Source organism: Podarcis tiliguerta (genome assembly GCF_965153285.1).
Source record: "Podarcis tiliguerta genome assembly, chromosome: 11".
In the NCBI taxonomy this organism is placed as follows: Eukaryota; Metazoa; Chordata; class Lepidosauria; order Squamata; family Lacertidae; genus Podarcis; species Podarcis tiliguerta.
In genome coordinates, this window is record NC_139544.1 from 33,628,045 (window position 1) to 33,772,223 (window position 144,179).

The following is a 144,179-nucleotide window of genomic DNA, read 5'->3' on the forward strand; positions in this document are numbered from 1 at the left end:
GTTTAAATGCCAACAGAATTGAATAGGGCTCATTACAGTAGTCCAAGTGGAGAGATAACCAGAGCATGTACCACTCTGGTGAGACTGAGCGCGGTAAAGTAGGGTCTCAGCCGGTGTACCAGATGGAGCTGGTAGACAGCTGCCCTGGACAGAGAATTGACCTGTGTCTCCATGGAGTGAGTCCAAAACCCCCATTAGCCAGGCTGATAGGAGATGCAGTCCAAAGCATCTGGAGAGCACCAGGCTAGCAAGGGCTACAGGAAGGGATATATTGTCTAAAGCTTGATTTTTTTAAAAAAATGAAAGGAAGAGACTATGTTGGGGTGGGGGAGTCTCATTAGAAAGGTATTTCATACCTCAGAGGCAGACTAAATGTCATGTGATGCAGCAGTTTCTATAGTGACTGTTCTCTTTCATTTGAAAGCAGAGTAAGCAGTTATAGAAAAACCCAAATAACTGTCTGGCTAGCATGCATGCTCTCTCTTTCTCTCTCCCCTGATTACTTATAAGGATTTTCTGCCCTTGAATTGGATATGCTCCTCCTTCTGAAAGAGCTTTTGTTACACAGCAGAAAGAAGGAAGGCTAATACTCGGCAAGGAGGACAATGGGAAACAGAAAATTAGAATACGGTAGTGCATCTGCATTAGGGCTGGTTTGGCGGGGGGGGGGGGGTATTATTATGTCTTCTTCCTGAATAAGTACCAAAACACATAGGCAGGACCAGCCCAGAGGGCTCGTACTCAGCAGATGGGCGGTAAATTCAAGTCTGCTTCTTGCAGGGATCTGTGGCAAAACATAGTTTGCATTGTAACCAGAGAGGGAAAACTTCATTTTGGCAGCAGTTTCAATGCCATTTTCTTGGAGGAAGGTGTGCTCCTACTGCCCATCAGCAAAGGAATGATCAGGAGCTCACTTTGCTGAGATAAGTTTTTTTAAAAAAAATGGATTTTAATATAAAAAAGGAAAAAGAGAGGGGGTAAACCAAAAACAATAAGGAACCAATAAGGAAGAAAGATTACCCAAATCACACCTCATATTAAGTGGCCAAAGAAAAGTTAACTCAAGAGTTCAAGATCGCACATGAAGCTGTTGTAAATTGTGGTTCATTGTCGACAAAATAAAATCCCACCAAAAGTGTCCAGTGCAGCTGTTCATTGCAATGTCTGGAAACGGAGTGTAACTTTCTTCCAAATAGCAGTATTCCAAATACTCTTATACCAGAACATAATATAAGCCCTTAAAGTAGAAAAATCTTTTTGCAGAAGTCCTGTGTTCACTTACCTGAAGAGTGAGCCCAGTTCAACGAAAGTGGGACTTAGTTCAAAGTAAACATGTACAGTGGTACCTCTGGTTATGTACTTAATTCGTTCCGGAGGTCCGTTCTTAACCTGAAACTGTTCTTAACCTGAAGCACCACTAGCTAATGGGGCCTGCTTTTGCCGCTGCGCCACCGCCGCACGATTTCTGTTCTCATCCTGAAACAAAGTTCTTAACCCGAGGTACTATTTCTGGGTTAGCAGAGTCTGTAACCTGAAGCGTATGTAACCTGAAGTGTATGTAACCTGAGGTACCACTGTATAGGACATTACTTTAAATCTTGCTTTGCTGCAACCAGTGGCGTAGCGTGGGTTGTCAGCACCCGGGGCAAGGCAAGTAATTTGCGCCCCCTAACCCGTGGATTTTAGTAGGGGCAGAGAGCTGCGAGTGCAAGCACGCCCCACCCCAGATGTTGCGCCCGGTGCAGCCGGCCCCCCTGCACCCCCCACGCTACGCCACTGGCTGCAACTGATGCCAGCTGAGGGCATCCCTGCTAATTTCACGATGAAGAGAGCCAATTTTAAAAGTGAGAATGTCTTGTTTAAGATGCAAAGTATTTGCTCAAATGGCTTTCTTCTTCTTTCAACCATTCTGTTACTCACAGCACCCCTATTTGCCATGACTTCCATAATAGAGTTGCAAAGCCTGTCCACAATAAAAGGCAGAGGAAATAACTAGTTTCACTAAGGCGCACACTCCAGGTGAACTGAATGGCAATCAAGTCTACATTGTGTGCGCAACATTTATATGGAGACCACGTGATTCATTTGACCATTTACCACCCTTGATGAGTTTACACAAGCACAGATGTATTTGTGAAATCCGCAGAGAAGCAGAAGGGGGAAAGCCTTGGAAATAATTCAAGTTCATCAGGAAGTGCATGAAGAAAGGGAGAAGGAAGACCTTGGGTGGAAACAGTGTTCTGTTAGGGGGAATAATTTGTTGTAACTCTAGGGGGTATTACAAAAGACAAATAATCTAATAGCTTGTTAGTGCTGTCCATGTGACTGCTTTACAATGTGTTCACAGCAACTCAGGAGCAATGATGCTTCCTCAGCATTTTCTGCAGCTGTAGTAAGTTTGGTTTTCTGCCTTGTTCCCCAAATTAACTCAGCAAGTGCCCTACCCTGTAATGGACAGCATCCTAATTCAGATTTTGGAGGGACCCTGCATCCATCGTGTGTGTAAGAATGTGCTGAATAGGCAGCTAAAGTCTTCCATTTAAAAGCAGTTCTCCAAAAACTAGAGCAGAAGGGAAGCAAACTGTGGTGTCACAGGGGACACAGGAAGTCTAGTCTGGCCCCTTCCCTTGGCCAGAAAAGGAGCAGCTTCGCTACTCCCTGCCAGAAAGAATATTCAGCTCCAACTGCCGGTTGCCCTGGGCCCGCAAAACTGAAGGGAAGGGTGGTCTGATCTCATTCATCAGTCAGGGGACTAACAGCTGCCGGGTTCATGCCCTCCAACATTTCTTCAATGAAAATAGGGACGATAGCTCAGTTGGTAGAGCATGAGACTCATAACCCCAGGGTTGTGGGTTCTAGCCCCACGTAGGGCAAAAGACTCCTGCATTGCAGGGGGTTGGACTAGATGACCCCTGTGGGCTCTTCCAATTCTACAAATCTGTGAATCTGTCCTGTTCCATAATAATAATAACAATAATAATTTTATTATTTATACCCCACCCCTCTGGCTGGGTTGCCCCAGCCACCCTGGGCAGCTTCCAACATATATAAAAACATAATAAAACATTCAAAAACTTCCCTATACAGGGCTGCCTTCAGAAGTCTCCTTAAAGGTTGTATAGTTACTTATCTCCTTGGCTCGGGGATCAGATAACTCCATACCCTCCAAAATTTCTCCGATGAAAATAGGGACATCCTGCAGAAAAGCGGGACATTCTGGGATCAAATCAGAAACTGGGACAGCTTCTGTAAATCCGGTTCTGTCCCTGGAAAATAGGGACACTTGGAGGGTCTGTGGGTAATGTGTGTAACAATAGGACAGCAGTACGCTGTGGGTTAAACCACAGAGCCTAGGACTTGCTGATCAGAAGATTGGCGGTTCGAATCCCCGCGACGGGGTGAGCTCCCGTTGCTCGGTCCCTGCTCCTGCCAACCTATCAGTTCGAAAGCACGTCAAAGTGCAAGTAGATAAATAGGTCGCTCCGGCGGGAAGGTAAACGGCGTTTCCGTGCAGTGCTCTGCTTCACCAGAAGCGGCTTAGTCATGCTGGCCACATGATCCGGAAGCTGTACGCCGGCTCCCTTGGCCAATAAAACGAGATGAGCGCCGCAACCCCAGAGTCGGTCACGACTGGACCTAATGGTCAGGGGTCTCTTTACCTTTACTTAAATACTAACCTTGTATTACATGGGTCACTGCTGCTTACCTGTAGGGAGAGTGGGAGAGGTGAGGTGTTGGGAAGGTGCAAACCTGCTGGCAGGAACACCAAATTGCCTCTGCTGGTGTGCTATGGTAACCTTCCAGTGAATCCTGGAGCCCCTGGCCAGTGCCTGCCTGACCTGACCGACCATTGGTGTCCGGCCTGGGAAGTGGCCATCACTCATTGGCAGAGTGCACACTTTGCACACAGAAGGGATCTGGTAGCAAGTCTTGGCAGAACTGCTGTCAGGCAGAGTAGTCAATCCTAGATTCGATGAACAACATAGCTGCTTTGCAACAGGTCAGACTTCCTATATGCCGATGCCCAGCCACCCAGGAAGCATAACATTCCTTTCTGATATTTGCACTCGTATGTGATTCCAAGGCACTATAAAACCTTGCTGTTTGACATTTCACAGCATCAATCTGCTCCTATGATGAAGCACTGCAGAATGTTAAGTGATATAAAACACGGTCATCTGTAATGAATGGAGAGCTGCCTCTGATGAAAGGGGAGGGGGCGCCGGGGACTGGAAGCAATAAATCCTAGTGCCATTATTGGTTGTGCTGCCAGGGAGGAAATGTCTGCAGCCAGCTGCCACTGCCAGAACATCCTGCAACAAGTTTAAAGTATTAAAACGAGAACCTGCCATGGCCAGATGTCCGTGGTGGCAACTGTGAAACAGGCGAGAGCTCAGCAAGCTACGTGGACCCAAATGGATGGTGGCTGTTCTCGATGAGCTGGAAAGAGAAATCCCTTTGTTTCCAAATTAGAAAACACTGAAATGCATCATTAAATTTTAACACTGTGTTCCAATAAAAAGGAGAGAGCTAAAGGAAATTGGACAAGTGATTGATGTTGGTCTGGACCCCTTCAATTCTATTAAGGCGGTGACATGGCTGCTGAGCATAATGCATTCTCAAGGCTTATGCACCCACCATGCTTTGCCATTGGGTTGCCAGATCAAGAGGTGATGGTGCATTTGTCTCTAGGTAGCTGCAAGCTAAGCTCAGAGCTGTGATTACTGTATAGGCGATTTTTCTAGATGTAAACAAGAATCTCACAGAGGTTAATTGGGGCCTGTTCTTTAGCACAACGTGGAGACTGATTGAAACTATTCTGGCTAAACGTAAATTTGTCCTGGGGATAAATGCTGCAGAAATGAAACAATGTGAATAAAAGCTGCCTCATGGCTTGGAGACTTAACCGGCCAATATTGTCCCTGACCTAAGAACTGGGCCTTTTAAAACATGGAATCTTAATTGAATAAAATTAATGGGCGCTTTAAAATGAAACTATTTCATGTTGGATTGCATTTCCAAGAGAATTGTTATGTATTAAATTATTTACAGAGTTGGATATTACATTTAAATACCAAGAAATGTGTGGTTTGAGTTTATGAATATTGTTGTTGTTGTTTATTTGATGATATGGGTTGTAAAAATGAAAATAGATACAAATAAAAATTAAATTTATAACAACAACAACAACAACAACAACAACACTGTCCCTGTCCTTACAAGAGGACTCTTCATACAGGCACACTGCCAAGGACTAAAGCAATCGTGCTGAATGCTCTGAACATATAGTCATTTTTATTTTATGCTGTAAGAACTGTTCCCTGTTTTCTCCTCACCCCTCCATATTTCTATAGTTTGAGAAAAAAGATGTGTGTGTGTGTGTGCGCGCGCGCAGTATCATGTCATGCTGAGATGTGCCTTTTGCAGTCAATGCAGTTCTAATCCAAACCTGGAAAATTTATGGTGTCTTTTTTAGATCAATATATTCTTACCCTAGAGTTCATGGGCAATGCAGTGTCAAAAAAAGAGCAGAGAGAACAAGCTTTTTCATTAGTGGCAAGTCAAAACTCATGTGAATGAATGTTTTTTTAGCCCCAGAACTGGGCCCTTTGTGTGATACATTCAGCTAGACTTTGCTCTTTAATTGTGATAATTCTTGCAGTAAGCCTTGAAAAGGAGTTACCTTTATGTAATGCTTTTTTTATTTATATAAGGTTAAATTGAGAAAGCATAAATAACCTGAAGAACCATATAATGCAATAAATAACAAATGGTGGGATTTTTAGTTTAGGAAAAAGGAGTGCAAGTGGGGGACATGTAATAAATATATATTAGGCAGTATTCAACTAAATTTTACTCAGAGTAGACCGAGACAGATTGAGGTCAAATCCTGACAACACAGAAGTACTGTTTTGGGGGGACAGGGGGTGGGCGGGGGTGGAGGACTCCCTGGTCCTGAATGTGGTAACTGTGCCCTGAGACCAGGTGTGTAGCCTGAGAGTCATTTTGGACTCACAGCTGTCCATGGAGGTGCAGGTCAATTCTGTGTCCAGGGCAGCTGTCTACCAGCTCCATCTGGTATGCAGGCTGAGACCCTACCTGCTTGCAGACTGTCTTGCCAGAGTGGTGCATGCTCTAGTTATCTCCCGCTTGGACTACTGCAATGCACTCTACTTGGGGCTACCTTTGAAGGTGACCTGGAAACTACAACTAATCCAGAATGCGGCAGCTAGACTGGTGACTGGGAGTGGCTGCCAGGACCATATAACACCGGTCCTGAGAGATTTGCATTAGCTCCCAGTATGTTTCCGAACACAATTCAAAGTGTTGGTGCTGATCTTTAAAGCCCTAAACGGCCTTGGTCCTGGATACCTGAAGGAGCGTCTCCACCTCCATCGTTCAGCCTGGACACTGAGATCCAGCTCTGAGGGCCTTCTGGTGGTTCCCTCACTGTGAGAAGTGAGGTTTCAGGGAACCAGGCAGAGGGCCTTCTCGGTAGTGGCGTCTGCCCTGTGGAATGCCCTCCCAGCAGATGTCAAGGAAATAAGCAACTATCCTACTTTTAAAAGACATCTGAAGACAACCCTATTTAGGGAAGTTTTTGTTTAATGCTGTATTTTTAATATTCGATTGAGAGCCACCCAGAGTGGCTGGGCAGGCTCAGCCAGAGGGGCGGGCTAGAAATACTTTATTATTATTATTATTATTAATTATTATTATCACCATCATTATTATTATTAGACATGGTCAGTTGGTCTACTTTGAGCAAAATGTAGTTGAATAACACCCACTATTGAGAAAGGGACCTAGATAGCTAAGCACTATACAAAAATAAAAAACAAGATATTGACCACACATGTTCAGAAAAATACACCCCTATTCAGACTATAGATTTTTAAAAATAAAATAAATAAGAACACACTCAGTTCTATAAATTATTGGAAGCCACCCAGAGTGGCTGGGGCAACCCAGTCAAATGGGAAACATATAAAAATAAATTATTCTTATTCTTAATATCAGGAACAGAATGCCTTCTGTGAGAAAGGGGGCAAAAAAAGAGGGGTAGATGAGTGATGTAACACTCTGTCCGGAAAGAAGGTATTGCTGACAGGCTGGAACCCTGAACCCCTCCACACTGCAACATTTTGTTGTATGTTCCACTTGTCCTTCCTAACCTGCATAACACGCAATAGATGGTAAGACAGAAAGGCACCTATGATATATTTACAAGCACTAAGGAGAGTTGGAACTGGGATTCATGTAGCAGGAAAGGTTAAGGGTTTTGGAGGCCCAAGAGTCTTTAGCACTGTTTCTGTCTTTGCCTAATTACTTGGGAGCAAGCACCTTTGAACATGTGTGGCTTGTTTATGTGCCAACATGCATTTCTCTCTAATTCTTAATTCTAGGAATCAATGCCTGCCCCTGCCCCCAAATCACCTCACTAACTACAGAGAGAACGTTTAATCCAGCACCATCTACAATTCTATGATTCTCTGTTTTTGCAACAAGTGCAAATGCAATTTCTACATGCATCTAATGCCAAACCCATCGTGTGAACCATCCCTTTCGGCTGAGAGGCTGAATACAAATGGGATCCCTCTTTGCAAATGTCGTAAGTTTAAAGGGAAGCAGGGTGGCTAATGGGCAGGGCCTACCGCTGTGACAGAGACTATAAAGAGCAGGAATTGGTAATCTAATGTAAAGACTGCAATGGAACAAGTTCAACCAACAGCGCTGGAGCAGAATCTTTTCAACTAGCAACTCTGAACAGTCATGAAAGAAAGATGATGCCAGACACCCCCTGCTGTATCGCAGTGCTCCATAACCAGAACGGCACAGGTTCATAGTTGCAAGGGAAATCTTTCATCTCTGTGTCTTCCAGGGACAGCGCTGAGGTTGTCTCCACGTTTCTCCACTCCTGTCCTCCATTGAGGCTGTAAATAATGAGACAAGTAAAAACCAAGACATGGGCGATGGGGGGAAGGGGGAGAGAGAGAGGAAGGAGGAGGAGAAGAAGAAGAAGAGGCAACATTAGCCAAGTGATCAATTTAGCAGAAAGGGCCTGAAAGCAAGCCAGCAGACGTTTATTGTAAAATTTTATTGCCTTTTGTTTTCATGTACTGATAAGAAAGTACCCAGAGCACTTCAACTGAATTCAGCCGGATTGTTCAAAGATACTTTTACATGTATGACAGGTATGTGTTGTGGACAAGATCATCAAATGGGAAGGACTCAAAGCCATACTGGGTCTTTTACAGGGAAATCCTACGCATGTGTATTCAAAGATAAACCTCAACAAATTTAATGGGGCCAATATAAAGGGTTGCAGCATTGTGTAAATTCAGTGGGGCTTACTTCTGAGTAGGCATGTACCAGATTGCACTGCTAATTTTTCTTTATAAACAGCAGTCCAGTCATCCTGCCTGGTATTGGAAGCTCTTTTGAAACTCACACTGGTTTCAAACATAGCTTTTGAGAACAGCATTCCCCCCCATAGGACTGAGGGACTGCTGTTCCAAGCAGAAATGTTTCATGGAAGCAAGTCATGGGCAACTTACACCTGCCAGGAGTCATATAGGCCAACTCCCTGGGTGCCCGAGCACCCACAAAATTCCCCATGAAGGGTCCAGGCACCCACAGCCCCAGGCACCCATGGTCGTGGGGCCAGGTTGGCACTCCTGCCAGGAGTGATGCCTCAATGCCTTCCATATGTACTGTGTCAGGAAGATCTGGGCATCGCATAACAGTACAGAGTCTCAAACAAATATATGTTTTTCCAAATCCACATTTCCAGTGGTTCGTATTTCTGTCTCAGTGACGTCTATGCTGGCTTGGTCATGTACACAGAATGGAAGGTGACAGGATCCCCGGTTATGTGCTTTTGTGGTGAGCTAGCTTCAGGTATGAGGCCTGTTGAAAGACCAATTCTGCCTTATAAAGATGTCTACAAATGTGTCATGAAGGTTGGAAACATTAACCCCACCATGTGAGAATGCCTTGCAGATGACAGCAGTGCCTGGAGACAGGTCATGTAGCAACAGCAGTGACCAGGGGAGAAACGATTGCCGTGAGAAACGCAGAGAGAAGAAAGACCATGGTGCATTTGTAACAGCAAAACCAGATGCCTTCATCTGCCCCATCTGCAATAAAATATGTTTCTGCCATATCAGTCCCTATAGCTACAGCAAGCACTGTAAGTCTCCAACAGTTTAACTTTACGTCTGATGGGTGCACTCTTCCATTGATTCTCAACACAGGCAGATGCCACCAAATTCACCAAATGGAAGTTGACTTTTTAAAAAGACAATTTTGCACAATAATTGTTATCAGGCATAAAATAACGTAAGAGCATATGAAGAGCCCGCTGGATCAGGCCAATGGCCCATCTGGTCCAGCCTTTGTTTTCACAGTGGCCAAACAGATACAAGCAAGATTTGAGCACAAGAGGCCTCTCCCTTCCTGTGGTTTCCAGCAGCTGGTGTTCAAAAGCACTACAGCCTCCAACTGTGCAGGCAGAGCATAGCTATCGTGGCTCATTGTCCTCAACAGCCCTCTCCTCCATGAAGTTGCCTGGTCTTCTTCTAAAGCTGTCTTACATTTCATAGGCTTACACCCAAATTAATTCTGATGCATCTAAGGTCAGTTCAAAGATCCCAGCCTTTACTGCAGAGTGACACATTGGATCTGCATAAAGTGCAGTAATAGAGATCACAGTGCCTGCCACCTCTTCCTCGCTCTTGGGGTGTTACTGCCTGGGTACGCTCTAATGTGTCAATTGCAGTTTTTCTCAGTCCCCCGTCCCCCCCATTTCTCTGGTCTTAAATTCAACCCACCACATTTCCACATCAGTTTGTGAATATATATTTTTTTAACCCCAGGATTTTAGTGTGCATTGCTTCTCATTTTCCTAAATATACTGCATTTTCTATGTTATTTTCATTCATATGTGCATATTATACACTTTTTTACCTGATATACACCTCTGGGTTGAAGAACTGTATTGCCAAATTTGGAGAAGCGCTAGCTTTAAAGAACAGCTGCATTTTGCTTCACATTCTTTCGGGAAATATGAATTAGATAGGCCTGCTTTAAAATGCAAACTGAACTGAATCTCTCCTGCATCGCTATGTCTGGGCATTCATGTTGCTGTCATTCGGGCTGTCATTACGTCTCCCTCTGGCCCGTGATTCCAGTATGCAAATCAATGTCTGCATCTCTTTATACATGCAGAAATTTACATTGCCGTGCATGAGAGCTGAACAGGTTTTTACACACAAGGGTAAGGGCTTAACAAACGACGTTTCAGAATGCTTCAATGGCACCTCAGTCTGCAAGTTACTGTCAAATATGTATAGCCTTCATTGTTCATGTGACAGTATCCCCACTTGGTACAGGATTTACGGTCTTATCTGATTAAATGATACTGAGATGATTTCAAGAATTATAAAGCATGCCACATAAAAGTCAACATTTGACACACTTCAGTCTCCATAGAACCCAGGCTAAACACATGGGATGTGACTTTTCATGGGTTTGTGAATATTTGGTTTTTAATGATACTCAGTGGTACTTAATGGCTTAGCAGGTTTAAATGTTGCTAAAAGAAACCTCTCTCACACAATGCATTGTGGGTTGGTAGAACTCTCTGTCACTGTGCAGTACTGAGCTCAAACAGCAGAAATGCCATTAAACTTTAATATGATCTCATATCTGTTATTTTAAAATTTTAGTTCTTATGGGTTTATTGGCAAATTCTACGGCTACAATGGTTTTATTTGAAAATGCTGTTTTCTATTTTTAATATGTGGCATTTTATCCATGTAATTGTATGTTTTGTTTATTGTAAATAAGTATTGTTTATTTATTTTAAATTTTAAAAACCACTCTGAAAGCTTTTATAAAGCCAGGTAGTGGGATATAAATTTAATACTTAACTCATTCTCTGAATTAGGATTAATTCACCCTATGCAATGCCTATCCCATGTGCCCCACAACCCTAAACATATTTAGTCAACAGTAAGTCCCTCTGAGCCCAGTAGGATTTAGGACCCAATAAATGTGCTTAGGCAGCAGCCTAATGCCACAATCTTATGTTGACTTACAGAGCAATACTGTGCATGCTTACTCAGAAATAAGTCACACTTCGTTCAATGGGACTTGCTGTAGGGTAAGTTTGCATAGGATTTCAGCCCCAGTTAATTAGAACATACATTAAAACATTACATTAAAACATTAGAACATTAATTAGAACATACATTAAAACATTCTGGGAATTGTAGCTCTGTGACATCAGCACCCTTAACAAACTACAATTCCCATGATTCTTTGGGGGAAGTCACAAGTGCAAAAGTGGTATAAGAGTTATTTGAATGTATGGGGACTATTTTTTCAACTAATTTTTTTTTTTTACTCTAGGTAGACCTACTGAAATTAATGGACCCAACTTAGTCATGTTCATTACATTCAGTGGATCTAACCTGAGTAAAACTTTGTGGAATACTTCCCATGGTGTGGAGATGACTCATTGAAGTCAGTGAGGCATATTTTTGTGTAAATATACACAGCACGTTATCAGCTGGTCAACGGTTATTTGTATTCACCTGTGATCATCTGCACTGGCCTACAAAGTAGTGAATTCTATGACTGGCCCACTTTCCTGGATTTCTGATTGCATGCAGGCAGGTAGCAACACGCTCCTTACCACCCGATAGGACACGTATAGCCATCATATTATGTGCTTATCTGCACACTATGGCAAGATAGGAACAAACGAGGCTGCTTTACACTGAGTCCATCTTGGTCAATCTAGTGCAGAGTTTCCCAAACTTGGGACTCCAGCTGTTTTTGGACTACTACTACTACAACAACAACAACAACAACAACAACAACAACAACAATTTATTATTTATACCCCGCCCATCTGGCTCAGTTTCCCCAGCCATTCTGGGTGGCTTCCAATTGAGTGTTAAAAACAATACAGCATTAAATATTAAAAACTACCCTAAACAGGGCTGCCTTCAGATGTCTTTTAAAGATAAGATAGCTACTTACCACATTTTTCTCTCCATAAGATGCACATGACCATAAGATGCACCTAGTTTTTAGAGGGGGAATGGAAGAAAAAAAATATAATAATAATAATAATAATAATAATAATAATAATAATAATATCATCTTTATTGTCATTGCCCCCTTCGGGCTGCTCCATAAAAACAATATTCGTTAAAGGGAGTGCTGAGCAGAGGCTGTATGCATCCCAGGCTCTGCTCAGCGCTCCCTTTCATGACCTGCATGGAGCCTGTGTGCGGTGCTCGCAGGCTTCTCCCTCCTCAGGGAAAAGCCCCCAAGAGCCGCACACACACTCCGTGCGTCTCTTTAAAGGGAGCGTGGCTCTTACGGGCTTTTCCGGGAGGTGGGGGAAGGGACATAGGGGCTAGACCGTAAGCTAGAAAAGCAAGAGGGAGCCCTGCACAGGAATCCCTCTGGCTGTTCTGGCTTCTGGGATAGCTGCGCAGCCTGCATTCTCTCCATAAGATGCACACACATTTCCCCTTACTTTTTAGGATGGGAAAAGTGTGTCTTATAGAGCAAAAAATACGGTATTTCCTTCACATCTGAAGGGAGGGCATTCCACAGAGTGGACGCCACTACTGAGGAGGCTCTCTGTCTGGTTCCCTGTAACCTCACTTCATCCCTAGCTAGCAGGACCAGTGGTCAGGGATGATGGGAACTGTAGTTCAAAAACAGCTGGAGGGCCACGTTTGGGAAACACTGATCTAGTGCATTACTGTCTGCACTGACTAGCAGCGACTCTCCAGGGTTTCAGGTAAACGGGGTCTCTTTCTGGAGATGCTGGGAATTGAACCTGAAACCTTCTGCACACAAGACAGATGCTCTGCCACTGTACTATGGCCGCCCTTCCCCTATTTAGTAATTCAGCTCATCGCTGTGTGGACGCATTCAGTCCACTTCAGACAGCTGCCATTTGATCAAAGGCAATCTATATTCATCTTGAGAATCAGATTCTGAGAATAAGGCAGATTTAAATCCTAGATGTGGTTATAAAATTTATTATATTGCAACATGGAATGCTGGCAGGCATCTACAGCAATGTTGCAGAACTGGGCCTTTTGCAGAAGGCTGAATTAGTCACTTTATATTGCAGTGCTCCAAAAGCATTGCCATCGTTAACTGAAAAAGGCAGGACCTCGTGCAATATAAATTTCAAGGTAAGAAAGGTCATATTGTCTGTGGTATACATTTATTTTACAAGGAATTCTCTCCCCCGCCCCCACCCCCTCTGCCAATATGTATCTCATAGTGTATCAGAGCTAGAAACAATGTCATTAGGACTGAAGCCAAAACCTCATTGCTGAGAATGACCTCATCCATGATGCTTTTAGCTGAACCTGGAGGTTAAGCAAGACGCTTACAAAATGCTGCTTGCAGTTGAGCTACCGCTCCTCTGCATTCTGCTGCGTAATGAAGGCATGCTTAAAATGCAGTATGGCTTGTTAATTTTATGTTTTGTTTTGGGAGAAAACAATGTGGGTAATTGCCACAATTAATTAACATGTCATTAGTTAATCAAAGCCAGAAAACATTTCTCTCTCTTTTTTAAAATGCTTATATTAAAATCTCTTTGGACACAAGGGCATTGAAAGACAAACATGGGGTTGGATCTTGATTTAGGCTTAGAACAGACCAATTGAAATCTATGGGACATAAGCAAAACCACATTCACACCATACACTGAAAGCACTCTGGCACCACTTTAAACAGCCATGACTCCCTCCAAAGAATTCTGGGAAGTGTAGTTTGTTAAGGGTGCTGAGAGTTGTTAAGAGACCCCTGTTTCTTGCGCAGCGCTAGAGTCGCCAGAAGGATTTAACAACCAACCAATCCCTCTTACCAGCAAACTCCACATAATTCAATATACTTCTATCATGTTGCCGCCTCCTCAGCTTTTCTCTAAACTAAGATGCTCCAAATATGACAACCTTTCCTCATAGGATACATTGTTTATTAATATCCTTCCAAACTTGTGCTAGCAAGTTCCTTTACTTAGCAGAGTTTCACATTCCCCTTTTAAACACCCAGCAGGTAGCTGGTTGCAGGCTTGTGTAAGCCTCTCACTATTAGGTTCCTGGTAAATTCCCTTATATCCCTCTTAAAAGAATAAACACGCCATAATCTTGTTTGAAGTATATAAAAGAAGTTTACTCACATTCAGTTCACAGTTGGATCCCTGAAGGCAGACTTAGTTACAAAGTATATATATGTGAATCTATTCCATATGAGGATAATCCCAGTGTCCCCTGTTGGCTGAGAGCCAACAGAGCATCTCTAACTAAAAAGCTGCTCCGACGATGGAGGAAGTCAAAGAGAAAGTGTGTGCTGCGTGTCTTGTCCTTTTGTTACCTGGACAGGTAAGGTCATGCCCACCTCTAGTCACATGCAAATGAAGTATGTCCCAGCCAGAAGGAAACAGGAAGTTTCCTGGACCAAACATTCCTATCAGTACGCCTTTCAACCGATGTCAGCGACTGGGCTCAATAACTGGTTCTGCCCCGACTGGGCTAGGCGACTGGAGCACTTTCAGAGACCTTCCAATCCTGGAAAGCAGGTCCCAATGCACAGGACCCACAACTGTGCATGGTGAGCACCAGACTCATGCAGAGTATAAATAACGCGGAAGCTAGCTGTGAAGCATAACTCCTTTTATTTCTAATAGCTACTACAAACTAACGAACTACTGGCTTGCATGAGTGTTACATCTCCCACTCAGCCATCTAATCACTACGTAGATAAGACTCTCTCCACACACAGAGTCAGGCAGTCAGGCAGGAGCGGAAGAGTAGAAGAGCAGTTTCCACCCCCTCCTTTCTCAAAACATCAGATCTGGAGATTCTGTCAATGGGAGGGGTGAAAATATCAACAATGCCCACTCTAGGAAAACAAGGAAAGTTGTACTTGACTGCTACTTATGTATCACATCCCACACGGTCCACCCATTTTGGTTGCCCTTTTCTGATCCTTTATTAATTCTACAATATATATTTTTAGGTCAACTGTATGGTTGCATCACAGATCTGTGTGATGGCATTGTGACAATGGCAGTTTTATTTTCAGTTCCTTTCCTAATTATTCCTAGCATAGAATTTGCCTTTTTTCACAGCTGCTGCACACCTCCAGCTTGTAAATGTGCCTGCAGGCCCCAAAAGGCTGGTGATCTCTCCGTTAAGCCGAAGGCTGGAGCATGTGCAGCTTTATAAGCAAGTAGTCAGGGTTTGTCGACTTTACATATATAAATGTACTATAATTTTTAATATGAGCTGCAAAGAGGCACTATTATCAATTGCTATTATTTAAAGAGCACTCGTAGCCTTTATCAAGGAAGAGAATGCACCATTTCTTAAAAACAGCAAAACAATGAAAATGCTGAAAGCAATCAATAATAGTTGTTCTACTCACAGCACCAGCACCATGAGGCTTGCTTAAACAGAAATGTCTTGACAAGATGTCTGGAGGTAAACAGTGAAATGGCTTGGCCAATATGTCCTTGAGTTCTTGTTGGTCTTTGCCTTATGATGTAGTGGCCTGCTGATAGACGCTTCCACAGTAAACAAGACATGAATTTCTAATGTAAAGAAAATCAATCAGTTGTGCAAAACTATCAGGATCTGAAGATGCTTGTGACAAGGCCATGACAAATGACTTGCTCTGAATAAACAGAAGCCTTTTCTTCCAGTCTTAAAAAAAAATGCTTTTGATATTTTAGTGTGTATTTGTAGATATTCATTTCCTTTTTTCCTTGCTGCCCTGAGCAATTTTCAGTGAAAAGGTGACTGATAAGCTCTTAAAGAGAGAAAGAGAGAAGAGAAAGCTGTTTTCGTAAATCTGATTCTTGCATTCGACAACTGCTAGGAGATATTTCCTCACTGGAGTTCCGCTACTCATTTCATCAGAGTTGGACACCATGTACCTCACAGTTTCAGCAATGTTCTTACAACCTGTTGGACACTCAACGCTCAGTCTGGGTTTGAGGGGCACCTCTGTATAGTGTCCTCTGGTGGGCCTTCTACTATGCCATTGGGTCCGTGTGGGCTTATCCAGCAGTGGTCTGGCAGCTGCGTTTGAGCCACCATTTTAATTTCCCACAGTGACCCACAGCATAGCATTGGTACAGGATTTTGCAGGAAATTTAAGCAGTGGTTCTCACTGGTGTGGAGATCCCAGGACAGGGAACAGTGCAGTAGCAAGCCCTGTTGAAGCCCTGGTAGCCCGGCTGCAGGTCTTGCTCTCATTTCCCCATGTGGTTCAGTGAGCGATGCACCAAGTCATGAACAGCAATGCCTGTTCACATGACCCATCTGGGGTTTAGGCAGTCTGCATTTTGCTCCTAGGCCTCTGGGCTTAACCACCTGCTTGGAGTTTGCATACATTCAGCCTAAGACTTTTGCTCCATAGGGAGCTGACCATGGTCCTGAATTATTGCAACTGCCTAACCCTTCCTTCTTGCCAGGTATAAACATTCCTGCAGGGTGTGGGTGTGTGTGTGCGTGCACACACACATACAATATTTAAATAATATTTTATGTTCAATTATTCATAAAGCATCAGCTACCCAGCCTCAAAGCAGATATACAAAATCAAGCAGATATACAATCAAACAGTATACAAAACTTATAAATAAATGAATCAGTATTTTCTCTTCGTTCAACGATATCTTCGTTCTCTGTTCGTGAATCCCCTCCCATGAAACATCCTGAAATGATTAACAAAGGAATACATATGCATAGATTTTCTAGCCCAATAATGTCAAGGACAAAAATCTCTATTGGAAAAAGAAGGTATTCAACAGTCGCTGTCCGTCCCATATCTTCCCATATCTTCACAACACTATGTTTTTCAATAATGCAAAGCAGCAAGTCTATCTTAAATATATTTAATATAAGGCCATTAGGTTTATGACTAATACTTTATTTTCAAACTACTTTTCATACTTTCTGAAAAAGTATAAGGTGGTTATTTATTTTATTTTATTTTATTTTATTTATTTTATATTATGAATATTGGGTCACTTTGGCTCCATATAGATGCATATCACACATTCCAGCTGCCCTCTAGACTGCCCCTATTACGAAGTAAGATTATACATGTCCTGACCTGCAGACTTTGACCAGGATAGAAAGAGCCATAAAACTAGTTTTGTAAGCCTAAGGGAGCTTCAAATATCCTTTTCTCTAACAAAATATCCTCTTCCTACAGTGTGTCATATTGCTTTTGAAACTGAGGGTGAAGTCAAAAGCAGTTTATGATATATCAATGGGAAGGGTGATACTAGTGCCTGTTGCTGTCCAAAGAATAAAGTGGTCTAAAATTGAACAAATATCCATTTTGGCATGTGCAAGACTATTGAATGAACCTAGTGTTTAAACTTTAGACCTCTGTTTTTATATCTAAGTTCCCAAAGGATTGCTTCAACTCTTATATACCCAGTCTCTACAGTCTGCAGGAAAAGGGCTTGTACAGATTCCATCTTATCAGAACAACCATTCCATGCATGTAGCAATCACACCTTTAGTGTGATAGTAACCACCATTTGGAGCTTCCCCACATTACATAACAGACGGACAGCGACTGTTGAATACCTTCTTTTTCCAATAGAGATTTTTGTCCTTGACTTTATTGGGCTAGAAAATCTATGCATATGTATTCCTTTGTTAATCATTTCAGGATGTTTCATGGGAGGGGATTCATGAACAGAGTAAATAATATATCATCATCAAAATATCTAATAAATTGGTTTGGACATTTTCTGAGAGCCGAGCAGAGAAAATGCTACAGACTACCAACACTTTGCCAAAGGCACAACAGCACTGAAGAATTAAATTCTTTCTATGCTTTGCAAGCTGATTACTAAGCTAGCATACCCATTCAGACTAAATGAGGAGAAAAAAACAAACCCTAGTGTCAATGTGATAAAGTGAGGTAGCCACTTCGGACAGCTGATCTTTTGGTGCCATGGAAAGACAGCCAATCGTTAGTAATTTAAGTTGTTGATCTTTTACTTCCAGCAAGAGGTGCTTCTGGGATTTTCCCTCTCGCCTTTCAAAATACTTCCTCTCTGGCAGCAAAAGGACAACAGGAATGATGCAGTAAATAACAATTTGCTGCTCTTTCACGACACCTTGAATCTACCGTCTTTAACTGTAGTGACAACCCTGTCCAATGTCCATTGTCTGTGGTAGTTGTATTACACCTGCTACTTTTAAAACAAATGGCCTAGAGTCCTCCTAATATACTGAAAGTGAGGGGGGAGGGAATAATTTTTGTCTTTTCATTCTCATTATATATTATAAACCTCTGTCCCTTCCAATGTGCCTTTCTTCTTTTTTTCTTCCTAAGAAGATGAAATGGCATCTTCACTTTAAAAGTTTTCCATCTGCAAAGCGTGGACAATGGTGCCCTTGCCTTTGCAGAGTTATTTGGTAAGCAAGATTTCATTAATCGCAGTAAGAGATCCATAATGTGTTTTGCTAACAGTAGCATTTTTATTATTATTATTTTGCAGCTCAGCATACGTTTCTCAGGGTAAATCCTTCATGTGTGTTGCCAGGATGAAATCTGGAGGAGGCTACTGTCTCAGTCAGGAGGCCTGACTTGTGTGCATCACAGAGATTACTTTTTATGTAGCATTGCTGCTTTTAGCTTTGCTTTATCATCCCTTCGCGGAGCTTCCAGCTGGATGCAATCCTGGAGATAAAAGCCTGCAACTTCTAAAGGAGGGTCACATTTGGCAGCAGTTGCAAACATCATAAAGCCTTCCAGGCCTGCTTGCTGCTGGGTAATCAAGTTGAAAATGTCTTTGGGAGAGTAGCTTTACAGTGATTGTCTTGCCCAGACACCTGCAGAGTTAAAGGTTTTACATTAGCCCTGGGGCACATTGTGTCACAGAAAAAGACAACTGGAGAAGATCGAGGAGCCTTTGTTTACCCACCAGCCACACTTTTCTACAAAACCGACTGAGCATCCTACTTCTTCTTTAATTGCAATCCCAAATGAAAACAGAAGGCAAGGTTCCTGGCTCATTTATTCTCTGGAGGCAAGGCTGGCTGATAGCTCTTGAGGGCAATAATCGAATGCGAAAGTTTGCCTTGGAAGGCATCAGCCTCCTGCAATGTCCAGATCAAAAACCTTCTGAATTGAAAAGGAAGTTTAGGAGCACTTTTGCAGTGTGTGTGTGTCTTTGAAAAGGGTACCATCAGTCAACGTAAAACTAAGAAAAGCCCCCCGTATTGTTTTATTATTACAAATATATATATAGATGCAATATAGTTACTGGGAAAGTATAAGCAAATGCAATAGTGTGCATAGAAAAAATAATGAGCTATTTTCAATCTTGTATGTGATTAACGCGTGGAAAGCTTTATCATGAATAAACCAATTATATACAAACTAATTCTCAGTAAGAGTTAAAAAGTTATTCTAAATGTCCTTGGAGTACAGCATAAATATTATATATCATCTTTGTTCCAGCAATGCATAGAAATGCTAACCCAAATCAAATCTTTTAATGTACCAGAAGGGTAGGGCCAGAGGTTATGTTGAAACTGTATATTGCAATGCTTTATTTTAAAAAGGCTCCCATCTTACTTTAAATATATTTTGTGCTCTTCCTTTCATTTGTTTTCTGAAATAATTAAACTTAGCTGAGAAGACTTCCTTCCCAGAATGTCTTATGCCATTGGTCTATGCCTAATGACTTAGAATACTTCTAGTTAGCAATGATATCTAGTCTAGCTGCAGCCAGTATTATTTATTTCAAACATTTCTTGCTTGCACTTTAATACAAGTGCAATTTTGGAGAGGATTACTCCTAAAACAATTTAAAATACATAACACAATCACAAAAAATAGCAGGTAAGTTGCAACCAGCCAACTAAAAAAAATTGCAACGGGTTTCCTTTTCAATACCTATCTGAAAAGTCAGCGCTTATAGTATGCCGGTGTTACTATAGAGACAGTGCCCTATATGTGAAACATATTTTATGGCATGTAGCAGTTTGCAGGAGTAAATTCTGAAATGTGCCTTCTCTGAGACAGCTTTATAATTGGTAGAGCTAAGCTGGAAGGAATACATTTCCACGAGGGCACAGTCTCCACAGGCTCTCTGTTGTATCGCTTTGCCTTGAAGGTGCTGCTTTTTATCTGTTCCTGGGTCTTACATGCAGTACGGTGCACTCCTGTGCATGTTTATTTGGATGCACATCCCACTAAGTTCAATGGGACAATAGGATTTTGTATGTTTATATTCTGCATCTTCCATCAAAGTCAGCTCCTCGGAGTGGATTACCCTCAAGATCCTATTGATTGCATACATTAATAAATCTCAAATAATTGCAGCCTCCATTGAATGACCTGAAAAGGAGGATCCAAAATTCACTCTTCTACACAGCTAATATGCATGAAGGAGTTTTGTCCCGCTTAGCATCTGGTCACCCATGTAAGGAAATTGCTCTGCTCCTCTTTTGCTATGACTGCCAATCTAGGTAGGCCAGCCATGCAAGAGGCTCTCAGGCAAGCTGCCATTACACTTACGTATGTTGCTCTAAGGGTGTCACCCATCTCTCACCCGAGCCCAATGTAGCTTGCTGTTCTCTGCCAAATCCCACCTGATGCACACACAGCATGAAGGGGAATATCCTTTTGACTTTGGCCCGAATGCACGCAAGAATCTCAGCAGCCAAACTGAAGAGTGTTTACTAAACACAGGGTTTCAGAGAGGGCAAGCACAAGTGAGGCAGAAGGATGCTTAAATTTTCTAAAAGGTTGTATTTCTTTACTTTATTAGCTAAGCCACTCACAAAAGTCTAGGGCCATCTTCAAACACAAGCAGTACAGCATCTTGAATAGTCAGAGACCAAGGGACCAAGGAATACTAACATTTATAAAGACTCTTGACTCAGGTGGGTTCTGGTTAACAGGTGGCTGTGGCGAGTCAATCCCAGGAGTTTCATTGCACATAGCCTGGAATGGCTGATTCTTGGGAGGCTGTTTACTAGTGTGATTGGGCTGGTTCACAAAAGTCCTTCTCGGGCATTTGATAAAGAGTGCAGTAAATGTGTAAGGTGGCAGTGGGTTCTAGTGTGCTAACTCTGCCCTCCATCACTGTTCCCATTACCTTCCAACTTGTACAAAATGGTGCTATAAACCTAATTTATCACAGGCACAATCCAGGGTAAACGAGGCATGCTTAATTTCCACTGAAGCCAGTGTATGAACAAACCTGCTTATCCATCCTATTAATTTAACCAGCATTTATATATCTCCATAGTGCATTCATAAATTTATACCCCTGATATGTGGCTTATACTGGGTAAATGCTCTCAAGATAGTAATGGTAAAAATCCCTGTTTCAAACATTTAATAAAAACAAATTATTAAGCAGTTAGAAACAAAGGACCTCCTTTTCAGCACAGTTGGCAAATAATATTAGCACTAAGCAAAAGGGCCAAGTGAAGCCAATCAAACCTGCTGTTATATTGTATTAGTTCCTTTTTTTATTATTATGACTCAGTAATTCTAAAAATGATTTTGCTTGGTGTTTTTGCTTCCTGTTGTAGATGCAGAGTTAATGATCTCAGATATATCCAATATAATTGGTCACAGAATCATTATATCTGAGTTAATTATCTTTCTGCCTCTTGGCAGTTTATCGTCAATAACCAACAAGAATAAATCACTGTTAATCCTAAGGTGGATTTGCTTATGTGAAAAGAGTTATGAAAATACATTTAACCTTTAAGATGCTCTTAGTGTCTGCATATAATTGGTGAAATACTTAAGCGCTAATGGGCACCTTGGGTTCAGTCATCCGTCAAAGAAGTTCATCAGTCAAGGATTCCGCAGCGTATCTTGCAGCATATACTAGCTGAAACAAAACCACCACCCAACCCCCACCTTGAGGCATCGCAGGTGTACAGCACTCACAATGCAGCCAATACATTAACACAGCTTGCCGGAATTCTGATGTAATGGATTTTGCTGTCGCAGCTCTCTTTTTCTTCCAACATGCTTTACAGGCCAGCAGGTAGACGCAGGAAACAGGGTAGCAAGAGTGATTATCAGCAGCTTTACAACTGAAGCATTGCTTCTGTTTACAACTGAAACTCTGCTCCTCCACACATATCCAACAGAGACTTAACACTAGTAGAAAGCACTTACGTTCCGACAAAGTTGGGGCACCTGATTCTGCAGCTCCAGTGACCCATCTCTTACTATTCTGTCAGGTCCCCCAATCCTGAGGAGCAGCTGGAAGGCAACAGGGGCTGCAGTGGGTAGGGGGATCAGTAACACTCGGTGCAAGCAGAAGTGTTTGCTACAAAGCCACCACTGGATAAGAAGTTCACTTCAAATTGTGAAGTGTAAATACATCAGAAATCACGGGTGTACACATATTACTTCTACTATGGGGTGGGGTGGGGAGAAGCCATGGACGGACTGGGTGTGCAATGGGGAACCCAAATGGCCATGAAGGGAGGGAGTTAACTGAGGGGATATACTCTGCTTTGTTGCTCCTGGGCCTTTGCTGCATCTCTCCTAGGCAGGGTGAAACCTGAGTCCCAATTTGCCTTTGCTTTAGCATGCCTTGCTCTAAGGTATGGGGAACTGGCAAAGGATGAAAAATCCACTTCCAAGTGGGGAGGAGTTGCAGTGGGCCGCATGAAGTTTGATTCTCTGCATTGTTGGGTCTAGAACCAGCTGTGCAATGTAGCTGTGATACATCAGTAATGTGACCCTTTACCCCTTGAGAATCTGGCCATAATTCTTTCAACCATCATTTTAGCTATACTGATCCTGAATAGATATACATATTTAATTACAATGGTGTGAAGTGGTGCTTTGGCATAGCAGCAACGGCAAGTGTTCTAGCATTAAAAAGTTGTACCTTTTTACACTTCTGCTCCTAAGATCACAATATTACTCAGTATTTCTTTAACTCTGCCTCCGTTAACTCCAAAAAAGCCTGCTTCCTCTGCCTGCTAGCACTGTCAATTATCCTGCCATGACCTTGGCAGTTAAATGCTGTTGGCTGGAGGCTGTGTGTGCTGCTGTTGGTTTGATATGGCATGAAAATGCTGAGAGAAGTTCACAAGGTCAGAAAGGAGGAATGGTTTTCCCTGAGATCATCCTGCTTCCTCTTCTCTTGGACTCCCATCTGCACCCCGGTATTCTGCACAGTGCTATTTTTCTAGAAAAAGAGGTGCCGAAACTCACCATGAACACCTCTTTCATTTTCTTAGAACCGCAATGGCATCCACCTTAGTTCTGGCTGAAAAAAAAGCCCCAATTCTGCAAGAGAAGAAGGGAGAATAATGTCCCTTTCTATTGGTTTGCATCAACCCATTTTTATTCTATATTTCTTTGGCAAACCACCTATATACATGGGATGATGTCTTGGTACAAGTCAGCCACTAAAAGGTAAAGGTAAAGGGACCCCTGACCATTAGGTCCAGTCGTGGCCGACTCTGGGGTTGCGGCGCTCATCTCACTTTATTGGCTGAGGGAGCCGGCGTACAGCTTCCAGGTCATGTGGCCAGCATGACTTCTGCCGAACCAGAGCTTCTGCCGAACCAGAGCAGCGCATGGAAACGCCGTTTACCTTCCCGCTGGAGCGGTACCCATTTATCTACTTGCACTTTGACGAGCTTTTGAACTGCTAGGTTGGCAGGAGCAGGGATCGAGCAACAGGAGCTCACCCCGTCACAGGGATTCGAGCCACCTGCGTCACAAGTCACAAGTCAGCCACTACCTGTCCTTTAATTCAGCAGCAGCAACACCTTGCATTGAACTGATATTAAGGGTCACACAAGTGGAAAAATATATGAGTGTATATGCTTTTCTTGGGCTGGATTAGCCTTAGTGAGTGATTGGTCTCAGAGAGTGTTCAGACAAGCAGTTTGGATTGTAAGGTATATAGACAGTACAATGAATACCACTGGTCTAGAAAAGGTGGCGAGTGGCTGCAGCTACTCTAATCCTTTAGACCACTGCAGACAGTCCATTCCCCCCTGATCATTGACATCAGCTATATTTAATGAGCTGGAACAAAAGCAGGTCAATGCAATATATAAATACACTGTTGGAGGAATGCCAAATGCCTAGGGTTATTGAATACTAGTACTGTCTGTATATGGATGCAATCAGAAATCTAAAGGATAAGCAGTCATCTTACCTTCCCCAACACTGTCACATCACTTCCCAGAACAGAAATTATTTTGACCTGCATCTTGAACTGCTTGTAAATCTAAGTGGGCAAAAATAAGTGTTTATTGTATGAAAATACATTTGTTGACATCTAGGAACCTGGGTTTGCAGAAAGCCTAAATTACTTCCAGCATTTTGGAAGGTGGATACTTTGGCTGCAAGAAACCTATCATGTAGAACCAGACTATGAATGTAAATAAAGTCTTGACATTACAAATTCTTTTGGAGGTTGGTGTTTTTCTTCTTGGCAGGAGCAAGCAAGTGGTTCTGCCTTGCAGAACATGGCCACTGGATTCCAAATATGTAATCTTCATCCCTTTACCGTCTTCCTAAAGGGGGGAAATGCACACTTTTAAACAGGCATCAGATATAGAAAAAGGCACCTCAGATTAGGTTTTGAACCAATTAAAACTACTCTAGCTACTATTTCATGCAGGACAAAGGGTAATTTGACACATCAATTTGATTGACTCTAAAAGCAAAACAGACAAGGAAAATCTATAAGTTTCTCACAGTGTTCAGTCTGCTAGGAAACACTAAATTGAATAGCATGATGATTAAAGAGCTAAGTATGAATGGGTTCCCTTACCAGCTGTAGAACAATTAAACTCTTTGGTTCTCTTGTATTACAAAATGCACACGCTTTGGTCAAGAGAAGTGCCAACATTAATATACAGCACAACATGCATTTCTGTCCATAGTCTTCCCCTGCCAGTCATTAGAAAACAACATGGAAGACAAGGGAGAGAAAAAGAAGGAAGCAGCAGCAGTTGCCACATTTTCAGCTTGATGGTTAAAACAGAAAACTTTAAATACATACATCGCTAATTAGGGACTTATTTATGGAAGGGTCCTAGGGACCACTGACCTGTGATCCACACGGGCATGAGTTACCTTACTCAGCAGGATATGTAAATATGAGAGCTGGAGGCGCTATCAATGCTGTCAGGCAGAACTCAGACTAGACCAGGAGGTCTTGAGAGGGTGCTACGCACCAGCCAGTTCCAAGGGGGATCATTCATTGTGTCTAAGCGTTCTTTGGCAACAGATGGAACATTATAATGAACCATTCTGGAATGTGTTTTATTCTAGCTGGGTTTAAGAACTTGGTAGTTTGCTTTGTCTAGTCTAAGTAGGGTATATTGTGCATGTTAATGTCTAATGCTTGCCTAAAACACACAGCCTTCACCCAACAAGCAACTGCTTGTTGCTCTCAAATCCAAAAGAACCACTGCCTTTGGCAAGCAAAATATTTGGCATAAGAGATCCCAATACATGATCCAAAATCTAGAGCTTTGTGATTAGAATGATCCAGAGGGCAGTTAAGCAGATATTCCTTCCTGGAGCACTTTGATAATTCCGTGAATGCAATTAATATTAATTAATCTTTTTTTTTTTGTATTTATATACTGCTCACATGCCAAAATTGCTTCTAAGCAGTTTAGAAGTAGAAAATCAGTTATAAAATCCATACATAATTAAAATACACAATAAAATAATTCTATCAAAACATTTTAAAAGCCCATATACAATATAACAGGACTACTGAATTTGGCCAAAATTTGTCAAATGTTTTATCTGACTATTGTCTCTGTTCTTCCAGGCCCCCATCACAAACCATTATGCTGTAGTTTGCTTTTAGTCTTCATTACATTCCTTATAATGAGAAGAAGTAAGTCAGTACTCAGCAGCACCTTGGGACTAATGGCTAGAAGAGGTTAACTGCCTTTGGCTCTGCTTATAGCTATCAACTCCTCCCAGTCCATCATTAATCCACAACCTTACCCTTGATCATTATTCTCAAAATCAATACCAGACTCATCATTAAGCAGATGAGTACCAGGCAAGGTGGCTAGAAAACGATGGCTTTGGAGCTGGAAAGTAAATTAGGTTGTTCTCTCTTGGTAGTGAAATAATTTCTCCAGTTGGTTTGCAGAAATTGGTTTTGCAGCATACAGACATGATCTGGAATTTTGACTTTGAACATAAACACACACACCATTGACACTTACTAATAGGCATCGTTAGCAATCTTTCAGAATGTGAGTAAACTCAATAAATGGCCTAAATATATAATAATGGATTCTGCATCATGTTCATAGACATCATTCCATTACGCGGCGTATGGAATAAAAATATTAATGCAATCCATTTCCTAACCATCAAATGTGGTACTGGGGATATTGTGAAAAGCCACTATGCAACACAATCAGGACATATAAATGTCTCCAGAAATAAATTAAATTAAATGACTGTATTGTTAATACAGAAGTCATATTGATCCAGTGAGGAACTTCGGTGCATTCTTCTATACAGCAGTGACAGTTGATGGAAGTTCATATAATCTAATCACTATTTCTTATTATTATTTAGCAATAACATATTAATCACCTTTCTAGTCAATACAGGAGGTGACATGCTCCCTATAGAAACATTAGCTACTAAAAGTAAAATAAAATGATATGATGCAATATTTTTAGCAGCCTTCTTCAACCTGACACCCTCCAGATATTTTAGATGACAATTCCCATAATCTCTAACCATAGACCAGCAGGCTGGGGAAGGCTGCTTTAAAGCAGCAACAATACAGAATCTTTGTAAAAGTAAGAGACCACATATAGAAACTCATTAAAAGCATAGTGTAGCGTAACAAATAAAAACCAGCAAGCTACGAAAAGTTGGTCAATTAAACTATGATCAGGAATATATCAGTGGATTTACCAGCCTCTTCATTTGCATTTTCAGAGGTTTCTTTAGTACTATTACAGTATTCATGGTTATCATTTGTCATCACTTAAAATAGTTATTTTGTAATTCTAGACATTTGGAAGTGCTTCAGTTTCTCAGATTCTATGGCCCAATAGAACCATAGAACGGAAGGGACCATGAGGGTCCAACCCCCTGCAATGCAGGAATATTTTTGCCCAATGTGGGGCTCAAACCCACAACCCTGAGATTAAAAGTCTTATGGTCTACCAACTGAGCTATCCTGCAGGCTAGAGCACTTTAAGCCCAATATTAGAACCAATGGAAAATCCTGTTGCTCAAAGCTAAAGCATCCATTGTACAAACAGGACCCAGAAAATTAGCTGATGGTGCTGTGACTTGCACCTAGGATCAATGCCTGACTCGTGGGTGCATTGACTGTGATCTGCAGGATCATCTCTTGATTCTTTTATTGTCATAATCAGAGGGTGAACAATTCTGCCTTCAGTTTATTCGTATTGACTTCTGAATCACACAGAACTTAACTTAGCTGTCAAGCTTTGTCAAAGGCTCAAGTGAATTGGTTGAACATGGCACTTGGGTGGTGAAGCACAGGGAGTTTTACTTTTTAAATGGAGGCAAGTTAATCTGGTAACTACCTGGAAAAAATCCAGAATGTCTCTTTTAAAGGGGAAAGCTTCACTTTTGAACGATCTACTTAAGGTCAAACATCAAGTCAAGAGATCTGAAGGCTCCATGCTGTCCTGTGAAGCACAATGTCCATATTATCAGATGGACAAGCAATCACATCCAATATGTCTGGTCACTCTTTCAGAATTCCTACTCTGGTGAGTGACCTTCAGAAGTTCCTCCTCAAGGGACTGGAGTTCAGTTTTGTTCAGATCAGTGTACCTGATCCTGGAAAGTCTCTTGGGCAGCAGTGACTTCACTGATTTTCAGAGACAGACTCCGAATGACATGTTTGGGCTCTGGGGTACAATTCAGCTGAGATGTTGCTCTCACATAAAGAATTCCATTCACTGCTATAATTATGGGCTGCCTGGTAAACGTTTGGTGCTGGGGATTGGCTAATTTCTGGGAAGAAAAGCACTGAGTGTCTGAGGCTGAAGAGCTGGGGGGTTGTTAAGATAGCAAAGACTGAGGGAAAGACCCTGGTCATGTATATGAAAGGAAATGATGAGGCAAATAGAAGCTAAGTTGAAAGCCTGGGGCCAGATTGCACTCTGCCTTTACAAATAAATTATTCTACTTCTAAAAACAAGCAGGTCTATTGCTACATGCAAAATAATATTAAAAATGCTGCTAATTCTTGCATATATATGGTATATATCTTCTAACATAATCGTGTCCCCAGGGTAGCTAACAGAAATGTAATAAAACAACACATGATTAAAAAATTAGAAAGAATAGGTAAAAAACAAAACAAACCCCAAGGCTGCAATCATGTACACACGTACCTATGAGAAGGTCCCAGTTAGCTTATCAAGAAACATACATGATATAGCACTATTAAACAGATACAAACATATATGAGTAAAACTGTTGCCACTTACTATGTTCAAAAAGATTAAACGAGGTACGGTTCCCACCAAAATTTGGCAAAATAAAATTATGCATGTGCCACCCCAGACTCTGTTTGCACATATTGATGTATATTTGACCATGCTCATATATTTGAACTGGTCCCTGGTCACCACGTTCTGTTTCTTGCTATATAGTTTCTTCCCATCTTCCCATAACTTCATTCCACACACACTTTTTCCTATGGCTTACCTTCCCATCCCCTGTCACTTTGAAGCATCATTGCAACAATATTTATTTTTCTGTGGCAGGACCCACATAGATTTTTTTTTTTAATCCAACCAGTGCAGAGATGTCTTGAAAAAACATGTGGTAAGTTTCAAAAGATGTCATATAGAAATGCAAAGAATTCACTTGCGGGATAACTGGAGGGAGAGAAGGAGAAAGAGAGAGAGATTGACAAGCTAACAAACATTCAGGTATGCAGTTGGTTGCAATAGGTCCTGAAGAAGTAAAAGAGGTAGAAAACATTTTGCATACTGTAGATCCGGCATTTCAAAAGCAAACAAACAAAGAAACCTCACAACATCTCTGCAGCTCTAAACTGCTGAACAAAATTCCAAGAGGCCAGACCAAGATCACACAATTTCCCTCTGCCACACACGATCAGCAGCCTTGAAAGGGTGCCCAGGTAGAACAGAAGCAGGCATCATCAGACAGTGATTTTCAAAGACAATTCCCAAGTATTCCATTACTGTTAAAGTAACCTTTCCATTGCACGTTTCTTTTAAAAAATTAACGAGTTGTTCTCTAACTTTGGGGAAGGAGTACTTGTCTACTGTAGGAACCTGGGAGTGAGGGAAGCAGAAATCATGTTTCTGGGAATGATCAGATCCTAAGAGAGATAGTAGCTTTCAGTCAGACCAGCCAAAACACGATTGGATTAATAGGATTTCCCTCGGCAGTGGACCTTCGCTGAGCCATACTTGAGGTGAGGTGGCTGTAGTTTTACTGCATATTTCGCTTGAACCCGTGACCCTGAGTTTAAGAGTCTCATGCTCTACCCACTGAGCTATGTAGGTGGAATAAAATTTGAAAGAAACTTATAGCAAACAGGTTAACAAGTTTCTCAGGAATAGGAAAATGACAGCTTTGAAAATGATTGAGGCCAAGCTATACCAATAAAAAAAAGAAGAGGTTGCATTAAGAACTCTTTTGCACTACAGGGTATTGTTGGATAAGGATATTCATAACTGTAATGCTTGTTGGGATATTTATAAATTTGATATTTATTTTGTTTTGTTTTTGGTTCTCTTTTTTCTTTAAGTTCTTATCAATATAGTAAAAATAGAACTGTGATGTGTGAAAAATATATCCTCTACAGCAGTTTATAGGATGACCTCATTTTTTAGGCAAATGACTTCCCTTTTTTATTTAGAAAAATACATATATATCATTATTCTTTTTTTAAAAAAAATCAGTTTACAACAGTATGTACATAAAACCGCCAAAAAAAGACATTTTCCCCCCTAATCGGAAATCAGCTAAGTATTCTGGAAATATATATATATTTAATTTCCTTGCATTTTCTCTACTAGTTTCTCCTAGTTGCAATCCACATGTTCTGGCAGTCGCCCAAAGAAATAATATGACATTTAATAAGCAAAGTATCAAATTAACCAAAGAAAAAAGGGAGGGGGGAGAAAAAGGAAAACCAGAAACGGGAGCATAAAGGAATCTCAGATTCCTGACATCTTGATAACACAATTCCAAAGACCAAGTAATAGATCTGGCAGGAAATAAATGAAGGAAAATGAAGCCAAATCAAATGCACACTAATTATTGAAATTTGTTTAATACCCATATGTGCAGGAAGCAAGAATCCAAAACAACCCAGACTTAGGTAAAATTAGTTGTAAGAATTGCTGAGTTTAGCAAGACTTTCTTCTAGTTAGTGGGCTTAGAACTTGCAGCCTTCAAACTTTATATTGGAAACTAGAAATCCATTGTAAAATAAATGGATTAATATTTCAGTCCAAGGTGACAACTTTAAACCACAGAGATTTTTTTCCAAATAGAAGATGCTCCAGCAAGGAGCCCATGTTTCTTTTTAACTGCCAGAGCTGACTTCTGCGGCAATTTGCAGCTCACGTGAAGCATGTGAAGAAAATCTAAGCAAGGGTCAGTGCAGACTGAGTAATATTTTCTGGGCACAGGATCAGCACTTAAGAAACTCCTGCGTCAAAAGTAGATGCCTTGTCGATAGATAGATAGATAGATAGATAGATAGATAGATAGATAGACAGACAGAACGGATTATATAATCAACCACTGATGAGTACAATGTGAGTTAGGCAGTATGCCCTTGTCTGGAGTGGAACATGTAATTCTGGACTGTCCCTTACTTAGACATCCAGTCCTAAAGGTATGCTAGCAAAAGGAGTTGCAGGAGGAAAAAGGAATGGCATGCACACTCATGCAAACAAACACACAAAGCACATGTTCTGAGAAGAATGTAGTGCATATAAATCAGACTTCCGCTAATGTCTTTCCACATTAGTGGGCATAGGTTTCCTCCTTTGTACAGGGTTGCAATGCACCACACCCAACTTATTCACACAATCCCTTCACTTTCCCCCTTTCTATGCAGCCTCTCCCCTTTTTTTGTGTGTGCCCTTCACATTTACAGTCTAAACAATTGGTATGTTTTCAGTGTTACATTTAGACCCTCTGGGAACACTCGAATATCATCACATCGCCAGTGTGGCTTCTGCCCCTTGCATACTCCAGTGAATCATAAGCACGGGGTCAGTATATTTTTAAGGGCATTTTCACAAGTGGCTTTAAGGGTGACTTCTCTTTATGATGGCTGTGCAATTACATGCTGGAAACTCATAGAACATTGGGTTGAAGGCCCATCTGGAAGGTGGGTTTACTTTTGCTTGATGTGCTTGTTTGGTCACCTGTGAATGAACGTGCTGTCTTCTGAGCACATCTGCCTGGGTCCTGGGCCCTTGCTATGATGAAGCACTTCCAAGTGGCTTTGGCAATCTCTGCAAGAGGACAGGTGCTTGGTTTGCTTAAAAATGAGTACCACAGATACCTGATTCGTACCTGGGATGTTTAGCCACCCAAAATCTTCCCAGTGGTCTAAATTTTAGGTCCACGTTCCTGTGTTTAGAAGCTCTGCTCATAAGGAAATCCCTGAATTATCTAATCCCCGCCCCCAAAAATGCGAGTTAGAGGTGAAATGATAGACGTTCATAAGATTATACGTGGCATGGAGAAAGTGGATAGGGAACAGCTTTTCTCCTTGTCTCATAGCACTAGAATTCACGGACATCCAATGAATCTGAATTTTAGAAGATTTAGGATAGGTAAAAGGAAGTACTTACTCACGTAGCGCAAAGTCAAACTATGGAACTCATTCCCCAAGGAAGGAGGGATGGCTACTAACTTGGAGGGGTTTTAAAGAGGATTCAAGTCAAATTCATGGAGGAAAGAGCTATCAATGGCTATGTTCTACCAGAGTTGGAGATTGCAATGCTTTTGAATGCTAGTTGCTTGACACCATAGAAGGGGAGAGTGTTCTTTTGCTCATGTTCTGCTCCCTGGTTTCCCACAGGTATCTGGTTGCCTACTGCGAGAACAAGCTGCTGGATTGAATGGACCAGTGGCCTGGTCCAGCGGGCTATTATTGTGTTCTTATGCCCACCTCTGATAGCCTGGCAGCACCAGCAATGGAAATAACAATATGCATCATGGTATACATTAAAAAAATGGCAGCCCTGTGGTCTGGTTCCACATCAACTTGGTAACATTTGGAAGCTTTAAACATAAGGTAAACTGTGATTATATTGTTACTTCGGTGCTTGTGCTGCACATTGTATCTCTAGCTGTTGTACAAAATCAATTAAAAGGCATAAAAGTCCAACAAACTAACAAACCTCACTGTGAACCTTAAACACCCAACCCAAGCATAAAACTCAAATATCAAAAAAAGATCAACACAATGAAATGCAATACGGCTATGAAATGAAATGAAATGATAAAAGCGGCTAGAAATCACTGGAGCTAAAACTGTATCACAAGAACTAACATATTTTTAAAAGTCTGGCAATCATATAAGGTTGCACTTGTAGACACAGCATTGCAGAGCAATCAGAGACAACATTACCAGAGATAAATTTTATAAGGACTAGTCTCTCTTCATTTATTTCTCACCAGAAAAACCTAGAACACCTTCTATCCACTTTTTTTAAAAAAAAGAGGTATGTTATTCTGAAGTTTATCTCAATACTCCAGATTTTATTTATTTAAATATGTCACTGACTGTCTCCAAGGTTTAAAGAAGGTTGTCAATGACAAGTCCTCTGTTGTAATCAATACTATATGTTTGGCATTTATATTGCATAATGAGAATGCATGGTATTTTCCCCTTCTAATGTGATATTGGACAAGTATGATTATTTTATATTGGTTTGTTTGTTCTAATGTCCTGTTTATCATTGCATTGTACAATAAACTTACATTTTTAAAATATTAGAATATTTACATTCCATAGCAAGGCAGTTTACAGCATAAAATCAATACAGTACAAAAGAAAACAAACCCACAAATACTACAGATATCTGATATCTCTAATAGAGCCAGTACTGAAAAATCAAAGCTTGAGAATGTTGTCATGAATAGGTATGTTTTAACCAGCTGGTTGAACACCATTACCACAAGGGCCTACATATATCTAGGGAAATGCTATTGCATAGTATTTCCCATCAGACAAATCTCTGATGGGTGCAGTATGACTAACAGAGCTTCCTCTGATGATCTCAGTGAATAGTCTGGATTGTAAAGAAGAAGGTAATCACTCAGATTGACTGGACCTTAGCAGCAGAACCTTATACTTGACTTGGTAGCAAATAGGCAGCCAGTGAAACTCCTCTAGTACACAAATGCTATGAATGTGCGGTAGGATGTACCACTGAGCATCCTGACCACTGCGTTTTGCACTAGCAGCAGTTTCTGAACCAACCTTAAAAGGAGCCTCACACAGAGTTCACTGCAGAAATCCAGTCTAGAGGTTACTAATGTATGGGTCAAGCTGTCTCTGTCCAGGAAAGGGCATGGACGGCATACCAGCTGAAACTCCTAGAAGGCGATGTAGGTAAAAGTTAATTGTTCATTTATTTACTATATTTGTATGATGTTCCATACCATGAAGTTATCTCGAAGCCTTACAAAAATATGTAAAAACGACTGAAATATATAGTAAAACAAAACTATTTTTTTAAAAGGGAGGGATGAAATTTGCATAAATTCTGCAAAGCAGAACTTGCTGCCCATCCCCTCATTAGAAACATATTTTAAACAGAGAGGCTCAGAATATCTCAGTTATTTAATAGGCTTGGGGAAACACCTGGTGCCCAAAAGATGTTGCCATGCAAACCTCCTTGTAGAGGCTTTTACCGGTATGTAACCAGAGTGCCACCACTGAAAAGTCCCTCTCCCGGTTGGTTAAATGAAGAAGCACCTCTTTTTGTCTAAACCAGAAATTTCCAAACTGGGGTTCATGGACCACAAGTGGCCATTCAGGATGTTTTGTGGGAAACCTGCACCATTTCAATTCTATACTATGCTATGGAATTCAAATTGCAATACAATAGAATTAAATATTTAAAAAATAAAAGAAACAATAAATGTAAGTATCTGAAGGTATCTGAAGATGTGTGCATGCACACAAAAGCTCATACCAATAACAAACTTAGTTGGTCTCTAAGGTGCTACTGGAAGGAATTTTTAAATAATTATACAACGAATGACCATATACCATTTGGCACAGACAGGGGCAAAAACCATTAAGTGTTCCATCAAGACCCTCTGCAATTTCCCAGTGGCCTGTGGCGATGGTAAGGTTGGGAATATTTCGTCAGTCAGCTTTGTTGAATGATGCCTGGGCTGTAGTGCAGGGGTAGGCAACCTAAGGTCTGTGGGCCGGATGTGGCCCAATCGCCTTCTAAATCCAGCCCACAGATGGTCCAGGAATCAGCGTGCTTTTACATGAGTAGAATGGGTCCTTTCATTTAAAATGCATCTCTGGGTTATGTGTGGGGCCTGCCTGGTGTTTTTACATGAGTAGAATGTGTGCTTTTATTTAAAATGCATCTTTGGGTTATTTGTGGGGCATAGGAATCATAGCTGTCAACTTTTCCCTTTTCTTGCGAGGAATCCTATTTGGAATAAAGGAGTTTCCCTATGATAGGAACATGGTCTGAGGGACGGTGGACCAGCCCACGACTGAAAAACTTTGCTGACCCCTGCTCTAGCATCACCAAAGAGGGAGGGAGAAGAACACCCACCTCTAGCCACTTTCTCCACAGTGCAAATGTAATGTCCCTGGGTTACAAAGGAAAACCAAAACAGCCTGCCACCTGGCACAGCCGACACCACGTGCCTGACCTTAGGCACCCTCTTCCCCGACCTATTCTCTTCGGGGTCCGCTAAGGAGAAAAGGCTCTCCTGCTGGCTTGGCCTTCCCTTCCCCTGACTGCGGGGCGTGTTGGTCTCCATCGCCTCCGCGCGCGCTCCAAGCCTCCTTGGACACTTCGGAGCAAACAAATGCACCGGCTCGGGTCGAAAGTGACGGGCAGGTTCACCTTGGGACTCTGGAGCCCGAGGGCTGGGCCTGCCAAGGCCGGGCCTCCTTTGCCCCCCGGTCTACTCGCCCGGGCATTGTTCGCCCACCTCGTCCTTTCTGCTTCCGGAGGCAGCGATGGGAATGATTTGCTGCAGATGACATCAGCTGCCTGGGCTGGATGCTGGCGAAGCAGCAGCAGCAGCAGCAGCAAGCGAGCAAGGCAGCGCGCGTGGCTGTGCCGGGTCCCCTCCTCCTCCTCCTCCTCCGCCGACGCCTCCCCCCTCCTCCTCCTCGCCAGGTCCCAGCCCCGCACTGTCTCGGTATAAAAGCGCCGCCGCCTCCCCGCCCTCCCTCACTCGCCCGGCTGCCTGGAGCGCGGTGGTGCCTCTGGAGCGCGCGGTTTTGTGGCTGTTTTTTCCCCGCCCCTCGCGAGGGAAGGAGGGAGGCAGGCGCCTCTTTGGAACTAAAAGCCTTTTCGTCCCGCCGCCTCTCCTCTCTCGTCGCCGCTGCCTGAGGGGAGAAAAGGCGAGGAGGAGGAGGAGGAGGAGAGGGGCTTTGCCAGGATGGCGACGGTGGTGCTGGAAGCGGAGACGGAGCCGTCTTGTAGCCTCCCCAACGCGGTGCCCCCCTCGCCCAGCCTGTCGCACCGCTTTCTCGACAGCAAATTCTACCTCCTGGTCGTTATAGGCGAGCTGGTCACCGAGGAGCATCTGAGGAGAGCCATAGGCAATATCGAGCGAGGTAAGGCGGCGCCGCCAGGCAGCCCTCCTCCTTCGCTCCCTCCCTCCCTCTCTCTCCCTCAGGAGCCAGGCGAAGAGATACTTCAGCTGCCGCCCTCCGTCTCTCTCTCTCTCTCCAGGGCCAGTCGGGTGGGGTGGGGAGCGAAAGGGCTGGAGAGGCGACCTACAGGTTGCGTGGCGCGCAAAGTCCCGGCTCCCGCAGCGAGAGGGGGTTTCTGCGCCATCGCCGCCCCTGACTGTGCAGCTAACCTTGGCACAGCCGTCTCCCCGTCGGAGCTGCTGCTCCTTGTGGTCCGAGGTTGAAATCGGTGCGGGATTTCACTGGGCTGACTTCATGGTCCAGACAGAGAGAGGGTCGAGAAAGGGGAAATTGATGCAACCACTCCCTCTCCTCCCCCCCCACCCCCGTGTGTGTGTGTGTGTGTGTATTGGGAGGGGGCGAGGAGGATCCTCCGTCTAGAACTGCGGCTCTAGAGTTGGCAGCGATCTCCATCAGCCTCGGTTTCCTACCCAGCCTCTTCTGACTCCGTTTCAGACTCTTCTCGGAGTTGCATTGCGCATGGATTGAAAGAAGCTGCAGCTGGAATCGCGGAAGGGTGTGTTTTCTCCACTGGCTGGCTGCAGTTCTTGGGTGGAGGTGGCGCGCGCGGGGGGTGGTGGCGAGATGGAAGAAATGGCTCCCTTATAATTAATGGCTTTGTTTTTAACCATAGCTGACTTTGACAGCAAACCAACAAAACAACAACCCTGAAATACAGTCAGAGAAAAGTTGATTTCCCCACCACCCCCACCACCGCCTTCTCTGTCGTGGTTGGGGAAGCTTGTACAACATATGCACTCATCAAACAAGAGTCTCTAAATCGGCTCCTGTCTTGCAAACCATGTAAGAAGGAGGCATTGCAGGAATCCAGTGGGGATTTCTTTCTTGGGCAGGTGGGTGGGTGTCCAAGGTTGTGTGAATCCCTCTCTGTCTCACTTGATAGCGATGCCTTGAGATGCTCATGGCTCTTGAGAATCCTGCAGCAGCAACAGAGTGGGGGGGGGCAGGCTCTTTGACTCCCCCCCCCCTCCAAAGACCTGCAATTCTGGCTTTTTGCATTTAGCTGCGCCAATTGGCAAAAGGAAGGTGGGATATCACCCCCTCCTCCCATCCTCTGAAAGCAGTTGATCTTGAGTTTGCGCCACTTTTTCCCTCTGTGAGTCATTCCGCCTTCTCGCTCCCAGCATTGTCATTAGACACCCTCCCCAACTAGCTGGGCAGAGCAGAGGTCGTTCAGGTCTTTTGCAGAGCCAGCAACAGTCCCTCCTTTGCTTTCTCTTTCTCGCCTCTTGGTGCTGCTGCTGGGGAGTCTGCCCAGAGATACCGGCTTGTGGGCGTGGTGCAGTCCGCAGTGCGGTCCCTATGGCAGCCCATAGCGGACAAAGGGCGTTTACACAGTCAAGGAGAAAAAGAAAAATGCATTAAATAAGCATCGGAAAGTAGACACGCTTTGCTGCCTGCAAATTGAAGCAAAAAAGATTTGGAGATCTCTTGTGCTGCAAAAGGTGCAGCTCCTGACAAGAGATGCTGCTGCATCTTCCTTTGTTTCTAACTTTAAGCCATAAGTATTCTGGGGTTTGTTTCAGGAACCTTAGAACAAAACTGAGACTTCAGAAAGATTTTTCCCCAAGAAAAACAACAGTAACAATAAAGGACAGAAGCTCTGGTTATAAAATATTGAGCACTTTCCCTGTTAAATCTTGTCATTTCCCAGCTACAGACATTGCCCAGCTACAGAACTGTATTGTTAACTTTTATTTTATAAAAGTCACATTGGAATGCTGGCTGAAACAAGTGGATTTCTTATAGATGATCTTAAATATAATGCTCTGCATTGTGTCATTCTGGGGGATGCAGTTGTGCACTGCAAATGGGATAAATGATACACAAGTGTTAAAAGGCAGTATTCATAGGTTTCATACAAGTCCTTAGTAATATTAAGTTTTTGAGCAAATGCATTTCATTTTTAGTGGGTTTTGGCTTTATCTGGGAAAGAACAAGGGATTTCAGGAGTCTGCCATTTTCAAAGAACCCTTAGGCAGTGCCTTGATTACATTCTTGCTATATAGGTGTGGTTCAGCAGATGGAGGGGCTCCAGTTGGTTCCTATTGTTGCTTCACTCCCTACAAGTGGTTCGAATCCATAATTTCTTTGTGCATCTTTTCTCAAATCCACATTGTAGTGAAGACAGGACTGCCTGCATTGGTGGCTATTTTTATAAATTGACCTGCTTTATCTGACACTTGCACAGAACGAAAGTCTTTGTTTTAGACTGCTCTGGTTATTTTATTTTTAGCTTTATCTGAAGTTTTAGCTTAAGCCCGAACTAGCTGTTACTTACTTAAAGTTATTAATAATTGATATAGTAAATGGATGTGTGTTGTGCTCTCAAGGCATCTGACGCCAACTTGCTCACATCCCCCCAGAAGAAATAAGTTCTGTTCCTGCACCATTCCCCCCCCCCACTTGCTTTATTGTTTGGTTGTAGCTCCTTAGAAACAATGCCTACTTTTAAAAAGCTGGATTAGAAATTGAGAGCAATACATGCTATTTTTAGAAATCCAGGGTCTCTCTTATTAATGATTTTATGCTGAACCTAGTTTGGGGAAGAATGCAGATTTTTCTTTTTCTGTGGAGCTTGATTATATAGTTAACGAGTGGACATATTAAGTTCTCACTTGAAGTCTGCATTCTCAACAAGGGCCTCAGTATTTCACGTAACTTACCTGTGCTCTCCGTTTTGTGTCTTGGGCACCACCCTTGAAGATGCTGGATTAATGAGATTAATGAGACTCACTGCAGAGAAATCTGAGAAGACTTAATGTACTGATGACTTATTAAAGGTTTATCCTGAATGATCTGGAGGATGAAGATTTGGTTTTTGTTCTAAATATTGTCAAGAGGGACTTTGTCCAGCATCATTTAATAATCTCCATAAGCTATTTGTTTTAATTCACTGGCTACCCTTTTTCAGTACTTAAAAGACTGACTCAAGGATCTGTACGAAACTCAAGATTTGTGGGTGTGCCCTGGTTGCTAATGGAGGGGGGGTCTGCTGTAAGGCCTTCTACTCTTCTCACAGAAGAAAACAACTTGATCTCAATTGGAATTCCATTGGTCACTCACATTAATAACAGCAGACTATCTATATATATTTTTCCAGATTTACCCTGTATTAGTGAATTTTGTGTTGTGTTTCTGACATGTTTCTGTCAGAACTGCTGAATCATGGAGCTGTATTGAGGATGGCCGGCAATGGATTGTTAATAAGTTACAACGTTTTATTTTCAAGACATAGTCCTGGCTTTGATGCACACAATTCCCAGTTTGCTTCAACGATACCGCATGATATGCAGCTACAGATGATATATGGCTGGAGTTTATTTTTAAACAGCAGAAGGCAAATCACTCAATTTGGCTACCTAATGCTTTGTGCTGTAATAGCCCAAGTGGTCTGATCATGAATGATCAATGCAAGTATGACCCCCACAAGAATATATATACATATACATATACACACACCTCAATTCAATCTTAACCACATGACAAATGATACTGAATGTTGGTCACAATGAAATGCTTGTGATATCTGGAAACCATGAAATATGAACACTGTTTTAATTGCATTAAACAAATTTAATTGCATTAAACAAAACAAATTTTGTTGCATTAAACAAATTCTGAATATACTCTATGGAAGAACAGTAAAAATCTGCACGGAAATGAAGGTCAGATTCAAAACAGACATCATATCTGTATCTCTACACTAAACAACTGGGTCAAAACATCTTCTCTTTGATACTGTATTTCCCTGTACTGGATTGAACAAAGAACTGTCACAAAGTAATACTATTTCTTTTTGTTACTTTTGAATCTCTGGCTGTATACAATGACACTGAGAATAAATGTCATTGAAAACTATCTGCTTGGTGAAGTTTTTCATCCTCTTGTTGACTTTGAGGGGGGCTATATGCATAACTGTGTAGGATAGCAGCTTTGTTCTAACCTTCAAGTGTAAGGCACAGTTTAAAAGGTAAAGGTACCCCTGACCATAAGGTCCAGTCGCGGACGACTCTGGGGTTGCTCACCTCACTTTACTGGCCGAGGGAGCCGATGTACAGCTTCCGGGTCATGTGGCCAACATGACTAAGCCGCTTCTGGCAAAACCAGAGCAGTGCACGGAAACGCCGTTTACCTTCCTGATGGAGCAGTACCTATTGATCTACTTGCACTTTGATGTGCTTTTGAACTGCTAGGTTGGCAGGAGCAGAGACCGAGCAACAGGAGCTCACCCCGTCATGGGGATTCAAACCGCCAACCTTCTGATCGGCAAGCCCTAGGCTCTGTGGTTTAGACCACAGTGCCACCCGTGTCCCCTAAGGCACACATGGCATATTCATCACCCACTAAGTATGGAAGAAATAGGTGATATGCATGTGTGATACAGGTCACAGATGAGTAAGCTCAGGTTTGTTGGTCTCTGGGAGGGAGAGTATGATTATTGCTTTCAGTGCAAGAAATCCTAGGCTCTGTTCCTGGACATATCCATACAGCCAGAAGAAGTGGGCACCACACCTTTCAGGGATGATTTCTTTCTTTAGGGGAAGGATTGTAGTTTGGTGGTACAGCAGATGTTTTGTGAACAAATGTCCTATGTCCAATCTGTAGTATCTCTAGTTGAAATTGGATAAGTGAGCACGCAGACAGTTCTGGGTTAGAAGGACAAATAGTTTGACCTAGTATTATCTATGTTCCTATTGCAGGCGCAACCCTCTTTTCTCCTTATACTTTTCAGTGGAGACAGTTTTGCATTTCGTTGAGGAAGATGTTATTAGTCAGTTCAAAGTGTGAATCTGCCTTTCCTCCCCTTTTGGACTCTGACACTAGTGGTCATTACTGAATTTTGGAAGTTTCCACAAAGAACAGGGATGAAGGTCCATTCTAATTTAAATGATGTAGGCTTTTCAGCAGAAATTGAATTCAGAAACTCCAATGCCCTAAATGGTTGGGAACATGATTTAGCTTATATGACTGACACATTTAGTAAACATATCCAACAAAAATACAGCAGATTAATTTTTCACCCTATATAAATCTCCTAAGTTTTTGCAACAGCCTGATAGTGACTCATCAGGGATTATCAGCAAATTTCATTAAGCATTTCTTTCCATCTAAAACACATCTGTAAGTATTTCAGTATGCCTCAAAGTTTGTTTAACCATTGTATGTAACACTTATGGAGAGTTCTAGAACATATAAATGCACTTAAAATATATATGCATTTATATCTGGCATTTTTAATCTGTCTGACAAGCTGATTGTTTTAAAACTAGATAAGGACTGTGTGAAAATTGTCTAAGACATCGCCTCCTTTCTTTGCCAAGATCATTTGCAACAGAAGGATCAAGCAACTGTGAATGTCATTGGTGGTACAGAATCACCATTGGAGGGACTCTATTTTACTGCACATAAAATAACCACTACTCCCCAAAAACGTTATTAAGAGGAAAACTAGACTTTCTTTTTTTTCCTAGTGAGATTTTGTTGCTATTGCAAGCATTTTGAATTTAAATGCTAGAATTTAAAACTGCTCTCACATAACTTTTAAAAGCTTTATATGATTAGCTAGGTCCCTTGAAATGATGTCTCCTTAGCCACATCGTGGTACATTTCTTTAATATAAACAATGATAAAATCTCAACGTTGGGACAGAAGTAAAGTTCCAACTAGCAGTATTCACCCATTCTAATATTACTGTGCTGTAAAGCTCACCTATTTTTAGAAAGCCATTCCATGGTTTCAAGCTCCATATATTAAATGAGGGATGATAATCTTGTGGTCCTCCAGATGCTGTTGAACCCAAACTCCCACCAACCCATCTGGCATAGCCAGTGGTTGTGTTTTATGGGAGTTGTACTCCAGCAATATCAGTAGCTTCACAGGATCCCCATTCCCATATTAAATGCTTCTTATGCATATGTTTACACAAGTGTATAAGCACAGTCTTCTAGACTCCACTTCTTTTTTTTAACATCAGACAAACAATTTAACCATTCAGAGTTTCTTTAACTTTCTTCTATACTTTGGTTTTGTTTTGACTTCCTCCATCAGAAAACAGGCAAGTGACCTTTTGAAATATGACATAGCAACTAGTTTGGACTTGCTTTTCAAAACATCTCTGCTTATTCTGCCATGTAGAACTACTGCTTGCAGGCTTTTTAAAATATATAGTCACGATCCTAAAACTGTCTTGGATTATTATGTGCATTTAACATTTAATATTTGTGTCTTGTAGAGCCCTGTATCACAGGGAAGCCTTTCCCAAGCAAACAGTAAAATTCTGTTCTTTTTATTTTTTAAAGTGCACTTTGGTTTAAAAGTTTTAGTGCAGCACATTAATCTGGGGGTGAGTGAACATCTACATCAGGAGTAAGAGGGAAATAAAGATCTAAATTGGGATCTACTGCCCCTTTGGATCCTGCCGCCTCACCTCATAGGTGGATTTAGGTGAGCACGACCTGTTTGGTCATACTGGGTGTGTTGCCATAGGGGCACCACAACTGTTATGTAGAATGGAAGGTGAGAGATGATTTGGGGCACCGAATTTTGGTATTGCACAGGGTGCCACTGAAATTCGAAACCCCAAGGTCTGCGACTGCTCACCTGACCTCCTGGATGGGCTGGTCCGGATGGTATGTACAGGAGAGATTGGAGTCCTACAAAGGGAAAAGTGAGCGATTTCTTCACTAGAAAAAGAGGGCCTCATACATACAGGCCTCAAACAAAGACTAGCACCCACTGATGTGATTGCCTGCATAAAGAAAGTTGTGAGGCTTTGGGTTTGTCACAAGTTGCCACAGAGTGTGGATCTGAGATGGAAATGAGGGCTAAAGCCAGAAAACATGGATGGAGGGCTAGGGATGAGGTACCAGATCCTCAGGGATGAGAGTTTTAGTCGCACACAGGATGGAAGTCAAATTCACCTTACTTCACTTCATCAAATATAATGATGGAGTGGAGCAAGGTGAAGCAGTGCAGGCTGAGGCAAAGCAAGTGCAAAGGATGGAAAAGCAGGTGTGCTACCCAATGGAATGACTTAAGACTGCCTAATAATAATAATATAATTTATTTATACCCCGCCCATCTGGCTGGGTTTCCCCAGCCACTCTGGGCGGTTTCCAACAGAATATTAAAATACAATAATCTATTAAACATTAAAAGCTTCCCTAAACAAGATTGCCAAACCAGCCTAGAAGGAGCTGTCAGGCTGTGGCGCTAGTTGACAGTGTTCAGGCTACTACTTACAGCCCTATGGTGCCTGGTCTTGTCTGTCTGCCTGCCTGCCTGCCCGTCTGTCTGTCTGATAGTACTGGTGCAGGAGATAGGCTGGTTGCCAGAGGGGGCCCATTCAAAACACTCCCTGTCCACCAACCCCAGGCACTTTTGCTTGGGAATCAAATAGCTAGCTAGCTGAAGGCCCTCTTCCAAGCACAAACTATGTAACCCAACAATCCCATTTATTATGGAAAGCCCAGAACAAAAGGGTAGATTGGCACACTGGTGTACTTGCTATTACTGCTACTATTTATAGCACTATGGTTCATGCTTTTCTTTGTAACTGCAGTGTGGTTAACAAGAGTTTGACAAGGTTGCTGTTGTGAGAAGAAATGAAAAATAAAGTTCCCTCTTGTGATAGGAATTTGGATTTTGAGTCATATGGGTAATAAATGAAAGTGTGAAAGACACCAACTAAATGTGGCCTATTCAAAATTAGTCGCCCCTTTTTGAGTTTTAGCCACACTTTCATATATGGCTAAAGACTAATAAATGAATTTCACTCTTCCATTGTGTTTATACATACAGAAGTGGGCAATGTAATTCAAGTTAGTGATTGTGAGGAAAGAAATGTGGTCTCAGCCGACACAAGATACCCTAAATCCAATGTACACTTTCAAAGTAAATCAGAATAACAGATTCGTCCATTGTATTGTATCTGCAATCAGTATTTTTCAATGAGGGAAGTTTTGTATTTTGTATGTTACATGTTATTTAAGCTGCATAAGCAAAGTTTCAGGTTCATAAGCAAAACTAATTTACTGAATTTACTGAAAATAAAATGTTGCAAAAAAGTTACTAGGAAGAAGTTACAAGAATTTTATGCATGTAGAATGAGTAAAAAACAACAACAACCATTCCAAATTAACTATGTTGTAAATATGTTTGAAAATATTCTCAGTTGTCACCCCATAATCCTGCTACATAATAACCAAACTAGTTACAGGTCTTAAAGTTGTGTTTACAAGGCCTTGAGCAGAAATTCATTCAACAACTACTGTACTGTATTCGGAAGAACTGGAAAATGCTCAGCATGGTGATGGATGTGGTCCTGGAAAATGAGAGCAGATAATTTATTTATTTTTAATCACCATGTGGCTTTTAAGAACATAGAGTATCCAGATAGGGCACAGATTTTATTAAAAGAAAATTCAGAAATACACAATCTGTTTGTATCCAATAATTACATGTATTTTATTTTTATCTTGATTTTTAGGGATCCGGTCATGGGACACAAATCTTATTGAATGCAACTTGGATCAAGAACTTAAGCTTTTTGTGTCTCGCCATTCAGCTCGATTCTCTCCAGATGTGCGGGGTAGGTTTTATTTTTCTGTTTTTACCCATAAACAGCAAAAAAGAATGTAAAAATACTTACTGGCATAATGGAGAATGATTTCGGTTTAATTCATTAAACTATTATTTCCCCCCTATGGCAAAACAAGCCTTTTGGATAATGTGTGTTCATGTATATAGAATTATTCATGGCTCTTCTGTTAAAAATAACACCACACAGTGGATATAAACATGGGATCACAGCCATAGTCTGTAATTCAAACATGCTTGCAAGAAAGTAAGTCTCACTGAACTCAGGGGGATTTAATTCCCTGGAAATATTCCTAGTTGGCCAAAAAGCCTTGTAAACATCTATGCTGTGTATCATATTTTGCACATGGGTTCTGTTTCTGGATAAACATTTTTGCAGAGTTCTACATTTTCCTCATATACTCCCTTCTGTGCAATAATAGTGCAAAGAAAGCCCCACTGAATTGAATGGTGCTTACTCTCAGGTAACTGGAGTTAGCACTTTCGCCTAAACTGTAACTCTGCATATCAGTTACATTTAAAATAACTGTAACTCTGCCATATTAGTTACATTTAATTGGGCAGAGTGCTTAAGTGGTTATAGATTGACATGGAAATTTGAATAAGCAAATAGTACTTAATGGGCATCCAAGGCATTAGCATTTTTTTGCTGCTGCATCATGTTAGGCTTGTGGTCTGCTAAGACTCCTAGATCATTTACACATGTACTCAGGTGTCCTCCATCTTATATTTGTGCAGCTGGTTCTTCCTGCCCAAGTGTAGAACCTTACATTTGTCCCTATTGAAATTCATTTTGTTAGTTTGAGCCCTGATATAAATATAAATTAAACACATTATGGGTTAGAGAGAGAGAGAAGGAGAAGGTTCAGTCTCAAATCGGCTCTTCTGCAAGCTTGTGTGTTTACATGCCTTTCCTGATCCAGTTCTCTTCATAAGACTCCTGTAAGGAGGGAAAGTGTTGTGTTAAGTGGCTAACACTTACCTGGGTTGCCTATATGCTCAGGTTTATAAATAAAATGCTAGCAAGTCTTCACTCACACTCAGGATAAAATTTAGTAACTCTTAAGTCTACCCATGGAGCTTAGTGAACCTACCCGTAAGCTGAAGTGACCTTCTGAAAGGTCCTGCCAAAATCTTTAGGAATCTCACTCCCTTGTTGGAAAGTGTTGGGGTGTTTATCAAGCTGAGCTTGCTTGTTTTGGTCTGATCCAGGCATGGCCAAACTTGGCCCTCCAGATGTTTTGGGACTACAACTCCCATCATCCCTAGCTAACAGGACCAGTGGTCAGGGATGATGGGAATTGTAGTTCCAAAACATCTGGAGGGCCAAGTTTGGCCATGCCTGGACTCTAGTCCCACTTAGTTAGGGGTAGAGCAATCATAACCCCTGATACACATTGCTGAAAAGGAATTATTGGGGTGCTGGCTTCATTGCTGCAGTTGTCCCTGCTGCACCTGCTTAAAGTGTGGTGATGCTACTGCTGACAGCGTCAATCCCTGCAGCAGCTGTCATAAGACCTCAAAGGCAGATATTTTATGGCAGGGTGGTGGTGTGCTATGGTGTTGGCTCTGTTTGATTCAAAGCTGGTCCATACCTGAGAAGGAGATGAATCCAGGCTGCTGTGCTAGTCTGTAGCCGGCAGGGCAAAAAACAAAGCTTGATCCTATCAATGGAGGAATCTGCTGCTCCATTCTACCCCAGCCTTGGATTAGGACTGTTCTCCTAGTCACAATGAATTAGCCCCAATGTACACATGAAGCAGAATTAGGCAGTAGAAATGGGCTGCATTGCTTCAGGCAGGGGTCTTCCCTTTCAAAATAATCTTCAGATTTATTTTAGATATACTTCCTGCTGTGTAGACTTTCTACTTGCAGGGGATTTCTTTAATGCAGGGAAGCAGTGTGAGTCTGCTCCTGAAGTCTGAAGAGGTAGAGTCATTTCTACCATCTTAGTCTGTTGTATGCATAGACTTCAGCCTTACTCTTAGAGGTGACCTGTTCAGGTAAGGATCAACACAGAATACTTGGGTAGGAGGAAAAACAGCCTCTCTGTAACTGTAGAACTTGAACAAAAACTTATTGTCTTACAAAAAACGAGTAGCAATATAGGCAAGCTTATAATGAGCTACTTCTTGGATCCTGTAGAATGCTAGGACTGGCTATCACCAATGACATTCTGATTATTCTTTTCTGTCTTGCACTGCATAGTATTCTGGACTGGCCTGGATCACACTGCTGTTTTCTTTTGCTGTAATTTCATTCATTTTCTTGCAGCATTGCATCAGATTTTGTAGCAGAAACTATAACTGGCGATTGCACCCCCCCCCCCCCCCATTTCAGGGGAAAAAAATGGCTCTGGTTTATGTTGGGCTTCTACAAAACAGTGAAACAAATATGTAGATGTAGTCTTCTACATGACTTTGTTCCACAAGTTCAAAAGTATGTTTACAGTATTGTACACTATGCAGATTGTGCTGAGTTTATAAGCCAATTTCATATTTGTTTGAAGATACATCTTTTTTTAATGTAGTGAGAGAGGTTAGGCGAGATTTTATTCCTAAAGTATTTAACATAAAATCTGATTTAATAATACTCTGATGTAAATGTTTTAAACACTGGTGCAGCTTAACTACTTGTGGCACTATTGCAATGCTGTTCTAATCCTGACTTGATGATGTTTTGTGAATCTGCATTCCTCTTTGCATATTCTCTGCACAACTCTTGCCACCGTCGGCTCCTTTGGGAGAAAGAGCGGGATATAAATTCAACTCAGTAATGATTTTTTTTTTTAATCCATCCTAAGGATATATATGGTGACAACGCCAAATTTAGGATTAGGTTTTAAGAAACACCACGTGGTTGATTCAAAGCTATATGCCTTTCTGCTCAGTGGGAAGCTAATGTACAAAGGGTTTGTCTCCTTTCAGATTCCATGCTAGTTGTATAGCGCATATACTGTAGTAGAATTGGGAAGTACCTTCAGATGTGTATACTTCTAAGGATCCAGGTGTGTGCATTGAAGCCACCGGATTGGATGTGAAATTGGAGAAATCACTGCAGCAAATGTCTCACTTTGATCAAAGGCTGTTAAGTCTCTTAACGTGGCCAGTGTGTTTGATAGCTTCATTCAAGAACTAAAATAATGCAAATCCTCCTTTTCAAATGAACAAAGCAGGATTATATTATCTTTTGAATGGAAAGATTTGGTGTACTCTAGGAAATATTTTCCAGGAACAATATTTTTGGTCTAGACTTGTACGCTTAATCTGTCATTGTGTCGGATTACAGTTTAATTGCATGTGACTAATTCATCACCACCTTTATGGCGTGCAGTTGTGGATATGTTTCATGAACTGCAATATTTGAACAAAATGCTGGAAAGCAATGTTCCAGGCGTGGAAAGCAATCTGTCTTAAACCTGAAACCCCTAAGAATTACTTAAAAAAAAGCACAACAAGGTTAATTTTCAAGACACTAAAAATTACCATTATAGGATGCATCTGTGTTTATCCTAGCTTCATAGTTAGAAATGCAGTCTGCCTTGTACATGTGCCCATTTCATTGTCTCTGTGGGCCTTTGTTCTTCCATTCCTTACAATGCCAAGCCAAGGATGCTTCTGTGACTGCTGTAGTCACAATAGACAGTGAAACCCTGTAAGATGGAGGCACCTAAGCCTCATGATACACAAAGTAGAGTTTCACTTCATTAGATTATAGTACCCTTGCTGTTTAAGACGAACTGAAGTTAAACAACAAATTTTGCACTGGTCTTGGCATTGTGTATTTTATGTTAAACAAACGAAATGTCTAATTAATGGTTGCTATGACAACAAAGAAACTCAAATGTCATAATGCAGTGGTAAGCAGCTTGTTCAGGGGGCGGAGTCAATGTGGTGCTTCTATTTGCAGCAGAAGGGCAAAAAGGATGCCTGCCACAATAAATGCAGTGTTGCTGTATCCAACCCATGCCCCATATTACATCTGTGAAAGTGTCCAAGAGCAGAAACGACAAGGGAAAAGAACTGATGAAGGATTAATGGAGAATTAAACCAATGTTCATGGTGGAATCCAGCTGATGCCAATGGAAAGGGCTTTTGATGAGGCATACATATCTAATAACAGAAGAGGAGTAGGGGGCATTTGCCAATTCACTTTTTTCTCTACAACCCTTCTACCTTGTTTGGTGAATTCCTCAACTCTCTGGAGTCTATTTTTAGATTGTGCTGGGGGTTTCAAAGGAAATCAGAAAAGGCCTCCCTTCTTCTGTTAAGGGAGGTGTCCAAAGGAACAAAATCCCTTCAGTGAGCAGAAGTGCATCAACTGGCTTCTACCCCCCATGTTTTTACCAATCTGTTTCACAATACCTTGAAAGGAGGAGGTATAATTGCAGTTCTATACACATTTACTTGGAGAGTAAGTCCTGTTGAATTCAGTGAGGCTTTAATGGCCCCATGGAAAAGACTATATGTTGAAGTCATCAATATTCCAATATTTGATTAATATATTTATACCCATTCATTATCCCACAACACTATGTTTCAAAGAACACTTTATTAATTATTAGCAGGCATTTCCATGTTAAACTTTAAGCTTTGTTTGCTCTCTACTTCTAATATTACATGGTGTGATGAACCGATTAGGAATGGAGACTGCACAAGCCTGAGTTGTAACTGAATGGCCATTTCAGTCTTAATACTTGTGCTGCTTCACTACTGGATAGTTGTGGCCTGCTAGTATTCACCTGCTAAGCATTTGATCTTGTGTACTTTTCATTGTAACTCCTTAAAATAAATCACAAAGCATGTGCATGCCGCTGGATTATTGGACATGGTAATAATAGGGAAATATTGGGTGTGGTTCAAGCAGTGCTGGTTTCCATCCACTTTCATTAGTATACTCGCAAGGTGCATGTGGAAGTCTGTGCAGAATAGAGAGCTGCAACCACTGGAATGTAGCAAGAACAGCTGTGCATTCCAAAGAGGTTTTATGTTTTATAGTAGTGGATAGGAAGGAGTAGCTATAAGCATAGAGCTGTAGTTATTTACCTTCCTTTTCCTCCATTCCTTGGAATGGTTTGTTCTCTACCAGCTGACTTGGAGCACTGTGAAACAATATTGTGAAATAATGGTTTAAATGCATTCCAGCTTTGTCATCTGGCTTTGCAAAGACATTTCACATTTTCGAAGGATAGCTAGCATGCATTGCTATGAATCTGCCCACTTACTGCATCCAGCATTTGAGACTCTGCTTTGTGTTCTGGCAGTTTCAGAGGGGTGACTGGTAGGTACACAAGAACATTTGTGGCTCCCAGACTGTGGATCACCCTCCTCTGGGAGGTTTGGTTGGATCCCTCTCTTATGACCATCACCAGATCTATTGTTGACCTTCTTATTTTTTTTATTTGATAGCTTCTGAACTTCTCTTCCCTTTGCGGCCATTTTTGTTTTGTTATGCTGACTTGCATCTACAGTGGTACCTCAGGTTACATACGCTTCAGGTTACATAAGCTTCAGGTTACAGACTCTGCTAACCCAGAAATAGTGCTTCAGGTTAAGAACTTTGCTTCAGGATGAGAACAGAAATCATGCTCCGGTGGAGCGGCAGCAGCAGGAGGCCCCATTAGCTAAAGTGGTGCTTCAGGTTAAGAACAGTTTCAGGTTAAGAACGGACCTCAGGAATGAATTAAGTACTTAACCCGAGGTACCACTGTACATCTCTTACCCCTCTTGTTTTTATTATGCTGGTTTGTTTAATTTTGTAATTGTAAGTGAATCCCACTTTTGAGGGGGTAGTTGTTAGGATTGATAGATGAGGTTTTATATTTGGGGGGAAATTTAAAAAAAAAACTAATGTGAAGTTTTAATACTATTTACTTTATTTATTAAATTTATGTCCTGCCCTTCCTCCCGTAGGTGCTCATAGTAGATATACTGTGGTGCGAAGAAAATTGAATACCCCATGGCACGGCAGTTTTGCAAATTTGTAAAGTTAAAGCTGCTTCAAAAACTGAAGCAGCTATGCAACTATTTCATTAAACTCATAAAGAGCAGTCTTAAGATTTCTGATTGCAGAAGAGTGTTATTTCTGGAATAACTCAAAAGAGTGGATCATAATGGCTTGGCAGATCTTTGGATTATTCCACTCTGACTCCCCTAATTGACTGAAATCTTCAATGCACATCTTTATACTTTCTCTTGGAGAGAAAGAAAATGGTGACTAGGAGACAGAGGTTAGATTCATTTAGCTGATTCATGCAGATGTATCCTTCCTTAGTTTTCTCCGTGGAGGCGTTGCTGTTAGCAACTGTACCAAAGCATCGCTATCTGTAGCTACACAGTAACAATGAGTTGGGGAAAACAGATGTCTTAAATGTTCCCTGGATTGTGTTCATTCTGTGGGGTGTGGGGAAGCCCTATGATTTCACCAACTGTAAGTAGCATTAAAACTGAATGTGTTTTAAAGAAGCAAAGTAGAATATGTGCTGTTTCAAACCTGGTTTCTGTATTGTGCACCTTCTGACCACAGTGCTGGCCTTTAAAGTAAAATAGCTTTCTGGATACATGAGCTAAAACGTTCGATGCTGAAAAAGAGGGCAACAAAGTCCCCCCCCCCCAAAAAAAAAGGTTATTGACTTGAGGACACTGCAAATATAATGCATTTCCAGTATGGAATGAAGTTCGATGTAGGAAAAAGTGGGATGAATTCCCACAGATTTCAATTTTACATTGAGTGCACATAGTGATTTCCATGTAGAAAACATGTAAAACTTTGAGAACCACTTCTGTGCTGAACTAATAATGAAAACCAATAACATGCAATCTTGCATGTTAAAAGACTAAAATTTCTGTGGTGCCCCCTTTCCTTGATGCCCTAAGCACGTGCTTATTTTGCTTTACAGCTAATCCAGCCCTGATTATGCAGCAGCTAGAAGGTGGCAGGAGGAGGCAAGGCTCATAAAAAAACAAAGCCCTGGGTCTGGGCACTCCAAGGGTGGTGGTTGCCTTAAATACAGTATTTACATACGCTTCAGGTTACATACGCTTCAGGTTACATACTCTGCTAACCCAGAAATAGTGCTTCAAGTTAAGAACTTCAGGATGAGAACAGAAATCGTGCTCTGGCGGTGCGGCAACAGCAGGAGGCCCATTAGCTAAAGTGGTGCTTCAGGTTAAGAACAGTTTCAGGTTAAGTACGGACCTCTGGAACGAATTAAGTACTTAACCCGAGGTACCACTGTACTGGCATCCACAAGAACCACAAGAGTCCCAGTAGGTTCTGGAACTTGGAAGCTTCTGTTTATTTTTTTTCTCTATAGAATTGGTAATTTATCAGATCTGACTAAATAACTTTCACCTTAACTTTTTGAAGATTTTTTGTTATACACCTTTTAAATGTTTTAGCCAGCTGAAAGATATATTAGGAGAGTCCTAAAAGCCCATTTGCTCTAATGTGTCTGAAGACAGGATTTAGCAGTCTGCTAATTTAATATTACTCATAATCATTTGTCCTAGTCTATTGAATTTTTAAAGTTGTCATTATCAGTTTTAAGCTGCAGCGGTCCAATTTCTGAGAAGTTCATTAAGACTTAAAAAGATTTAAATATTCTTCAATAGGTAATAAGGAGCCTTCAAATTTAGCACTTATTAAAAACTTAGAATTGTAATATTTTACTGTCTGCATTTTTTGGCTAATTATATTTATTTTTAAAAGATTTTTTAAGGGGGAAGGTCTTGCACAGATAATGTGCAATAATTCCAAAACCTTAGCACAGTTTGGTTATTTGTGTATGGCACAGTAATTAAGTCTTACACGGTATCTCCTTGGAGGTGAATCACAGCATGATTCCAAAATCACATATAGAGTTTGTGGCTCCTCCATTTGTATTCATAAAGAGACCCAAGTGGGAATGGCTGCTTTGCCCCTAACAACTCCCCCCTCCCCATTAAACCCTGTAATTACATCAAGAATTATAATTTGTCTTTGGCTTCAGTGGGATAATGTCATTGCATGTCAAGTTGGGGATTATCAAGTGGAAGGAGACCCTGCTGACATTGTCATTTTATGTTAAATAGGAGAATCTGATTTTAATTCATCTCATAATGATTCAGTAGAGTATAGCCATTTACTAGGCAAGCTAATAGGAGCATCTATATAATAACCCTTTACCACCAATTACAAGCAAGACAGGAGACACAAAAGTATTTCTATAGAATCATTAGTTCAATAAATAGGAGTAGCTGTGTTTCAGCTGTTACACTACATGGTACAGTCTGAGAATTCAGGAATCTAATGCTTAAAGTCAGTGGCCCCATTTATCCTCAACTTTACAAATGAATAAATAAATAAATGAATAGAATATAAAAAGGGTTGCAAATTGTGGAGTTAGGGTTCTTTTAAAAAGTTTGCTTCCCCTGCCTAAGAAACCATTATTAACATTTAAAATGGGTAACAAACCTGATGTGCTTCTTCTTCCTTCCCACCAGCCATTCCCTGCCCCAACACAGCTCCTGCTTCTTTTCTTTTCTTCTCCATCAATTGCTCCCTGCCATTCTTACCAATGCTACAATCTACTGAGGTCCCAATCCTTCAGTCCCAGAGGATGGAATAAAAGCAAGTCACTCTTGCATCTCTACCACGTATGAATGAGAAAACTGGCCTCTCCACTTTCTGGCACTGAACTGCCAGAAAGCTGCAGCACATTTGGGATGATTATCTTCCATGTTGGCTATCAGAATGGCTTACTTTGTACCATCAAACAAATCTTATTTGCTTTTCGGTTTGCTTTTTCATCAAATTCTGTAATTTCAAAGCACGACAGCTTTATAGGAATTAGGCATCCTCATTTTAGATAATTGGTTAGGTTTATGTTGTTGCTATGGGACGTGGGTGGCGCTGTGGGTTAAACCACAGAGCCTAGGACTTGCCGATCAGAAGGTCGGCAGTTCGAATCCCCGCAACAGGGTGAGCTCCCGTTGCTCGGTCCCTGCTCCTGCTAACCTAGCAGTTCGAAAGGATGTCAAAGTGCAAGTAGATAAATAGGTACCGCTCCGGCGGGAAGGTAAACGGCGTTCCCGTGCGCTGCTCTGGTTCACCCGAAGCGGCTTAGTCATGCTGGCCACATGACCCGGAAGCTGTACGCCGGCTCCTTGGCCAATAAAGCAAGATGAGCGCCACAACCCCAGAGTTGGCCACGACTGGACCTAATGGTTATGGGGTCCCTTTATCTTTATGTTGTTGGTTGGTTGGTTATTTTACAACTAATTGTCCATGTTTGGAACAAGAAATAACATTAAAATACAGTAAACAATGTTTGATTTGAATTAGACTAGGTTGTTAGGGATGGTTTAAGAGAGAGAGAGAGTTCCGATCATGCTGACCCAAAAAAGGCCCATCACAAAGGGTTACATCCAAATACAAAATTCAAGTAAAAAAAAAAATTGCACTCACACAAAAAATAGACAGCAAAGTCTTAATGTTAAAAGAAACATTAAAAGCCAAATATTAAAAGCATTGGTGTTTCTGATTAAAAGAGCAGTCCGTGCAAAGATACCAAAGAGAGCAAGTGTAAATCCTTAGGGAGCAACTCCTCTTTTTCAGGGTCCCAGGCAGGATGGGCCAGGCAGGTATAAAAGCTTAACCCCTTAATGGTTCAAGCGCAGTCACTCCCCTGTAGCAATGTCTCTAACAATGGCCATTGAAATACTCTAGGGAAGTCCACAATAAGGTCTTTCCTCCATTGTTTGACCCTCTTCGAGTGGCATTCATACAGCCTGTAGATTGGAAATGATGGCTAATAACTCTTGACAACTCATCTTCTATGTGTTTTTATTAATCCCTCTTAAAGCCATCTAAGCCAGTGGCAGTGAATTTTCCCAAGTTAATTATATGCTATCTGAAAAAGTACTTTCTTTTTGGATGCCATACTTTCTTTTTGCTCCATATTATTAATAAATGTCAGTCATATTCTGCTTTAATTATGTTAATTTCTCCCCCCAAAAAACTAGTTTTTCAAAGGGAAGATCTTCCTTCTCTGTATGTTTTTCTAAATTACGGTACCCCTTTGAAATGCTGGCTATCAGAATTGCACACAGCACTCCAAATGTGACTGAACCATTGGTTAATATTATGATTTTGATTGTTTTTTGCTTGCTTTGAACTTGTGGATTGCTTCTGCAATAAAAAAGTGCGTAAGGTAATGTGCAATAGAAGTTAATGCCTGCTTTTTAACCAGTAGCTGGCACTAAAAAAAGTTGTTATTCACAACCACTTGCTTATAAAAGTTTAATTGTATTCCCACTTAAACTTCTGCATATGAATACTACTAATGCTGAATATATTAAATATTTATTAACAGTTTCCATCGCCTGTTTTTTCTAAAAAAAGGAAATTTGACCACAAAAGCACCAGTCATTAAATATCATCGAAAACTGGCTTTCTAAAATTTTAGAATCGTTATCATCCCTGCTGTTATTATTAGAATGTAAAAAAATTAACATCAGCTAAAACACTTCCTTTGCGTTCTGATACAAAAACTATATTTTTCTGCATATACCCAGCAATAAGGTATGAAATACATTTGACAGAAACCAAAAGGCCCTGCCCAAGTCCCTGTGAACAGAATCCCCTGAGCATTTTAGATTCTGAGCAATGCCTATTTTTCAGAGATTGTGCTCCTGTGGAGACAGGGGAAAATGTCATGTAATTCTTGTCTTGGTCTGGGAAGAAAACCTTACTCAAACATGACAGTCTTGGGTGGCATTCAATTGAATACAGGTTGATCCTTGAAGGGAAATCCTGGGTGCGGGAGGAAAAATGCAGGCTTTAGCCTGAATCATGAGAGGAACAGGTGTGTGCAACCCCAGTCCTTCTCACTGTCTTCACTGCTGCCATCAAGTGGGTATATTTATTTCCTAGCTACATCCACCAAACATCCCCTGACATCTGTAATATACTTACCGACCCTGCCAGCTCTATGTACTAGGTGGTGTGGTGAAACAATTTGCCGTGAGTTGAATAACAAGGCCTCAGACAGCAGTATGCCAGAACAAATGTAGCTTTTGGAAAGGTTTTTGTAAGGCAGACAGTTGAATATTTTCAGGAGGAGGAAACCCTAATTTTAAAATGGTTTGAACAGTTAAACTCTCAATGTTCAGCTTTGTCTGCTCCAGGAGTCAATAGATTCACTGTAGCTCTTGGCATCTTCCTTCTGATTTTGGCTCTCCTTTCTCTGTTTGGTTATACTTGCATACACCATTTTCACACACCCCCCCTCAAACTCTTGGCCCTTATGTGTCAGGCTAAACTTGACTCTAGTACTCAGAAATATCAGTCACCCGGTCCAGGAGTGGGCAGAGGTTGTGGCCCAGCATCTCCTCCTTTGCAGCTGACCGTTGGCTCTGGCCCCAGCCTGCTGTGGGGAATGACTAGATTGTCATGTGCAGTTCCTCAGTGCAAAGACTAAGTTGCTGTGTATTGTGCTCAGGTTTTAACTGCTGCTGTACTAGATTTGAGTGTGAGTATTAAATTGCTTTATGTTGTTATTGTTTTCAAATAGTAAGCTGCCTTGGTGTTATGTATTGAAAGACGGATTTTCAATTTTATATATATATAAATAATCAAATTACCTTTATATCTTCATTTCTACTGAGAATCTATTGGTAGGTTGTGCAGATGTTTCAAAATTAGCTGAATATGTGGTCATACCCATTTGCTCATTCTTGGTTACGAGGCTCTGCATCCACACTAGTCTGAGAATAGAGCTGAGTCCGCAGTGTGTTACTTCCATATATGGGGTTTTATTCCAGTTCTGTATTTTATTTTTTTAACTATTCATCTGTTTTTAACCAGTATGCATGTAACATATTCTGCAGTGATCGTGATTTACTGAGCTGCTATGTCAAAGGAAAAAAAATCTGTGTTCAGTTATTTTTCCTCCACCCCTTGCTTTTAGTTCTAGTAGTCTTGGCAGTTGGTAAGTGGCTTTGCAATGCTGATACTCCTTTCTAGAATCTAAAAGGTTTGTGCAAAGCAAAACCCATGATGAAATATGGGCTGCTGTCTACTCAAGTTTCACTTCACAAAGGAATTGGATGCTTTTAAGCATTGCCATGTCTCTCTGCAAGTACTGTATGTGGTTTTTTGCTGTTTCTGGAATCTGTTTGCAAGTCCTTAAAAAAAAACACACCAAAAAAACCCAACAACCCAGAAGTGCTTACAGGGTAAAAGTTAAACCCATGCAGAGACAAAATAGATGGGTATTCTTATTAAAAGCCCAGGTGGGCTTATTTGCCTGGTGTCACCTTCAACTCCTGGGGTTGATGAGATTGACTAGCATTTGGCTTTTGTCACCTCTGATTTGCCAGGCGCACACGCCACCGCCCAACATTGATGCATATTTTATGGCTGAGGGTTAATTAGAACACTATAAAGCTGAAGTAGAGGAGGTTGATTTAAATTCCATCTGTGTGGATTATGATGTAGCGGGGGGCATTAGCATGCAGACAGAGTTTCTATACGTATCTTTCAAATGACAAGTGACTTGAAGGCACATCACAATCTGGCGGATCTGCTGTGTGTTATAGAGCTGGCCCACACCTTCATATTAGCACAATTTAATTAGGCAAGAAAGAGTGCTATATCTCTTAAGAGACAAGATGAAATGATAAATCAATATTCCTTCCAAAGGTTATTTCAAGTAGAAAGTATGGCCTGCTAAACAGGTTTTCTCGTTTGTAAAAGAAAAGAAAAGAAAAAAGATGCTAAATATGCTTATTCCTAACAGTTAAATATTCTTTGTCCAATACCAAGTATTAGAATAGATTTGCTTTGTGGCATTATATTGTCATTTCCATTTCCATTATGTTCTTACGTCATGCTGTTTTAGTGTAATATTCAAGCTTGAATAAAGGCAGTGTTTTATTTACAGAGGCTACATGCCATTAGTTTTCTTCAGCTAATAACCACTGTATAAATACCAGAATGTTATGAAAATGATGGGCATTTATCTTAACTAACAAATGTACATTTTTGGCATCATTCTCATCTAGCTGATTCCGATGACTTTCAAAATTGTAACATCTCGCTAATGCACTTAATAAATAAAATGTGATAGTCCGCATGTAGCCGGCTGATGGGTATTGCACATGGTCCTCTGAACATTATTTGTTTTGGAGACAGCCTTGTAGTTTACTCCCAGATAATGTGTTTATAGTAGGTGAATAAGCTATACATTAAGGCAAAAACAAACAAACACCTGAACCACATATTAATAGCCAACTTGCATTTCCAATTTATCCAGCCATTGCAAAGTAGTAATGGGAGGGGACAGTTTGTAGGGGAGAACTGGTGGGTGGGAGAAGGAAGTTATTCTACTCCTTGCCACTTTCCCCACTCAATCTCTCCCGCTTCCTACCCACACCCCCAAACTGGGAGTTCTTCCAAGCAGTGTTGGTCTTTTGTATGCACTGATCTGCTGGTACCTGGTCTCTGGGCGTGAAGCAATGCACATGGTGCTCTTGATCAGGATCAAGCGTCAAGATGTACAGCATGACAAAATGGGCTCCACCAACTATTGATCTTGTAGCAGCCACCATGAACTGAGTTGGACCAATTCTTGGTGGTCTGAGACACATTTCAGTGGACATAGTTACGTAATATCAATGTCTGTGCATGGGCTTGGGCCAAAATTACTTGCTTTGTTTCCTGTTAGAGTTGGGCCAAAATTACTTGCTTCGTTTCGAGTTTCCAGTGAACTTTGTGAGTGTTGAGAAGAGCCACCCATTTGTGGCACTTTTTGTATTGCTTTGATGCTGTCCTCTCTACTGCCTCTTCTTTGTTGTCCTTAGTCAACTATGTGCACACTGAAGTTTTATCTATTTGACTGTGGTTATCCAGATAGTTTTGTCCATGATGTCATGATGTTCTGTTCTAGTATGGTGATGCCATGGATGCCACGGATGCTTAGAAACAAAATCATTTGAGTCACACCACAGTCACTTTGAATGTAGTCATTCCAATTCCCTTTTTGTAAGACTTATATTTAATGCTGTCAAAGCATGTATCTCACCATTGATTTAAGTATTCATCCCTTAAGTTTTATAATGGATGAGTATAGTTCAGGCACAGGCAAACTTGTCCCTCCTGACCACTGGTCCTGTTAGCTAGGGATGATGGGAGTTGTAGTCCCAAAACATCTGGAGGGCCGAGTTTGCCTATTCCTGGTATAGTTTCTTCTGTGGAGAAGTTCCCAGTGGAAATGCTAGAAGCTCCCAAGAACTGACATTACTTAGCTGGAGAAGAAAACATTTGTTATCCAGACCTACTGGAAAACAATAACAAAATGGAATGGAATACAGTTATTTTACTGTATGAAGGAGCATAAGGGTTTCTTGGAAAAATTAGCATTCACCTGTCATTCCATTGTGTGTGCTATTTTTGACTGATGGTGATCTTAAAAGCTTACTGAATAATTTTTTTCCTAAGTAGGTTAAAGTCTTGCCAGTGCTGACACCTTGTCGTTCTGACGGGGTACAATTTATGAAACTAATTACATAGTCACATATAAATTGGCAAATGGGAAGTTACACATCTAAAACAACACTTTATATATGCTACAATCAAATAAAATCTGATATTTCCCAGGAAGATTAAAAGCTCTTTCCTCAAAGTAACAGTTGGATATTTCTGACTTTGGGTGCAGAAGTGGCGGCTGTAAGGAGAGTCTGTAATAAATCTGTTTCTTATCACATTAATGGAATGTCTATAAAATTGATTGATTGTCTTTCTGATTGAAAAAAGGCACACACACATAAAAAAGAAAAAGTAACGACACTTCTGTTTGAAAGCACAAGAGAATAAAAATGAATTTACACTGTGCTTGAACTCTGAGAAGGCTAAGATGGTCATTTGTTATATTACATTTATATCTGACCTTTTCTTCCATGAAGCTCAAAGCAACTTCCATAGCTCGATTCTTGTTCTAATCTCACAACAACCCTGTGAGGTACATTAGGCCAATGGCTGGGTGTGGATTTGAACCTGCATCTCTCTTGTCCTAGGCAGTACTTCATTTACAGAGGCTACATGCCATAGGGTAGCCAACATGGTGCCCTCCAGATATTGTGGACTACAACTCTCATCACCCTTGGCTTTTGGCCTTGGTGGCTGCGGATGATGGGAGTTCTAGTCTAAAACATCTGAAGGGCACCATGTTGGTTACCCCTGCTCTGTCCACTACACCAAACTCGTTGTCCTTGGAAGATGATGCCAAACCCGTGGGCGCTACAAGATTTCACGTCATGTAGTAAACAGTTTCAGCAACTTTCTCCCTGCAGAAGACCTTAAAGAATAAGGGTGTTCATACAACAGGAGACACTCACTTAGGTAATATAACAAGGGAAGTAATAGTGCCACTGTATTCTGCTCTGGTCAGACCTCACCTGGAGTACTGTGTCCAGTTCTGGGCACCACAGTTCAAGAAGGACACTGACAAACTGGAACGTGTCCAGAGGAGGGCAACCAAAATGGTCAAAGGCCTGGAAACGATGCCTTATGAGGAACGGCTAAGGGAGCTGGGCATGTTTAGCCTGGAGAAGAGGAGGTTAAGGGGTGATATGAGAGCCATGTTCAAATATATAAAAGGATGTCACATAGAGGAGGGAGAAAGGTTGTTTTCTGCGGCTCCAGAGAAGCGGACACCGAGCAATGGATCCAAAGTACAAGAAAGAAGATTCCACCTAAACATTAGGAAGAACTTCCTGACAGTAAGAGCTCTTCGACAGTGGAATTTGCTGCCAAGTAGTGTGGTGGAGTCTCCTTCTTTGGAGGTCTTTAAGCAGAGGCTTGACAACCTGACAACCATATGCCAGGAGTGCTCTGATGGTGTTTCCTGCTTGGCAGGGGGTTGGACTCGATGGCCCTTGTGGTCTCTTCCAACTCTATGATTCTAACATCATGTGGACTAATATAGCCACAGATGATGCTGTTTTAGTATTGTTTGACTGTCTTCTCCATCTCCAATATAATAACTTTTTCTGCCTGCCTCCCTTGCCCATGAATTGAGGGTAATGGTGCTGGAGTATCATTTAAAATGGAAAGGGGAAGACAATACATTTCATTTTTGAAGTGGAATGTTAATAAAGGCAGTCTGTAGTATAGGTGCAGAAGAAGTCACTGTAAGCAGTTCTATATTAGACATGTGGTACTGAAGACAAGCCCTGTTCAGCCAATCCATATTGAAAGTACTAGTATTATGCTACAGGGATAGCAGGTACTTACTACACAATTTGAATACAGTAATTGCACCTCAGCATGACATTTAGGGATGTGAATTCTAATATTGCCCAAGGGCTTAAATTCAGATTAATGCAGTACATCTACTTTTGAAATACTGCTTTCTCTCATTAAAATAAACTAATTCGAGACCCACAGCAACGCTCACATTTTCTTTGTAAGACTTCAAAAGTACCTGAAAGGTATTTTTACTGTAATGTGTGGCTTCAGATTTATAAACCCAGGTTGAATGTCTTGCCGTTTTGTAACGAAACTCCTATTCCCTTTTCAGCTATTTTTTGTTGAAATTGAAAGCAGTTGTTCAGAGTCTGAAAGTTTTTGTATGATAAGGGAACATTACTCATACGATGAGATCATCTCAAAAGTGATATTTTTTGCCAACTCTGAAATGAAAAAGGAATTCTGTCCTCCTCTTAACCTTTCACCTTTCTCTGAATTATTTAGCTTAACTGGATAGCTCAATTGGTAGAGCATGAAAATCTTAATCTCAGGGTTGTGGGTTTGAGCTCCATGTTTGGCAAAAAGATTCTGGCATTGCAGGGGGTTGGACTAGATGACTCTCATGTTCCCTTCCAACTCTATAATTCTATGACTTTATGAAAACAGAAGTCGTACCCTATCAGAAGCCGTACCATATCAGAAAAGGAACGCCTTTGCTGTGGATCATAACATTTGGGTGCTGTTGGGCTTGAATTGCTCCCTTGTTGTTCCATTATCTCTTTGCTGCTGTTCATTTCATTGCTGCTCTTGATACGAATGTGCCCTTCCTGGATTGTTGAATATTTCTATATTATAGCGCTATATGTGTGTACAGGTGACGCTGCAATTACACTTGTGCATCTTGTGCAAACTTGTTTGGCAGCAAACAATGAAGACGGCAGCTGTACTCTGTCAGGATTTTAGCTTAATGAATGGGTACTTGTTTCTTTCTTGAATTGAGCAGAAAAATCACTGCTAACACCCTCATCTTGTTTATATAAAACAGGTCCTCATGATATCACAGACTTTGATTGATATCTAAATCAAATTGAATTTGAATACTGGCATCAATGGGTTCTGCTTTGCCTCGGAAATTATCATACCAGCAAGATTCATTTTCACTCCATTTGGTTTCAACAGGATGACCAAGTGCTTTGAAACATAACGCTACATATGCCATATCACACCTGACAAAAGTAATACACACAATTTCTCTATACAGTGGTACCTCAGGTTAAGTACTTAATTCGTTCTGGAGGTCTGTTATTAACCTGAAACTGTTCTTAACCTGAAGCACCACTTTAGCTAATGGGGCATCCTGCTGCTGCCACGCCACCACTGCACGATTTCTGTTCTCATCCTGAAGCACTATTTCTGGGATAGCGGAGTATGTAACCTGAAGCGTATGTAACCACTGTATGTAACCTGTACAGTGGTACCTCGAGTTACAAATACCTCAGGTTACAAACGCTTCAGGTTACAAACTCCGCTAACCTGGAAGAGTTACCTCAAGTTGAGAACTTTGCCCCACAATGAGAACGGAAATCATGTGCTGGAGGCACAGTGGCAGCAAGAGGCCCCATTAGCAAAAGCACGTCTCTAGTTAAGAACAGTTTCAGGTTAAGAACGGACCTCCGGAACGAATTAAGTTCATAATTAGAGGTACCACTGTACTTAAAATCTAGGTAAATTAAAATTAAAATGAAACAACATGTAGGAAAATCATGATCCTCTGTGGCTGCTAGATCACAGAGGAGCCAAGTGAAGCCCGAGTAAAACTTGTTTGCCTTGATTCCAGTAGGATGCTGGCAAATTATTCGGCATTCCTCTGGGGCACAGTCTTCAATGCCACCCATGCTGTTGGCCTTGTCTGTTAATTGACCTCAGGGGGCTGGAATAAATATGAGCAGATAGTTTGTCATATCTTGATGCAAGCTTTTTCCTCAGTTGACAAGCATTCCAAGGGGAATATCTTGAACTTCTTGGTACAGTTTTGAATTTAATGGCTCTTTCTTATTTAAACACCAGTGGGAGACTAGATGACCAACTAGGGCAAATAATATTTCTTTTCTAAATCGCAGCAAACAGTTGGTCCCTCGTTCTTGTGGTCTCTTCCAACTCTATGATTCTATGATTCTAAGTAGCTGCTGGATGATAATGATGACAAGAGATTTCTAATCATTACGTCCAAGAAATGGCATCACCTCACCACCCACCATTTTAGAGCGTTTAGCTGACAGTCCTAAGTGGAGAAAGGAAGAGAAAACCACAGGGAACTAATGTATTAGAGAAGCTTCTGTGAAAACCTATTCACTGCTTTTTATTGTTATTGATCCCCACACCCTTTTGCCTGGATGTGCCAACTTTGCACCTAGGTAATAGGCTGCTATTGTTGTGTGCAAGCACATTTCTTGAGGGGAAAAGGACCCTTTCATTTCTCTAAAGCCTCTCAAGGGAAAACTTCCAGTCTACTATAGGGTTTTTTTCACACAAGGAAGCAATCTGTTCTATGAGTTTGGTACGAGAAATGCCTTTCTGTGGCTAGAATCTTTGGCACACTTGTTTGAGAATAAATCACTTAATTTGTATGATAATGTGTACAAATATTTTGATTGGCCATTGATCCCCATGCTACAAGTATTTTGGTGCAGCTCAGGGAAGCGGATTGTGATATACAGGATTATTATTATTATTATTTAATTAAATTTATATACTGCCCTTATTCAAAGATCTTTTTATCAGGACAGGTTACTTGTTGTTTACTGTTGTAACAATTGTTTTCTCAAAATTTATCTTCTGCACCATGAAAATAAATAGAAACAGTATTAAAAAATAAAGCACAAGTAAATAATTAAACAAAGACAACAAAACAATAACCCCCCCTCCTTGTTTGCTTCAGAATGTTGCTTATGGAAAACAACAACTAATGAACTGTTACATTTAAAATAAAGAAAGAAAGCTAAATGTATTGTGAAAGTTAATTTTTAAACAAATACAAGTATTTGTCTTATAAATGAGCAAGTCTGATTCCCCCTGATATATGCATTACTGCAAAGAATACTGATGTTTTTTCTTCCGTTATATATTCAATGCCTGACATTGCTAAGTTTACAAAGAAGGCTATGCAGAAGCTATATTACAGCTTTTGACAGTAATACCATAGACATCTGATGCTCTCTGAACCTTTTCTAGTAAAAGATTATCCAGGATCTCCGTGGAGTTTTTTAAACCCCAAGATGCTGTCAAAAAACGATATTATAGCTAAATAGGGTACCTATGCACATTTAATCTTTTTCTTTCTTTTTTTTACTAAGCTATAGCCCTAAAGGAGAAAGCATTGAAACAAAATTCTCAGAAACCTTATGTATTGCCTTTGAACTGACACTTTCAGTAAAAATTGTGCTAGAGACATTTTCAGAAAAAAATTCTAAATGCACTTAGGGCTGTTACACTTGGTTTGCCAGTACGGAAATCTTAGTATACTTAGTTTGTGCCATTTGTGAATAGTACCCATTTAAATTTTCTCTTTTTTTCAATAAAATGCCCATCGGTCTTAGTGGAGACTGACTGGAAGTTGGCAACAACAGGAAAATGAAATTATGCATATATTTTATTGCTTGTGGCATATTAATATGCTCCAACACACACATTTGAGTGTTACAGGTTTAAGAGCTGCAGGTTTCATTCTTGAAACAAACATAGATATACAATTGCAGCACTAAACCCCTTTACTCATCTTCACTTCTTTTCATGCTGCTTAGAGGTCTAATTATGAGGCCTAAAATGTTACTAGAGTTCTTTCAGTCATCATTAAATATCCTGGAGGCCTGAAAGTGCTGCTATCCCATCTTCACAGAGCTTTGTGGTTACTGTAACCTGGCTTCAGTTTTTTCCTGTTATATGAAATAATAGTGTGTGTATTCAACACTCGATCCACATTCGATCCCCAAATAGTTCATATGCCTTTTTTGGAATTCTGTGCTGATAGCTTATAACAGCAATAGATTCTTTTTTAGGCAGGAACTTTGTGAAAGTGGATTCAGAAGGTGCCATCCACTACTATTCTTGAAAAAGAGCAGCTGCACATGAGCTGTGTATACACAATGCATGAATCTTGTGGGGCGAAATGCATGGATACAATTTTAAAGGATTTTGGATTTCAGGCTTAATAGACTGACATGGAAACATATCTATTTGAAAATACAGTAGCTCAGAAGATGGTTCAGAATGACTTCTCTTCAGATTGTATGCTATAGATTGTATGCTACAGAATACATTTCACCATTTGGCCAATGTATTTCTATGAGAGGTAAATCAAAAGAGTTTGTATTTCTTTTATCCATGAGAAAAAGTTCCTGTTCTTTCCTCTGGCGTCATGTTATCTAGTAAAACAAACACAGAATTTGGACCCAATAAATATCTGCATTTTATTGTGGGCCTGCCATTTTTTGGTTGTATGAGTGAGTCTCTTCCTATATTCACTTTCTCTTTGATTAACAAGCCACTTTTTTGCTTATTTATTTATTATTTAAATGCTTTGCTGATTTTTTGTTTTGTTTATTGGCCAAGACCTGTTATTAGCTCTCATTCTGCATGAGATTAGGTTGCAACAACTAGGCCAAATATGGCAACTTAATTTTGCTTGTAGTAAGTACACAACAGAATTCCATAGGATAACTCAATGAAATTTCATTCCTCCCCTCTGGCATTCAGGAAGGGTACCGTAATTTCCTTAAGATGTACAGCAAAGCACAGAGGGCAATATCTCTGTGTGCCAGAGTAGAACAAATAGGATTAAGTTGTACTGTAGAGGCTTTTTCAACCTGCATGACTGAACACTACTTTCACAGGTTTGAAAGAACCAGTGGATTGTAACTGGAAAGAAAACATGGCAAATGTTCCTCTTTGTAAAGTACAAAAACTATGACACCGGTTTTTAGATGCTAGGTGTCAACTTTGAAATGCAAATTGTTACAGTAATGTACTAAAAGGTTTAATACTTAGGTCTATGCAATTTAGAGCCCCAAATCCTCCTTTACATATTAGCGTATTTCATTTTCTAAGAGTTAGGAAAGAAAGTAAAATGGGCTATAAATGCTATATTGGATTTATTTAACAGAACGCTTATTTAAGAGAACACAAGGAACATCCCTGACAGCAGCCTTGAAATGATGACATATGAAAAAAGCTTGTTTCCCATTTTGGTCTCTTGAACATTCTGAATGATCAGTGCAGAAATACTTCAATGACCAGGATAATTTTTCCACATTCTGCTAGAACTGAAATAAAATATTTGGTAGCATGAGTTCTGATAATGTTACTGTTATGTACTGAAGTTCTCACCCTGGGCCACCAGGGGGATACTGTAGATAGTTATGCAAATAAGGGATCAAAAGTGATGTTCAGTGATTGGATAGTTTTAGAAAGTTGTTACAGTAACGTTGTACTGGAGCTCTATATAAGCAGGCTGACTGAACCCTTCAGTTCAGTTCTGTTCTGGCCTCTGAATAAACAAGAGCTGTTTGAAGAATCGCTGTGTTGTCTGATATGTTCACCCACAACTTAACAGTTACAACAGCTATGTACCAGGTCACAGAGAACATTAAAACCTAATACAGTGGTACCTCAGGTTACAGACACTTCAGGTTACGCGATTTCGGGTTGCGCACTGTGCCAAACCCGGAAGTACCAGAACGGGTTACTTCCGAGTTTCGGGGCTCACACATGTGCAGAAACACCAAATCACACTTTGCGCATGTGCAGAAGCGTCGAATCGTGACCCGTGCGTGTGCAGACGCGGTGCTGCGGGTTGCGAATGCTGCGGGTTGCGAACGTGCCTCCCGCAGAGATCACGTTCGCAACCCAAGGTTCCACTGTAGAAAGTGTTAGGTGTGGTTTTAGTATAGGGTTGCCATACTGGACATAGCTGGGAGTTGGCCATTGGAAACAGTGTCTGGGAAAATCCGGACATATGGCAACCCAGGTTGGCAGTGTCATTTTTTACAATTTCCCTTAGAAAATGGCAGGGTTGCCAGCCTTCACATCATGTTTGTAGGCATATCTGTAACACAGAATTGGTCTGCAGCCTGGTGCATGAAACCAGCTTCCCATAGAGTACATCCATGGGGGTCCTGCCATCTTCCATTCTGTGGACATCAGTGGGATAGTGAAAAAATGGCTAAATATGATATACTCAGATAAAAGAAGATATCTGAGGCAGATAAATAAATATCTAATCAGCTATGTTAACATAACTAGGGATGGATTATTCAAATTCAGCCACAGTTGTTTTTTTAAATTAAGTCAAATGTTGAGAACATTTTGCTGTTAGTCTACACAGCAAATAGAAAACACACTATGCAATTTCCTTAAAACTGGTATAGGTAAATGCTTAAAGTCTATGTGATTCTAAAATACATTCTCTTCAGACACCAGTTTGCATTTCACTAAAACTGACTAGCATGCCTCTTCTTTCTAAGAAGTCTACTGATAGTCCTCTTTTAGTATTAGAAATTGCTTAGGTGAGTGGTTTGGCTGAAACCAAATATTGGAAAATGCAAATAAGTGATCCCATGTATTTCTAAGCAAGTCAGAAAATCAATTTATAATGTTCTGTAAGCAGTGAGAGAGGAAGCCTTTATAAATATATTAAAAAGATGAGAAACCTTCTGGGGCTTAATGATATATTATTTATACAGCATGAAGCCAAGTGTTTCAGTATGAGAAAGCAGCAAAGAGGTATATGAAACTGAATTTTTAAAGACTGGAGTGCCACTGACAAAAAGGAAAAAGACAATGCTTAAATGGAATGTTGAGAAGAAGATGCAGGTGTTGCTGGTTTTGATTGTGATAATATCCCTCCCTACATTTTTAACTGACTTGACACAAAACGAAGTTTGCCAGGCAATTTTGTTTGGAATTCTGGAGACAATCCATTTTAGTGACATAATATGTTCTTCATGCCAGATATTTACCGGTGCAACCTTATCGGAGCTGCAAGCCATAGTTTTCCCAGATAACCATAATATACTTGCAGTGATACACATTGTGTATCTTATTTTACGTAAACAAAGTAAGGCGACATATTTTATTGCTCCATTATATTTTAGCGTAGTGTGTGTTTTAGTGTAGAGTGGCTGGGAAAACCCAGCCAGATGGGCGGGGTATAAATAAATTATTATTATTATTATTATTATTATTATTATTATTATTATTATTATTCTGCAAGCAGGTGCACTATGCAAACTCTTCCTAAGTCAGAACTGGAGATCTTAAAAGTTGGCATACTTCTACGCTAACAGAGAGGTGCCCAGGAGCTTATCCTGCTGCAATACTTGGAAGCAGAGCTAAACCTGTGCTCCCAACACCACACACTGCACTGGAACAACCTCCAAACATGCTTTATTGGGTTCTATTTAGGATAAATTGGTCTTCTTGGATTAAAATTTAACAGAATAAACAAGACTTCAAACTATAATATCAGTTACTTCAGGAATTTCTTTAGAAAGTTATTGTATTAAAAGGTATCTGAAAAGCTAGCCAGGCTTTTCTTTTAAAAATGTGTTCCAAATCCAAATGATAGCTTGCTGTTGCATGATAGAATCAACTCTTTCAAATAATTCTTGTTAGTACAGTGGTACCTCAGGTTAAGTACTTAATTTGTTACAGAGGTCCGTTCTTAACCCGAAACTGTTCTTAACCTGAAGCACCACTTTAGCTAATGGGGCCTCCTGCTGCTGCTGCGCCACTGGAGCCCGATTACTGTTCTTATCCTGAAGCAAAGTTCTTAACCCAAGGTAATATTTCTAGGTTAGCGGAGTCTGTAACCTGAAGCGTATGTAACCTGAAGCGTTTGTAACCTGAGGTACCACTGTATTTCATTTCTTTGCTGGAGGTCTTCAGGCAGAGGCTGAACAAACATGTGCTGGGAATACTTCAACTCTGAATTTAATGAATGACATTGAAGTAAATGGTCCACAAATCCAGTTCTATAAATATGATTCATTCTCTGTGCCATTTTTTAAGAGGTGGGGGCTTATTTCTCCCTATGAAGTACCTTGTAATTGATGTTGTTTATGATAGTCTTCATTCTCCCCAAGAGCATAATCTATAGATGGATTTTGCTGTCCTTTATACATGTGGATATTTCAGAATTCAGTTTAGAAATAAAATTACATATTCTGTCAGTTTTTCTGGGGACCTGCAGAATTCAACTGAGCTCCAGTTAGCAGGTTGCAAGAAGAAAAATGCATTTTTAATAAGGCAGAATTGTCTCTGATGGCTGTTAATGGATTCTGGAGATCCATATGTGTCAGAAGAGAGCTGTCTTTGAGGAAGCCTCTGGAAGAAGGAAATATAAAGCAAGAATAATCAATATCTCACGGATACCTGAACGGGTGCATAATTTGGGAGATGTGGGAACTGTAGGGGGTAAGGGTGCATACAAATAACTTTTTATGTCTGTACCATTTTATTAATAAATGAGAAAAACATTTCACTTTTATTATAAACTAACACCTGCTGCAAAATGGTGCTAGCCAGGGATCAAACCCATGGTTCCTTTCTTATGATTTACCCACTCTTTAAAGCCAGTAGAATTTAAAAATGAGCAGGACAGACTAGATACGTAGAAGCACAGACAACAGATTTTTCAAAAGAGTCCTATAAACATTTCTAGGGCAGGCCAGTGCTTTTCCTGTTCACAGTGGTAGAAGGGTTTTTTATTTTTTTGGAGATTAGAAACATTTTTCTTTTTAGTGTTTAACCTTGTGTATGATACCAAGGAATTTGGTGGCATAAAATAAAATATAGAAAATCTGAACTATGTCTAGGCTTAAAGGTACAGGATTGTGTACAATGCTAGACACTCAAAGTAGTTCATTTGGAATTACTGGACATTGATTCTAGTAGGTCAGCTCTGAATAGAACTCAGTTGAATACAACCCATAAGTTTTTCATTATGCTATGATAATGATACTCTATTCACTATAGGCTGCTCAGAAGAGAAAAGTCTGGTTTGAGCTGTGCTTTCCTTCCATCCCTATATTTGTCTTACCTCAGATGAGAGCCATGTGGCCTCATTAATGGAAGGCTAGAAATTGCAGCCTGTAGTAACCACAAATATTTCTTCATTGCTTTGTACACATATGCACACACAATGTTGTTGTTTTGCAATCTGTTGGAGCTTGAATTTGGAAAATAAATTTTGTTACATTGGCCATATTTGCCTGCAACACTAAACCATGGTTTACTACAACCTGCTTTAACCTTGTGCTATCTGGATGTTTTGGACTACAACTCCCCCATAATCCTTGACAATTAATCGTATTGGCTTGGCTGATGGGAGTTATAGACTAGAGAGCATACAGTTGGGGAAGACTGTGGTTTATCATTACATGCAAGTTCTGGAACATACACAGAGTGCCATGGAATCAGGCTCTTGTGCTGTGTCCTCCTCTTTGCCAGTATTTATTTTCAGTTTCCTGCTAATCTTGGCTTGTTGTGTGTCAAACCAATGACTGCTGTTTATCACAAACTCTGATTAGTTGAGAAAACCATCTTCTCGCCTAGCGGTTTCATTGCATAGCTTTAGGCACCAGGTGAAAACATTATTCTTCTCTCAGACCTTTGGCTAATTAAACACTATATGGACTTTTAATTGTTTTTTGGGAGGTATTGTTTTGTTTGTTATGTTATGTATTTTTCTGTTTTTATACTGTAAATCCACTCTGTGATCATTGGATGAAGGGCAGTATTGCATATCTTTAGGTGCCAGGCATAAATGTTCTTCTTCAACCAGGCCTTTGGCTGATTAACATTCCATGTCCTTTTTTGTTTTGTTCTTGTTTTGTATATTGTGATTTTATTTTTGTATGTTTATGTTATGAACCTCCCCTTGAGATCTTAAGATGAAGAGTGGTCTACAGATTTAAGAAATAAAAACAAATTTATGTAAGTGATTTTGATATTTCTCATATAATAATAAGGGTGAGGGGAGTTAAATCTGTCTATACTTGATATTTTAGGGAAATTACTAGGTTTGTGTTATGTTACTGAAACTTTCCAATCATAAAGACTTCTCAGTAAGAAGACGTTTGTGAAACTGCAGGAATTTGAATTCAAGTTCTCTCAAAACACATGCAAAATCTCTAAGGAAGATGAATAAAATTGTGTGTAGTTCTTTGAGATCATTACACTAAAGCCAGTTTGTACATCTGTCCCTATCAGTCTTATTATTTCAGCTGTTTAAATGTGCCACCGCATGAGGTCTTTTATTTGAAAATTTATATATAGCTATTCACATCACTTTCCCTCCAGAGACTTTTGACTCCCCCCTACCTCATCTTTGTTCAGAGGGGGGCTATTATTCCTTTTATTGCTACTGTCACAGAAAACCTTATAGTCTAAACCATTTAAGGAAGTAATCCCTAGAGCCATCCTGGGCAAACAGCCAGACATGCAACGATTCCCAAAAGAAAGACATTCTCAGAGACAAAGTGGGGGAGAATATTTTTGATTTGGGAATATCAGTCTTCAGCAGAGGGTTATGATCAAGGGGCAGATAGGCTTCTGAAAAGCATTTAGATAAGGGATACTAAAAATATAAACTAGAATGCATTATTTATGTAAGCTGCTAATGTGAGGTTAAAAAACAACAGACAAGAGACATGTTAAAACAGATTCTGCCTCCCAGTCAGTTAAGGGTTTTCACTTACACCAGGGGTTGCCAACCTTTTTGGACTCATTGGCAAAATTTCATGTTGGAGAAATATTTCTGGGGATCACACACACATATCAAGCACACACCACAACCTATTCTGTTGGGTTTGTATTCTAATGTTTCTTTCTAGTCTAATTTCAGCAGAGGGCAGGGTCCCTGTGAATGGCAATGAAGGCTTCGGTGGCAAACGTGTTTGGTCTAAGTAAAACAAAGGCCAAGGTTTGGGGAGATCTGGCTTGGCGGCAGTACATGTAAAGAGAATATAGTTGTCTTAGCTGATCATAAGCTGACCATGAGCCAGCAGTGTGATGCAACTTCTCAAAAAGCTAATGCAATTCTGGGCTGCATTAACAGAAGTATTGTGTCCATATCATGGAAAACAATTGTTCATCTCAATTTTGTGCTGGTCAGGTCATGTATTGACAAAGTGTCCACTGACAAAATGGACTGTTGCCCATAAGAGGGCAGTCTATGAGAAACAGTTGAAAGTACTAGGTGTACTTGACCTGAAGAAGTTCTGAAGAATATTTGGAAGAGATGTAGGGAGCAGTCGTTTAGACAAGAAGCTGGCATAAAGCAAGCTAACGCCAATTAAACCAGCATAAACTTGCACCCAAGCCTTTAAAAGAATGTTTGACTTAAACACACACCCTTTTTTGCAGTTGACATGATTGAGCTGAACAGCATCCAATTTCAGTCCCTACTGCCCATTCCCACCTCTGGGGCACCCCTATTGGGGGGCTTACGCCAGCCTTTGCTCAACCAGCTGAGCCAGGATGAGAAAGTTATCTTTGGCTGAAACAGGGTTGGGGTTGGGGACTTAATGCCAGCTGAGCTTGAGATCCACTGCATCCTAAGCTCATCCTGACAGATCTTGCAAAAGGATTGCACCTCTAAATGTTTAATGGCCCTTTGAAGTACTGTACTTTGTTGTAGGGTAAATGTGCTGCTGTGATTTGTTGATTGCCTAAGATACAGATGTTTTCGTCTGAAGAAGTGCTTCTGTTGCTAGGATATTGCATTTCCCCAGCACTCAGACCACAACATCTTGTTTCTGGAAGAAATGCTAGTCCCTCAGGAGATAGTACTGTTGTTTCAAAAACAGTGGTCATATCAAAATTATTTCTGTGAAATGTCATAGGAATCTGTTGATGAATGCATCATTAATAAGATGACCGTATTGTTTGTAAACATTTCTTTTCGGTTATTATGTTTCAAAAAATTCATAAAGCACTTCATCAAAACATAGCATTGAGCAAAATAACTAGCAATAAAAAGAGGGGGGGGATTAGTAAAATAAAAAACATAGCTTACTTAGGTGGAACATTGGCTTTGGTTCCTTAAGTGGAAAAAAAACAAAATCAACAGTAACAAAATGCCTTTATTAAGACTTATTACATTATAAATGTTCTAATAAATGCATTACTTAATGTGCATTTGGAATATAAAAAGTAAGCCATAACCAATTATATATTACTGGAATAGGGCACAATTCAGCAAAAGTTAAGTATTTTTTAGTCACTACTAAAACAAAACTCCAAAGTGCTTAATTTCACTTAGCTTGTGACTCTTGCTTTCTTTTTAAGCATCACTGGGTTGTACTGGGTTTGCTGGTTTTTTTTATACTGTACTTTTGTTGAAATGGTTGCGGTTGTTGTTTTCATCTTCCAGCAGTATTAAAAAATGAAGCTGTGCATTTCGAGGAGTGATAAATGTGGCAGTTGTGAGAAGTTTGTCCCTGATGGTAAATAATGGGGGTAAAAGGTCAGATGTTTGTCCGTTGTTGATTAATGGCAGTAGTTTGACAGCAAATTAAATGTCACATAAAACTGGCAAATGATACAACAAATCAATACCTAGTGAGAAAAGCTGATACAATTATTCTGGTAATCAACACCATTAGACACCCACAACTTGATTTAAGTCATGCAGTTTACTACAGAGGCTTTCATGGAAAATGCTCGGTGTGTTCAAAATAGCCCCCAAAGTATTCAAGTCAAGAGGCAATAATGAAAACAGTCCCCAGCAGCTGAGGCAGCTGATACCCTTGTTAAAAGTTAGGAGTAGATGACAGCCATACACCTATTAAAATATAGCAGCAGATATCAGGGCATGCTCACATCACTCTTATAAGTTCAAATAAAGGTTTCTTTAACTTAGTGTGACATGCAGTCATCATATACTGTACAAGATGACTAGTTGGCATAGTTACTGCTCAAGGTGAATCACTGTCTTGATACCTAATAGCTGTTCCCAGGCCCGTTGCCACCTGAAGATGAGAAACTAAGGCTGTATACACACTATACTTTTAAAGCACATCTGAAGCACATTCATTCCCTCAATAAATTCTGGGCACTGTAGCTCATCCCTCACAGAGTTGCCATTCCAAGCACCCTTAAGAAACCACACTGCCCATAATTCTTTGAGGAGAAAAAATGTGATAATAGTGTGTATACAGCCTAAGCCTCACTCAAAGGATCTTATTTCTGATTAAAAATGCTTAAGTTTTCATTGCACAAACTTTGTTTAATTTTGTTTTCTTCAGGTTCATAAAGGCAAAGCTTATCACTTATTTCAATATGCAGAGAAAAGATGCATTTAGGAGCTGGCTAGGATTATATTTGTTGAGAAATCATAAGAACCACATATCTGCTATTTTTCCAGCCTAGCATGGGGGAGTTTTATTTATTATTTTTCTCCTATAATTTCACTACACCTTGCACAGTTCAATAGCTTCTTGTTGTATTGCTACATTTCCTCAGATCATTTGTTGTACCTTGTAACTTCTAATCATATGTATATATACTTTATATCGATTCTAATTCTGCTTAGTATTAGATATGGTTGAAAAACAACCACAGTGTCAGGGAATTGTTACAACTATTGATGTAAAAGCAACATTGACTGGGTTTTTATTTACATAATTTATACTCTGCACTGTCAATATACTTTTTGTGTTCCCAGGGCAGGTAACAGAGTAGAATTGCAGAATAATTCTAGCCCAGAGATAGATTTAGGGTAGCACGACTGGTTCCACCATGCTGAGTGCTGAGCCTAAAGAGCACTGCAGAGTACCTCAACTGTGACGTAGTAAATTGAGCAGAAAGGAAGGCGGGGGCATCAAATTTTGGCCTTGCACAGGGAGCCATTGAAATTTGAAAGACTAAAGTCCACCCCTGGGAATAGTATATGTCAGGGGCTGGACTGAGGAGGAATGGTGGAGACTTCCCGGAGAAGAGGGAAACAGTATAGATTTAGAATAGTGGTTTGCAGAAGGTCGTAGTTCAGAGGCTGCAGAGGGGAGAAGCTGGGAAATATTGGGAGAGGAGCAGGAGGAAGAAGAAGCACCAGGGGAGAGACAGCTGACAGTGTCTTTGGAAAGCATGCCAGGACTGCCGCCCCCCCCCCCCCCCCGGTCTCGGTGAGCATTGAGAGTAGGAGAACAGAAAGCTCAGAGGCAGAAAGCACAGATCAGCCAGCACAGGGATGACGTGCGATAGGAGAGACTGAGGGGGGTGGGACTTTACTCGGAGCAACGCCATTATCCCAGAGAGCCATTGTCCCGGAGAGACGGCATTCCTCAGTCTCTCTCTCTGAAGTTTGAAGAAATGACTTGGTAAGAACTCTTCGTGTTTATCTGATTCTTGGCTGCCCACCGTAGGAGGGATCAGATTCCCTGAAGCCTGATAGTATAGAACATATCAACTACAGATTTTGCAGTTTGCTGTTTTATTGTAAGTTGCCTTGAATATACTCTAGTATAGAAGAGCAGGATAGAAATAATTTGAACAAATCAATATCAATTGTCTTATTATTGCCAGGGCTTTTTTTTGTGACAGTGCTCACTGGATATGGAAAACTGGTTCTTCTTTCTTTTGGCTGCCCATGGCAGCCATTTTGTGCTGGCACCAATGTCACTTTTATCTGTATATGACTACCAGCACCCCATTCTTTACCCCCCCAAAAGTGACTGATTATCACCATATTTGTACTACGTTTGTTTAACATAGCACTAATGATCTGTAACAGAGGAATAGACAGCTGGTGAAAATCATACAAACTATTCCAGATTACATGGAAGTGGAAATATGAGACCTAACAAAAAACATACAAAACTGGGTGATGTGATGTAGAAGCAGATCTAGCCTCACAGAAGTCTGGGTAAATAGCTGGTGGCTAATTTGAGAGTCCTGTAACATAGTTACATGGGAATCAGTTTTACATGAATGGATGCTGTGCAACAAGATAGCATTGCGATTTTATTTTAATTCATTTTTATTTCAAAAAGTTTAAATATACTGCTTATAAGGGGGGAAAAACATTGAAGTGTTAAAAGACCCAGTCATTGGTGGTGGGGTCAGACATCTGGATCCCCCTATGGAATTGTCACCTTTCTTCTCTGCCCATGGAATCAGCACTTGCCTGTTCAGAGGCCAGGACCCGTACATTTGGATCTTGCCCATGTCTGTGAACCCTTTCAATATTATTCCACTGCAAGGAAGATGTGCAGGTGATACATTGGGTAATGTGAAAGTCCTCATAGTTTGGCCCAACTGGAAGTTGTTGTGCTCTGCGCACTTAGCTTGAGAGTCAGCTATGCCAAACCTACTGCTGGATAAGCAAGCATAAGGTCAATTGTATTTCAAGTATTTTATCTCCAATACATTTCATGTTTTTTTATTTAATGAGCTTGTAGATCGGTCTGAAATTCAGTGAATGTTGTATTGCCAATTGTCCTGTGTCTTCCCACATGTATGCCTTAAAAAAAAACCCCTTAAAAAAACCCTGATGTGAGCCTCTGTTCTGCAAATAGCACTTCCATCACTATTCACATTGTGTGCACCTCTTATCAATTGAGCCATTTGCTTGCATGTCTGTATAATCTGGGTTATTCTATTATGTGTCCAGAAAAAGGCTGACTGTTATTGGAGACAGGCGGCTATTCTGCATGGCTCATTGTTTTGACACAGTATGGTAGTTAGTTCCTATTATGCTGATCAGTGCCTTGCATTATTTTTCCATTCACGAGCTCCATAAGTGCTTTCCTTGAGTTGTCTTGTTCTGACCTACAGTAAGAGCTGGGCTCTCAGTGAGATACATGCTTTCTATTTTTATTCACTGGGGGACTGAAGTATTGGAAAACCTGTCCATTTGGACTGGGGGGGAAGGGGGTTAAGAGGGAGGGAGTGCTTCCTGTCACTGACAAGTGATTTCCCCAGCTAATTCTTTAGCTGAAGTCTGTGAAGCTGCACTGTGGGGACACCAGGAAAAATGCCTTTGTTCAGTGTCTTAAAACCACAGATCAGCCATCCATAACCATAGAGTTTGAATGGCGAGAAATACTTGGTGAACATTCTGATTGTACTGACATCGGAGCTACAACTTTCTCCCCTGCTGTTCCAATTGAACTGTGCAATTTCTGTTTCGCACCTCAGGTCTAAGGCAGCCCATGCCCCGCAAAGGTTCAGAAGTGATCAAAGCTTTCATTAAAACCCAGTCTGAAAAAATTAAATTCCACGTGGTGTGGCATGTAATCTCTAAATGGGATTTTTGTTTTCCTTCTATAACAGTAACATTGATTCAAGGCCAGTGGTCTCGTCTGACTAAAAACATTAACACAATATATTCAGGCTGCTGTTTGTTACACAAAGCATTTCTTTCAAAGGGCATTCTCTTCTCCCTTGCCCCCTCACATCACTATTTCTGCCGTTTAAAAACATCCGAGAATGAACGGGAACCTTGGATGTGAAATTCTTGTTTCCTTCAAAGCATTTTTTGCCTCTTTATTTTTATATATCATTAGAAGGATGCTACTACAAGGCAAGAGGAAGTTGGGGGTCTATATGCATCAGAGCTAATTTGCAAATACATAGAGGACTCACAATCTGCTGACTATTCAGAGTTCTATTCACTTGTTGTGAGCAGAAGATTCATTAGGGAGCTTTGCTGACTCTGACATCTGTTAAACCCCTTGTGGTGTGATGTCTGCAGTAAACATATTGTTCATTCCATCAAAAGCAATACTTGCAGCAGAATTCTATCCATGTCTACTCAGAAGTAAATCCAGTTGCGCTCAGTTGGACTTGATCCCAGCTGAGTGTGTATAGAATTGCAGCCTTAAGTTATAGGCAAATAAGTATTCAGAATAGCCAGGTAAGGGCACATCATAAAATTTTTGAACATTATACTTTTCCCAGAAGGAACCAAATGTCTCCCTCTCTTTTTATGATTTTTTTAAAACCAAAGAGCATCTTTCAGAGTACATCTACCAAAATGCTATGGATTCCATTTTAATTAGGAATACTTAAGTAAAGAGTTAGCATTCAGTGCCATGAAAACTAATGGCACCATCTCATTTGACCTCTCTGAAAATATACATGTTCTGTGATGGAAGATACATTATTTTAGGTAACAATGTAGAGGAAGAGTCAGAGCCATTCTTCCTTCATTTACCTATGCCTACATTTATTATTTCAGTATGCAAACCTTACACAAAATGGATGATGTTGCCTTCACGGTAAATGATCCATAAAGCAGGAACAGCATCAAATCTATCACATTGTAAAAGGTCACTTGACTGCCTGACTAGAGTGTTAAAATCTGACCTGTGGAAATTAACTTTCTGAGCAAAAGGGGCAGTTCAGTTGCTCCTTCACACCTAACTCTCAACAATGCCATCAGCAGACTAATGTGTCTGTAGAAACAGTTGGCCCCATCTGGTTTAGTATTTCATCATTGTTCCAGAATTGTAGGGGTTGGCAGAAAAGGAACAGGGAGGAATAGACATGGGGGAAAGTAAAAACCGGGGTACAAAGGGGGCTGCTGAGGGATGGGATAGAAGGAGACCACTAGTGGACCACCCTTCATCCATAAATGACAGGCTGGTTTACAATATAAAAACACAAAAAAATATAGCATAATAAAAACGAAACCAATACCCCCCCACAGTTTAAAAGGGCATAGATTGTTCGATTAGCCAAAGATAAGAGGAATGTTTTTGCCTGGTGCCTAAACATATGTAACACAGAGATATGTAGCCACCACAGAAAAGGCCGGTTTTCATGTTGCTGCCTTCTGGACCTCTCACAGAGTAGGCTTATGAAGAAAGACCTCAGGTGATGATCACATGGTCCAGATTGGTTCATATGGGGAGAGGTGTCCTTGAGGCATTGTGTAAATATAAAGGTATGTGAATTATATTCAAGAGACTATTTTTATTATTATTTGGCTTTTGGAACCCTTCTGTAGTTGCCCAAATCCCGTATTTCACACTAGAATCTCCTGTGGCAGAAAATGTTTATAAGTTAAAAAAAAAAAAAATCCATGAAAATGTCATAGTTTTTACACCAATTGATTTGAACACTGGCACATTTGTTATCCGGCATTGCTGTGCTCCTTTTCGTGGGTTTTTAAAGTGTATGTGTGTAGGGTGTGTTTTTGCATTCTTTTTGTCAAGGTTGATTCATTCATTCATTCTTTAAAAATTAATTTTGTGCCTGGCTTCTTTTCTGGGTGCTGGACTAATTGCCGTTTGGGTATCTGGATGACATTCCCTTCACAATCACAATACGAGTGCTAATTAATCTCACTTCTGTTCTCAGAGAAAGGAGCACCAATAAGAATGCTGCCAAACGCCACAAAGAAAGAAGAAAATGGCAGAAGCCTATTGTGGGCAGCTGCTCCAAGGCTGATGAGCATTACATTGAAAAGTAGATACATGCTAACTATTGAGTATTTACAACAACAGTCTCTTACGTGGCATACGATCACACCAAATTTGTCCCCCCCCCCCCGAGCTTTCATGTTATCATCTTTGCTCAGTCTTATTTGAAAACACTAGTATTTCATATGCCAGGGAAAAGCAAGATGGGACTCCAGAGTGAGTTTATTAGAAGAGCTATCCTTACGGAAGCTAGACTGTCTTAAGGGAAACAAACAAAAAAACCTGTCCTGCAAACCTTACAATTCATTTTCTTTCCTTCTGTTTATGCAGGTCAGAAAATCCTTCACCACAGAAGTGATGTCTTAGAAACTGTAGTCCTCATCAACCCTTCCGATGAAGCTGTCAGTACTGAGGTAAATTCATCAATAATGTATAAATGAATGCATTGTACACAGCAGACATAAAATAAATAAATTTCATAAGAGCCAGGACCTTGATGTCCATCTCTGAAATCTGGGCTGACATTTTTATGGCCCACCAATGTCTTGAAAACATACATTATTTTGAAAATAAAATAAAATATAAGAATCCTCTGCTACCCATTATCTACCTTTTCCTTGTCAAAGTTCTGTTTGCCTCTTTATGAAGCAAAACCATACCAAGAACCTTGCTGGGTCAGACCAAAGGCCTACTTAATTCTTCATCCTGTTTTCTAAAGTGGGCAACCAGAGGCCTGTGGGAAGTCCACAAGTAGGATGTGAGGGCGATAGCCATCTCCTGTTGTTTCTCAACAACCTCTCCTCAGAGTCCTCTGATCCTAGAGATAGCATAGTAACCATAATTGACTAGGAGCCATAGAGAGCCTTTTATTCCATGAATTCGTCTATTCCCCTTTTAGAATCATCCAAATTGATTACAACCATGGTTGAACTTGTGGGAGTGAACTTCATAGTTTAACTATGTGGTGTGTGACGTCCCTCCTTTTGTCCATCCAGAATCTTTGAACATTTAGTTTCATTGGATCACCCTGGGTTCTAGTGTTATGAGAAAGGAGAAAAACTTCTATCACTTTCTCTACACCATTTTATAAGCTTCTGTCATGTTCCTCCTTACACATTTTTTGAAACTAAAAAGCCCCAAACGTTGTAACCTGTAAGAGCTGTTCGACCATGGAACAGACTCCCACAAGAGGTGGCGGACTGCTCTGTAACTTTGCACATCCATCTGGTTCCCTTTTTAAAAAACTGATGTCTGCTGGTACAGAGGCCAGTCTTAGTACATTTGAGATATCAACCAAACCTGGTGATTTGTTAATCTTTGGCTTGTCAATAAGGTATTTAATTTCATCTCTTGTCACCAATATTGATATCAGCTCTTCAGATTCTGTTCCTGAAAAGGTCAGTGTAGGCTGGACACCTTCTATAGTGAATACTTTGCTGCAACCTTATCAGCTTCTTTTGACTCTCTTCTTATCCAAATATCTAATTTTTCTACTGAACAGGTGTTTTGCTTCTGATGTATTTAAACATTTTTTTTTTAGCTCGTATGAATATTTTTAGCAGCATGTTTCTCAATTTTTATTTTTTCATCTGTATTATCTGTTTGCATTTCTTTAGCCAAAATTTGTGTTTCCGTTCACTCTCCTTATTTGAACAGAGCTTCCAACTTCTTGTCTCTAATAGCAGCAGACATAAATATTTCAGTTTACAAATAGATAAACATTCTCTAAGTCAGTATCTGGAGAAAGAGAGAGAGGGGGGGTTTCTACATATGTTGCCTGTATGCCATCTATAGCCATCAACAGGGTGCAGGAATATCAGCAAAGTGGGGGTGCTGGTTTTTTTTGCTGAAAATACTAATGGCTTTGTACAAAAGCTAATGGCAACTTTCCCAGAGCTTTTGTGCCAAACACAGGAAACAATAAAACAAGATAATTCAATTTTTAATAGTTTTAATGCAATTAAAACAGGTGAGATTTAAGTGGTACTCATCTGATTGTTGAGTGCTATCTATTTTTGTTTAAAAAAATGCATACAGAAAATGGACTTGACCCCATCAAGGGTAATGTTACATTTTTATATCCCAATACAATTAGTGACAAACCATAATGGGATTTCTTTTCTCCGCTGTTCCATGTGTTTTAGTGAATGCCCTTGAATTATCTGTGGAAGGTGAGTCCTTGAACAGAAATTCAGGGCAGTCCTGATTTTTTTCATGGCATGCTTTTTTTAAAAAAAGCATTTGATTGTTTGACTGTTTATATACAGATAAAGATAGCTTGCTGAGAAAGTATTTTGAGAGAATTCGGTTGATTCACCTAGCAGAAATAGTTCGTGTATGACAAAGTGAGTCTGATGAATACATTTGAGAAATAATGGCAGAGCATGGGGGATAGTAATACAGTAGTGAGGAGCAACTGAGAAAACATATTTTTGATGGTGTTTGCTTTTGATCTAAAGAAAGCCATTCTGCTTGTTAAGTAATCTGCTTTGAATATGTTTTTATTTTTATTTTCCCAGGCCTTCTAAATGTTAAATGATTTCAGTTTATAGGCTGCATTTGTTATTCTGCTGCTTCAACTTGATAGGTTTAACTTTGTAGTTTTCACTGTGCTACTGCTTCTATTTTTGGTTATAGTTCATTTTGGGATAGATTTTAAAGATTTTTGTCCGAGTGTAAGCTGCCTTGAAAGCTGAGCTTATAGAGTTCTGTCCTGTTGTGCACCATATTTTACAAACCCTCTTCCCCCATCTCTAGTGTTCCTCTGTTTGGGGATAAATAAAATGCAAAGCCAGTTGCATGCATGTTTATTTAGGTCAAGTAGAAGTGATAGTCCCTGTAGAAAGCAGGAGATATTTTAAGGGCATTTTTTGTTTTAATCCTTTTCTACAGGTGCGCTTGATGATCACAGATGCTGCTAGACACAAACTCCTGGTACTAACTGGGCAGAGTTTTGAAAATACAGGCGAACTCATTCTTCAATCAGGCTCCTTCTCATTTCAGAATTTTATTGAGATCTTCACTGACCAGGAGGTTTGTATTTCACTACTCTCTATTCTAATGTCTTCTTCAATATTAGTTATTTGCACGTTTAATTTGTAGATTTATGTGCTGAACATTCTCAAAGAAGGTGGCAATAAAATAACAATAACAAACATACTAACAAAGAAATCCTGTGGTGGGCAGAGAAGAATCGGGGCATAGCAGCTGTTTCCTGTGCCCTACCAAGCTCACGCTGGCCAGGGCATGAAATGGGGGCGGGGAGCGCTGGAGAGGAGACAAGTTTACCTACTCCAGGATTGGCATATTTCCCTTCACAGTGATCAGGGGAACAAGCTCATTATATGATACCCCTCTTGTGGAATCAGGGATGCCAACTTGAATGTAATATGGGGGAGCAGGTAAGCCCCACCTGCCCAATCAATTTCAAGATGTGATACCCATCAACAGTGAGGGAGGGCTCGAATATTTTTGGAGGTGGTGCTGAAGGGACCTTGGCCCCTAGGAGTTAGCTCCTCTGTTTGAAATGCTCTCCCCAGAGAAACTCACCTGATGCCGTCATTACTTATATTTAGGGACCAGGCAAAACTATTTCTATTCTGGCACACCTTTGGTGTTTAATTGTCTGTGGCCTTCAGTAGGTGGGATCTTTTAGTCCTGCCTTTTAAGAAATATGAATGAGTTTTAGATTTCCCCCCTGTTTTGTTTTAGGCTGGTTTTACCGTACTGTATACTGTTTAATTACTATTGCAAGTACCTTTGAATTACTTCTGTGAAAGGGGAGGATAATAAAGTTCAATAAATAAAAAGTTGGAGAGGATCAGGATATGTTGGTGCTTTCCCCAAGCATTTCCCCGAAGTATTTGTTAAATGTTCGGAAAGTTATACCATAACCCTTTATATTACAAAGTAGACACTCAACCGAGGTTCTATGACACACACAGCGGTCCTTTTCCAAGTATTTTTCTCTATGCATCCCAGGATGTCGTTTGAAACAAAGCTAAAAGGTGGATGCAAAAGTAATTCTTTCCCAGCTTCCCCCCACTCATGTGTGTATTGTAGGGAAATCTGTCTTTAAAAATGATTTGCATCATTCACAATTGATTGGATTGCAGGCTTATCCTGCACTTTAAACACTGATGTCTCAAAGTGGAAATTGAACCCAAATCACTGGAATTTCAACAGATACAAACACAGATATTTCCGGAGTTTTTGTCTGAAACCAGGAGGGATTGAAAGACATTATAAATTAAATCAAAAGGGTATGGTGCTGGTCTGGACCTTGAGCCCACTATACATCATTGTTAATCTTGTTCTATGGACAACAGTATACATGATTTGTGAGTTTTGCTCCCTAATATTCAAAACATCAACATTCCAAAACTGAAAGAATCCATATCTGCTATCTACAGAGATGGACTATCTGTCAAGTAGTCACTAGGGCTGTACTTAATTCTTTCTGTTTCTCTAGACATTATGTTGGCTTGCAATTAATGTACAGTGTCTGCAAATTCCTGAAAGGCAAGGAACCCATCGTAAACAGACTGTCAAGCTGAATTATGTATTTTTATAGCACTGATACACAGGCACAGAATGAATCCAAGGAAAGTTTAACAGATCTAAGCCTCAGTCAGACCAATATTAAGAGAAATCTGGCCCCATAATATGGGATACGTATGGAACATATGGGGTACTTTAGGAAATTACCATAATCATAATTATATTTATACCTTGCCTTTTTCCATGAGGGGACTCAAGGCGGCTTACAGATAAAAACAAGAACTGCTAAAAATATAGAAAACTCAATCATTAAAATACAATTAAAGACCGATAGAATTAATACTATTTACACATATTTAATCCGTTTTAAACATAACAATAATTACAGTAAAAACAGTATGGCATCAGACCTTTCATTAAAAGCAGTAAGTTCCCAGTAGCCTACTGGAACAAGGTAGTCTTCACCTGCCAGTGGAAGGGCAGCAAGGAAGGAGCCAGTTTAGCTTCTCTAGGGAGGGAGTTCCAAAGTATGGGAGGAGCCACCGAGAAGGCCCTCTCCTGTGTCCCCACCAAGTCTGTTTGTATGAGTTCAACTAAGGCAGCATGCTCTTCAAGATTTCTGGTTTGGTTGTGGGAAACAGACCAAACAAATCAATCAATCAATCAATCAATCAATCCCTTGCCTGATTTCTATATGTAAGTTACCTTGCAAAGTTAGTTTAAAAAAAAAAAAAAAACCCAGTTGCATCATGCTTCTATTCATTCCTAACAGTTCCTAAAACATTTTTAAAGTATTAGCTTCATGCAAATTATAAATATGTATCTAGACTTGCAGTTTTTCATGCATAGTGGTCAATCTGCTGCTACTTACTGGAATATTGTCCACGAAAATATACCTTATTAAAGAGGTATACTGATTGCTTTGACATGAAGTCTCACATTGTTTCTCTTCTTAGCAACAAACAACCCAGCCACCCATTTTATGACCCTGGCCAGTTTTTTCTAATTTAATATGCTAATTTCTTTTATCAGATGTCTACTTTGCAACCCTTGAGGCAGGCTACTTCAGGATTCTGTCTCAAGGACATACACATATTTGTTTTGGAAAAAATGAGAAGCAACACTGAAAGAAAATGAAATTTGATAAAGTTGCTGATCTGCTGATACCCCAGTTTTGCATACTAAAAAACGAGGATGGCTGCCATTATCAATATGTCATAACATTTAAAGAAAAAACCTAGATCATGTCTTATAAATGCTTCTGTTTGATTATATTCCAGAAAACCTGGAATGCTTTTTATTGGCTTTTCTCTTGTATCTTGCAGTGTTTATTCTCCTGAGTGTTTGCTACCCTATTAAATAATAGTGTTTTGGTTTCTCTGCTTGACATTTGGATAAGATCTATTTATATCCCATAAGATGGTAATATACACAGTTTTAGTGACATATGAAGACAAAGCAGCTGTTCAGTCTTCTTTATTTTATTTTTTTACTATTTTCTTTTTATATAGATGTTGGGTGGATTATTTCTCAGGAGCAAAACATCTGCTCTATGATTTTCATAACAGTTTCTTTCAGAAGAAAAATTACTATATATTAAAATACATAACAAGTGCTTGAATCTCCAAAGGAAATAAATATGTGCTTATGGTTATTTATAGTCCTTTTCCATTCTGCTAGCTAATTAAATTTGTGGGCCAGGATTCTTGGCAATTAATTCCTTGATCTAAACCATCCCTTTAGTGTACTGAATTTTTATTTTATTTTATGGCATTTGTCTCCTGCCTTTCTATACACATAAACTGAGCAGCTTATAACCATAAAACAATAATCAAACAGCAATGAAGCAACAAGCAATTTTTTAATGCAATAAAGAAACAAGCAGTGTGCTTCTGATTATCAGTCGCTGGGCATCGCGGGAGGGGGGGAGAGTGTTATTGTGATCAAAAAAGTTATGAAAAAATATTAAAAGCAGCAACCAGCAATAAAAGAAATATAAATACCCCCCAATGCCCACTAGACTAATTCCAGCTTTACTGCTCCTCTAAAAGCAAGCAAGGATTGGGACAGGCATACATCTGGGATGGGGCAGCGATGCTCACCTGATCTGTCAACAGCACCATGGCTTACTGGGGTGGAAAAGGGCAAGGCGGTGATGAGGTCTTCATGGTGCAAGAACACAGAGCCAATCCTGTATTCCTACTTGCACATTTGTACCTCTCTTCCCCACTAAATCCCAGCAGTATTGGTGGCAGGAGATCAGGTAAGTGCCACCGCCCTGCCCCACCAACTGCAACTATCTATGTCTCTTGCCACCTGCCAGTCATCTGAATCATAGCCTCCTCTAAACTGTCTCTTGAATCCAGTTCTTTGTGTGCACTACACACACAACCCTGAGATGCAAGTTTACTCATTCATTTAAATGAAGAAAACAGCAATGTATGCACAGGTATGCATGTCCAAGTGCTTCCTCTGTTGTAGTAAATGGAGAATCCGCTGGGGGAGAATTCACTGCGTATACTGGAATCTGGATGAATAAGACAAATGTATTTTTAAAATAATATTTGAGCACCATCCTGCCTTTCTTCTTCAAACAGAGTACATTAAGAAGTCTTCCTTATTTTGAGGCTTTAGGGAGTCCTGAGAACTGCCTATTAGTTTTATGAAAAGTGACTACAATTTAGTGTAAATTGACACATAACATTCCCCTTTTTGTTTTGCAACCCCAGATTGGAGAGTTATTGAGCACGACTCACCCTGCCAACAAAGCCAGCTTAACGCTTTTCTGCCCTGAGGAAGGGGATTGGAAGAATTCAAACCTAGACAGACACAACCTTCAAGATTTCATCAACATTAAGCTAAACTCTGCCTCTATCTTGCCTGAAATGGAAGGACTTTCTGAATTCACAGAGTACCTGTCAGAATCAGTGGAAGTGCCATCACCTTTTGATATCTTGGAGCCACCAACATCAGGAGGTTTCCTGAAGCTTTCAAAACCTTGCTGTTACATTTTCCCAGGTGGAAGAGGAGATTCTGCATTATTTGCAGTCAACGGATTCAACATGCTCATCAACGGGGGGTCAGAAAGAAAATCTTGTTTCTGGAAACTCATTCGGCATTTGGATAGAGTGGATTCAATTCTGCTCACCCACATTGGAGATGACAACCTGCCAGGGATTAATAGCATGTTGCAACGGAAAATAGCTGAACTAGAAGAGGAACAGTCTCAAGGCTCCACTACCAACAGTGACTGGATGAAAAATCTAATTTCACCTGATTTAGGAGTTGTATTCCTTAATGCCCCTGAAAGCCTAGGAAACCCCGATCCTAATTTTCAGTTAAAAAGAAGTGTAGAGGAGGCTTGCTTTACCCTGCAGTACTTAAATAAGCTGTCTGTGAAACCAGAGCCTCTTTTTAGAAATGTGGCAAACAGCACTGAACCAATTATCCTTTTTCAAAAAATGGGAGTAGGGAAGCTTGAGATGTATGTGCTCAACCCAGTCAAAAGCAGCAAAGAGATGCAATATTTTATGCATCAGTGGACAGGTACAAGCAAAGATAAAGCTGAGCTGGTGCTACCAAATGGTCAGGAGGTAGACATCCCAGTTTCCTATTTGACTTCCATCTCATCCTTGATTGTATGGCATCCTGCAAACCCTGCTGAAAAAATAATCAGAGTTCTTTTCCCAGGAAACAGTACCCAATATAGCATACTAGATGGACTAGAAAAACTCAAACATTTAGACTTTCTTAAGCAACCAACAGTTACACAGAAAGACCTAACGGGTAACATGGTGAGCCCAGCAGTAAAACAAACTAAGCTGAAGCAGCGAGCAGACAGTAAGGAAAGTCTTAAGCCGGCTGCAAAATCCCTGTCTAGCAAGACAGTCAGAAAAGAATCAAGGGAGGAGGCGTCTGACACAGGGAAGACTAGCCCACCTGAAAAGACTCAGAGGGTAGAAAGTAAAGAAAAAACAACCACAAAAAAGGACAAACCAGCAAAAGCTGAGACTAGGCTTTCTGTGACAGAAAAGGACCTGACAGCTAAGGAACAGCAGCTGGCAAAATCTGAAACAATTGAAAAACAAGCAGCAGATGTCAAACCAAAAGTAGTAAAGGAGAAGCATGTGAGAAAGGAAGTGAAAGTAAAATCTGAGGAAAAGCAAGAGGAGAAAGAAAAGCCAAAGAAAGAGGTGTCTAAGAGAGAAGAAAGGATAGTGGCTAAGAAAGAGGAGAAGCCTAAAAAGGAAGATACCAAGAAAGATGTGAAGAAAGAATCTAAGAAAGAATCAAAGAAAGAAGCTCCCCCAAAAGAATCTAAAAAAGAAGAGAAAAAGGAGAGCAAAAAAGAAGAAAAGAAGGAGCCCAAAAAGCTTCTCAAAGAAACAAAGAAAACATCTGCCTCTCTGCCGGAGTCGAAAAAGACTACAACAAAGCCAAAGCCACAAAAGAAGGAAGAGTCTGTCAGAAAAGAAAGTGGGCTTGTTGGGAAACCAAAAGAAAAAGTTAAAAGCAAGACAGCAAAGAAAGAGATCAAGGTTGCCGAAACGCCTGCTGCAGTGGCTGCTTTGGGAGCTGTTGCTGCCACGGTAGCAGCTGTAGGTGTTGCAGCTGCTGGAAAAGAACTCGAAGCGGAGAGGTCCCTTATGTCTTCACCAGAAGATTTAACCAGAGACTTTGAAGAACTAAAAGCTGAAGAAGTTGAAGTAGTAAAGGAAACAAAGGTAGATATCATAGAAAAAGAAGGCAAGTTAACTGATATAGAACAAAAGGATTATGAAGTTCAGAAAGAAAAAACAGAAGGGCCTGCTGATTCTCCTGATGAAGGCATAACTACCACTGAACCTGAGGGTGAATGTGAACAAACTCCTGAAGAGCTGGAGCCTGTAGAAAAGGACAGGGTTGATGACAATGAAAAGTTTGAGGATGAAGGAACAGGTCTTGAGGAATCTTCTGAGGCAGGGGACTATGAAGAAAAGGCTGAGACAGAGGAAGCCGAAGAACAAGTTGTCAATGAGGAAGAAGAGGCACCACTAGGCCTCAGAAAACAAGACCTGAAGGATAAAATAGAAACTGGGGAGACTGAAAAAGAAATGGCTGGAGCATTTGAGCATGAAAAAGCTAAAGATTTGAGATATGATGAAAAGGCAGAATTTAGAGCAGAGGGTGAAGAGCGAGATGAAGAACATGTAGATGAAATGGTTGAAAAGGCAGAAACAGAAGAGAATGAGGAGGAAGACAAAACTGAGGATGTCAGAGATGAAGATGAAACTGAAAAAATAGAAGCTGAAGAGGATTATGTTATGGCTGTGGTGGACAAAGCAGCAGAAGCTGGTGAGATTGATGATAAATATGGCATGCACCTAACCACTCCAGCTAAGTACTCAGAACCTCCATCTCCTGCTAAAGAACCAGCATCTTCAATCCATGATGAAACGCTACCTGGTGGTTCAGAAAGTGAAGCAACTGTTTCAGATGAAGAAAACAGAGAAGACCAGCCTGAGGAATTCACTGCTACTTCAGGTTATACCCAGTCCACCATTGAAATATCCAGTGAGCCAACTCCAATGGATGAAATGTCAACTCCAAGGGATGTGATGAGTGATGAGACTAATAATGAGGAAAGTGACTCCCCTTCCCAAGAATATGTAAACATTACCAAGTATGAATCAACACTGTACTCTCAAGAAGTTACTAGGACTAAACTTTCTCCCCTTCCTGATGCTTTCAATGGGCTATCTGAAGGATCTAAAACAGATGCTACTGAGGGCAAAGATTATAATGTTTCAGCTTCTACAATTTCACCATCTTCTTCCTTAGAGGAAGACAAATTTGGCAAGTCTTCCTTCCAAGATCTGTACCGCCAACGAGAAAGTGAAGTCAAGAGTACTAGTAAACTAGAAATTTCAGAAGCTTTGGATGACAAGCATAGCCCAACTAAGAGTCTAGATGAAAGCCCAACCCCTCTGTCACCTGTTGCTAAAACACCTCTAAGTGAACGTAGTGTGAACTTTTCACTGACTCCCAATGAGATTAAAGTGACATCGGAACCTGCTGCTCTCACAGCACTCTCTGAAAAACATGAAACCCATGAAGAGCACTGCCCCAGCCCCGATGATAAAACATTAGAAGTGGTGTCCCCTTCACAATCAGCTGCTGGTAGTGCTGGACACACACCATATTACCAATCTCCCACAGATGAAAAATCAAGTCAACTTCCTTCTGAAACTACTGGAAAAGCAGATGCTTCATTCAGCTTTGAAGCTAGTGAAACCAAAGATAATATTACAAAACACAGACTAAGCCCAATGGATGAACCAGTGCCTGACTCTGAATTGCCTTCTGAAAAAGTGCTCTCACCTTTACGAAGCCCCCCACTGATTGGTTCAGAGTCTTCCTATGATGCATTTTTGAGTGGTGATGTAATATCTTCTGCTAGAGAAACTGACAGTCCCTTTGAAAAGAAGAGTGAAAGAGATGGTTCTCCTTCACAGAAGAGCCCAGTTTCTGATGTTGCTTCTACAAACCTTTTCCAAGAACAGCAAGTTGAAAATGATGTACAGCTTTCACCAACAAAACTGGACTTTGTCCTAGAAAAGAAAAAGGATGACTTAGAAACTTCAGAAACTCAGCCTTCATTGGTTTTGGATGACAGGAAGCTAGGAGAGGTCTCTCCTACACAGGTAGATATTAGTCATTTTAGTTGTTTCAAAGAAGACACCAAGATGTCAATCTCTGAAGGTACAGTCTCTGATAAATCTGCAACACCTGTTGATGAAGTTGTAGCAGAAGACACTTATTCACATATCGAAGGAGTTGCCTCTGTTTCCACAGCATCTGTTGCTACTAGTTCATTCCCAGAACCAACCACTGATGATGTATCTCCTTCACTGCATGCTGAAGTTGGATCCCCGCATTCTACTGAAGTAGACGATTCTCTTTCTGTATCTGTTGTTCAGACACCAACAACATTTCAGGAAACAGAAATGTCTCCATCTAAAGAGGAGTGCCCAAGACCTATGTCCATTTCTCCCCCAGATTTCTCCCCTAAAACAGCAAAATCAAGGACACCAGTTCAAGATCATAGGTCTCCTGAGCAATCAACTATGTCAGTAGAATTTGGGCAAGATTCTCCTGAGCAGTCTTTGGCAATGGACTTCAGCAGACAGTCTCCTGAACATCCAATAGTAGGTGCTACTATGCACCATATATCTGAAAATGGTCCAACTGAAGTCGATTATAGCCCTACAGACATGCAGGAGCACTCTTTTGCAAATAAAATATCACCAGTGGAACAAGCATGTTTTGGCAATGACAAGGATATTTCTGAGATTATTTCAGTATCTCAGATAGAAGCTTCGCCCTCTTCCTCCTCTGCTCACACACCATCACAGGCAAGTTCTCCACTACAAGAAGAAACTATATCAGGTGTCACTCAGCCTAGTGATATGCCCTTACATTCTGCATTTCCATCAGAAAAAGTGAACAGCCTTGGAGAAAAGCTTTCACCAAAATCTGATTTATCTCCACTAACACCACGGGAATCTTCTCCTCTATACTCTCCTGGTTTTTCAGATTCACCTCCTGTGATGAAAACAACTACTGCCTCTTGCCACTCACCTCCATTATCATTGCACATGTCCCCCGACAAATCATTTGGTTATCATACCTCAATAGTTGAAGACCCTTTAACAAAACATAGCCAAGAGCTCTTAGCCTTTACGGACCAGGAAGACATTCAGGAAACAACCAGATCGCCTGAAGCTCTTAAATATTCTTATAATGGAACTGGAAAAACCACCAGATCACCTGAAGCTGTTAGTTATTCCTATGACAAAACAGAGCACACCACTGGATCCCCTGAAGCTCTTGATTATTCCTATGTTGCAACAGGGAAAACCACCAGATCACCTGAGGCTGATAGTTACGCCTATGAAACAACAGAGAAAGTCACCAAGTCACCAGAAGCCTTTGATTACTCCTATGAAAAATCCACCAGATCATCTGAGTCTGTCAGCTACTCTTATGAGACCACTGGAAAAACACACATATCTCCTGAGGCAGTCAGCTATTCTTATGAGACCCCTGGGAAAACTAGCAAGTCATCTGAGACTGTCAGTTACTCTTATGAAGTGAGTGGGAAAGCCATGAGATCCCCAGACACTGCTAGCTACCACCATGAGGCTGATAAGTACTTTGTTTCAGAAAAACCAGAAACCCGTCAAGATGTTGATTTGTGCCTCGTTACATCTTGCGAGTACAAGCACCCCAAAACAGAACTTTCTCCCTCTTTTATCAACCCTAACCCCTTGGAATGGTTTGCTAGTGAAGAACAGTCTCAAGAGCAAGAGAAGCCGTTGACTCAGTCTGGAGGAGCACAGCCGCCTTCAGGGGGGAAACAGCAAGCGCGCCTCTGTGGAGAAACTCCCCCAACCTCCGTCAGCGAATCTGCCCCATCACAGACGGATTCAGACGTGCCGCCCGAAACAGAAGAGTGCCCTTCTATTACAGCAGATGCTAACATTGACTCGGAAGATGAATCTGAAACTATTCCAACAGATAAAACCATTACATATGAACACATTGACCCTCCGCCAGTCCCCATGCAAGATCGCAGTCCGTCGCCTAGACACCCTGACGTCTCCATGGTAGACCCAGAAGCCTTGCCTATCGATCAGAACTTAGGCAAACCATTGAGGAAGGATCTGAAAGAAAAGACAAAGACGAAAAAGCAGGGCACTAAGACCAAGTCTTCCTCTCCTTCCAAGAAGAGCGATGGCAAATCAAAACAGGTGGCTTCACCAAAGCCTGCTGGCTTGAAGGATTCGCTGGATAAAGTTTCCAGAACAGCTTCTCCAAAGAAGAAGGAGTCCGTGGAGAAAGCTGCCAAAAATGTCTCTACTCCAGAGATAAAATCTTCCCGTAATGAGGAGAAAGATAAGGAGACAAAGAATGCAGCCAACTCTACAACATCGAAGTCAGCAAAGACCGCAACTGCAGGTAAGAAGAAATGGCAAGGTTAATTCCAAAGAGCAGGGGAGGGGGAGTCTCCAGCCCTTGGGCCATACATTGGGCAGCCAGCCCCGCCCATCTGCCCCACACCTGACGTCATGTGCAGGCAGAGATGTGGCTGCTAAGTGCAAAATCAGGAGCCTCAAAGTGCACTCCTAATTGTGTGCTTTCAAGCAGAAAGCATGCTTTGGCTCTGCTTCTCATCTGCTAATGGCTCGTCTGTGCTAGCGCGATCCCTGTGGGGAACTCTCTGACACAGTTGATGGCTGCAGGCAGCAGACTTCAGCTCTTCTTCCCATCAGCCACTGGTAAAGCCTCAGATACTTCAAAGCATGACACGGGGCTCTTTGCAAGCCCTGCATCGTGCTTTGAAGCCTCAACTTCAGAACTTCAAAACACCCATTCGCTTGTTTTCACTGTGACTGCAGGTAGGCAGTCCCACCTGTCAAATATGGCCTTTTGAAGCTAGGAGCAGGAGGGTCTGGCCAGGGGAACCAAAAAGGATCCCTAGTCCTATCCTAGATGCAGCACTTGTTTGCTTCAGCTACAGATTCAAGCTATGTTGTGAAACAATCATCTAAAGAGAATGTAGCTATGATAGCGGGCCAGTTTGCACATAATGCTAAGGCAAACTAAGGCAAACTGCAACCGTGAGGCATCCTGAAGCAAAAATCATGGCTTTTTCACTTCTCTCCCAGTCCTGCTGCCGCCATGCTACCCAGAGCTAAACCATGATTTGGCTTAGTGATATGTGTGAACATATGTGTTCATGGTTTCACCCACTCCAAACAAACCACAAGTTGTAGCCAAGATTGGCTCTTTGCTTACCATTCATGAATTGTTTTGCAGATACATAGCATGAGCTCAGATTGGCATGTAATGCTAAGTGAAACCACGGGTTGATTTTGGGTAGTGAAGCAGCAGGGAAGAGCAAAGTGGCTGTTTTTTTACCTCTGGGCCCAGACATGCTTGATTGTTCACAGTTATCTATGGTTTGGCTTAGTTTTAAGTATGAATTCTGTTGCCTGTTTTTTGTACCTATGCTTATACATTGGTTATTAAAAACAATCATTTCACATATGCAACCATAAACCTACATAGGTTCCTGCTTTTGCTTTCCATAATTTTGATGCCATCCATTGTACAGTTTAACAGCATTTTGATCAAACGTTAATTATTCATGGATATTTGTTTATCCATTTGTTATTGAAGAATGACTGAGAATGGATCCAGATTTGACATGGCAGAAATTCTTGCTATGGATATTTTATATTATTATTATTACTTATTTACTTATTGTGTAATGCCATAGAGTTTGGACAATGTGCTACTACATTTAACATCTGTGTAGGCTCCTATGTCTGCAAATTACACCCACCTCTGTGAACAGGGAATTGCATTATAGCTGCTTTTATATTCCCCTTTATAGTAAATGTGTAGGGGCATAGCTTTTTTCCAATAGTTTAAATTCAGTCCTGAATAACAAGTTGGACTGGGAAGACACACAGTGGCTCAAAAGCAGACAGGGCTGTTTCCCAAAATAGTGATAGAAGTTGAATGTTGTGGTCAATGCACATACAGGTGTTGGAAGCTAAAGGTAAGTTACCCACATCTTAGGCAGTAAAAATGCTGCTGCTATGGTTTACATTGTGCTAGTAAAATCTGTTCCAGAAAGAAGGAAAGGCTTAGATACCATGTACATTATTGCTACTCTGGAAAGAATAAGGGTCCACTTAGTAGGTAAAAGGTTTCTGAGAATGCCTTGACCTATAACATCCCTCGTTTTAGAAATGAAACACTGTTTACATTTTAGGCAGCCAAGCAACTGGCTACAAGAAAAAGTGGAGAGGTGCCCATCAAAGAGTTTGGTATTGTATTGATTGCTAGAAGAACTGTAGTGAAAAGTGAGGAAGGTGGAATATGTATGAGCTATTTCTTGTTTACAGAGTGAAGCCTATAGGCAGATCTTCCTGAATTTTCATGAGTGCCTAGAACAGTAGAAATAACAAAAAGAGGGGTGCATGCAAGCCTACACATAGATGTAATCCATGTTCATCATGCACTCCCCTGGTGCCTTAGCTCATATTTTCTGAAAGAACTGTAAGCATTAGAAGCTGCTAATTGTCAGCCTTTTAAAAAACCAAACCACACCAGAATGGCTTTCCCATTTTGCCTTTGGTATCCTGCCTTTTTTGCAGAAATAGCACGGCAGTTAGCATGTGCTATTCCTTCTGTATATCCTCTCTCTATTAGCCTTGTATTACCAATTTCTTTTTCATGAATGGAAGAAGTACAATGGTAGCGCAGTACTGTGGTAGCACAATACCCACCCAGTCCTAGCTCCATTTTGCATCTTCTCCTATGCTGTATTTGATTAGCATCTACTGTGATACTGAATCTCCTAATATTTCTACTTCTTTATATAAGAAGCCATATACTGATTCCCATTCCCCTTCTTGTTTAATTTTTGGGGAGTGCCGTTGTGCAATAGGAGCATTAAACAACAACAAAGATGAATAAAATGAGAAATTGCATAATGTTGAATTGTGGCTGGTGAGAATGAGTACTTGACTCACAACCTACATCTTTGGGATGTGGGAGCACGAAGTCTGGGCGCGCTGAGCTCAGCGTGCCCAGGCTTCAGCATGCAGGCAACTCCACGCAAGCCGTGGGAGCCCAGCGCCAGGCTCCCGCGCTTTGCGGAGAGCTGTGCGAAGCCTGCATTCGCCCCATAGGACGCACACACATTTCTCCTTCATTTTTGGAGGGGAAAAAGTGCGTCCTATAGGGCGAAAAATATGGTATATATCTTGCAAGGTGCTAATGTTCTGCCATGGTTTTGCTTAAGAGCTCTCATCCTAATGGTCTGGGTCAACCTTTTCCTGGTTCTAACACCTGAGTGACTGACCTCTGAGCTGGCATTTGGGACAGTAGTTCTTCCAACTTGAAAACTGTATGATAGAAGGACCCCCTTCAGGAATTTCCCAAAAATATTGTTGATGTTCCATAAATTCTGTTGAAGAATCCTATTTTTTTGAATGACTATTTAATAATCACAGTTTCTGCATGACAATTATTGAATTAACCAATCCTATTACTTGATACAAAGTACCTGATTATGAGGGTTTAAAACAAAACTATATAAGAACTGATCAGGTATATTTTCCCTTCTTGTTCTCCTCACTAAGCAGTCTTTGATTCTTTAACTGTCATATTTTAGCAAATCTTTTAAGAGTCAGTAGTATTCATGGGGGAATATGTGTTCCACAGTCAAAGTGTGACAAGCCAGCTCTGTCCAACTTTAAATTATGTGTTTTCTAAGGTCACAGTAGTAGCAAGATGCATTGACATTTTCTCATCAATAACTCAGACAAGACCCTCGTGTGTGTTTGTGTGCTTTTTTTTTAAGGACCTGGAAATGTAAAACAAACAAAATCTATAGCTGTGCCTCTAGGACCTCCTGTGTATTTGGATCTGGTCTATATTCCCAACCACAGCAACAGCAAGAATGTTGATGTAGAGTTTTTCAAGAGGGTGAGGTCATCCTACTACGTGGTGAGTGGGAATGATCCTGCTGCTGAAGAACCGAGCAGGGCTGTCCTGGATTCTCTGCTGGAGGGCAAGGCTCAGTGGGGAAGCAACATGCAGGTAGGCTCTCCAGTATTTGTGAATTAAAATCTGAAGAGATAAAAAAGTGACAAGGAACTTTGAGAAATCTCTTAAACCAAGATGCCAAGAGGTGCCTCATATTTGATAACAAGTTTCTTCAAGCTTTTTCTGGTCACAGTGACCCTCTTGCATGCCATGGTAAAACCAGAATGCATGGTTTATCTTTACTATAAAGATCACTCCCATGAAAAAACAAGCAAGGACTTAGCGTTGTTTCTGAGTCAGGAATCATGGTTTATTTCACGCAAACAAACCATGGTTGGCAAATCAGGAACAAACCTTGGCTTCACATGGCAATTCAGTTGGAGGAAAACAAAGCAGTCTTCGGTTGAGTTGTCAGGACTTCTGCTTTGCTGCTCCAACCCTGCTAGGAGAGGATCAAGTTAGCAATCTTCTGTGTGATCACTGTAAATCAATAATTATGGTTTACCATGGCATGTGAATACAGCTAGTGCTGAGGAAAGTGTTCTCATAAGCTCATGATTTAAAACAACAACTAGAGCTATATTGAAAATTGTTTTTTCTCTTAATCTTCCACAGTTTGTGTTAATTACTAATCATACATTTTAATTGACTATTTGCATATTACCAAAACCTTACTGTAGGTGCCTTTTTCAGACTTTGAATGATGTTTAAGTGCAGAACTAGACGCAATGTGGTAGTCCATGTCTTCAAATGCAAGGCATATCCAATTTTGTGTGTCTACTATATATTTTAATTGTTTCATGTTCTATATCCAAGATTTTGAGTATGGCTTAAGTACATCTTTAAATATTGTGCTCAATGCTTGGCAACTGGTTTTCTGTGAGCAGTTTTGGGGTAACATTTCAATAACCCAACACCATGGTCAAGCTTTCTCAACTGGAGTAATAGGCCTCTGCCATGAGTGTGTCCTATGTTATTTTATTTTTAGTTCATTTGCTGTTATTTTCTGCTTTAACTATTTTTACTGTGTTATGTAGATTGCCTCAAGACACACATGCAGAAGGTAATTAATTAACAATTATAATGGGCTGAGGCCAGTTATGGAGAAGCAGCTCTTCCGTGGATGGGGCGAAAGATGCCCTCGGCCCTACAAAAATGTGATAGTGTTGCACATCATGTGTTCAGTATTTTGAAAAATGTGGATATGTAGAACTTAGTGCCTAAAATGTCAGGGGCTCCCATTTCACAATTGTAGAGGTTGAAGTTCTATACTGTACCCCAAGTAGTCTCTGTCTTGTTTACATAAGGACCATATGCCTTGAAATAGAGTTTAGACTTCTCAACATCTCAAAATCCACGTCTTCTGATAAATGTTTTTGTTGCACCTAGTTACTACTGGTGTTAGCCACAGAAGTATTCTTTCAAAATGGGGGCCAGTATTCTCAAGACTTGCTCACACATTAATACCGCCTTCTGTTTGATCTTAATGTGTCCTCTGTTCTCGTATTCTTGTATTGCAGGTGACCTTAATCCCTACCCATGATTCGGAGGTGATGAGGGAATGGTATCAAGAGACCCACGAGAAACAACAGGACCTTAACATCATGGTACTAGCGAGCAGCAGCACTGTTGTTATGCAAGATGAATCTTTCCCTGCATGCAAGATTGAACTGTAGAAAAAGAAAAAGAAAAAAAGCAATGCATCACAACCTTAAACTTTGTTTCCAGACATTCTTCAATTTGAAAACACCTTTTCTAATGTAACCCATCTAATTCAGCTGCCGAACTATATATATATATATACCTGCCAAATGCTATACTGTATCACAGTGATGCAAGTCACTAATCTTTTTTTTCCAGTCTTTTGCTGATTGCTAAGGGAAATAACAGTATTCCCACCATAGGGTTCAAATTACTGCAAAAACTGCAGATTCTGGTTCATCTCCGCTGAACAGTTGGAAACCATGCACTAGCAAACACTGCTGACTTCTGCCAGGTATGGGGGCGTTTGCCCTTGAGAGAAAGACAGGGAGAGAAAGCGAGAGAGAGGAGTAGAGGAGAATAAAATCATTAGTTTTGCATTACTCTCAAAGCAATCGATATATTGCTTCCTGCAGTCTGCCATCACATAAAAAAGAAAGATGTAGGTTTGCATTAGTCTGAATTACTGCAAGAGCGGGCGTTTTTAATTTAGTGACAAAACTAGCTAGAAAATTACGTGAAACCGAATGTGGCTTTGAAGGGACGTAAGATACAAAACACTCACTTGCTGTTGGCAACTTCACTTTGAACATGTCATATTCGCGTCACAGAACTCTCCTAGGCAATATATGCAAGTAGTTTGAACCCCATTCGGTTTAACATGCAAACATGTTGGTCTAAGGCATGCTCCCAGTGAAAAATACATCTAGTCTACTCTTAAATTCGACAAACTTGCATGCTGAAACACCCAAGTCACACTCAAGTTTACTGAAGCAACATACCAAAGCAGTTGGGAGTACCTATGGTAGACAATTTGCCTTAGAATGTGACTTGAATGTACAAAGATACTTGATGCACTTATTTTTTAAATGCAAGATAGCAAGTTTATAAAAACATCTGTGTAGGATTATAGTTACACCAGTACAGAAGTATGCGTGTGCATGTGTGCTACTGGAAACCTCTCTGATTGGTCAAACAGCTTGGTGCTATGAATTATGCATGTAAGTTGAGCACTTCATTTGTGCACCTGAACAGCAAGCCTTTTATTTTATTTTTTTGAAAGTCTGCTTTTTCTCCTCCTCCCCCTTTTCCCTTGTGAAAGAAAGGGTGCCCGGTACCAGAAATTAACACATTCAGAATGTTGCAAAAGGTTCTCTGCACTCTGTACAGTCTTTTAGAGCCTTGTCTCACCTTGTTTTGACTGTTAATTTAAGAGCGAATATGGGAACAAATGTACAGATCTGATTTTTTTTTTTAGCTAGGTGCGAACTTTTAATAGATGAATTTTTAAACAGAAGTTTTGTTTACAGGAAAATTGCAAAGAAAAAGAATCAGGTGAAGGGATTTTTTTTTAAAAGTAGTTTTGTAAGACAAGTGCGTAATGTTATTTTGAGGTTCTGGTGAGAATGAAGTACTGTATTTATTTAACATAACTGCCGACAATAATTTTGCAGGGAGCACACTAAAAAATGCTATTATGTGTCAGTGATTAAAGAACCCGAGAACTAAATGCAGGCTGGCTTCCTTTTAGCCAGGAGACTGCCTAGGTTCTGGGCTGGCCCAAGGGCACAAACAACCCAAGCACTTGCTTGTGGCAATGTTTTTCTGGAGGCGGGATGTATCAACGAAAGCAGCTTATGATTGGCAGTTGCACCGCGGCATTCTTTGGGATGCTGCTGCAATGCACTTCTCCAACTGTTCAGGGCTACTAGTTGGGGCAGCAGAAGAACTGGCTCCACCTACTGTAGGTTTTCCTTTCTCCTGGTACCTGTCTTAAAATTAGCTCAAGCAAGTTCGTGCTCCCCGTATTTACAGATCCCTTCCCAAAGGAAAACTAGGATTGTGTGAATGTTGCAATTCTGTGAGGGGTGCAGAAAAGCTGATTGCAGAATTCAGCTTTCTGAGAATTTCAGCGCTCTTCCTCTCTTTTTAACCCTTATGGTTACAGGGAAGACCCAGAGGCTGGAATCTTGGTACCCTGTGGAGCCTTTTGCATTTTCCCAAGATTAGCAGTCAGAAAATTAATTATGCAACATAAGAGAAGTCATGCAAATGTGCATAATGTATGCATCTTGCAGAATTAAGCTTCAGTTGTCACAGAATTTGTGTTACCTTGGGGCAGAATTTTTGATTTTTTAAAAAAGCCAACTATCACGCACAGCTTGAGGGAAGGCTACCCATTATTAAGGCAGTTGTCAAAGGGTTAGGGCATCACAGAACCTGTGGTAGTACCTGAAGCTTCATGGAAATATTACTGGTGCTGGTAGAATATCTTGAGGACTGGGTCGCAATTATCACTGCATATAACAATATCCATTACGCTTTATTTTGTGGTTTTGTAAGGAATTTACATGACCGCCGTAATAGGAATTTGCTTTGTTCTGTGCCAATTGTTTTTTTGCAGAAGGCTTTGATTCCCTAAATAGTGGATTTTATATCGTTTTATTTTCTATTATAATTTATTTCAATGGTTAACATTGTTTATTTTTATTTTATAGATGTGTATTTGCACTGCTAATTTTTAAAAATTATTTTTCATACTACTACAACCCCCCTTTTAATTTGGGCTGTGTTAGCCCAGTTAATGCTGTGAAATATTGTTTGTTAAATGTTTTGTGCATTTTTTTTTTAAAAAAAGTTCTAATATTTTATTTTTGTTTGACTTTTGTAGCGATGCTACTTTATTTATTCTTTCACCCAGGTCATTCGAAAGCTTGTGTTCTTGTGGTCTCTTTGCTTTTATTGGAATAATATACATGGAAGCAACTAGTAGTAGTTTGGGACTCGCGTCCTTAAAAATTCCATATGATTGTGGTACGAAAGACAAAGGGAAATGTACTGTGGAAAGAGGCAGAATTTCTAAGTTAAGTGTATGTACAATGCTTCTTTCCTAATGTGAACAGCTCAAACCTAAAGAGGAATTTGCACCACAGCACAGAGTGGTTTGTCCCAGTATAGTTAAAACAGAATCCTGAAGTGGGGGAAGTTAGTTCCGCTACCTGTAATTTGAAACTGCTGGCATCATGAAGCTGAAATGCTACATAGCTGATGAGCCCTGGGTATTACTCCTGCCTGCCCCTTTTGCAGCTCAACACTAGCTTTTCGTAGCCCAGCTACACAGCATCTCTGATGTGGTGCATCTTGAACAGTGCCCTCGTCCACACTGGATGAGCTAGCACAATACCATCAACAGCACATTAAGTGTGCCGATGCGCTGGCCACAGTTGTTACTGCACCACATCCTGAGCTTGCCTTGTGAGCAAAGGGTCAAGGAGGATTGGCCTTTTACAGTCTTAATCCCTTTATGGATGGAGTAGCAAGTCTTGCTGAGTGCAGTGGGGCTTATTTCCAAGTAGGTCTCCAGGGTTCTGCAGCTTTGGGTCCACCAAGTTACTAACACAATATTCCATGTATCAATGAACTGTGCAGAAATGATTTGTTTTATGATCTGCCCCCCACTTTATATGTAAGCAGAAATTAAATCATTTTTTAGTGGGAGTATATTTTATAAACATATTGCAAATAAATAAATAGAAGAATGCCGTTAACAGCAAGCGAGTATGTGAAAGTAGCCACTTGGCCTGTTTCCAAACAAGCTGCTTCTTTTAATTAAAAAATGAAGACTTTCTTTTAGTTCAGCCCTAAATAGCAATATTAAATGAATATGTACAAAAGAGAAGCTGCCATCTCTCCACGCCCTCCGAGAAGTGGCAGTCTTTCTAGTCATATGCACACCAGCAGTCCCATAGGAGATTAGTTGAAATCAGCATAGCAGTGCAGTCCTGTGTATGCCTAACTCAGAGGTAATCCCCACTCAGTTCAAGGGGGGCTTATTCCCACATAGGTGCATGTAGGATTGCAGCCTCAATGGGGTTCAAATCCGGCCTTAACATTCCTTCACTCTAAGAACATCCTCAATCGTTCTCATACATATTTTGTTGTAGGGACAAAAATTTGATCAGGTGTTTATGTTGGGTGCACTACTTCTTCTTTTAAATGCCTCAAAAATGTTTGATAGCCCCATTCAGCTCTTGGATATCGGCAAACATTTTCCTGTATATATAAAAAATGGTACTCTGTACGGCTTCGTCTCAAAGATCTCAATTGTGCAGAAGCCATGTCCCTGATCAATCTGCACACAGAAACATGCGCACAGGTCTGCAAGCCAATGTGCTTCTTGAGAACTGGCTCTTAGGGGTTCGAGAACCCTCTGGAACATCTTTTCAAGGATACAGGGCGATGGAAAGTGTATGAGATGGATACCCAGCCCCCCACCATGAAGGGGAGTGCCTTCCTCTTCTGCAACACTTTCTTGGGTAGCCTGCGCTATCCGTTTCAGGATTCTGAATAAGATTGCAAAAGTGGGGTATAAATTTTCTAAACAAATCTGCTTTTTACGCACACACAAGTTTTAAATGGCAGCCAATTTTGGCGGTGTTGTTTTTTTTTATTAAAAAGAAAAACTCCTCTTGACCAAATTAATGCCTTTCTTGCCTGTGCAACTAACCTAATTGTGTTAATTACAGCCATACACAATTAGCTTATTGACAGTCAACCAGGAAATGCCATGGATACTGATACTGAGCTCTGCTGCTCAGCACAGATTACTAGAAGCATGGTTCAATATTGATTAGCCTAATTTTAATGTGTCAATATTTGAGTGCTGATAGCACTCTAGAAAATGATGGTATTACCCATTGGTAACATTCCCCTAATCGTAGCCTTTATGATAGTACTATTCCATTGAATGAAATTCAGTGACTGTTTAGGCGAGATCACAGTCCATTTCCCAACTTGACAGTGCAGTCCTATACATGTCTACCCAGAAGCTAATCCCCAGAGTTTGGTGGGATTTACTCCTAGGTAATTGTGCATAAGATTGTAGCCTAAAATGGATCTTCTTTTGCATGCCTTTTCATCTTCATATGGTGGGTCTGGTTACAACAATTCCTACCTTTTTGATTCCATTCCCATTCTTCGTCTCTTTGAGTTATTTTTAACTTCTCATACTGTGGTGAATGGATCCAAATGTGTATATGAATGTATTTAGCTGTCTTCAATAGCTTAAGCAGTTTAGGAACCTAAAAACACTGAACTGAGAAAATAAATTTGCTGGGGGAAATTCCAAGTCTCCCTGTCCCAATGCTTCCCGCTCCAAGGGGACACTCTGCATTATAAATTTTATGTCCTAGGCCTCTTCTTTGTCCATATGTAACCAGAAGTTCTTGCTCAGAGGAAAATAGTAGTTTTTGTGGTCTGGCATTATTAAGCAATGGGGGGGGGGAATACAATATTTACACTTACAGAAGAAAAAGAGAGTTTCTGTAAGTGATAATATTCTCACTGAATAGTTGGCAAACCACCCCAAAAACAAAACAAAACAAAACGAAAAACCAGTCCAGGAACAAGCAGTTCTTCAAAACGCATTTGCAAATTGCATTATTTGCCTTGTTAAAGATGCTTGCTATTTTAAAAGAAGAAAGTTCGCTGTGATTATAACAAAATAAATAAATAAAAATGCAGCATCTAAACCTTGAACATTTATTGGGGGGGGGGGGAATGCTTCTCTGCACTGAATTAGCTTTAGGAGCCTCCATTCTATTCATACAAGACTGGGCTGTACTCACATTGGTCAAAGCGCAATTCTGAAGTTCCAGGATGCTTTCACATGTTTGCATGCAGCCATTTATTCTTCCAAACCATGGCGAGAAAGTCTTGTTGCTGGCTGAGAAGCTCCTCACGCACTCCTCTCTCTCTTGTTCCGAATGGTCTTGTTTGTGTCGGTCTGCAGCTGTGTATGGTTTTATGTCTTATAATCCTTCATCACCTCTATTCTATCCAGTCATATCTAATGTAGAAAATTAGTTTCCAGTGAAAGTAATATGTAGTGCTTTTATGATATTTGTGTGCAATATCCCCTCTTCTGTTGAGGATATTTGATGTAAAGGAAACAAGCTCAGTTCCACAATAAAATACAAAAATAGTTATAAGTGTCAGTGTGGGTTCTTTTTGTATTTATATGAGGATGCCCTTTCAACTCTCTTCTCAAATCGCATTCCTGGAAACAGCAAAGGAAAGAAAGGGTTGCAAGATGTAATTATTATGTAGCAGATGAATTCTGTTAGTAGATGTGGGAGACAAATGGGGTGTGGAGTAGCCATCACAATCACAGCCTAGCCGTGAGCTTCCCAGGGGCATCTGACTGGCTGCTGTTGGAAGTATTGCGGCTGTCATTGACTGGTTGGATGCAGAGATGTGGCGGGAAGGGGGCTCAGAGCCCAGGGACTGGTGGTGGGATGACACATGAGTGGTCAGAGGAAGAAGAGGGAGCAGACTGGGAGGAGGAGGTGTCAGAATCTGAAGAGGCAACAGGGTTTAGTGAGCAGGAAGAGGCTGTAGCAGAGAGCAGTTGAAACTCAGAGGCAGAAGCAGAGGCTGGAGAGGAAGTGGACCAAGAGGCAGTGATGAGGCAGGCTGCTGAAGAATCCAGGGAGTCCCCCCCCCCTCCTGCGACCAGCTTGCCTCCTCAACAGGTCTCCTTGAACATGCAGAGAAATGAAAAAAGCAGAACAGAATGGTTGTTCACAGACACCATCCATGACTGCTTGGGGGAAAACCCTGGAGAGGAGGCAACTGTAGGAAGGCAGGGAGCTCGCAATTGACTCATTGGACACTTACGATTATGGCTGCTATGATCAGTTTGGCACATAAAACCAGTAGCAGTTATGATGAGTGTCCCACACAAAACCAGTGACTGCTATTTTGGGGGCGGGGATAATAATAATAATAATAATAATAATAATAATAATAATAATAATAATTTTTATTTATACCCCGCCCTCCCCAGCCAAGGCCGGGCTCAGGGCGGCTAACAAGCAATAATAAAAACAAGTTGAATGATTACAACTTAAAAACAAAATTAAAATACAACATTAATATTGAAACATTAAAATATTAAAATGTAGCCTCATCGCAGGAAGAGAAGGAAAAGAAAAAAAGAAAGAGAGGGAGGGAATCAAATTGGCTCCAAGCCAAAGGCCAGGCGGAACAACTCTGTCTTACAGGCCCTGCGGAAAGAAATCAGATCCTGCAGGGCCCTGGTCTCATGAGGCAGAGCGTTCCACCAAGCCGGAGCAAGAGTTGAAAGGGCCCTGGCTCTGGTTGAAGCCAATCTAACTTCCTTAGGGCCTGGGACCACTAGGGTGTTGCTATTTATGGACCTTGAGGGTCTCCATGGGGCATACCGGGTGAGGTGGTCCCGTAGGTACAAGGGTCCTAGGCCGTGAAGGGCTTTAAAGGTCAAAAGCAGCACCTTAAATCTGACCCTGTACTCCACCAGGAGCCAGTGCAGCTGGAAAAGCACTGGGTGAATTATGCTCCCATGGCAGAGACCCCGTGAGGAGTCTCGCTGCAGCATTCTGCACCCGCTGGAGTTTCTGGGACAGCTTCAAGGGCAGCCCTGCGTAGAGCGAATTACAGTAGTCAAGCCTGGAGGTGACCGTCACATGGATCACTGTGGCCAGGTCGGGGCGGGAAAGGTAAGAAAGATTCCACCTCTCATCAGCTACAATTGGTATTATTCTCCAATATATACACTTGGGGGGGGAGGGAGCCTTCCATCCAGTCAGTTGTAATTTGGATTGTTCCCAAATTCAGGCATAAGATGAGCTGGTAAATGCTGTGACTTGCTGGTTGTGCCTGCCAGTATCTCTTTCAGGGTATGTGAGATGCCTTCTGGTCCTAAATCTATTGTTGGCCTGCCCCTGCTTAAGTAGCGAGTTCATAATCTGGATACCCTGGCTAGCAAATGTGGAATTTTTTTTGGGGGGGGGAGCGAAGGAGCAGAGGGTTAAACCGCAATATACACTCAATTAGCTTCTGCCAACCTGATTCCCTGCAGATGTTTTGAACTATGACTCTCAGCAGGCTACCTACTACAAAACATCAGGAGGACACCAACTTGCTGAAGGCTTCTAGGCATCTCTTCGAAGATTTCCAACCAAATGATGTATTGATCTCCCCCGCCTTGGCCCTGATCGGTATTGTAAGACCTACAATAGAGGAATGACTGCATCTTTTGGTTCAGGGCTTTAATATTGATCATGACATGTTTGTGATGTATCTGCAAGATCTGTCAGACATTTCAAGTCTGCACTTGAGACGGCAGCAGAGCTTTCAGAGGGTGGCAATGGGGGATTTCTCAGCTCCTCCTGCTCTCTCTTCTCTCTCTCCTAGATTCTATTCCCTCAAGGTTTTATGTCATCCCCTTTTCAATGATGAAACCACTGAGCAAAAACCAGGTGTTAACAGCATGCTGAGGACATTCAGGTTTCCTCTTTCCTTCCTCTCCTTACTGCTCCTGAGAGCTAATTCTGGCCATCTAAACCTGTTTAAGCAAATCTGGTGACAAAGAAAAAACCGAAGATTGTGACAAAATAGATCAGTAGAAATAAAATGTATTTGACTATCTGTCTTGCACATACCACCTTGCAGCCAAAGATCTGTAAGTGGTGCACAATAAAGGGAATAAGAACATCTAATTCAAAACTAAAATGGATAAAAATACAAAGGGCAGGAGCAAGAACTCCAAAACAACACCTTTATTGCTCAAACACCCAAGCAAAGAGCCAGGCTTTCAGCTGGCACTGGAAGGCCAGAAATGCAGGTGCCAGTTGCATTTCAGGAGGAAACGTGCAGGAATGCTGACTTAGAATAGGCATATTTTAATCTATTAAAAAGCATATATAGTGGTACATCGGGTTACATACGCTTCAGGTTACAGACTCCGCTAACTCAAAAATAGTACCTTGGGTTAAGAACTTTGCTTCAGGATGAGAACAGAAATCTTGCTCTGGCGGCGCGGCAGCAGCGGGAGGCCCCATTAGCTAAAGTGGGGCCTCAGGTTAAGAACAGTTTCAGGTTAAGAACGGACCTCCGGAAAGAATTAAGTTCTTAACCCGAGATACCACTGTACTGATCTATCAAAAACCATCAGGGGGGCATACAACAAAACAGAAAACACCATTAAAAAGAGTACCAATATTAACCAGGCTTATGCATTGACTGCATAATACAGAATTGACTCCCCGTTTTCCTGGTATCTCAGTACTGAAAGATGCTTAAATGATTGCAGTTCCAAGTCTGAAAAGATTGAAATAAAATTGCCAGGCTATTCTTGGGGCTTTAAGATTCTGGGTCCACACAAACCGACATCAGTGCAAAGGACAAAGGCAAAATGATACTGATCGATTCAACAGCACCTAGAAAAAAAGCCAGGGTACAATGCAAACTGTCTGGCATGCCAGTCATATTCTATTTTAACCAGCTATAATATCTGGAGGCTGGATCTTGCTGTTTCACACTGTTCTGAATGTGAACAGAATTATTAATGTTCTTTTACCAGCTCTGCTACTACTGATTTTACGACAGCAAAATACAGACTAGCCTTGATCTGAGATGGAGGGAATTACATGTGCAATTTCCCTCTTGTGAATAATGGATACTGACCTTCTCTATTGGATTGACAGCACCGTGAATAATGAAGGGAAGGGACGGAAGTTGTATATTTGCTTACCTACTCATTAAAGTATTCGGAGGCTGCTGCGAATTTGAATCAGCAATTTGCATTTCAAATGAAACAGAACTCTTAGTATGCAGATATTTTGTACGCATTGCTGGACAAACGAAACCCCCAATCAAAAGCTGCCAAAGCAGATTGAAGCAAAGAGGTTTATTTAGAGGCAGTTTGCCCTTACAACCCCCCCCACCCCCCCTTGTAAGATGTCTTTGTTTAATTTGTATATTGCCCTTCATCCGCAGATCTCAGGGCGGTTCACAACATAAAAATACAATATAAAACCACAAAATGCATGATGAAAACAAGAACCAGAAACCCCACAAAGGAATACCACTACCTCCCCCAAAACAGACATGTGTTCTTTCCATAGCAAGCTCCTTGCTTATCCATCTGCCACTCATGAATCCTATGGATGGAAGAATACATTCCACAACTTATAAAAAGAGGGAAAAGGCTGAGGCTACAATCCTGTGCACAGCTAGAGATGGAGGAGAAATTAAAACAGTCTGCATTTTAATATGAGCTTACCTAATAGATGCTTCTATAAACCAGAATAGAGCTTAGGAATTTGCACTTATCTGAATTTAGTAGTGCATCCCAAAATTGGGAACAAAAAGAAAATGCACAAAAAAGAATGTACAAGGATGCTTACAAAAATGTGTGTATTAGGAAACTGCAATTGACAGATACAGCTACCCCTAAGCACACTTGCAAGTCTCACTGACCACAGGAGAACTTACTTCCAGTAATGTATATTATTATTATTATTATTATTATTATTATTATTATTTCTGAATCCGTAAAAGCTCTTCAATTAATTTGTAGTACAAGTATGCTTGTCTTCATAAAACAGAATTACTGCTCTAACTTTAAGAAAGTTAAACAAATAGATTTAACCAAACAAAAAGATTGAATACTAGAACTGGCCATTTATTTCATTCTCAACCAATTTTATGCCGTTATTCAGTGATCTCCACGAAAATGCTCACATTCTATAAAACTGGCCGAGTCATGCAAATTGTCAATCAGCAGTATGGCTGCTCCATTACTATTTATGGTTGAAACAAATTACACACATATGCAGCCCGTTCTATGTGCCTGTCACTTTGCACAATACAAAATGCACTTCCTGAGCCCAAGGCCAAACCAGGGTTACCAAAATTTTTCAGCTGCCTCTTGCAGCTATGCTTGTTAACCGAAGCATGATCTGCAGAGAGCTGGAAGTGGGGAAGTTTATCTCTCTGCTATGTAATGCTTTCCTTATGGAGTCCTGGGGGGGAAAATCAAGCTTTGGTTAAAGAAACAAGAACAGGGCACTATCTCTGATCCTACATTATTAATTTATTGGTGTGTAGGTACCCATTTAAACATGTGGAATAAATACACAGAATCCAGTAATTTATGAATTGGCCGAGAGCTTTGCTGGGCAAAACCGGGCCAGCTTTCTCCTACAGCCTTCACTGTCCATTAACACAACGCTAATGTGCAAATGCGCTGCTCTTTAAAGTCTCACATTAACAGTATTGAGAGCCATTCTAAACTTGTTACTGCTGTGAGAGAAGTTTTTGAGGATCATGGTGCTTATGCTATCTGAAAGAGGCCGTTCAGGGCTCTCCCTGTGGAGGGTATGAAGCTGCTAGAGGAAGCAGAGAATCTGGAGCTTTGTGGCACCTAGTCTCTGTGCAACCTGTAACCACAGGCAGAAATTCCCCAGACATCTTTGGAAATGCTGGGGCACAGAATAATAAACACATCATTATGTAAACAAGTAGGCATGGCTGTTAATTCCTGTAATAGCACCTGCACAACAGGCCACATAAGGGCTGGCTTAGCATCTTCCTTTTAGGAGTAACATTTGCATCTCAAAAGGGTAGGATTAATCTGCTAGGCAAATGAGTAGCATCCACAAGTTCTCTCACCCAGTGAAAAGTAGACAAATGCAAAGCAGCAAACTCCATTGTAGAGCCCGAGTTCTCTGCTTGTGGATTACATCATCCTTATGCGTACATTAGATGTCTGCAGTGCCTAGAGACAGACAGGTTGTGTATCCAGATCAGTGACCAGAGAAGGAACGACCGCAGAAAGGTTGTGGTGCACCTGCAGCAGCACCACCAGGCACCTTCATCTGCCCCAGCTGCAACAATACATGTCTGTCTCATATCAGTCTCTACAGCCACAGAAGGCACTGCAACCTTCCAACAGTTTGACTTTACCCCCAAAGGTGAACTCCCGAGACAGATGGATGCAAAAAATGTGTACATTTTGTTGAAAAATTGCAGGTTCTATTTCCCCCAGAAACTTTATTGTAATAATAATTTATTATTTATAACCCGCCCATCTGGCTGGGTTTCCCCAGCCACTCTGGGCAGGTTCCAACACAATATTAAAATACAGTAATGGATCAAACATTAAAAGCTTCCCTAAACAGGGCTGCCTTCAGATGTCTTCTAAAAGTCTGGTAGTTGTTGTTCTCTTTGACATCTGGTGGGAGGGCATTCCACAGAGCAGGTGCTACTACCAAGAAGGCCCTCTGCCCGGTTCCCTGTAACTTGGCCTCTCGCAGTGAGGGAACCGCCAGGAGGCCCTCAGCGCTGGACCTGTGTCCGGGTAGAATGATTTGGGGGGGGGGGGAGACGCTCCTTCAGATATACTGGACCGAGGCCATACTGTGAATATTGCATGTCAGTGTGGACTATACAATGGTCGTCCTCAAGAGATCTGGAACAACTGGAGGCAGCTGCAGGAGACACCATACGTACAGATCAGATGTCCTCACTCAGCATGTATCTCCCAAATGAGAAGCATCCATGCAGCTAGATGATTTCTCTTTCCACACCAAGGAGATTTCAGTGTCCCAGGGTAGTGAGTAGTGAGTAGAAAGGAAAAGGTTTCAAGAGAGTCTCAAATGACCGGGGGGGGGGGGGGGGGGGCTCATGGAAGGTTTGGGAGAGAGACAAACAACTTATTTGGCTCTGAAGTTTTCTGAGCAAGGAAACACCCAAGAAGGCTGAATATATTCTTCTATTGGAGGTAGAACACTACAATTACTGTAAGTGAAGATATGAAGAAGAGTCGAAGCTTTAGCAGACAGGCTTCACCCCAAAATTGCTATCTTTAATAGTAGTTATTAATATGATGCAGCCTGCAAAATAAGTATAAAGGTTCCAGAGTCCCAAACGTTCAGGTTTATCTTACAGGAGCGACATATTTGCCATTCCACAGCAGCTCCATCCCACAAAGGTCCATTAACACACAGGAACCATGGGGGCAACGAAGCTGATCGTGTGCACTGAGAATAGGGCCTGATATATTGTGACAGGCCTAATTACCACGTTTACAGTCGTGCACATAGACTGCTATGTGGGTTGGAATGCACAGCCACGGCAAGGGGCAAACAGCCAACAGAAAAGATAGAAAACAAACTGCAAGAACATTCACACTGTATGCACATCATCTGGACATTTTTGTTTGCCCAAGCCGTAGAGCTGTGAAAGAGTATCAATCCATCTTGCTCACTGGGATTATAGGTACATTTATCCCCAATAGTAACTCTCAAGTAGTGGTGCTATAAATGCCTGTGAAAAGCTTCTAAAAACCCAACAAAAAATGGTGGCTTTTCACCTGGCATCTAAAAGGCTGGAGAGATTACATACCTGTGGAGTCACCACCAAAAAGGCTCCTAAGAGGCCTGTGTCCTAAAACCCCTGGGGTAACGGTTCCTCCTGAATGAACTTTCTACAGGTGAAGCCCTGCTGCAGATTCCAACTTATAGGTAGGCTAGGTCAACTTCTGGAAGAAACAAAACCTCTTCTATCACAGCCCCCATCTTGTGGAATGCCCTCTGGACCTTTACCAGCTGATCTAGCCTCCTGCTGCTGTATTGACAGGGCATGGAGAAGAGAGAAGCTCAACACATGGTGATGGCTTCCAATGCCCAGGATGCCTAATAGCAGGGCTAGAAAGACCCTTGCCTGAAACCCTGGGGTGCTGCAATCCGTCTGAGATGGTGTGACCTGATACAAGGCGGTTTTATGTGTGCTGCCTCTCCAAAGAAGACTCCAGATCTTAACTCACCTGGTGACTGCTTGTGATCCCGTGAACAAAGCAAGCAGACAACATTTTGAACTCCTGTTGGTATCCTTTTTTTAAACAGCAATACTGACTGTGGCCAGAGCACTTGGAATGTACTGTCTCACCCAGCCTGTTTTAGAAATGAATCACTTTATTAGACGACAGGTAGACATAACACATAAGAGGCAAAACTGAGGGCTTCAGAGAAACAATTATAATTACAGTGGTTTTTAAGGGGGTGGGGAAGAAGCACTTTTGCTGCAAGATGGATCTGGAAAGGTTTCATCTGCATACAGTCAAGGCCACATCACAAGTCGATCTTCTGCGTTAAAGAGATGCTTTTGCTGCATTCTGGGCTTCCAGCTCCTGCCTGGCCTTTTCCCTCAACTCTCTCTCCCTTTCAGTCAGCAGCGTCCGCTCCTGCTCCCACTCCTCCAGCTTCTCCTTGTGCTTTGCAATGTCTTCCACTTCAAACGCTGGCTGCTTTTCCTCCACAAGCTGGGTGGTCAGCGTCAACAAGCTTGCAGATTCCACCTTGCCAAGTGACTGCAGCTTAGAATTCAGCTCCTGTCATAGCAGGGGTGAGGAGGGGAGAAAAGAAAGGAAAAGAAAGAAGACCGCTAATCAACCAGTCGCAATACATCAACAATCCACATGCCCGGCCTGAGTAATCTTTTCCCCCTTCCTCTTTCCCCGGAACTGGAATGTGAAATTCTACAAGTCGGCACCGTGCAGCGGACTTGCGTTTTGTCCTGGAAAAACGTGCCAGCCGCAATAAAGGAGCACTTCTTCATTCCTTCTCTCCGTCCCCAAAAGAAAAAGAGAGGGGAAAATGATGGGGTGATGGAACAAGCAAAGGGCAGCAATAATTTATAGACTAGATTTTTATGATTTAGCAATAACAAAGCAGAAACAAAAAAATAATCAATCTTTAATCCTGCTAAGTGCTGGGATAGCTGAACTTGCATGATGACTGAGAAACATCATTAATAAAGACTCGTTATGCTAACAAATGATGAATGGCCAGCCGGCAATCTAAACATCCTATGGCTCCCCCCCCCACCCCCCATTGCTGATCCAAGGACTCGCCCTGAGTCGCTTTGGCTAAACTTCCGCTCAACAGATGGGAATCATTTAAATAGGCTTGTCCTAATGGCATATTAAATAGATCCCATGAGCCCCTGTGCAACTGCCCAGCATACATTCCTCTATGGCCCCCTTTTTAATGACTCGTGCGATTTCAGGCTCAGCTTGCTGGATGCAGCCCCTTTACTTTGCTCAGATTCTGCTTGTGTGGGTGCACCAGGGTGGGCTGCATGTGGGGGCACTCCATTGCAGGCAGGCAGGATTCGGCCAGGCAGCTGGGCCGTATATCACAGCAGAGTTCCACTTCTATCTGTGGTGTAGTGCTTCTCATGACACGCCCCGATGCATCGTAAAAAAATATTAATTCACTTAAGTGCTTTGAGATGCGGGGCCATTTGTGGTTATGGAAGTTTTACTGGACAGCTTGATGTTCCCCAGACAAAAGGCAAATTAATTGCCCTAATGGAGAAGCCTCCAGGAAAATGAATGGGAAGAGAGCAGCCCTAGCTAGGAAGGATGCAATAGGACAGCCGGAAGCTTCTAAACAGCCCCGCTTTAAACAACAACAACAAAACTCCTTGGTCACTCACCAGGAATAGTATTATCCTCGGATGTGCCTTTGTACCAAAACTAGAAGATACCCATAATTTAGAGAGATACAGGTTAGCTAGGACTGACTATTAATGAGGTGAAATAAGATGCACAGTGAGCAGGGCTCATTTATTTATTTGTTCTCCCATTAGGAATTCAGGATGGCATCAATCAGGGCTGCAGAATCTGTAGCTCTCCAGATGCTGAACTCACAACTCTCATCAACTCATGCCAGCATGGCTGTTACTGCGGAGTGAATGTTTTGGATATTTATATATATATAGCTGACAGATGAAGAATTGGAAGTTCTCCTTTTTTCTCCCTTTCCTCTTTTCACTTTCCCCTTCCTCTCTTTTTCTTCTTTCTTTCCCTTTTTTGGCTTGTGTTTTTGTTTAGATAAGTTTATCTTTGGTATTATAAAAAGATACTGAGCCTTTGATATTAACTTTCGTATATCATTTCCCCCCAAGCTTTAATAAAATCTATTTCTGGGGGGCAGGAGGCAGCATAGCCAAATGTCAGGGGCCGATGGAAGCTGAAGACCCAGAGTGCTATAAAATTGCTCAATCTTCCCCCATTTCCATTTTATCCTCTTTAGGCTGAGAGATAGAGACTGAGAAAAGGTTAATCAGTAAACAACATGGCAAAGTAGAGACTTGAACCTGGTCTCCCCAGTTCTAGCCTGAGGAAGGAATTCAAGGTAGCACTATAGCAATCCCTCTGTTAGTGTGTGCTTTTCAGCTTGGCAGATCAAACAACCCCCTTCTCCGCCACCTGGCATGCTGGCCTGGGGAGTTTCCCTGGGGGTTTCCCCTCCTGAGCCAGGAAAGGGGGAGGGAGCCCCATTGCAATAGTAGAGGTCCTTGTGTGGGCATCTGCTAACGAGACTAGTTCACTGAATCCTATCCTGCTATCCCACCCTTGTGAGATTCGTGTGCAACACAGAAGAGGAAAACCTGTCAAACCACAGGGCAGTTCTACTAAGGAGAGTATTGCTAGACTGCAATTCCTGCTGTCAACAAGAGTTACCACACAGGCTGTTTCAAAGACCTCCTGGGCTTCTCCACTCCCCCCATTCTTAGTTCATGTAGCCTATAATTTCCATAAGCCATGCAATTTCCATCTCCATGTTTACTCACAACCACCCTCCAGCATGGGGCCTGGACACAGTAGAGAGCTAAAGCTTTGTAGCCGCTGCAATGCAGAACTGTCTGTTATGCAATCACTGCTTGGGCCTCCCATCCAAGGAAACATCATTGGGCAGCTCCCACGGGGAGAGAGCAATTTTGTCATGTTCTGGACCATTGACCTTCACAAACTATTTGCTGAAGCAACAGACTATGTATGAATTCAGTCGAGCAAAACCCGAAGATAAACAAATGCACAGAGTTGGCCAGACTCACAAGAGAACTGGAGTGTTTCAGAGCAGTATCACTGGAATATGGGAAATCCAGTTCGTATGCTGGCAGGTTCTATAGAAATGATACATAATGGCAACTGAAACAAGTTTTGGGTGGGCTGGCTGGAAGCTACCTGTGTATAACTCTGCCATAGGACTTTATATGTGTTGTTTGTGCATTCTAATACAGTGACACCAGGTGGCACTGTGGAGTTATGTTTTTGCCAACCCGATTTCTCATACAAGGTCTGTAACATGTTTAACCGAAATGCTTCTTTGATGTGTCTTGATCGAGCTACGTTCTGCCTTGCTTTGTATGACTCAATAATTTTTTTAAAAAGCAAGCAAAACAGAAGAGTTTCTAGGACTTTTGATTAAAAACACTTAGAAAAGTGAAAGCAGATGCGGTTCTGAAGCATCAGGAATGCTGTTGTGTACTTCGGTTATCCACACCCTAAGCAATCTGCTATAACAAACTTCCAGGAAACTTTGAGGACAAAATCACCGAGATCCAGAAGCAGCAGGATGCCATCGTTAAGAGCATGTACAATGGAGGTGTGTCTACAGCACACATGTTCCCCTTTGACCCCTGTCCATCTAGGTTTCTTTTAAACTTGCTGAAGGGGATTGACTGGGTGGGTTCAGGGGGCAATTAAGATGCTTGAACTCAGGTTGAAAGGGAGAAGAGGAAGGCACAGTTGGCAAACCCTCACTGTGATCAACTCCCACCCGGAAACCTGTGTCCCCACTGTGGAAGGACGTGTGGGTTCAGAATTGGCCTCCACAGTCACTTATGGACTCACTGTTAAAACTGTGTTTATGGAAGACAATCTTACTCGGCTACAAGTGATCGCCAAAGAAGAATGCTTCATTGGAGGAGGGGAAGGTACCATCTGCCTTGAAGGAAGTGGTAAATAAGGTAGGAAGAATGGTGGCAGCAATAGGTCTAAGCCGTAGAACGCATGGGATATTGCCATAGGTAGGACAGGAATTTACTCCAAGCCAATAGGTGGACTGCTTCTGAGATAGGCTGTGCTGATTCACTGAAATGGCAAGGGGAGCTGTTGGGGACTGCAATGGAATTGGCCAGTGCAGCTACAATTTTATTTAAAATAAAATTTAAAAACAACATAGTGGTCCATCTGAGGATGAGAGGCCAGCAGGGGATGATCACTTCCAACTCTTTTCTGGCTGCAGGGCTGGGGCTGCATAAACCAACTGCCAGATTTATTTTCTTCGAAGTAATTTCCATTAGTCCTCCATTAGTAATCTTCTTGAGCCTTTCACTCTCCTGACATAAAAGCACTTGGACATCGCAGTGGCCAATAGCAGGGGACTGTACCCTTGCACAAATAATATAATGTAAATTTAGAAGAAGAAGAAGAAAGAAGAAGAACTGTATTTAGTTTAGTGGAAATTATATCCTGTTTAGAAAAGTGACCCTGTTCAGAAAGGAACTGAGCCATCGCGCTGGGCATCGTGCTGAACAAACATACCATTAAACCTTGCTCAACTGCTATCTGAGTCTCGTTTTGTAAATTGTGCTATTTCTGCTGCTATTCCTTGGGCTTTGTGGGCAGAGTGTGAGAGACATGGCTTTGAGCAATCTTCCCAGACAGAGAGCTAGACCATTCTGCCATGCGGGGGCCTGAAGGGGCATGTCTGGAGGAGAGCGGATCAGTGCAGAAGACCCAGAGCCCAAACACCAGTAGCAAAATAGATGTAAAAGTTATGCAACTATATAAAGCATTAACAAAATGCATTTTAACTTTATAAATATTAAACTTTAAGTTTAGTCTATAGCCTGACAGTTATCCTTATGCCTTGCACTCCTTAGCATAGAAAGAATGCAAGGCAGCTTCTTAATGTGTCATTGGGAAGAATGTGGCCTCCACATTTTTCATTAATCTCAACAAGTAAGAGGAACAGAAACTTATTTTTACCTTTAACGAAAGCTGAAATTTCAGGGAAGGGGCATGGAATGATCCTGCAAACCCTCCTCCTGACCTCTCAGCTTCAAGTGTTTCCGACCTGGTAGAAGCTGTTCATAGAATAATTAGAGGTGGAACATAAAAACCAGCTGCGTACTGAGTCACTGGAAGCTACAATTCCTTCCAAGCATGCGTGTTATCAAACCTACTGCTTGCTTGTCTTGTGACAGAGGCATGGGGTGGGTGGACTATCACATTTCTGTAGGCTGGCAATGCATTTGCAAAGCTGAAAAAAGTATTACTTGGGCAAAACGGTGCAGAACTCAAAAGACACAAAATATGATGCTAACTATATAGCTTTAATCCAGGGACAGGAAACATGCGGCCCCTCCAGATGCTGTGGGACTCCAACTCCCATCAGTCCTAGCCAGCATGGACAATGGCAAGCGTAATGAATATAATATAGCTCAAAACCTAAGAGGACCACAGGCTCCCCATCCCTGTTCTCACGTTTTGCCACTGGGGGAAAAGCTTCCTTATCATCTACAGTCGGCCTATACTAACCAGTCCACCAGGTCTCTTACAGGCTCACTAATAAAAAGCTTTTCTTTTTACCTCCTCTACAATGTAATCAGAGAACTTTCTTGCAAGCGTCCCTCCCTGGTTCATTTCCGAAAGAAACGAAGCCTACATTCCTATGCACACCCAATAAAAAGGCTTAACATCTGTATAATACATTCCAGACTTCAAGCTCTCTTCACATGCACTGTAGCTGTAATCTGTAGTCTGTAGTACTACTATATCTAGCTGTAATCCTCACAACATCTCTGTAAGGGTTGCAGGTGGAGGGAGCATGGAACTGAGGCTGAGAGAAAACAAATTTCCCCTAGTGAGTTCATGGCAGGGACAAGATTTGAAGTGGGAGAAATTTCCTGATTCTTAGCTCAGTCTCTATGTGGCAAGTCCTATGGAAATCTGTGGGGTTTACTTTCGAGGAAACATATGCCGGATTGAGCTGCACATTTCATTCAGCAAACCTGCCAAGACACAAACATCTCACCAAGGAACAGATCCTTAGAACAACACTGTAGGTATAAATCTGTAGAATACTCTCTGTGCCATTTCTATAAAAGGGTGCTTTCCCCAGTGACAGGGCGATAAATCATGCAAAAACCACAATGAGGGAGAGGGAGTGCAGGAAAAGGCTGGGCCTCAAAACGAAACAAAAACCCCAGGCAAACCATCTCATTTACTCGTTTAGTGGACCTTCTTAGAACTAAACACAGGACCAAAATTGCGACTGCTTTCTTACAGTCATTAGCAGGCTGCGTAAGGGGGAAAGACCTATTAAACCTGCATTGACCCAAAGAGGGGAATGCATCTAAACTGTGCCCTTAGATGCCAGAGATAGTGGAAGACCAAACAACTCATCAGGAGTGACACTCCATTTTAGTGAGCAGGAGTTTGGCTTACCAAGTCTGATGTATGAAATGCAAAGATAACTTCCCTGCAGCCAGGCAGCAGACAAGGGACACCTTTTAGAAAGGCAATTCCCAGTTTGAAGTAGTAAGAAGATAGCCCAGTTGGTAGAACATGAGACTCTTAATTTCTGGGTCGTGGGTTTGAGCCCCACATTGGGCGAAAGATTCCTGCATGGCGGGGGGTGGACTAGATGATCCTGGTGGTCCCTTCCAACTTGCCAGTTCTATAACTCTATGAATTCAATGTCAGCATCCAAAAGCCCCAATAGCATTCCTGGTGGGACACCAATGGAGCCTTAGTGTCACAGAATAAAGAAGAAGGAAGGTGTACTCTTTTCCTTTTTGCTACAGACAATAACGCTAATTAAAACCAGCTGGGAAGAGGGGAAGCTGAGAAGCTGCATACCCCAAATCGGTTCAGGTACTCAGGCAGTCGTGACATCTCTGCTTCTTCCGATTGCACTTGCTTCGGTGCTTCTTCTGAGTCCTTGGTGTCCTCTGGGGAAACTTCTGTCACAGGGATGGGCTGCAAAGTGGCTGCCAGAGCATCAATCTTTGCAACAGAAATGAGAAAAAGATAATAAGTGCTGTTTAGAAAAACTGAAGGGCATCATTGTTGCCTAAATTACAGGGGTGGTCAATATACTGCTCCTGTGGGCCTTTTTATGCAGCTTCTGGATTCTTGTTAAAATTCCTGAGAATACCACCTATTAGTTTAATAAAGGAGGGACATTTCTAACCTTTATGGATCAAATTTGATCACACAAGAGCAACAATGCTAGAGGGTCATAAACAGAAGGCCAAGCAGACAATACTATAATTCACTGTTTTTCAAATTCAAGACTTTCCTGTCTTATTAAGGCTGCACATTTTTTCCTCCAGGTCCTACTGCAGAAAAATGGATCAGGGTCTCTGAGACGGTCTACTGTAGACGGAATGCATAAATTTTAAAACCATAAAGGCACAAACAAAAAACATAATTTGATAGCATCAGCAGTGAATTATTTTACCATTGCTATGAAATGAAACCCTGGGAAATTAAAGGCGAGTCTTGTTTTTCTTTTGAAGTGCCTGCACGGTGGCCAAAGTTAGTGAGAGAAGCTATTTGATTAAGCCCAGCCTTTCTGGAATTACTATTGATTTTATGATTGGCTCTGGACAGGTCACATAGGCTCTTACTGATATTCTACAATTATTACATGTATATTGGAAGAGATTATTGTACACTTATATAAAGTCAGCTAGTATCTCAATTCCTGTTTTGCTGAAATGCATCATGAGCTCATTGTGTTCCATTTGATTTTCAGTGGATTCGTCTATCGGCTCCCTCTCTTTGATAATGGACAGGAGAGAAAGGCAGGCCTGGATGGGATGGGGTAAGCCGACTCTGCAATGGAAGCCACCTGGGGGGCAGGACAAAAGCTGTATATTGGACAAGGCAGAAATGTAGAAGAATAGGAAGCTTGCAAGGCACTAGTAGCTCCTCTTCCCTTTGTGTCAATGCCACATCCAAGGTCACTCAAGGAGGCCATGTGAGGAGTATGATGGATGTGGTTCTCCAGGACTCTCCTGGGCCATGCCAAGTCCATACTCCTCTCCAGCCCTTCTGCACACCCTTCAGTGGTTTCACTTGGCTGGAATGTGCCCTTGGTCTGCGACAATGCCTTTTGCTTGACTGGGTTTGTGTGTGTACATGGCTGGCATGTTTCCTACTGCACAAAGATAAGAGTTGCATGCCAGTCTCTGCCCACTCTTGCCTCTGGCTTTGATCATCACTGGCATGCAAGGTGCCCAAAAAGCAACGCGGCCCTGACTGAAAGAGGTTCCCCACCCATGCATACCAACAGGAGAAATGATTATTTCATACAACTCTAGAGAAGTTGGAAGGGGAAATCTTTCTCTATTAACTTGACTCTCCCTGCTGAAATACGAGAGGCCCCATCAGCATGGGCATTCCACGGGCTCCTAAAGACAAACTTGCTTAGACAAGCGTTCCCCTGATGCCCTGATTTGAACATCCTGCTTTTTTTGCTGTTTCAACTCTTTCAGCAGGGTTGTTTTACTGTACATTTCAACTATGGCTGTTTATTTTAATGCTTTGATTGAATTGTTTTATGGGTGTGTTTATATGTTTTGTATTTTTTATTTATTTGTAAACAGCTTAGCAACAGTATAAATAAACAATCTATACTGTGTTTTGACTTGAGTCCAGAATACCCCATTTATTCTCCCCACTACATGAGGAGCAGAGGGTGAAAAGGAAACTCTGCCAGGCACTTTGCCTCTTTGGCACCCTTCAAGTCAGAAGCAGAAGCTGAAAAGTGAAAAGTTGCCCTTTCTAGGTATGCCTCTCTTGTCTTTTGGAAAGCATGTTCCTCCTCAAGGTGAAGAAAAATGCCACTGAATGCAATCAGTTCAACAGAAATTTGAGCAACACAAAAACATCAGGGCGAACAGCAGTAGCCACCAGGCTGCTGGTCTCCTTTGAAAACCCTTCGGCTCTCTTTTCAAAAATGCACAAGGGCCTGCTTTGTAAAACAACAGTTCTCCACTTACAGCTTCCTTGCAGAGCTTTGTATCATCAGGAAGCAACGTCACTTTCTCCATCACTTGCAAGGCTCTGTTCAGGTACCCGGGGGTCCACATGAGCGGCATTTTGTGGTACACAGCTCGTAGCCCCTTGTGCAGCTCCACTTTTCCTGTTATTATTAAAACAGACACTGTGAGTGTTACTGCATTATTTAAAGTAGAAAGCACCGTTAAAATTGGAAGCATCTTTCCTGTACTCAAAGCAGACGAGATGCTAAACACATCACTGTGAATCATGTCAGTGTCTTTACTTGGGTAGCAAATCCAGGGCGCCTTGGTTTTCACTGGGGCTACAGCATATTGGAAGAGAAAACTTAATTATTTTCTCCCCTGCTGGGGTCCTGATGAAAATCTCTACCTGTTTGCTATTAACATAGCACCAAGGGAAGAGTTTTGTCAGGACAATGGTGTGGAAGGAAAGATTTAAACCTCTGCTTCCATTCCCACCTCAGTTTGGCCTCAAATAGTCATTGTTTGTAGCTGGAAAATGAGTAGAAGTCAGTCAAAAAAGCAACAATGGGGTCTTCCTGTCTCTTTCTTGCCACATTATTCCTCCCAAACATACAACAAAACCTCCTCGTGAGGGTCAGGTAGATCTCAAGAACTACCTCACATGGAGGAGGAGTGGGAATCCTTAGTCTCCTTCTCTGCTTGATCATATGTGTAAGTTTCCTGAACTTGGAAAGAGCCAAACAATGTTCAAAATATTCACACTATTTTGTGTACAGTGAGAGGAGTTGGAGGATAGTGTTAGACTTAACTTGCACATGACATATTAGTGTCCTTTATTACCTAGAGACAATATTTGGTTCCTTGATTATTGTATACTCATAGCACCAAGAGCTGCAACACATATTACTGTTTTCCCAAGCGCAGGAAGTTACACAGATGTCTTCAGGCACATACCTGTTTTTCTATTTTGAAAGACCTTTTCTGCGTATGAAAATTGTAACACTTCAAGTAATCCTAAACTATGTGTGTATTAAAACCTGAGCAATGGCTAACCTAAAATTATTTATTAGCAGGATCCACCCCTTGCTGTTGTCTTTCTGGTGAAACCCAATCATTGATGTTAAACATTTCAGATGTGGCCTTGCTTGTCTTACTAGAATTTCTATCACCTTTAACTGTCTACGTTAATCACAAAGGTACATCTAACAATGAAAGCCACTGTGACACACCTTCATCTCTCTTCCCCAAACAGGGAAGCCACAGAGAAGCACAGGAACGTGTGTGCAAACAAACGCTCATTGGGCGATGGCTAAATATAAATTGCTAAGGTGCTCCAGGCCAGTCTATGCCCACAGACATCTTTCACTCTTTGCAGAGGTCTAGTCCATTAGAGCTGGCAAGACTGCAGAATATGTGACATAGCAGAAGATAGCTTTTGATCTTCTGAATCTCAATGTCAGTGGGGTCACTAGCACACACAGTAAAATGATTTGCTAAGTGCAAGACCTTCCCATATTATTTGGGCTATATTTAAATATACATACATACGTCTGCAGTAACCAAAGAGGGGAGGAATGCATTTATGTGTCAATAGCTCAAGCAAAAAGCAAACCAACAGTTCTGCCAATTTGCAGCAGTTTTCATCTTGGTTCCTACTGCATCTGCAGTTTTGTCTTAAAGTCAGGTAAAATCAGAATCAGCGTCCTCCTCCTGACCTGTCATGGGCATTATTATCATTGTTAACAAGCTGTGAAACTCAGAGAGAGAGCAACTATCCAACTTTCTTTTTGACTAAAACTGTATTGCACCTAAGGGTAAACATGCCATTAACAGCTAGGAATGGAGAAGGGCAAAACTTTCATGGACTTTTAACCTGGTATGAAATAAAACCATAATACAACATAAGAAGGGTGTTGAAACAGGGGACTCCAGACACTGTGGCCTCAGAATTAGTCCCACCTCCCCAAAGGTGTGGAATTTCAGTGGGTTTATGGAATCATGTGGAGAGACAGGATGAAGAGTTGCTCTTGAGTTGACACCCTTCCCTTTCCTTCCAGGTCAATATATATAGCTTCTTATATCTGCTATTGGAATTCTGGTGATTAGGAAAATATGGAAAACAATTCTTTATTTTAGGCATAGAAAAAGTTTTTAAAGGTGTGAATTCAAAATGCACCACAACCTGAAAAATCTGGTCCCATTCTGAGCTGGGTCCTGCCTCCTTCCAGCTTGGCCCAACTCAAAAGAAACACCCCACCAACCCTCTGCTGGTGCTCTGCTCTTCCCCCCTTCTGAAGGAATAAAGGGTCTTAGTCTGATACAGAAGAAACCTCACAAGGACTCATCTTAGATGCAAATGATGCCTAGAGCTTCATCTACTGCTAGGGATCATGGTGCTTGTAGTCTGAAAACCGCAAAAGGAACGACTTCTTCACAGCACAACTGGAAGTCACAATATGTAGCAATAGCCACCAACTTTGATGTCTTTAAAAGGGGATTTGACAAATTAATAGAGGATACAGCTATCAAGGACTACTATTTTTTATTGATGTTGTATATCGTCCTACACCCGTTGATCTCAGGGCAGTTCACAGCATAAAATCACAATACAGTGGTACCTCGGGTTACATACGCTTCAGGTTACATACACTTCAGGTTACAGACTCCACTAACCCAGAAATAGTACCTCGGGTTAAGAACTTTGCTTCAGGATGAGAACAGAAATTGTGCTCCGGTGGCGCGGCAGCAGTGGGAGGCCCCATTAGCTAAAGTGGTGCTTTAGGTTAAGAACAGTTTCAGGTTAAGAACGGACCTCCGGAACAAATTAAGTACTTAACCCGAGGTACCACTGTATAAAAAACAGAAAATACATAATAGAAACAAAAACAGACAACCCAACTAGTCCTAGTTAAGGACTCAAGTACTTAAACTTTGCAGGGGTCAGCAAACTTTTTCAGCAGGAGGCCGGTTCACTGTCCCTCAGACCTTGTGGGGAGGCCGGACTATATTTTGAAAAAAATAATGAACGAATTCCTATGCCCCACAAATAAATCAGAGATGCATTTTAAGTAAAAGCACACATTCTACTCATGTAAAAACAGGCTAATTCCTGGACTGCCGCGGAGCGGATTTAGAAGGCGATTGGGCTAGATGCGGCCCCCAGGCCTTAGTTTGACTACCCATGACTTAAAGGATAATTACACAAACACCCACTCACCCACACTCCATACCAGGTGGCCTTGCTCATGGTTCCCTCAATGGACATGGTCTATGGGGCTGCTCATATGGCAGGGCCTTCTTGGTAGTGGTGCCTGCCCTGTGGAATGCCCTCCTATCAGATGTCAAGGAAATAAGCAGCTATCCTATTTTTAAAAGACATCTGAAGGCAGCCCTGTTCAGGGAAGTTTTTAATATTTAACGCTGTACTGTTTTTAACACTCGATTGGGAGCTGCCCAGAGTGGCTGGGGAAACTCAGCCAGATGGGTGGGGTATAAATAATAAATTGTTGTTGTTGTTCAAGTAACAACTTAAAACACATTTATTTCATCTGGCCTCTGGACAAAATCAGAATTACTCTGCCATATCACTGTCTGTTAATACTATATCCAATGTTTTATTTTACTGTTATGTTTACTTGTGCATTTTTATGATGACTGTTTTTAGCAACCTCTGAGCTGAGCATGAGGAATAAATAAGAGACCTTTGGTATCAGAGGCATCAGTATATCTATGAATATCAGTTTATGGGGAGCACCAAAAAGGGAAGAGATGATCAGATCCTGCTTGTGGGCTTTCCATGGCATCTTTTTGGCTACTGTGGGAGGCAAGATGCTGGACTAGTCTTTCCTTATGTTCTTACTAACTGCCTACCCAGTAGAAAATGGCACCCTGTACATCACTTGCAGTAGCCTGTTTTGTGTTGAAGTGAGCCATCCATCACTTGTTACCCTTTACTCTTTTTCAAAGGTAGGTATTCCTGCCTGCTCCCCAGCTTGGGGATAATGGGTGGGAGCAGAGAGAGAGAGAACTTGGCAGGAAGCAGGGTTCATACATACAAAGCTCAGTTGGCAGAGCATAAGACCCTTAATCTCAGTGCCGTGAATTCAAGGACCACGTTGGGCAGAAGATTCCCACATTCCAGGGGGTTGGACTAGACGGTCCCCATCGTGGTCCCTTCCGACTCTACAATTCAACCAAGTGGGATTTTCATGCATTCAGCATGAATTTAAAGCAACAACAACAACATCCAGTTGATTTTTGAACCTCACAGATCTATGATTTATTTGGACTGCATACCAAAACACAAAACTTGATTTAGTTCTAATTTTGCAACCCGTCAAAGGCTATACAGTGATACCTCAGGTTATATACGCTTCAGGTTACAGACTCCGCTAACCCAGAAATAGTACCTCGGGTTAAGAACTTTGCTTCAGGATGAGAACAGAAATTGTGCAGTGGCAGCAGGAGGCCCCATCAGCTAAAGTGGTGCTTCAGGTTAAGAACGGACCTCCAGAACAAATTAAGTTCTTAGCCTGAGATACCAGAGGGCCTTCTCGGTAGTGGCGCCCGCCCTGTGGAATGCCCTCCCATCAGATGTCAAAGCGATAAACAACTACCTAACATTCAGAAGACATCTGAAGGCAGCCCTGTTCAGGGAAGTTTTTAATATGTGACATTTTAGTGTATTTTTCATCTTTGTTGGAAGCCGCCCAGAGTGGCTGGGGAAACCCAGCCAGATGGGCGGGGTATGTATAAATAAATAAATAAATAAATAAATAATAATAATAATAATAATAATAATTACCACTGTATTAGAATTTAAATCGAAGAATCTCACTAATCCAGCTACTTTTAATCAACCAATAAAGCAGCACGGTAAAGTGCTTGTAATGAAACACTATATAACTTACCGAGAAGTGCTAAGCCATACAGCTGGGAACTGAATCCCACCGTGTTGGTCTGCTTCAGGCCTGCCAAGAAGAGGGACGCTCCGAGATTCCTCTCTTCCTCCCACTGAAAATAGCAAACATTGCTGTTACATTTTCTGTCACATCTGGTGCTTGGTTTTCACCATTATGCAAAATATATTGTCTGATACAAGCTGGCCCAAGTCGACTCTTCTGTAATGGAAGCTGCTAGTCAGATGAATGGAGCCCGTATCCCTTCATGTATCTGACCATCTCAGCCACAGCTTACCATAAGTTCTGATTTGGTTGTCAAATACTTGTACATCACGTAGAGTGAGAGAAGTTGTGTAGAAACTTCGTCAAAACTTTCCTGTATCATTATCTCAGTGACCACAGCCATCGCATCTAACAATAAACAAAACATTTAAAAATTAAAGGCGTGGTTTGCCAAGACTCTTCTTCCCACATTAGTTTCAAAAGACATGAGTGTGCTTTCCTCTTTTACACCCGAATCTTGATGTGCAAAAAAATGCAGCATCAGAAGAAGAACACATCTGCCTTTTGCAGAACCAGGAGGCACATAAGGAAAACATTTGGAAGCAGTCACAAAGCTGGTGTATCTTATCTATGCAACAGTTCCGCTCTGTGCCAGGAGACCTTCCTTAAAATTAAAATGGGAGTGAGAGAGGATAAGAGTCATGGTACGCAAGTGGGAGGCAAGACCATAGTACTTTACACGTAAGGACTTTAAACTCACAAACACCCTAAGCAAAGAATACTTCATGGACTGTGTCAACAAAGCTAACTCCAAAATGAATTCAGGGGCTATCAGCTTAAGGCAAGGTCTCTTGACAACAAGCCCTAAGTTTGCTGGAGCGCACAGCATCTCGATACGAGCAACAATGCACAAATTCTTGAATGATGTACCATCTGGAATTATTTCCTGAGTGGCTTTAGAGGTGCTTAAGGAAAGGATGGCACTTTCCACTAGGAGGACGTGTCAGCTAAAAAACTTTGGAAAATAATGTTGATACAGAAGTCAACCCATGTTGAAATGCACTGGGTGATTTGATTACATTAATACCCCCCCCCCGACCTGCTCGATTTTTACCTCCTCTCTTGCAGAAGGACTACAGAAGAGGGTTAGTAGTAAGAGATGCACTAGGCATGCAAAAGATCTCTGGCTCATGACTGGCACTGGGGTTGAGAAAAGAATCTTGCTGGAAACACTGGTGCCAGTTGATGTCAAAAATACTGAGCTGAAAGGATCAATGTCCTGACTCAGTAGAAAGGGTTTCTTCTGGCTCCTCGGCAAACCACGGCAAATCAGATGAACAGAAAGAGGCCCAAAGGCGGCCATATATAAATATGAAGAAACAGGGAAGATCACGATGACCAGCAGCTGAGATATGCTTACTTACCTTCATAATTCTCATCCTTTATAAAAGAATCCAACAATATATTGAAGGTAAAATAATCTGGGATAATTCCATATTGAACCTGCAAAAAACAAGCGGAAAGCACAACAGTCAATACATTTTGATGTATTTTTAATCTTTGTTGGAAATCCAGCCAGATGGGCAGGGTACAAATAAATTATTATTATTATTATTATTATTATTATTATTATTATTACATCTCATCTCATTTTAGACTATGATATGATTGTGTAGCACAGTAGGGCAAGGCCAAGGGGATGCCTGGACCAGTAAATCTCCCACTTTTACTTGTCTTTCACTGCTTGAAATGGGAGTAGGATAAAGAATTTCCTTTGGAACATACCACTGCTTAATACTGACCAGGCAAGCAGAAAACTGCAACTGCATGTAGCTGGCCATTCATCCCTTACTGCCTATCCACTTGGGCCTTCAGATGTTCAAAACTGGTAGCATGGATTGTTCTGAGCTGTGTTCTTCGGGGGGGGGGGGGGCGACCTAGTAAAGCTACATTTGCTGACTTACAGCAACGTCTCTGCTCTTAAGGTAGTCCTTCAACAAGGAGGAAGACAGAGCTCTACATGCAGCAATGATACTGCTGCCACAGCTTTTCTTCACCATCACGAAGTCTTTGTCTTGGTTTTCATTGATCTGGAAGGTGCTCTGGGAGCCTTTAAAGCTGAAGAGCAGGGTTTTAAAAACGCTTCACAGAAACAGCAGTCGGAAACCTGTGCATTCATGCAACCATCCACCTGTATGCATGCATTCTTCTACCCTTCCCTATAGTTAAAAATTTGCCGTAAGATTGCACAGGCATACATTTAGCGATGTGCAGTGTGGAAGAGCCCTTTATACTCTATGCCAGAGGCAAAGATTGTTCAGGGATGACTGTCACTTCACTGTGTTTCTTGCCAAGCGGTAGATTTTAAGGGGATGGTTCCTGCATAATTTTCCCCACAAGTCTTTCGGTCCTCTTAGGAACAAGACCTAATTCCTTTGTGCGCAGACATAAGAATGTCTCTGCATCACTAAAGCAGGAGACATCATCCGCTGCCAACTTAAAATCTCAGCTAAAAGGAAAAGCCAAAAAGCTAAACAATAAATGCTGCAAGGATCATGTGCTTCTGGGAATGCAAAGATGGATATCTACAGGCAATTATTGCCCACTCCTGTTCAAAGCATTTCTGAGTCGGGTAGAAAACATATTGCTGATGCTGCCTACAAGGCTTGCAGCAGGTTCCACAATACCATACTCCGAATAAATTAAATAATTCATTCAACACAGAACTTTAAAATAAGCGGTGGGCACAATCCAGACAATAAAGAACATTTTCAGGTCTGACTGATTCCAGCAGGAGATCTATATATATATATATAAGCATGGGCTTAACTCCCCACCCGCACTCTGGAAATAGCTGGTACTTGTTTAAATTTGGCTGGTCGGCTCCACTACAAAAAGGAAACAGCAGAGATTGCATGAATTTTATCTAAAATTCCAGACTTTCATCGTAAACAAAGAATACAGTCTTCTGAACAGGAGACACGTTCACAGAAAGGTTTCAGATGTAGCTAACTATGTACGTTTAACAACATTTGAAAAATGTCTTGTTCAAGCATCACCTTATTTTGCAAAGTGTACAAAGCTTTCTCCTGTGCCCCAAACTTCAGGCATTGCCTGATCCAGCTGTGGATGATCCAGTCTCTCAAGTAAAAGCAATTTGGGCTGTGACGAAACCTAAGGGATGAGACAAAACATAAAAAATTAAGAAAGACCCAGACGCATGCTGGCCTACAAAGGCATGTGAATTAATTAAACATAAGCGGTATAAAACACAGATTGTAGTTTCAGGGAGTAGATCTATAAAGGGAGCTGGATCCAGACTTAGCCATGTTTAGTACAGTCCTATTGAACAGGACCTAAGCCAGGCATGTCCAAAACCCGTTTCGAGGGCCTAATCCGGTTTATTGTTTATTTCCTAGGGTAAAATCCTAAAATATAAAGAAAGCTCAACAACTTCAATCCTAAAAAAAGGTCAACAACTTTGGTCATCAAATCTGGCCCTCTTTAAACAAAGTTTGGACACCACTGTATAACCTTGTTCCTTGTTTGTTTAAAAGGAAGGGAGAAACATGAGAAAACCCTCTTCCACCCAGTATTATATAGAAAAACACCACCACCCCTGCCTTCAAAATGCATTTTCACCTCTACCCTTGTGGAAGTAGCAGAACCACCTTTCCACATGGCAGAAACAGTTCTGTTAAGGGGTGCATGTGTGAGCTTTTCGGCCCAGTGCCAGATACATCCACCTTGTTTTTAAACGGCTACAGAAGGACCTAGTGCGGAATTCAACCAAGTTGTGTGCATGGAACAAGGTCCACTCACATAACTGGCTTTCTCCCTCCTCTCTCTTGCTGCAAGCCACCCACTCCCTAAATATGCTCTGGAGGGAGATGGAACCCATAATAAGTTTAGGGGGCACATGAGGGGGAGGAGAGGAGGGGTCCTGTTGATTTTATTCTGTGTACACACACACACACACACACACCCCTAGTGCTACGTTGAATTCTACCTTCATGTTCTATGAATGAGTTAGTATGCAGGATACATCAAAATGGAGTTATGCAGGAGATGTACAAAAAACTGCCTCTCACATGTTACTCAATGGTGAAATGGAAGTGCTATGCCAGTAGGAAGCTGTGGAAACTTGTATGTAGGTAGTCGGATATTGCTGACGGCAGCATAATATGAAAGTTATTATCTGAAGCGCTTTCCTAAACAGAGGTAGCTATTTTAGAAAGCAGGACAGCAAACGAAATAAACCTGTTTCAGAAAGTTAATATTAATATTCCATAAACTATCAGACCAAACAGCCCCTCGCATTGTCAGCTCATGGATTTTAGTATTCAGAACGAGCTGCAGCAGATCAGCTTCTGCCATTGTGATCTATCTATTATTATCACCGTGGCTGGGGTCAGGGGTTCAGCATTGCTGGGCACTTGCCAAGGCTCGCTGCCCAGCAGGGGCCCACTGCCAATCCCGTCAGCCTTCTTGCCCTGCTGTCGCCGCCTGTTTCCTTGCCCTCTCTCAAAGAGCAAGCAGTGAGATGAGCAAGGAGAGGCACTAAGCTCCACGTGGAGCAAGTGCAGGCTGGGCCCAGAGGGAGACGCAAACAAAGGAGCAGATCAAGGTGGGTGAACGGTGCACATTCAGGGAGGGAGGCCTTGCGGGAATATATTTCCCAAGGCAACGCTTCTCCCATTACCTCCCACCTCAGAAAGCAACAACACCCTGCACTGATTGTTGTATTCTGTGCTGTCTTCTTATTTATGGTTGGCTATATTTTCAAAATAAAAGAGAAGTTACTTCAGGTAGGGACAGTATTAACCATGAGATGAGCCCCATTAGGCTTAAAGGGTGCTGCACGCTCTGGCATGCGCACCACCAAAAAGCTTTTCCCAAATGGGAGAGCACGGCCTGTGCTGGAGCAGCATGCAATTGTGTTTTGAGATGTCTCTGTGTGGTTTACACCTCAACAAAAATACACGTGCATGATATATAAATACAAATCTCACCTTCAACTCAGCTTGATTGCATATGCGACCATTATAGTGTGTGAGAAGCCTTTTGGCAGCAAGATGCAAAGCTTGAATTGGGCCCCAGAGCCTAGAATCAGGCTCTTTGTGCAAGACAATCTACAGAAGGTCAAGGCATAAAATCTGGTAAACCAAAGTAATTGCCCAGAGGAAGTCATCCTTCATGGACAAAAGAGGTCCAAAAATAAAAACACCAACAACAGTAGTGTTGAAATGCCACAAGGTTTTAGGGCTAGATAACTACTTTACAGTGGACGCTAGTGGTTTCCAGACTAGGATTTAGAAATGGAAATGTTGGTTTAGTTTGTAGAAAAACATATAATTATCTTCAGTGTTCCAACAACTTTCTCATAAACTCTCATGCCCTTAAAGTATTCCTAAAGGACAGAGTTTTACAATCGACAGTTAAATCCGGGACTAGAAAATGCTAGAGGGGGCCTTACATTTATCTGTATAAAGAAGTGCCACAACTTTTTATGGGGGGAATTAATGGTATAAAAGAATTCAATTGTGTTTAATAGTAGGAAGGAACTGGGAGGCGGGTGGGTAGGGCTGAAGGGGAGAAGGAACTCCCTCAACATTTGTCTCGATCGTTGTCTGAGCCTCAGACAGAAGAACCTAAAATCTATGTAACCGTGAGCAACAAGGGCTAGCAAGCATTAGATCAAACCCCCAGTGAGCTCTAGCCCAGACCTCTTTTTGAAGAACATCAGGATGAATGAACAGCACTAATACGCAGATGCTAGCAGCCTGGAGCCAAACTGCAGCACCATTTAGTGGTAGGATTGGTTCTTCCATCTGAATGAGCATGCTTTCCAGAACATTTATCAGACTATTATAGCCACCAACCCTTTTCACTTCCCTCTAGTGAGTTTCAGAGAATTGTCCCTTATGGCTACCGGCTATACAGATTACCAAGGGGAGGAGGGAGGTTGCAGCAGTCGGCCGTGTTAGTAAAGACCCAGCTGCTAGCTAAAGGATGTATATATGCTATGTTGTAAGTGACAGATTATCTCCCTTCATATTAATGCTAGACTTATGTGTGTTTTTTTAAAGGCACATTTAAAATATCAAGCCATGAATGTCCATTTGGATGATCTAATTGGTTCCTACATTTCTCGCTTGAACTCTGATATTAAGAACAGGAAGATCCTATATTTGCTTTCATTAGGGGCCTGGCTCAAAAATGCTTGCAGGAAGCATCAATTACAGGCAATAAGGCTGAATCATATTATGATGGATCAATTACCTAATTGGTACTGACTGGCTCACTAGACAGCGAGAGAGAGAAGAGGTCAGACAGCAAGATCTGCTGCATCCAGTCACAAAGAACGGAAAATCCTGTATGGGGCCCCAATTATCCCCTAAGTTTCGTGTTCCAAACTGGCAAGTGTACGGGTGAGATAGCGAGTGGTCAGAATCGTGGATAGCAGGACTGCAACGCTGGATGCAAAAACAGGATGGGCCACAAGGTTCACTGTTAAGGAGCGAGTGTTGCTCCAACACTGGCCTGGAGCAAACAGAAAGGTCCTACAGGGTGAGGTGCGCATGAAGCCAAGAAGCCTAACTGAGAGTTGAAAGGACCACACACGGGCCAGAGCTGGAAGGTGAGATGCAGGTGGTGAGCCCTTTTTCTTCCATGTGACTATCTAGCAGCCACACTTGACAGCCAGCCACCTGTGGTAGTTCGTGAATCCTGTAATCTTTGTCATGACATATGCTGCCTTCAGTTTCTTGAAGGAAGGTGGAGCATAAGTGCAAAAAAACCCAACCACAATAGCTAAATAATCTATGCACATACAACTGCCTGCGCAAAGGGTCTGGTAAATGCAATTTGGAACTCAAGACATTTAAACATTGCTGCATGCTAGCAAACTGTAATGTCTTGAAATATTTACTTGTATTCTTTTTCCCCCCCAATAATGTTTATTAGGTTTCTTATAAATGTAACACATATTGTAAAAATAAATACAACAGAGAATAAAAAAAAGGAAAAAGGAAAACAAGATAAAACAAGTACAGCAAATAACAACAAATAAAAAATATAACTAACACATAAACAATACAAATTGATTATTTAGTTAAACATCCAACGTCATAAACATGTTGCTTGACTTCCTCTGGTCCCTTCCATCTGAATTTTCCTTGTAACTAAATGTAGCAGTTTTCCAATATCATTATTCCAAAACAATATTCTAATTATAGTCTAATTTATTAACTTTTCTTAATATTCTAAATCTCATTTATTTAATTAAATACTAATTTAATCCTAGGCCTGATTAGTACTTTCAAGTATCTTCTAATTTTTAATATTACAATATTTATTCAGATAGTCTTTAAATTTCTTCCAATCTTCTTGATGTTCCTCTTCTTTCTGGTCGCGGATTCTTCCAGTGAGGTCAGCTAGCTCCATAAATTCCATCATCTTCATCTGCCATTCTTCCACCGTTGGTAATTCCTGTGTTTTCCATTTCTTGGCTATTAAAATTCGAGCAGCAGTTGTGGCATACAAAAATAACTTTACATCTTTCTTGGAAATATTTACTTGTATTCTTAAAAAAATTCTAACAGAAACAAATTTAAAGCTTTGAATTCATTTAAATACAACATTTAAACAACACTAAGCAGAGTTCTCCATTGATTTCCCTCTCTACTCCATTACTTAAATGCTCTTTGCCATTAGAAAACTCTTGAGATATTTATACAGCATGTAAAATTAACGTTCTGTACTCGATGAAGTTTGTTGGCTGAATATATAATGTTGTTAAATTTGATCTCTAGAGATTTAGGACATTTTGAAGGGGGGCGGATGAGTTGAGGAAACCTACAAGTTTCCAGTCAGTGGAGATGCTACACATTTGTCTTAGAAAAAAAAGAAAAAGAAGTATTTAGAGTATCTGTTTACCAGCAGCTTAAAGCACAGATCTGATAACAGGGATATGCTTTAGACAGCATTGCATAGTATTGCAATTAAAACAGAAGACTATATTTACTGCTAAGAAAACCAGAGTTCAGATGGATGTTCCAACTGTAACAGGAACTGGAAATCTGCTTCTTCAGAATTTCCAAACGCTGCATTTTAATGCCAAACACACACCAAACACTATTTGCAAAGGGTACCAGCTCCCCTTGGGAATGGAACAAGTCACAGCCCTGGATGGCCACAAGAGGAATGGCTTGGGAAGACATGAATGATGTCATGTCTAGTAGAACTTCTCCCTAGCAACAAGATTAACATTTGAAAAGGGGAGGAGGGTTTCAAAGAAAGGAAAACAGAACCCACAACATGGTTCCTAACTGGCCTGGGGGGGGGGGGAGTGTGACAAGTCTCTTGCTAGTTGTGACAGACAGGAGCACACAAAGAAAGTAAATGCAAACATACACACACCAGCTGACAAGAGGCTTACAATAGTTGGGGGTGGGGAGCATTGGGGGCCTTACTAAAAATATGAGCTAGACAGCTTTGATTAACCAAACAGCAACACCAGAGCACTGTGGGTTATGTTCATGACACCACCTCCAGTTTCATATGCCTCCCAGGTATCACTTTGAGGCACAGTAAAGGTAAAGGGACACCTGACCATTAGGTCCAGTCGTGGCCGACTGTGGGGTTGCGGAGCTCACCTCGCTTTCCGGGCTGAGGGAGCCGGCGTACAGCTTCCGGGTCATGTAGCCAGCATGACTAAGCCGCTTCTGGCGAACCAGAGCAGCGCACAGAAACGCCGTTTACCTTCCCACCGGAGCAGTACCTATTTATCTACTTGTACTTTGATGTGCTTTCGAACTGCTAGATTGGCAGGAGCTGGGACCGAGCAACGGGAGCTCACCCCGTCACGGGGATTTGAACCGCTGACCTTCTGATCAGCAAGTCCTAGGCTCTGTGGTTTAACCCACAGCGCCACCCTGTGGTTTAACCCACAGCGTCCCTTGAGGCACCGTAGGGCAGGAATAGAACAGATACAGAAAGAAAGAACTGCCCCTACTAAGAAGATGTGGAGTTTTCAGGTCCATGCCTTTTCCAACAGGAGCCCTTAAATCTTACCATTAACAACTGTATCAGCCCAAGATACCAGCCCATAGTGAGCAACAATTCCTACTGGGTATGTCAGTTTCTAGACCCAACAAGTAGCTTTCACTCATATTCCCCTGTCACAACGTAGGTAGCCAAGGAGCAACTGGTGAGATTTGTAGCTTCAAAAGTTATACAAACATAAAATCATGGTTCATTTGAATCATGAATGGCTGCTGTAGAATCATAAATGTAGCACATATTGCCAAATTTCTAGACAACTCTATAGTCATTTTGAATGTTCCCCATCCTGCCCTCACTGTGGGTGTGGAAACATGTGAATTCTGAAACATGGTAGGAAAACCTTCAAGAAAAAATATTCTTCAGTACTGTATCATAAACTTCCTACAAAATTCATTTGTTCCCTTACTAAGGTTATATTGCAGAAAGATTGGCTGACAACTTCTTTGTCCTTATCTACAAAGAGAAAATTTGGGGGACTCATTTTGTTCCTCATATTCTTAAGCCTGGGGATTCTTTCTGATTTAGGATTCAAGCTGAAATGGAAGATTTCAGGGCCTTTTAAAGAGATGTTTCTACAGTTGCTTGCTCTCTCTTTTTGTTCCTTCCCCCTTTTCTCTTTATGTTGCCTGCAGACAGAGTTCATCTGGTTTTGTCTTTCTATGGCACCATTTTAGATGCTGGACAGATAAATATTATTTTTCTTTAAGCAGAGAGAACAGTTTTGCTTGCCAATAACTTAGCATGAAATTAAACCAGTCTTGTTATTCTGGTACATCATAATAATTGGCTCCAGATAACCAGTCACAGCCACTGCCAAGGTAATGGCAACCAGAAAAACAGTCTTCTTCCTGTGATAAATAAAGGCTGAACAGCCATCCCTCTCTCTCCCTCCTGTTTAGCCTGGGCTAGGGAAGAGATACTGGATTATTCTGTAAAGGAAGGATAATGGATGTTAGAAGCAGCAGGATCTGGCCTGGGTGGGGCAAATGCCACTGGCAAATAGTGGGCAGCAATGGTCCCTTCCAACTCTGCAGTTGTCGAGGTGATTAACTGCCTAGAAATTCACTCTGGGATGATTATGCCTGTTGATTATTTGGGAAGAGTGGCCTGAAAGACAAACTGTCACTCCGAATATCAAAGCACCAAAATGTGTTTTTAAACAACTTCAGGTGGATTCAGACAAACAACTGAGGTAATGAGATGGTGACTAGCCACCAAAGGCATGGATCACTCATGTGAATATGTGACTCATCACTGTCAAATAGCTATGGTGTAGAATTCAAAGAACTCTAGGTAACCTCACCTTTTGGTTGCTGTGGCAGACGCCCCTTTGTGACTTTCTGAATTAATCGTCAATTGGTTTCATTTGGGCTGTTTCCAGCACAAATGACTGAAGGATTGGGATGATCACTTCTCTTGTAGCTCCATCAATAGTAATAAACACCAGCATAAGTAGAGAGATTGAGCTGTACTCATGGCAGAGCCAAGTTTGGGTACTGTAGGTTACCATGCTCAGATGACTGTTGGTAGCAGTGTGTGCACGACCGTGTGTAAGGCTCCCTAAGGACCCAACACTCCATTCAAGAAGGGTCTGGTTCCTTTTTGTCCATTTTAGTTCCCTATGACCTGCATGAAAACTCAAAAAATGGCATAGTAGATGCTTTTACAAATACGTATTATTATTATTATTATTATTATTATTATTGTTATTGTTATTATTATTCTCATCATAATTCAACTGAAGGAATTGTTAGTATATCTCTGCTCATAAATCTCGATAACAGGATATAACTAGGCTGTGGAATATGTACAAGGACCTGAGGAAGACTGGGGGTGGAATGTGTAATCTATTTATTACAGTTCCTGCGCAAACCTTTCTGAAAGGAAAGAGAGCTGTGTGGAGCAGTGCTTGGTGCATTGCATCTTAAGACTACAGGAAGCCAGCTATGATAATCGAAAGAATACCCAAAGGGGACCCAAATGAAGACCCAAATGAAGAGGGGACCCTCTGGCACTTCTTGTGTACTGAATGGAAAGACCATGAGGTTTCCCTGTGGCTTTCTGCTATCTTTATTCCTCTACATTCCTTATCACCTATTCTTTCAAAAGGGAAGATCCCTAAAGAGCCCCGCTGTAACTCTGGCCTTCTGTTCTTTAATATTTATGCAAAGAAATCAATCCGACAGATCCTCAGAGCCACTGAACTGGAAGGCATTTCCAAACTCTCCCTCTCAAGCAGCGGAGGATGACTAAATCATACTCACCCCAGGATTACGCTGAAATTTCTCCAAATAAGATAGAGAAAGCTCCATGTAAGAAACACGGTCACAGCCTGTGAATTCTTCAGAAGGCCACATTTCCCTGATCAGCTGCCATCAGCTGTCAAGGCTTCACTCTCAAGCAGCAGCCAGGACTCTAGCACAAAAGAAAAGCCCACTGGATGAAGGGAACCAGTGGAGCAAGCCACAGCCCCTGGAAGTCAGAGACCTCTGAACTGAGAACTCCCCTACGACAGATTCTTTCTACACCCTCAGACTCCCCAGTGCCTGCGCCCCATCCCAGCAGGCACAAGGAAGGCACTGACTGAAAGGTGACAGAGTGCTAGGCTCTAAGCCAGAGGACTACTTTTTTTAAGGCCGTCCATTGTTGGCAACGAAGCAGAGTCTGGGAGGAGTAGCCTGGGTCAAGAGGGATAACAGGGCTCCCTTGATCTCCAGACTTGCCTGAGCAAGTTGACTGCCTAGAACTAGCCAAGGTCCTGTACCTCAAGCCTGACTATGCAACCCTAGGGCGTTACACCAAAACTTAAGTGCAAAGAGTATGAAGGCAATACCGGGTCTGGAAGGCCACAGCCCAGCTTTTTCCAGCTCTTGGAGCAGATGAGAGAGGCAGAATGTGCTACCTGCCAGAGGGTCATAAAAAGGGGACTAGAATCTCTGTTTCAACTCTGTAAGAGGAATGGAGGATCTGATATATACCAGTGATTGAGAGTTTGGAGCCACAGCCAATAATTCACTGAGATTACTTAAAGAGGAACAAGAGGATAGAATTTGTGTATACAGTGGTACCTCGGGTTACAGACGCTTCAGGTTACAGACTCTGCTAACCCAGAAATAATACCTCGGGTTAAGAACTTTGCTTCAGGATGAGAACAGAAATCACATGGCGGCGGCAGTGGGAGGCCCCATTAGCTAAAGTAGTACGTCAGGTTAAGAACTGTTTCAGGTTAAGAACGGACCTCCAGAACAAATTAAGTTCTTAACCCGAGGTACCACTGTATGCCCTTAAAAGCAGAAGAAACAACACAAGGATCTTAAAATTTTTGTTGGGTGCTACTACGTTTCAAACTGCTGTATTGACGTGCTCATATTTGTACAGCAATCCAGAAACCCAGCAGCACTGTAACTACATACAACTTCAATGCTACACCCAAAATTTCATGCATGCAACAGCTGATTTCAGTGGGATTACGTTCATGCTTCTAAAATAGAAACTGTAGAGAGAAAAAGCTGTCTTTCTCTAAATGTAAAAAGGAAAAAGGGGAAAGGGTGAGAGAGCAGTATTTATTTATTTATTTACTTACTTACTTACTTACTTACTTACTTACTTACTCACTCTCACTCACTCACTCATTTAGTATACTGCCTTCCATCCATGGATCTCAGGGCGGTTCACATCATTCATATCCAGGACAAAGAAAACTGGAATTAGCAGGAATTAATGCAGTGGAGGCTGGTCCACTTGGGACAGGCATGTCCAAAGACCATTTCAGGGGCTTAATCCGGGCCGCTGGTCGGTTTAATCCAGCCCCTGTGGCAGTTTATTTCATGGGTAAAATCCTTTAAAAAAGGTCAACAACTTTGGTTGGCCCTCACAGCCCTTCACTTCATCAAATCTGGCCCTCTTTGAAAAAAGTTTGGACACCACTGATTTGGGCCAATGGGGCATTTCCTCTGCCCTCAGCCAACCCCTGCTTCTTACTTATAACAAGCCCAGGGGGTAGCACTGCCTGTCAGCTTCTTCCTCCTTAGCCTCATTGTTGCTCTTGAAGAACTCAGCAGGGAGGAGGATGGGTAAAAAACTATTGGCTCTGCCCATCAATGGCTCTGCCTCCACTTTATGTTGGTCTCTCCACCTTATGCCCTACTGGTTCAAAGAAGCACCAGGTACCACTGAGGTTGTGACAAATTATGGAGTCCCTAGCTTAAGAATTTACTTTATTTCTAAGTTCTAAAATGAAGTAGCCCAAGTCAAAGGTTGTTTTAAGATGGGGTTGCCCTATTTCAGAGTTTCTCAACCTTGCGTCCCCAGCTGTTGCTGGACTACAATTCCCATCATCCCTAGCTAGCAAGACCAGTAGTCAAGAGTGATGGGAGATGTAGGTCCAACAACAGCTGGGGACACAAGGTTGAGAAACACTGCCATATTTCAAACAGTGAAAATCCGGACAAAGTTGAGCTGTTTTCAGTTTTGCCCAAAGTTGTAGAGCCCAGACACTACTGCCAACTGCAGTATTCCAGATACGTCCGGATGATGTATGGCAACCCTATTGGAACCACGTTCCATATCATACATACAGTATGCATACACTGTGCATGAAGTATACTTGCTCGCCTCTGAAGTAGCCAAATGTGCCTATTTTACCATGTTGCCTATGCACCAGGGAGCTGTTTCCAAGTTCTTGCTCAAGGTAAATCAGATCCATGTGTCTTAGTGAAATGCCGTGGCATACATTGCATATATGCATTCCAAAAATCTGCATGTGAACATTTATTTTTCTAAACAGATTTCCTGCCCTACCTCCACCCCGGTTTACTTCAGATTTTAACATAATTTCAGAGGAAACCAGACAGAAAACAAACGCTTCAATTGCTGATGAAGCTTTCAAACTGCCAGAAATAAGCTGATCTACTGGAATGAATCCAAAGCCACTTCACTTTGTAAATGTAAGTCATAGCTCTCTGTGTTGAAGCTTTAGCTTTTAAAAAAATGCCACGTTCTCTCTTCCCAGGCATATTTTTAGGTACAAAGCTTAATAATCAAATAGATTCCAGGCAGGCTTAGTATAGAAACTAGAGGGCTTGGGAGGACATCACCAGGAAATCTCCTTTGTCTGCCATTTCAAGCTGTAAGCAGTGGAAGAAATCCTCTCCATTATAAAATAAAATAAAAAAATAAAAAAGGCCCAGGGGCACTGATCACGTCTCACTGTCAAAAGAAAACTGCCCCACAAAACCCTTTGCTTCTTGAAAGTTGGCTTTTAATCATCCATGAGTAAAAGAAGCTTTCCTTTTATCTCCTGGCCTGTGTCAACCTTGCATCCATTTATATGTATGCATGCCCATGCCCCCTCCTCCTTCTCAAATCCTTGTACAACCTATTCAGTGCACAAGTTCTTATAGGAACAGTGCACACTTCTTTTACTCCCTGGGATGTAGAGTTAAAGAAGGGATTCCCTCCCAACCCAGCTTTGTAAAAATTAAAATTTCCAATGGCATTAAGGAAACATTTCCTCTGTGCAATGTGTCACAAATCTATTTAACAGCTACGGCAATTACTATTATTATTTAAACCTTTTACACAGCTACTGAAATCAAGGGGGAAGGAGAGAATTTCAAAGCAAATAAGGACAAAGAAGTAGCTTTCTTCTTTGCCCGCTTCCCCACTGAACTAGGCCTGTTATTTACATTTTCCAGTAAATAAACTATGAAAATGCAATCAATATTCACCCACTCTTTGAAGAAAGGCTATCAGACCTGCAGAGGGTTTTTTTTTAACCAAGAATTTAAAGAGATAACATTAATTTTAAATCTTTTGTTATAACCACTAACATGGAACATAAAGGCTATTTTTAAAAAATAAACACCAACCTAATCTACTGAGCATCCAAAGAAAATTTCCTTCAAAATTATGAAATTTATCCCAATAAATCTGCATATAGGATAGGTTTACTATCTGCTTAATTATATGGATCTCTATTTGGGCAATTGCTGAATGATTTGGTCCAAATTAAACACATGCTTGAATTTGGCTGGATCTTGCTAGATAATTGCATCTAACATTGTACAACAATCCATATAGAATTGAAAGCTATTTCAAGGTCATCTAGTCCAACCAAATCATCTAACCAATGACTGGCACAGTCAGCTTAGATATCACTTCTCATATGTTGGGGCGGGGGTAAAGAAGGGTGAGTTGTGGTATAAAATGCCTAAAACTCCAAGGTTCAATACACACATTCTTTAGAAACTACCTCATTTCGTTGCACGGTCGTAACTGTACCATTTATGCACCAAGCTCAATGCAACAGCATTATCAGTTGCTGGCCACAGTTGTGGAACTACCTTGCCTCCAGAGGTCTGCCCAAGCCCACTCCCAAGCATCCGTCAGGAATCTGGAATCTTGTAACTACTAGCTTCATGGCCTGAGCCTCAACACTAGCCTAGCTGAAACTAGCCAATCAGAAACTCTTCAGGCACAGGATTATGGTATGTTGCCTCTGGAATAAAACACAGATGCATCATGCACAGGATTTCTCTATGCAGATGTCAATTCCAGTTCAGTACTGTGCAAGATGCTGGCAGCTAGGACCAGATGCATGCACTGCTATGCACAAATAACACCTGAATAAGATTTATGTCAAAATCAAACCCTTGGCTGTAGCATCTAACCCACAGGTCTCCATGGGTACAAAAACAGAAGCACCAGTTAGGCACAGTTTTCCAATTTCTTTACATATTAGGATTATTACATATATGATGTAAGAGGGTTTTGCTTATTTGTTTAAAACCCCTAAACATAGCTTTGGAATCTTCTTAAAAAAAAAATCCTCAAAGGATAGGAAAGAAGAAGAAAGATCAATGTTTCCCTTTTGTTGTCATCACTGTTCAGTGATGTATGCCTAAAGAACAAACATTTTAAGAACTAGTTTCCCTGAGGTTTTGCTCTCCTGTAATCTCCCTCCCATTCTTCCTCTCCTTCTGTAGGAAAAAAAGAATATGCTTTTTCATGTATAAAGATCGGATACTGTTTTCACTGTAAAGCTACAAACTCTTTGAAATACTTAAGAAACCAAACTGGGAAATGTCTTTCTTTTTTATAAAAAAAATCTACTCACAATAAAGAAAAACAGTCATTAAGGATTTCTTCCTCTTAAAAATTACTTATGGGCTTCACCCAGTTGAAAATGACTGGATTTGAATACAAATTCCTTTAATAATCTAGTGTTAGAGCACACACTCTGATAGGCCCCTGAAAACACTGGAGGATGATGGAGTGAGCTGTTACTATAGCAACCTGAAAAGAGATTCTCTGGTGCTTTCCATAGTCCCAGCACAACTACAATAAAGTCTAATTTACAGCCAGACATTTGCTTGAGTAATATTTTCCCCTGTTGCTTATGTCATTTATATTATTATTTTTTAATGAGCCATTCAAAACATTTAACTTCTTACTTTGGAAACATTATCCAAACATCAGCAAGTCTGTAATGCACCAGATAAAACTCATACAAGTACTGTTTTTTTCAATAATGCTTAAAAGGTCAGGTTTATTAGTTAGATGCATTCCTTCCTCAGTGAAAATTATACAGAGCCATAACCGCAAACAGGATAGAAACGGTATTTCGATTTCTCCCCTTGACCCACTGTAGATGTATGTAGTTAACCAATTCCTCACTATAATAAGGACACATTGTTGTGGCAGCTATCAACTCTGAATGGGGGCACAGAGCACAATTAGAGAGGAAGATATATCTGTTCAAGAACAGGCAGCAAACAAGTCTACGCTACTAACTAATCACATACTTAAGCCGCGAACACTTCATGCAGTGTCAAATAGGGCACATCTTCAATGTTTAAACAAGGCCTCTGAAAAATGCCTGTATTTTTTAGCGACATGAGAGCTTGAAATGCTTAACTGTTTCTGTAATTACCCGCAGAGAGCAAATAATCTAAGGGTAGGAAGCCTTCAGAGATATGTTTTCCATATCTCTGGAAAATGTTTCCCATAACAACACAACAAGCAGACATTGTTTGTTTGTGTGAATGAACAAGGTAGCACATCCTAGATCTCAGTTATATTTCTTGTTTTGAGCTGAACTGAGATGTAATCTTCAAATTCCAGTTGTGCGCTGTTGCTGTTTTAATGAGAATGCCAATCTTAAAACTGTTTGGGAAATCCCAAACCCTAAAGTAAAAGGCTAATAAAAGTTCATTAGTAGTACTAGTAGTCTTTCTATGACTTTGTTGTTCCATTACTTTTTGGATCTATCATTTTCAAACATACTGAGGGCTGTCTGTGGAAGACTGGAGTTGGAGCCCAAAATCTTTGGTTGGCAAAGGCTCAGTAGATTATAAACCTGATGACAGGACCTGTGTTGTTATTAAATCTTTGTACAGAACCTGGAAAGCTTAATTTAAAAACTTGGTAACTGAATTCAGATTTGGTACGATATAATATGAAAGGAACATGCATCACATGGCTCTGCTATTAGTCAAAAAATGTTCATTTGCAACTATTTTATTTTTGCTTAAGCCATGCTAGTGTGGTATCTTTTTGCACCCTCAGCCCCTCATTACTTCTGTACAGGGCAGCTGCTGCTATACTCGTTCGTTCCTACCCACTTAATCTCCTAATTCTTCACTATGACAACCATATTCCACTGTGTGCGCCTGCCCCCAGCACTGCACCAATCGAAAATGCCAGAAATATAATGGATGAGATGAAATGTCAAGAAAAACAAATGGAGGCCTTGTATTAAAAACAAATCAAGTCTCGCTTCTTTTTACATTCAAACACAGGTTAGGAACACATGGATCTGATGTTTGAGGCTTCGCACCCAGGGGAACACGGGTGTGCAGGGCATACCAACAATGCCTTACTCCTGGGAAACAGTCATGAATATGTTACCAAAATCAGCCTCTCTGATTAATGATGCACCCAAGATGTCTACCTTCAAGCTGTGCTGCAGCTCATGGCTGTGAAGTCACATGCCAGGCTTATCATGAATACGTAATTAATTTTAAAAGCCTTATTGTATTGAACAATATTACACTGCCTCGATTATACCCAGGAGGTAATGGGGCTCTAACAATAAATTGTTGTACAATTAGCTCCATCTGCCTCCTTTGGTTATTAGCACTGGTGACACCTTTCTTCCTATGAGTCAGGATTAGATGCCAGGGAGCTCTTTACCAGGAGAATCAAGAAAGCAGAGCCTGCTTCTGTGTGTGTGTGTGTGTGAGAGAGAGAGAGAGAGAGAGAGAGGTGTGCAAATGAGAAAGATGGTGAGCACAGGTGACTATATTTTAAGTGAGCACATGCGCCAGAGAGGTGTGCTGGGCATTTGTGAAACGCTGCTGGTAGGAAAGTACCCTGGGAGGTGAGGGGAAGCTCTCATTAAATTTCTGATAACCAGCTGCTATTGGATGATCCCTCAAGAGATCAGAGTCTTACAGCAGCGTGGAATAGATAAGG

At 41.3% G+C, this 144,179-nt stretch overlaps 2 protein-coding genes across 2 annotated transcripts in view; one reads left to right on the top strand and one right to left on the bottom strand.

The window, feature by feature from the left end:
• Positions 1-35,349: 35,349 nt before the first annotated feature.
• On the top strand, positions 35,350-104,045 carry MAP1B (microtubule associated protein 1B). The gene is made up of 7 exons (XM_083403597.1): positions 35,350-35,896; positions 44,487-44,588; positions 79,579-79,661; positions 82,141-82,281; positions 86,478-92,748; positions 96,170-96,408; positions 97,875-104,045. Exons 1-7 carry the CDS (start codon positions 35,719-35,721, stop codon positions 98,028-98,030), a joined length of 7,170 nt encoding a protein of 2,389 aa, XP_083259723.1. The 5' UTR covers positions 35,350-35,718; the 3' UTR covers positions 98,031-104,045.
• Positions 104,046-111,836: 7,791 nt separating this feature from the next.
• The window catches only part of MRPS27 (mitochondrial ribosomal protein S27), a 54,162-nt gene continuing 21,819 nt past the window's right edge, over positions 111,837-144,179 (bottom strand). Inside the window, exons 5-11 of the mRNA XM_083404222.1 lie at positions 128,696-128,810; positions 127,061-127,139; positions 125,929-126,044; positions 125,643-125,745; positions 120,748-120,890; positions 118,598-118,744; positions 111,837-112,270 (exon numbers count right to left, since the gene is read on the bottom strand). Coding sequence (XP_083260348.1) covers positions 112,031-112,270; positions 118,598-118,744; positions 120,748-120,890; positions 125,643-125,745; positions 125,929-126,044; positions 127,061-127,139; positions 128,696-128,810 — 943 coding nt within the window. The 3' untranslated portion in view covers positions 111,837-112,030. The remainder of the gene's footprint in view (positions 112,271-118,597; positions 118,745-120,747; positions 120,891-125,642; positions 125,746-125,928; positions 126,045-127,060; positions 127,140-128,695; positions 128,811-144,179) is intronic.

Excerpts from the sequence above, each read along its gene's own strand:
- MAP1B (XM_083403597.1), top strand. The coding sequence starts at position 35,719 with ATGGCGACGGTGGTGCTGGAAGCGGAGACGGAGCCGTCTTGTAGCCTC. Across the intron at positions 44,589-79,578 it reads ATTCTCTCCAGATGTGCGGG|GTCAGAAAATCCTTCACCAC; the intron begins GTAGGTTTTATT and ends CTGTTTATGCAG. Across the intron at positions 96,409-97,874 it reads AGTGGGGAAGCAACATGCAG|GTGACCTTAATCCCTACCCA; the intron begins GTAGGCTCTCCA and ends CTTGTATTGCAG.